This window comes from Aedes aegypti, chromosome 3, assembly GCF_002204515.2.
Source record: "Aedes aegypti strain LVP_AGWG chromosome 3, AaegL5.0 Primary Assembly, whole genome shotgun sequence".
NCBI lineage: Eukaryota > Metazoa > Arthropoda > Insecta > Diptera > Culicidae > Aedes > Aedes aegypti.
In genome coordinates, this window is record NC_035109.1 from 2,697,626 (window position 1) to 2,826,855 (window position 129,230).

At 37.7% G+C, this 129,230-nt stretch overlaps 4 protein-coding genes and 1 long non-coding RNA gene across 11 annotated transcripts; 2 read left to right on the top strand and 3 right to left on the bottom strand.

Moving 5' to 3' along the window:
* The first annotated feature begins 841 nt into the window (after nucleotides 1-841).
* LOC5567861 (ketohexokinase) lies at nucleotides 842-20,995 on the top strand. Of its 6 annotated transcripts, none has more exons than XM_021849653.1 (5): nucleotides 842-1,364; nucleotides 19,777-19,887; nucleotides 19,955-20,279; nucleotides 20,337-20,575; nucleotides 20,633-20,995. In XM_021849653.1, exons 2-5 carry the CDS (start codon nucleotides 19,796-19,798, stop codon nucleotides 20,904-20,906), a joined length of 930 nt encoding a protein of 309 aa, XP_021705345.1. In that variant the 5' UTR covers nucleotides 842-1,364; nucleotides 19,777-19,795; the 3' UTR covers nucleotides 20,907-20,995. The 6 variants fall into 6 exon arrangements, with proteins under 6 accessions (XP_021705345.1, XP_021705343.1, XP_001651899.2 ...); XM_021849651.1 differs by lacking the exons at nucleotides 19,777-19,887; nucleotides 19,955-20,279; nucleotides 20,337-20,575; nucleotides 20,633-20,995 and adding exons at nucleotides 2,201-2,254; nucleotides 2,408-2,608; nucleotides 2,673-2,999; nucleotides 3,067-3,767 and having other exon boundaries at nucleotides 1,113-1,364; XM_021849650.1 differs by lacking the exon at nucleotides 842-1,364 and adding an exon at nucleotides 1,371-1,739.
* A 6,208-nt stretch (nucleotides 20,996-27,203) lies between these two features.
* On the bottom strand, nucleotides 27,204-29,845 carry LOC5567859 (glutamyl aminopeptidase). Its single transcript, XM_021851300.1, has 2 exons — nucleotides 28,004-29,845; nucleotides 27,204-27,945 (listed from the first exon to the last, which is right to left on the bottom strand). Exons 1-2 carry the CDS (start codon nucleotides 29,843-29,845, stop codon nucleotides 27,268-27,270), a joined length of 2,520 nt encoding a protein of 839 aa, XP_021706992.1. The 3' UTR covers nucleotides 27,204-27,267.
* Nucleotides 29,846-35,427: 5,582 nt separating this feature from the next.
* Nucleotides 35,428-35,872, top strand: LOC110678684. The gene is made up of 2 exons (XR_002501837.1): nucleotides 35,428-35,582; nucleotides 35,836-35,872. It is a non-coding gene; the product is annotated as an uncharacterized LOC110678684 (long non-coding RNA).
* Nucleotides 35,873-54,519: 18,647 nt separating this feature from the next.
* LOC5567858 (acyl-CoA:lysophosphatidylglycerol acyltransferase 1) lies at nucleotides 54,520-115,631 on the bottom strand. 2 transcript variants are annotated; one of them, XM_001651845.2, is made up of 8 exons: nucleotides 114,945-115,631; nucleotides 66,316-66,916; nucleotides 66,016-66,224; nucleotides 65,741-65,955; nucleotides 56,622-56,758; nucleotides 56,258-56,565; nucleotides 56,009-56,190; nucleotides 54,520-55,943 (listed from the first exon to the last, which is right to left on the bottom strand). In XM_001651845.2, the coding sequence occupies exons 2-8, from the start codon at nucleotides 66,336-66,338 to the stop codon at nucleotides 55,680-55,682; spliced, it is 1,338 nt and encodes a 445-aa protein (XP_001651895.1). In that variant the 5' UTR covers nucleotides 66,339-66,916; nucleotides 114,945-115,631; the 3' UTR covers nucleotides 54,520-55,679. The 2 variants fall into 2 exon arrangements, with proteins under 2 accessions (XP_001651895.1, XP_021705109.1); XM_021849417.1 differs by lacking the exon at nucleotides 114,945-115,631 and adding an exon at nucleotides 81,058-81,448.
* On the bottom strand, nucleotides 87,816-88,751 carry LOC110679679. The gene has a single exon (XM_021855187.1). It carries the CDS (start codon nucleotides 88,749-88,751, stop codon nucleotides 87,816-87,818), a length of 936 nt encoding a protein of 311 aa, XP_021710879.1.
* Nucleotides 115,632-129,230: the final 13,599 nt, after the last annotated feature.

Genomic DNA, 129,230 nt, shown 5'->3' on the forward strand with positions numbered 1-129,230 from the left:
CTGAACAATTCAGCTCGGGAAAATACAGTAAAAAATTGCTGATTAGGGATGGTACACAAATTATGTCACGCTAAATTTCAACTTGTCTTGTTTCTTCAAAAAATACCTTCATGCATTCTCTCTTGAACTCGGTTAGGAATTACACCTGGAATTTGTATTTGGAAATCATATTTTATGGAATTACTCCAAAAATTGTCAACATTTTTCAAGGTATTTACAAAAACTATCGCACAATAACATAAATTTAATACAACTTGTCGATATTGTAACACCGCAATAAAACAACCGAACGATTTTTTAACAACGGATTGTAGCATAATGATAACACTAATTATCGCAATTACGTAAATAGTGTAGACAGACTATTTGCGTATGTTTTAACTGTTCATTTGAATAATCTATACACAACAAAATTTATTTGCTCATTATTGTATGAATTTAGATGGTCCGATACGGTGCTAGTCGAACTAAATCAACTATTCCTCATTTCATACCACCCATGAAAAGAAAGACGCCATAGATGAAGATTTATCTGCTGCCGATGCTTTCATCTATTATACGAATGACAAACTATTATCATTAAAATGATTGATACACAATGTTGGGCGATTTTCTGTTTAAGTTAATTTAGTCAAATATTGAGTAGCTGATACTACTACCATCCTTGACCTCTACTTTCAGTTTTTAAGTGCAAAAGTACGCTTAATCTGCAAATGTACATTCAGTACATCTCTTGTCCGGAAGATGTCGCTCCAACACAATAATGAGAAACACCCGTCTTGATGATAAAAGTCTTGTCTCTGAATCTGTCAGTGTCAGAGAGCCGATTGTAGGCGATGTGGGGTATTTAGAGGTGCGGGCGAACATGAAATTAGTATTTGTGATAACATCAGTTTTGAAGTGATAGTTGTGCAATGCCAGCTTCGGCGAGCCGAAAGTTCACGAAGTAGCCGAAGATGACGTCACGTTAAGAAAGCTGCGAACTATTTTTTTCGCAGCCTTGTCGTCACCATCAGCTGACCGGTTTGTTTACATCTTTTTCGTGACTAATACAAGCAAACACATACTAAGAGCCGGACCTGTTATATATGACATTGGATTGTAGAGCACTTCACTTGTTTTGCTCCCTCCTTCGTAAATCAGCTGGGTTTTGCAAGTATTCTGCCTACCGCGAGCTTGGTTGTATTGTGGTGATACGCGATTGAGTATCTGTTTTCATTTGAATAGATAAAACAACTCTATGTGTGATTTATTTATAATATCCTCGTATCTACAAGACTAGCCAGTCTATCAGGTGGATTCAGTTGACAACGACGACGAGGGAGAAAATTCCCTTAAGTGCAACAATACTCACATATAGCTAGGTAAGTAAGCGTTCAAAATCTTCTGTCAATTGTAATTCGATTTCTTTGGTGTTGTCTCTTATCAAAAGCTACGCTATGCTCAGGCGGCTTATCATGTTTGTGAATCGCACCGAGTCTCGATCAATCCATGCATTCGGCTAAACCGTTGAACGCCTTTTATTTGTGTGTTGCCCTCACCGTGTCTACATTGGTGAGAGCAAAGGTCAATAACTTTTTTTTTTGTAAGTGCTTGAAAGGGGACCGATGCAGGAGTGACGCATTACTTCGCGTTTAATTTGATTAGGGCTTGGTTCGGAAAATGTTTACTGTCATTTCGTGTGATGCTAGAATATTTTTTACCAGAATCCATTACATCAGCTACGACGTAAATATCAGGTAAAATCACATCTAAACCATTGTAACAAAATAAACAAGACGTCGTAATTCGACGATTTACGTTGTGTGCCCTAAATTTTCAAAACAATATATGTATATGATATTTCACGCAATATTTGTGACGTCACTGATCTGTTTTGGTACATACTTTTCTATGTTTTGATGGATTTATATTGCGTTGAACAGTTAACTGAAGAGAAAGTACTCAGAAAAATATGAACATCTCAGACATGATATAATGCCTTGCTTCATAAATGTGCGTGTATTGTTCTAGAAACTTCCGAGGATATGGGACTTGATTCTGAATCCCAAAAAGTATACTCCAATCCCTTATCTGCGCCTTTCTTTTTATGCTTGCACTCATTCCTTTTAACCATTTGTGGCTGTTGGATGCTTACTTCATGTTTGAATTTCTTTCGTTTCTTGTTCTTTCTGTCTCTGCATCGTTCGATTCTAACCAGTTGCAAGCAACACTCCCTCAGAAGATGTCTAGGCGAGAAATGCTAATCAGACATGTAAGTACCTGGTTCTGATTCTGTTCTTTAAACCTGCATGCATTTTCAATGTGTTATGTGGCCACAGCAGGACTACATTGCTTCAGGAGTCTTTGAACTTGTGCTTTTGCATTTCTCATACTGCATACTGAACCTGATCCATAAATCTTTCAGGATTCGCAAGCTTCATACATTCCGAACTGGCTCGAGTGCCATAGGAAACCAGTCACAATGATCCTGCGGTTGTACTCTAGTATAATTCTCCTCTGGGACTTTTGCATCATCCTGTTATACTTTGCCATGCAGCTTCTACGGTCACTCTATCAAATAGTACGACCTCCGAAGCGTAAGTCCGTAGCTGGCGAGGTTGTGGCGGTAAGTCCTTGGCAAATTTCAACCGTTCATCACCTGCTAAAATTGACTCATTTCAATGTTTTAGATCTTCGGAACAAGTAGAGGAGTAGGCCGTGACCTAGCAATTCAGATGGCCGAATTGGGCGCCAAAGTAGCTTGCGTTGATATCAACTCATCCGAGAACGACATGCTAGTGAAGAGTATTAACGGCAGTGGCTACGTTGCCCATGCTTTCGAATGTGACCTCACGAATAAGAACGACATCATTCGCACGATAAATGCCATCGAAAAGCGATTCGGTCAAATAACCATGTTCTTCCACTGCTGTGGTGTCCCTAGTCCGAGATCACTCATCACCGATCCACCGCCAATTCAAGCCACTCTAAATCTGAGTGTCGTCTCGCACTTCTGGGTAATCCACATAACTTATCAGAAACCGATTCCTCTCAATAACTCTTCTTCAACTCAATCCCATTCAGCTTCTGGAAGCGATCCTGCCAAAGATGAAACGTAACAATCACGGCCACATCGTGTTCCTCACTTCGGTGGCTGGCCTGAGTGGAGTTAAGCATCAGACGCCTCTCTCCGTGGCGCAATTCGCTGTCCAGGGCCTCTTCGAATCAATCCTCGATGAACTGCGCATCGAAAAGTTCCTCCTCACCATTCCGATCTCCTTGGTGCACCTGTATCCGTTTGTCCTGACGGAAAACTGCCGTAACGACATCCGAATGCGCATCCCGTCCGCATTTGGTACCATCCGGTCGGAAGATGCCGCACGCAGGATCATCGATGGCGTCCGACGCAACGAGCTGGAGATCAGTATTCCCAAGTATTGCCTAGCGTTGGGCCACGTGCTCAAGTTGCTACCGCGACGGGCGACGTTGCTGCTTCGGAATCTCTTCGATACCGGAGTGGATTTCTAGTACCTTGCAGCTCAAAGACTGTTCTCCGATGCTGCGGTTAATATTTTTGCCATATAGTGATTCTAATCGTTGGTTGTTTTTTGACGTATCTCTATAGAACTCGACAAGCTTGTTACCTAAGACTTGAAAACTTGTAGTAGAGTAAGATTCATATACGTCTAGTGAGAGACAGTCGGATCCCCTCTAAGGGACGCGATCCAGTGATGAATTTGACTAAATAAAGATGATATGTATTGGAAAGTTTATTAGTTACGTTATATTTAAAGTGTAAATTTCTTTAATGTATTGTGAAATTATATCGTATGATTTGTTTAACTGGGATAAGTACATCGCACTTTTTGCTTTTTAATAGTGACAGAAAGAGGCGTGTTCATAATGTTTATGTATTCTAATTTGCAGTTATGATACAGATTCAATGGCCAAAAATTAAGAAGGCAACATATTTTTTTATTCTCGGAATGCTGGTTCAGCAATCGATCAACTTTAGATGAGAATAATGTAGATAAAGAACATCCGGAAAGCAAACAGTTTGGTTTGTAATTTGGCGCTAATCAGTATGTTAAATTGAGCATTTCATTTCAAGCAAGTTCTATCTTGTGATCCACATCAGATAGAAAGCTCGAGTCTTCAACAAAGTTGTGCAGAAAGTCAAAGACATCAATGCCGTGAATTTCTAAAAATTTGAATTTCAAGCTATTTCAATTTTCTTCAATATCCATATAAGATATAAATCAGACATGAATCATTTGAATATGAAGTCAATCAAATCTGAATTACTTAAAGATTTTTTTTCTGCCTTTATTAACGAAATTTTTGGGGTTAGTTCATCTCGGGACCAACGGCTTCACTTCGCTTCCAAAGGACTATAACTCTTACGTCATAAGTGACTATCTTGGGGATGGGATTCGATCCCAGATTCCTCGGCGTGAGAGGCGTGTTTTCTCACCCCTACATCAGGTCCGTCCCCTTTCCACTACATAAAGATGAAATCGATCAGTCCCGAATCGCTCATATATGAAGTCAATCAGACATTGATGACTTGAAAATTAAGTGGATCAATCGTAAATTTCTAGGACATGGAGTGAATTTGACATGAATCACTGGCAAATGCAATTTAACGAATCTGAATGACATAAATTTGAGGTTAATCAGACCTGAATTACTTGAATATGAAGTGAATTAGACACATGAAACACATGAATATACAGAGTGTTCAATAAGTTCGAGTACATTTTAAAAATAATAGCCCCCCCATTGCGCTTTATGACGAGCACGCGGCACGCGCCTGGTCCATCGGCATCCCGTCCCAGATCTTAGATATGAGCAGGGCCGGATTTACAAATGTGGGGGCCCCAGGGCCAGAAATTTGTGGGGGCTTTTTTAAGAAATCTCGATTACTTTTTCAAATCGACGTAAGTAACTTTTATACGGTTTTGAGAAAATAATTAGGAAAAATCACAATCTATCTTCTAAAACTGTTTTAAAATGAATCACCTTTTTAACATTTTTTTGCCGTGTACTTTGCTCAAATTTTGCATACACTCAGCTCACGTTCAAAAACTAGGTAGTTTCTATTATTTCCCACAAAAATAATTATAAGGAAATGATAAGCCGTTTCATTCAGTTACTTTCGACGTTTTTCTACCAGTGTAAAATCGGCTCAAGTAGTGTTTTGTTTTGATTCGTGGTTAAGTCACTTTGTCTCTCCATACAGCAGGGCGGCGAAAGTAGTGGTTAGGTTGCGAAAGTTGAAAATCTCACTTTCGTCGTTTTGTAAATCCGGAAATTAAACGTTCTAAAAGTGAAAACACAGACAAACAGACGTAACACTTAGAACAAATCCCAATCAAAATCATAGTCACGATGACATGTACGCCCAATGCTAAAATCGGTGTATTTGGCCGATGGACCAACAGATGGCGGTAGTGTGTAAACGTCAAACGCGAACAAAAACGATGCGAGCGCTGAGGGTGGTGGATTGGCCACCTACCATATATTTGAATTGGCCGCTAAAAAGGTGGTCGATGGACATCGGTGAGAGTGTGACGTCTGTTTGTCTGTGGTGAAAAGTTGAGTTGGTACAGAGCGGTACGTGTAGAATTCCGCCTGCTTAACACGTAGGATCGATAAAGTAAGTTTGTATACTTTTTTGACTTGAGTCTGTATGAATAAGTTTCCGAGAAATCTTTTCAAGTGCTGTAAAATGGACTCAAAGATAGTTGGAAAAGAAGAAATTGGAAGAAAACCAGTAAATTTTACTGCAAAACAATGACAGTTTTTTTGTCGGACTCAAACTTCATTCGATAAAATAGAAAAACTTAATTAAGGCTAAATTACCAAATGAAAAAAAATTACAATTAGACCGTAAATATCTTATTGTGTTTTTACAACATTACTCATTTTTATAACTCTACACTGAGAAAGCCAGCTGAATTCCGAATTTTTAAGAAGTAACTTTTAGTATGATCTACTGCAGCACCTTCAATGATTTTGAAACGTGATGAATCCAAATTCGGACACTCTGATAACATTGATTAAAAAAAGGAAAATTTATATGTTAATATGTTTAATTTTGGGCATCAATTTTACCTTTAACATTGTTGATCATTTTACTAAAAATTGTGATCTAGTAACCATTGCCAAACAATTGATTAAAATAAAAACAGAAAAGTTGCTCCAGTCAAACATTTTTTCTTCGCCGTGCAAGTTCTTCTCGGTTACGCGTGGATGGAAGCCTCATCCAGTTCGGGTTGATATTATTGTGATTGATTTCAATTATTTCAAAGGTGTTTTCAACATAAGTGCGAACGGAACTATTAATTAACAATACAGTGGCATGAAACTTTATAAATTTGGGTTAAATGCTATTATTTAAGTGTTTAAATTGACTGTCCGGGATTAATGACGAGTGGCTTGAAATCCGGACGAAATAAAATATTGTTGAAATTGGCATATGCGAATGAAAATTTTGAAAGTATCTTGAAGAGAAAACTTGCAGAAAATCTAGTAAAGGTGTTATGTGACTCCTCACTTCATTTTCCTCTTAAAAAACTGTATTATTTATGTGATACCGCAGTTCAAAACACAAGCGTCCAACAGGAATTTTATGGCTGCAATTGAGATAATAAAAACACTAATTTACTTATATACCATATATTTTTGAGCAACGTAGAGTAAATGAGTACATTAAAAACGTAACAAGATGGAATTTAATTGGATAAAGGAACACTTATTATCTATTTTACGAAAATATTTCATGAATTTATACAGCTGTCCGGATTTTGATTCACAAGTGTCCGGATTTCAAGACAAGGGTTGTTTCAGGTGTCCGGATTTAAGGACAAGACAAGAATTATTGATTTGACTATTTAAATGAAAAAATATTCATTTTCAATCAAAAACTCCTTATCGTTACTTAGATATGATATGAAACTATAAGTTGCAACACAGAACATTGTATACGATAAATGACATGAAAAGTTTTATGTTTGCGCGAAAGCCCAATTCAGCGCGCACAGAGAGTTTTGTGATATCTCCTACCAGGACATGACTAGACATGTTTGAACAAAATTCTTCAGAAGGTCCGAATTGGACGAACCCTGTTCCAATTCAGACCCCCCATGTTCTAATTCGGACCACGTTATATTTTATGGGTTTTTGCTTAGGTAGTAATGAAATATAACTCTGATTTGTGTGGTATCATGCTTTTAAAACTTCTCCTGTAAACGAAAGCTGTAAAAAATAAACTGACTGGGCGTCAAATTTCAATTGAATTAGAGCCAGAACCGGCCCAAGTAAAATATAGATTTTATTTAAAAAATAATAAATGTGAGTAGAATCCGTAACTGATGAAAAAATGGATACAGTCAACTCTTCCTAATTTGATTTCGAATGTATAATCATGTATGGGAGGTCGAGGTATTGAGATGAAGAACACATATGTTTCAATTTGGGATCTTTTTGTTATATTGACAAAATATATTGGAGGAAGTCATTTTAATGTTGAATATAGTAAAATTTCAACAAATTGAAACTTTGCATTAAAATATCGGGATAAAGAGGTGAATTTGTATAGGATACTGAAGCAGACTGCATCGAATATGGGAACATAAAGTTGGAGAAGTCTCGACTTACATTTAGGAGTCAAAATATGCTATATTGAAGGAACTGCCCATTATATCGAGCAAGGGAACAAAAGCACAGAGAATCACGAAAGGGAAAGTTGACTGAATTGTTATCAGCATGCCACACGATATACACATGCAAAAATGGTCAATCGGCACAGAAAGCTCTCAGTTAATAACTGTGGAAGTGCTCATAAGAACACATCTGAGAAGCAGGCTTTGTCCCAGTTGGGACGTAACGCTAGAAAGAAGAAGAAGATATACACTCAACTTTTAATAACTCGATATTGATATCAGAAATTATATCGGAATGCATTCACCATTATTTTATAATTTATGAAAAATTGTTGTGCTATGATTCATTACGCAAATCAAAACAGTTACGTAATGAGAAAGCGTTGTGTAATGAATCATAACAGCACTGGTCTCAGTTGCGTAATGACTATTCCCGCACTGCATACTTCAGTGTAGGAAAGTAGGCCGTTTCATGATAGATTGGCGTGATGAAAAACAGCCTATTACGACGAATAATACAATATCTTGTATTTTTGTTTAGCAAAATGTGCATGGATTTCAGGTGAACTTGTTAATCTTCAATTAATTCCTGTGAATAACTTTGTTCAATTTCTGTCGAATTTTGTTGTTGAATTGCTCCCAAGTAGGAAAGCGTATCTAATTCCACGCAATTTTCAATTTTGGCTGGTAAAGTGAGTATTGTTTCCGACATACAGAAAACCTTATCGAAAAAACATTGTTGTTTTTTTTACTCTACTAGCACTGCATGATTTTTTATTAAATTTTTAACAAAATGTTTAAGAAAGTTTTTTGACTCTAGAAATGATCAAGGAGCCTTCCTTAGCCGAATGGTTAACGTCCGCGGCTACAAAGCAAAGCCATGCTGAAGGTGTCTGGTTTCGATTCCCGGTCGGTCCAGGATCTTTTTGTAATGGAAATTTCCTTGACTTCTCTGGGCATAGAGTATCATCGTACCTGCCACACGATATACGAATGCGAAAATGGCACTTAAGGCAAAGAAAGCTCTCAGTTAATAACTTAGGAAGTGCCCTTAGAACACTACGCTGAGTAGCCGGCTCTGTCCCAGTGGGGACGAAGAAGGCTCAATCCTTAATTGAGTTATCCAAGTGATAACAGAAGAATTCTTGTATTACCTGTGGCGAATAACAGACGTGCCTTCTCAGTATATATATTAAATCATCCTGAGATCTCCGACAGTTTCCATAAATTTTTATACCAAGTACATACATTCCGCAAGTTGTTTGTAAATCCTCAAAGGGGATCGCAGCTTCAAAAAGTTTGGAATCCACTGTTATAGAGAGAAGACGTTATATAGCAAAGTTGACATAGGGTCGGTGTTCCCTTAGTGGACAGTCCCCTATAGTCGCACTAGTGGCTTTTTACGGCCATTTTGCTATAAATCTTTTCAAAATAATTTTTGACATGGAGGTCAGGAGCAATCTATCTAAGTACCATTGATACACAGCTTGATTTTGTTCAAAAAATGATCGAAAAAAATAGTTTTGCTTAAAATTTTAGCTCCCTTGAGCCTATAGTAAACCTATTGTTCATATAGTAGCACTACTGAGAGAAACTATTTTTTATTATACGAAATAATTGATGAATTTAGAACTTTTCTTACACCAAACGAAAGCTTTTTATCCACATATTGTAGGAAAAATATAAAAGTTTTATAAAAATACGGTTTTGATTAGCATTTTGCCAACGCCGTGATGCTTGTGCTACTATAGGAACAGAAATTAGAAATAGTGCTATTATAGGTACATGTATTCCTATAGTGGCACAAGCGATAATAAATGCAAACATATGAGTTTTCGTAGTTTTCATATTTTTCCCACAAAACCAAGATAAAAAGCTTTCAGATGATGTAAAAATAATTACGCTAGCGTTATTTTTCGATTTTATATGAATATTTGTTCTTAGCTATGCGGCTATTGGTACCCTAAGTGTATTTCGAATGTATTTATGTGAAAGTATATGAATATAGTAGTATACAGTCTGGTCTCCGACAAGACGCTACCACTCACTTTCCTCCCACGGCAGTCTCTCAGCCGATTTTAATAGGACGTAGCTGATTTTTTATTTACGACTGACACATATCATGACAGCTGAGAAAATGCGGTGGACGTAAAGTTGGTGGTAGTATCAAATAGGCGATCTGACTAAATATCAAGTCATGCGGGCTCATGTAGAACATTTTTGAGCCACAATAATCACTTGGCCAATTGGGTTGTTTAGTGATGAAAAATTCGCAGTTTTTTGTAGCTTGATTGAAAGAGCACAGTTTTCCAAGTGGAACACGATTTTATTGTGATTTGATATCTTAATTTTGATATAGTAAATGATTAAAATAGATTTAATTCCGTCGACTCAATGACATTTCCATTTACATAATGACAGCTCGTCCCGGAGTAAAATTTGCCGAGGGGTGATTCAAACGCGATTCCCATACGAAATTCAAACGTGTTTTAAAAATAGTTCCAGGGCACGGAAAATTATGAAATTTTGGATTCTGGCTCAGTTTTTAACATAGAATCAGAATATGTAAAAAACAGGATACCCCTAAACAAGCCAATTGTCATGTTCAAATACAGGAGCCGGAAGTCGTAGTATGCGATCCCAGAAAACAAACCCAAATCAAATAGTGATTTCCAAACTGTTTCATATAAAATCATACTTATTCGACAAGAGAAGCCTTTGTGGTAATTTTGAATGTAGGAGACCATTTTAAGTCCAGTTTAAGAACCCCGTTATTGGTAAAAAAAAATAGCGATATTTATCATTAGAAAAGCAGCCATTATGTGGAACATTAAATATCAAAACAAATAGGGCGATATTCAAAACTGAAAAGGCAATAGATGGCTCTTTTTCAATGGTAGTAAAAACGAAATCCTGAAGCAAAGAAAGCACCACGGAAGATGAACTAATGATTCACTTTACACTTCATTTCTAATCACTACTTTTTTAATCCAGTTTCTTAATTGCAAGTAATTTACGTTTTTCATCATTTTCCATACGTTTTGACACAGAGTGTCTACTCGTTTACTGAAATGAAATTCCCTGATATTTCCAGGTTTTTTCCAGGTCTTAAGAAATAATTCCAGGCTCAAGAAAAACTCTTAAATTCTGATGATTATTGAATTATAAATTGTGAATGAATTTGAATTCATTTCTAACAATAGGTCTTAAATGGCTTCAAAACACTTTAACAAAAAACAAAGATTTCTTTAGTTCTTTAGTGATTATTTTCCAAGGAATTCCCCCTACAATTTCATTTTAGAAACCTCAAGAATACAATATGGATTTTCAGAAGAAGAACCACAGAAAACACCTCAGAGATTTCATTGGGAATTCCTCCAAAGATTCCCCAACAAAGACTTAAGTTCTCCATGTCTATGTTATCGCTTGTCATTTGATGTCCATCCTGGAAAACATGTTCAGCCACTTTTGATTTAAAATCATACGCTAATCCCTTTTCTAATTCCTTGTCCGCTTTTTTTACCTCAGCAATATGTTCTTTGAATCTTATTTCTAGTGTTCGTTTTGTTTGTCCTATATAGATTTTATTACAATGGGGGCATGAAATTTTATATACTCCTGCTCTATTCAGTTTATTAATTTTATCCTTTGTTGATCCTAATCTAGATTTAAGCTGACTACTCCTGCTGCTGAAAACCAAATCTACTCCATATTTTCGAAATTTCTTAGCCAAAGGCTGTGTAATCTTGGTATCAAAATTCACCGCTACTCTTTTTAAATCCTCTTTTTCGGCAGTAAGTGTTGTCATACTTTTCCTATATTTATCCCTTGCCCTCTTATCTACTACTGCTTGTATTGTACTATTCCTATATCCGTTAAGCCTAGCCGTCTAATCTTTCTTTGCTGTTTATCACGCGAACCCCGGGACGGATATTATCCGGTCGAACGGTAGTGTAACCGTGTCCGCTGCGCCTGGGTTTCCATCAGGTAATGGGCTCAGAATGCGCGAAGAAAGTGGGATGAAAAAGTGTTTGTAGCGAGAAGCGATATTGTTTGTTGTGCGTTTTATCGACGATCTGAGGAATCGTCTCTTTTATCCCGGATGATGCAACTGCAGAAAGTTATGTTGGAAAAAGTGTCGTCTACGAATTAGTACGGACATTTGTGATTGTTTTATGTTCGAGGAGGAGCGAGATTTGCTGTTGCGCCAATAGTTGTGCGGAAACTTTGCGTAGTTGTTCCATTTTGTTTTTTGGACTGTGCGTTTTGTTGTGTTTTGTTTGTCTGGACAACTACATGGACTAGTATTGGATTATTGTGGTGTTGATAAAAAGAAGTAGTTTGTTGTGGAATAAGAAAGAACGTTGCACAGTGGTCCATAAGGAAGGTTTTTTGAGACGAAACGAAAAAGTTAAAAAGTGACCGAAAATGAGTGAGGCAAAAATTGTATTCGATCGGCTTAATGAATCGAACTGGGGAACATGGAGATTCCGGATGGAGCTGATGCTGATGAGAGAAGATTTGTGGTCGACTGTTAAAGATACCAAACCAGAGTCAGTGGATATAACATCAGCGTGGACGAGAAAAGATGAGAAAGCTCGAGCGATGATTGGATTGGCTTTGGAAGATAGCCAGTTGAGCCACATTTTGGATGCTGTGAGTGCTAATGAGATGTGGGAGAAGCTCAAGGGCTATCATGAGCGAGGATCGTTGTCGAACAAGATCCATGTTCTACGTCGACTGTGTTCAATGCGACTTGATGAAAACGGAAGCATGTCCGATCATTTAGTGAAAGCTACGGAGTTGGTCCACCGCTTGCAACGGATGGGAGAGTCGTTGAAGGAGCATTTGGTTGTAGCGATTCTTTTGTCGAGTTTGCCGGAATCCTACAATCCGCTTGTTATCGCTCTTGAAGGTCGTCCAGAAGAGGATCTCAAATTAGACTATGTGAAGGGGAAGCTTCTGGATGAATGGCGGAGAAGGTGTGTAGACCGAAGACAAGAAACGAGTGAAGAACAAGTAATGAAGACGTCAGTGTTGCCAGAAAATCGGAGAATTTCTCGAAAATGCTACTACTGTGAGAAAGAAGGTCATATTCAGTGGTACTGTCCTGCCTACCTAAAAGAAAGAACAAAAGTGAAGAGACAGCAGGATCGAGAGAAGTCGATGGCGGTTCAGCATCCGGATTCAGGCAGTAGAAGTGATAGAGGGGTGTGTTTTACGATAACGACTAAAAGTGATGAGTCTGTCGACGAAAAGTGGATTATCGATACAGGTAGTTCAAAGCACATGACCAGTTCTACGGCGAGCTTGGGTTGGTGGAATCCTTGTGCTGAAGAAGTGTCCTTGGCAGATGGAAGAACAGTAACAGCAAAAGGAAGTGGTCAAGGAAAAATTGTTGGTCGCGGATTAGGAGGTGAATCCGTTGATATAAAAGTGAGAGAGTTGTTGTTTGTACCTGGACTGTCAGCGAATGTGCTATCAGTGAGCCGGATCACTGATGAAGGTTATTATGTCAAGTTTGGTCCGAAGGATTGCCGTATTATGGATGCTGAAACTGTAATAGCTGTTGGTGTGTACTATTTTGTGCAGTAGATTTTTAATCCAGGAGGAGTCAGGTGAAGAGCAGTGGGCTGTACTAAGGAGGAGTGTTGGAGTAGAGTAGTGACAGCCCCCTGGTAAGATGAGCAATCATTGAGATGTGTCAGTACCTTGGATGATGATGACAGTTAACGATGACATTGTGTCTGAATATGTATGTGTATGTAGAAGTTTGACGTAGCATAATTGTAAATGTGTGATATTAATGTTTATTATTATTGTAGTCCGTACTAGTCCGCAAGAAAGTAAAGTTGTTTAAAAACTTACATCCCGTGTAATCTTTCTTTGCTGTTTATCACGCGAACCCCGGGACGGATATTATCCGGTCGAACGGTAGTGTAACCGTGTCCGCTGCGCCTGGGTTTCCATCAAAAAATACCCGTTTGGAACATCTAAAAAACAGTATCTTCTCCAGAAAGCACCTCTGGGTCTTTCTTAGAATCACCTACAACATTGATTTTCAGGAATATCTTTAATATTTCAACTTGAAATTTCTCTGTGGATACTTTCTCAATGTACCCTAGAGATTCCTTCTAAGATTTCTTAAGAAATTATTCCAGTAATTCTTTGAGATATTTCCCAAGTAAGTCTTCGAATATTTTTTCAGGCATTTTTAAAAGCATATCTCTGAAGAAATTGCATGCAAATTTTTCAGAAATTATTAGTTAAATGTTTGATAAATATCTGGACGAGTAATATTTTAGAAGAAAATCTAAAGTAAACTCCGATGAAGCTTGTGTAAGGTTCAAAGTACATAACTCTTGATGAACAAGGATCCCCGAAAGAACTCCTAGACACTTGAGGAAGTTTGAGAAGATTTCCTAGATCAATTGTTAAGATATTGAAAATAAAAATCAATCGAATAGCTTATCCCGTAGGATTTTCAGAATTCTAATTCCTTGAATAATATCGGAAGGAATTTCCAAAGAAGTTTGTATGAGAATGAGCGGAGTAATTATTGGAAAATTTGCAGTGGTGTTAACTGGTGTGGTACCTTGAATAAACTTTAGAAGATTCTAAGGGTATTTTATTCGAGAAATTCATTGGAAAACGTTTGGATGAAATGCTGAAGAAACTCTAAAAAAAATCAATAGGAGCATTATGATGAATCGACGATCGAGTTTATTGGGAAGTCCTTCCTTCCTAATAGATTTCCTCGATTAACCAATCGAGAAACTGTTGGAACGATTCCTGGAAGTAACCATAAATGAACTCTAAAGGAATTAACATGAAAAAGCGTAGGAATTCTTGTGCGATTCCTTGGTAAAATATCTAAAGCATAAGCATAAGCATTGATGACCGTACAATTCGTAGTTGCTACTCCGTGATTGACCAGAATAATCGAAGTTGCACAAGGAACCAAGAGATCAGTGGCGATTCCCCAACCTCAAATCTACCTGTTCCACGAATAGAAATTCTTGATTTTATGCAACCAATTTGCATCTATTAAGTGAAGATTTGCTAGAAAGGAAGATTCCAATCATTTACCATTGGCTTTATGATCTCAATTTGTCGAAAAAGGCATTTTTAGATGCGTAGAACAGGTAAAAAGTTTACGAGTTAAGGTTACGAGTCGCCTCTGCAAGAGATGTAGCTTGGGAGTAGCTTTCCATCTTCAATGTACACTTTCGAGAACTCCAAACATTGAAAAGTCAATAACGGCGCCGGTCACGTCCTTACGGTCATCGGGGAAGGGAAGGAATGTTAGTGTGACATTCATTGTTACTAGAAACCGAGATCTCCTCTGCATCTCCATGGTTGTCACGGGAAGGAGTTTTGTTAGTGGGGGAGGGATCATAGCTGCATGATCAGAATTCACCTTGGTAAGTGATGCGATTCATGCAACCTCAGTTCAAAAAATCACCTATCAGCACTTTAAAGATAACGTGAACATATGGTAAGTCGACACTTTTAGCGTCGAACCATTCAAAGGTTATTTTTTATAATGATAAAATCAAATAAAAGGAAAGGTTTGGGATTTTTAATGTTAATGTACAAGAGTCTATGTCGACACTTACTATGACGAACTGTTCATATTTTGTTAAAACAAATGATTTAAGTAACATTTCCATCGTTCTCATGATAAATATAAGTTTTTTCTTCAATATATTGTACATTTAAAATGAAAGTATGAAACGAACTCACCAAATTGATCATCAGTCCTTGATTGAGCCGCTATAAGCTACTTAACCCTCTAATACCCAACCCCGCCTTTAGACGGGGTACACTTTGGAATTTTGTGTATTTTTTCGTAGCTCGCAAATCAAAATGATTTTATTTTTGGCTTATACCTTGACTCATAACACGCATATTAGAAAAGTTTTTTATGACTTTTGAAACTTTTTTGTATTTTTAGAAATTGTTTGAAAAATTGCATTCTCATATAACCTACAAATGCCTGGGCTTCATTTAACGTGAAATATAAAAAAATCGTACCTTTTATATTTTTCTACGATTAACCTATCACAAACGAAGAGCCTGGTGGTATTACAATCATTTCAAACCTGTTTTTCCGTTAGTCACACGGGAAATAAAATACGCTTCGAAAAAAAATTAAAAATTTAATAATTTAAAAAATACCGTAACAATTTAAATTTTTATTATTGCCAAAAATCAACAACTAAAAAAGGCTTCAAGAAAAAATGAAAAAAGATAGGGATGTTCAAAAATAAAAATTATAAAAATCAAAAACCAAAATTTAAAAATTTGCGAATAAAAATAAATAAATGCCCAAAACGTGTTTAGAACGATTTTAGATAACGAAAAATAATACTTAAATCGAAAATAAAAATTTGGGTATTAGAGGGTTAAATCAGCATGGTCATTTCACAATAGCAAAATTTCACTCCGGCGATGCGAAAACGTGAACTCGATTTGAACTCAAAACGCGTGCAAACCAATACGAGAAAAGAAAAATCGACGACACAAAAACAAGATGAAACGGAGCCAAAACTCAAACCTTCAAGAGCACAAAGCTAGAGTACCAGATAGCGGTTCAAGCTTAAAACCTAATCGATTGGTCACCAGCAGCGAGTGACCAATCGATCAAGTCCCCAGCCCGATCCGCTGTCCGGCTCTCCAGATTCACGCTCCCGAAAATCTAATCTTCGGCGTCGATGCATCTTCACCTTCCGCTTGGCCTTTAACAAACCACTGCCTTGCAGAACGCGTGCAGAATAGTCCGTTTTATTTCCGCTATAAGCACTATTTATCAAAAACTGCACCAGCCGAATTTAATAATTTTCTCTTGTGCGATTCCTTGGTAAAATATCTAAGCGAATTTCTTCAAAACTATGGTGGGTTTTCTTGAAGAAATTTCTGTACATAAATGTTTGGACAAGTTTTTAGAGCAACAACTGGAGGAATCGATTGAATAATTAGTGCATAGTTTGGGATAATTTTCGAAAAAATAAATCAAAGAAATAAATTAAAAATTTGCGGGAGCACAATCTGGAGAAATTCCTCCAAACATCCTTCGAAAATTCGGTGGATGAATTTCTGGGATAATTGGTAGAGAGAACTCTATAAAAAAAGTCTAGAGAACATCTTTGAAAGTATTCCAGATCAAATCTCTTGGAATTACTGGGATATTTCTTGAAGCTTTTCCTTGAGGGATCTGAGAAAAAATCTAGATGAGCCTATTGAATATTCGCATTATAGTCTCTCAATGTTACTGTGTAAAATTATGCATCAGGATTAACTGCAAGCAATATAATGAATATAGTGACTTAAGAGACAATTTTGTTCAAAACATAGACTTAAGAGATCTTCTTTCAAAAATAGATTTTTTTTTTCGACTTGCATTAAAATAGACACCAAATATCTTAAAAGAGAGGTTTACCAACACTGCAAAGGAAATAAAATGATTTTTTTTGTATTTCATTAGAATTTCTACAAAAAAAAAACCGGAATGCTTAAAATATATTCTGAAATCGGGCTGAGATTTGACGAAAAAGATCTATTCAGAAGTTCCATTAAAAAGTATTCATTTTACTGGTGTATGCGTGAGTCTTTTACATTAATCAAAAAACACTGCGGAACATTTTCTTTGTTTCAAGCATCAAAATGCTCCTATTTACTTAAATTATAGTTACTGAAACCATGGTCGTTTTCAAAAATATTTTCTAGTTTTTGAAATATTGGGTGTTGAAATGCATTGTTTAATGACTACAGTCAACTTACATGCAAGAACCAGCTTATATGAAGATTTATTTGTTTAGTTTACTACAGAATTCAAAGTTGATGTGTAAGAGAATACTTTTCTACGAGTTTCATGATACTTTCAAAGCTCAAAATTTATTATTAGAAAAGTATGGTATCTTGCCATATATGCCATATAACAGAAACGAATAATTTTGTGTGACGATGGCGGCATGTTGAAAAATCGATTTATTCAATATTTATTCGTACATTCAAACCAAATCCTACATAATCCTATTCTGGTGATTATTGGTGGGATAGATCACTATTACCAATCATAGTTTAACTTTCAATATTAAAAAACAGCATTTTATACTACTTTGAGGATCAGTAGCTCAAAATTGTAATGTGTTGGAACATTTTCATTTGATCTTTGAGACACGCAAAAATGTTATCTTTGTTAAGCTGCGTAATATTGAAATCTTTAATCATGCAGATTCATATCCTGCAACAAACAGACATTTTTTCCGGAACTACGAATAATCGATGATTATAGTACTTTATGACAAATATATGGTGCATTATTTGAGAGCATTTCACGGAAAACATCCAAGTTTATTAATGAACTGAATCGTTCAAGTAGCATTTTGAAGCGGCGCAGCCGGAATTTTTTTTATTAAATAAAGTGTGCAAAAATAGTTTTGAAATATTTAATCGTATGTTCACGATTCAACCATGAATTACTATTTCAAAATTATTTCCCTGAGTGTGGCCAAAATTCCCTGAGAATTCCAGGTTTTTTCCAGGTTGAATAAAATTCCCTGAGAATTTCAGGTTTTCCAGGTTTTTCCAGGTAGTAGACACCCTGTGACAGTTCTCCAACTACCATTCTTCCATGCGCTTGTGTTGGAAGTTTGAGAATCCAGCGTAGCGTGATCAGTGGGTGGAATACAAACAACAGTGTCGTCACTCGGCGGTCAGTGAAAGAAAGTGAATGTTCGAAAAGTTGTTGCCTGTACTTTTTGCCGCTGGCGCCAACTGTTAGCGTTTGAGAACAAAATAAACAGTCATTACCCTATTGGGGCTTCAAAAGTTGGAATACGCTTAACGTATATGGGTCATTTTGAGTTCAGTAGCTCTTGTAATTGGTTCCGGAATACAAATTGATATATTCAGGAAACAATTATCTTGTAGCACAAAAACGCAAATTTGAAGGGTATTCTCATCAGGAGAAATAAAAAATACAACTGTTTCGTGCAGGTAAAGCTGCCAGAAGCTAAAGAAGAATATTTAGAACACGATCGAACATTATGGTCTAGTAACAAATTTCCATTTTTTTGATTTCGGGAAATCCATGCTTCATTTTTGAAATTCATATTATTATGGGGACCTTCCTTAGCCGAGTGGTTAGAGTCCGCGGCTACAAAGCAAAGTCATGCTGAAGGTGGCTGGGTTCGATTCCCGGTTGGTCCAGGATCTTTTTGTAATGGAAATTTCCTTGACTTCCCTGGGCGTAGAGTATCGTCGTACCTGCCACACGATATACGAATGCGAAAATGGCAACTTTGGCAAAGAAAGCTCTCAGTTAATAACTGTGGAAGTGCTCATAAGAACACTAAGCTGAGAAGCAGGCTCTGTCCCAGTGAGGACGTCATGCCAAGAAGAAGAAGAAGCTTATTATGGTAGTGTCCTCGTGAGAATCCTTAAACGATGTGAATAAGCATTCAGAAACGATTCTATTGAGAATCCTGAAGTGAATGGATTCTGATAAGAATCTAATGAAATCCCTGGAAGGTTTCTGGTAAGTTCTCTGAAACGTTTCTGATAAAATCCCTTGAAAATCCTGATAAAAAAAACTGGAATTATTTTAATGAGAATCCTGGAGATTGGATCTCTGCAATGTTTTTGATGAGAATTCTGGAAAATGTATAAAAGAACCATGGGAAGATTGAATGTTAATCCTGGAAAGATTATGATGAAAGTCCAAGAAGAACTCTAATTAGAATTCCTGTAACGGTTCTCATGAGAACTCGGCAGCGATGTTGATGAATTCCGGGAAGGATTCCGCAAAGAATTCTAAGAGTATACTGATTCTGAGAGAATTTTTAGTGAATTTCATGAGAATCCTGCGAGAATTCTGATTACAATAGATACTGATGAGAATCCTTCGTGGAATCCAATGATAATGCTGAGAGGATACTGATGAGAATTCTGTAAGGATTCTGATAGAGAGTCATCTTTCCTAACGGGCTTCTCAATGTAATCAAAATTTCAAACATAAATCATTGAGACTTTGTTACTGAGTTGCAGCACAGTTATCAAATGTATCGAAAAAAACATAAATAGCACTGAATGTTAAGGAAAAGTACTATTATTTTACTTCCAGCAACTGCACTATACCCGTTATGACTGCTAAGCGAATCCTGTGCGTAGGTCTTTGTGATCTTGACATCATCCAGGTGTGCGAAAGCTATCCCGTAGAAGATTCGGATCAACGGTAACACCAATTTGACAATAATTAAACATTTTTCAATCAAATCAATACTTGAAAATCCGTGTCGTAGCTCATCTCACAGCCGATGGCAGCGTGGAGGCAACGCATCGAATAACTGTACCGTTCTGGCTCTCCTGGGAGCCAAGTGCGAACTGTTGGCCACATTCAGCGATTCGGAACACTTTGGCTTCGCACTGCGCGATCTGGAACGTCGAGGCATTGACATTGGACGATGCGTTGTGCATCGGGGCTGCGAGATACCACTTTCCACGGTTTGGTTGGGTGCAGCCAGTGGCAGTCGAACCATTGTCCATTCGAATCCCGATCTGCCGGAGCTGACGGTGGAGGATTTCGAGCGATGTGATCTGCGAGAGTACAGCTGGGTTCATTTTGAGGTTCGTGTTGTAGAGTTATGAGGAAGGCATTGAAATACATTCCGGAATATTTCACAGGGTAGACGGAGCGCAGCGGAAATCGACAAAATGATCGGCCGAGTCAAGGCTTGGAATGAGATGACGGAACCGAAAGGGACAGTCACCATTTCGGTTGATTTGGAAAAGCCACGTGATTCGAATTTGCTACTGATAGCAAATGCAAACGTTGTCTTTCTTGGGAAAGACTTTGCTCGTTTCCTGGGATATAACTCTTCTCAAGAAGCCGTATACGGGCTTCGAAAATCACATCCAGGAAGGTTGGAGTTTTGGACATCTCTGGAGAACCCCTCTAATACAACTTTTTTCTCAAACAGTTACACAATAATCTGCCCATGGGGCAGCAGCGGTATCAGTGCTTTGGACGAGAAAGATCAATTCTACAGCTGCGGCGTCTATCCACCGGAAAGGGTGCGAGACAGTCTGGGAGCAGGGGATACCTTCTGTGCCGGGTGCATTTTTCAACTGAATCTTGGTAAACGACTTCAGGACGCTTTGGAGTTTGGTTCACGGTTAGCGGGTTTGAAGATTGGTGACTTCGGATTTGATCATCTCAAAAAAAAAGTTAACAATGTTATTGTAGTATTATAGAGCAAATGGAAAAACAGTAATACATTATTTACGATCGATGATTATGAAAATACACAAATTCAATTGTCATTGTAAACACGAATAAAAAACCGTTAGTGTATTTCCTTCAGTGTAATCTTAAGCATCACACGACAGTTTTCATGTCCGGTCCGAGCACAAACGATAGAAGATCAACACGAAGATGCATTCTAACAATAAGAACAAATGAGAGCGAGTGAGACGAATCGACGCGGTAGAGAAATGCATCGATAGAGACAGCACTGGGATATGGTGGTGGAAGAAATGAAGAAGCGAAAGAGGAAAGGAGATGGAATGTTTTCGGCAGCGCACTAGAGGGCCGTTGTTAATTGTACCACGATTTTCTGGTGAGTTGCAAGCTTAGTGTCAATGATGATGTCGCGCTACACGATGATTGTTCATCTGCAACAACCAGACAGCTCACCAATCCACCAGGAGGTGGATCGTGCTGAGTTGTTGAGTTGAAGGAGAGCGAAAGAAGGAAGGCACAAAAGTCTGTTTGACAGCTCTGCGTGCGCACGGAAAGAGCGCCAGTTCGACTCGATTTGCAATGATCGGTTATTATTATTATTATTTTTATTTTTGGATATTCTATGGTTTGGTTGATCGATGTTAAAGTTTGTTTTAAAAGCAGCTCCACTTATTTTGAAACATGTTGCCGTGTACAAATAGTAGACAACACAACTAATTTAATTAAAATAATTTGAAATTATAATAAGTACATAAACAAAAGGGGAAGAACGTTTAGGCTGGTTGTGCATTACGATAAAATCTCTTAACATAAGCAATGCTCGTTGTTGGTTCTTGTGAAAGGATCAACATGTTCGGCTTAACGAATCTTATTTTAAATATCGAATAACACCACATGCAGTTGAACAAAAAGGATGTGATTACAATAGACTTTTGATATTTTCAATTCTGAACCACCGCAAAAATAAATATTGGAAATCAAAATTCTCCTGAGAGGGATGATGTGGTGGAGGCTCATTCTAATTAATATTGTCGTTCAATTATGGGGATAAATTAAAATTGTTATTGTTCTATACATACTTACTTATTATAATTACCTGTAAATATTGATACAGCACAATTCAAGTATTTAAATATCAAATAGCAAACATAGATATGGTCAGTGTTCAGACAGACTGAATCAAGTGTTTTTTTTTTAATCGAGTAAGAAAAATGTACCCCAAACATGTGAAACATCAAAATAGTATAGATATTTACTGTAATGATGAAACTTATCTATTTGATGATACATTTGTATCAAAATAACATGGAAGATTTAAAATTGATGGAGTTCTTTACGTATCCTTAGAGCTCCAAAATTCATCTAGTCTGGTATGTCTAAACACCGACCATATGATCCTCAAAAACTCATGAGAATGGTACTCTTTGAATTTGGATGTGCTTAAAAGATTTATAAATTAAAATTATTATTGATGTTACGAGCTGTGTCTGCAGTGAAACTTAATGCTACACAAGAAATATATTTGAATCAGAGTATTTTTATATATAAATCATATGAAAAAAAAAATTGTTCCAGAAATTACTCTAGAATTCTTTGGCAGCGTCTCCCGGGATTCTTCCTTAAATCACTCATGAATCCTTCAAATCCTCGCTGGGATTGTTCTGAAAATCTTGAGATTATTTCCGAATTTTCTTCCAGATATCGCTTTGGGATTCATCCAAAAAAAAAACGTTACCATTCCGGTATTACTTCTGAGATTCTTCCGGATATCCCATTGCGATTATTCTGGACATCTTTTTGGATTTTTTTTGCAGAACTCCGTATGTGATTTAGGATTACTTTTGAAATCCAGGAAATTAAATTCTTTGAAATTCTTGAAAATTGTTTTCGAAATACTATGGAAGATTTTACCATAAATCCTGATGCAATTCATTTGGATATTTAAAGAGGATTTTATCAAAAAATGTACGACTCTACTAGAAATTCTTCGAGAATTCCTCCGAAAATAACTCTAGATTTTTTTCCGGAAATACTTCTGGTATTCTTATGAGAATGCCTCTGGTATTCTTCCGAAAATGACTTGAGATGCTTTCGGAAATCTTTCTGATATTCTTCAAGAAATTCCACTGAGATTTTTACGCCAATATCTTTGAAATACTCCTGGGACTCTTACAAAAATCCTGTTGGAGTTTTTTTCGGATATCTCTCTATTCTAAATTTTTCAATAAATTTTGCTGGGATTGTGCTGTAAAACCTGCTAAGATTCATCCAAAAATACGACTGTCATTCTTCCGGATATCATTCAAGAATTCCACCGGAAGTTTTCGTGAGATTCAACCGTAAATCGTTCTGGTATTTTTCAGAAATTCTATTGAGATTCTTAAAAATATCCTTCTGAAAAATTTTCTGAGAATTGTTTTGGGATTATAGAAGGATTTCCAGAAGAATTCCAAGGCGATTCACAGAAACATCACTTCTGTATGAAGGATTTTCGTTAATATCTGAAATAATCCCATGAGAATTCTAAATCCAAATTACAGTGATATTCAAAAGAATCCCAGAAGTTATTTCGCCAGAATACCTGAAAGATTTAAAGGATATTCACAGACATCCAGAAGATTTCATGAATATTTTCCAGAATAATTCCGATGTCCAGATGAACTGTAGAAAGATTCATGGAATAATTTCAAACGGGATTTTCGGAATCATTTGAAAGTAACTTTTAGAAGATTCCCAGAAAAAGAAATCAGTAATCAAAGTAATCGAAAAAATCTCATTATTTCAAGCAATGCTCGTTGGTTCATGTCGAAGGATCAACATGGTCGGCTTAACGAATCTTATTTGAAATATTGAATGACACCACATACAATTAAACTAGTATGTGATTACAATTCTGAATCACCGCAAAAAAAATATTGAGAATCACAATCCTTCTGAGAGGGATGATGTGGTGGATGCACATTCTAATTAAAATTGTCGTTCAATTATGGCGATAAATTAAAATTGTTACTGTTCCATAAATACTTGTTTATTATAATTACTTGTAAATATTGATACAGCATATAAAAAGACATTGGTCCAGAAATTACTCCAGAATTCTATGGAATTTCCCTCCTGGGATTCTTACTTAAATCACTTATGAATCCTTCAAAACCTCTCTGGGATTGTTCTGGAAATCTTGAGATTATTTCTGATTTTTCTCTAAGTTCTTCTGGAAATCACAGAATACTTCCAGATATCGCTTTTGGACTCATCTAAAAAAATCGTTAGCATGCCGGTACTATATCTGAGATTCTTTCGGATATCCTTTGTGATTCTTCTGGACATTTTATTGGAATATTTGCATAAATCTGTATGTGAGTTTGCGTTTATCTCCTTAAGGATTACTTTTGAAATCCTGGAAATCAAATTCGAATCGAAATTTTCGAAGATTCTTTCGGAAATTCAATGGAAGATTCTAACAAAAATCCTGATGCAATTCTTCTGGATATTTTTAGAGCATTTTGCCAAAAAATGTACTACGACTCTACTACAAATTCGTCGAGAATTCCTCCGAAAATAACTCTGGCCTTTTTCCGGAAATACTTCTGGGATTATTATGAGAATACCTCTGGTATTCTTCCGGAAATCACCTGAGATGCTTTCGGAATCCCTTTAGAATACTTTCGAGGATGCTTCCGAAAATCTTTCTGAAATTATTCTAGAAATGCCACTGAGATTTTTACGTCCATATTCTTCAAATTTGTCTGGGACTCTTCCAAAAATCCTGTAGGAAATCTTCCAGATATCTTTCTAGCATTCTTTCGGGAAGCCTTCTGGGATACTTTCGAAAATCTTTCTGAGGATCCTTCAAATGCTTCTGTTAAGGATTCTTGCAGAAATTCTTCCCGAATTACCTCTAGACTCTGGGAGTTTCCTGAATTTTTCAAGAAAACTGTTATTATTTCGACTATCTCTCTAGGATTCTTTCGGAAATTCTTCTACAATACCCCCAGATTTCTTTCTGTTATCCTGCTGGAGGACTTCAAAACATCTTTCAAATATTCTTCCAGAAATTTTACTGGAATTTTTCAAGAAATTCCGCTGGGATTCTTCCGTAAAACCTGCCGAAATTCATCCGGAAATACGACTGGAATTCTGCTTGAATGATAAGCATTCAAGAATTCCACCGGAAGTTTTTGTGGGATTCAACCGTAAATTGTTCTGGTATTTTGTTTAATTACATTGAGATTCTTAGGGAAAAATATACAGGATTCCTAAAAATATCCTTCTGAAAATTTTTCTGGAAATTGCTTTGGAATTAAAGGAGGGTTTACGGAAGAACCCCAGGTCGATTTACAGAAGAACCACAGAGAAATCACTAAAATATTATCAGGGAGATTTCTAAAGGAATTATTTTAAGGATTCTCGTAAATTCCTGAAACAATCTCAGGAGAATTTCGAATGGATTTTGAATGTTTTTTTTTACAGTGATATCCAAAAGAATCCCAGAAGTTATTTCGCAAGAACCCCTGAAGTTTCAATGAAAAGTCACATACATCCAGACGATTTCATGAATATTTTCCAGAATAATTACGATGTCCAGAAGAGCTCCAGAAAGATTTACGGAATAATTTCAAATGGAATTTCCAGAACCATTTAAATGTCACTTTCAAAAGATGCTCAGAAAAAGAAATCAGTAATCAAAGAATCTCATAGGTATTTTTTTAAAGTCCTAGTGGCTGTCCGGTAGTTTTCTTGGAGGATTTCCATTTGAATTCAAGTGGGATTTTCAGAAAATTCTGCCAAGGATTTAAGAAAATTTTCAAGGAAAATCAATGATAAATCACGAAAAAAATCAAAAACACTTCCTCATGAATTTCCAGAAGAATCTCAGAGTTTTTTTTTTCTCAAAAAATGTTAGAAAAAAATTCTAAAGAATCACGAAGGAATTTTCGGAAAAATTCTGGATATACAAAATTATCTCAGGCAGAAACAATAAAATCAATAGCAATAAATCTGTAAGAATATAAGAAGGATTTCTGTAAGAATATAAGGAGGATTTACAAACAATTACAGAGGAATTTTCGGATGATTTCCATAAATAAAGATTTAAAAAAATCCCCGTCATCTGGAAGATTCTTAGCATTATTTTCGGAAGTATTCCACAGGGATTTCTGGGAGAATTCCATTGGGATTTACAAAAGAATTCCAGAGGAATTTCCGAAAGAATCCCAAGAATTTGCACGGAAGAAAGTGAAGTGAAATAATAGATTTTTTTGATTTTAGTCTCAGGCGTCTTTCCGAGAGTATTCTAGAATAATAGGTATAATCTAAGACATTTTTCGGAAAGAATCTCAAAGGGATTTTGAAGAACTTTCAAAGAGTTTCACGGAAGAAATACTGAAGAATTACGAGGAAAATATCAGAATTTAAAAAATAATTTCGATTGAATTTCCAGAAGAAATCCCGAGAAATTTTGTGAGAATCCCCGAACCCAGATTTTTAAAATAGATTCCATTACACTGGAAAGCAATCATTAAATCATTTTCGGCAGAATTCCAGAATTTTACGGCAGAATTCCAGAATTTTACAGCAGAATCCTGAAAGGATTTCCATAATAACCCAAGATGGGTTTCTGGGATAGTCCAATAGGAAGTCCCAAGGAGGTTATTGGAAAAATCAGAGCGATCAAAGAAATAACTACATATAATAATTTCAGAAGGGTTTCTGAAAGAATCTCAGTGAATTTTCAAGATGTCCTCTAGCACCACAACTAATATATACTAATATATACAACTCAATACTTAATTATAAATTGCGTTAAGCTGAGTGTACGCCATCCAGTTTGGGGGCGGATTGACGGTATCGAAGTGGATTAAAAACAATTATAGGAGAACGTGTGGAAAATACATATGAACTGCGCAGAATACATCAGACCGATTTACCATTGCTGACAATGATCATCAGTTGATTTTCCGCTACTGTTTTTTTTTTAAATCACAATTGTTATTTCTTTCCGTGCACGCGCTCGGGAAATGAATCTGGCCATGGTGCAACAACCGCGCTACATTCGATGAATCCTATGCGACAAAAATTGTCGGCGCTATCCGTCAAATTCGCTCACCAAAGCTATTTTGGTGACTTTAACATCACAGCTTAGGACTCGCATTGGGATCTGTCGATGCGCAACCTCAGTCTATCTAATGACGAATTTAAACGCCGACGGTTTGTGGTCGGGATCGTTTTAAAAAGAAAAAATATAATATTCGGCCGAAGTCGCAAAATTTAGAGAAAATAGTTTTTATTTTGAAAGAATACGACAGTTATGTGATAATAAAGAATATAATTTATTTTCTCCACAAAGTATGTCAAATGCTTCCACACCTAAACCTAGCGACTTTCCTGCTGTGCCATATAACGTTCAATAAACTCGACAGCTTCCGGCTTGGCCCAGATATTTGTTTCGGGTGATCCGGAACCTTTACCAGTGACTGGGAGATCCAAAGAGTCCTCCAAATCCTCGATCAACTTCAATGTTTTTGAACTCTTTGTGCTCTTTGAGACGCGCTCCAGAGCAAGCTCGATCGTTGAAGATCCCAAAACTTGCACCAGATCCGGTTCATTTTTCAGTAGGGAGTGAAACAGTTTAAATCCATTCTCGTCTAGTGCCGATACGAAAGCGGCTATTTTTTCGGGGTTCGACATTTTCTTCAACTCAGTCAGTGCTCGTCGTAGATGCTTCTCGTTATCAACGCACCTCAAGTAAGCAATAGGACAAGAATGTTGCTTCTTATTCTTGGTTAATAGCCATTCTAACTCATCATCACTAGCATTGTGAAGACCGTAACAGTAAGTCATCCGAGCCCAGTTAGGCTCAACAGGTATGTTCTTCGAAACGGCTTGTTGGAAACGAGATCGAGCTTGCTGTAAGCAATCCTTCTTACCAAACCAACAGGCAAGATCAGCTATTTTAGATTGAATGTGAAGTTCCATTTGCGGATTCGATTGGTTAATATCCTGCGACGCAAAACTCTGATAATATGGCTCAATGATGTGTACGAAAAAATCCTAGAAATGAAATGTTGATTAAATTTCAAATGTTCGGAATTTTGAAAGAATAATCTACCTTAACAACCTGCGGCGGATCCATTTCACGATAATACCACGTTTTCAACACAATATACGCATCATACCATACATCATAGCACGTTTCGTTCCTTAAATACGTCAGTAGGTTCAACAGTATTGAAACATCAAGCTGATCATTCTTCACAAAATGCAAAGCATCATCCAACAATTGCATCCGACTCACTCGATGAATACTGGAAGCGTTCGTCTGAAGAGCTTGAATGATCAGTTCCCAGTTTCGTTGATCGTAATTAACGCGATAGAATCCAAATTGTTCCTTGTTGAACAAAATCCAATGATCTTCAGGAACGTCAAACTTCAAAGTTTCATTGCTGGTAGTGAGCCACTGGAATGGTCCCAGCTGATCAAAGTGCGATGATTTTGTCGCGAAATTGTACGGAAGAACCTTCTCTGATCCGTTTTGCGAAAGGATCACTTTACCTTCCGAGTAAACGCGTTGCACATTCAGAACAGGTGGCTCCTCGTCGCTATACATCCATTGGTTGAAGATCGATTCGAGTGTTGTACCTTCCGGAAGATTGTAGTCATCTTTCCACAAAGTTTGGGCCTCGGAACATAATTGTGCAGTTGTCAATGTCCGTGGTTGCCTGTTCTTCGACAAATTCTCCATCACCGTCGCCCACTTGCTGTCCAACACCATCAGCCAAAACATGTTCAGCACACTGCTGGGTCTCTCGTAGTCTCGTAACAGAGATCTTTGTACGACATCAACTTGGTAGTGCATCATCATGAACTCGTGAGGATAAATCTTCTCCGCATTGTAGTAAGTGTAAACGTTCGCGAACGCCTGGAGAAGTCTTTCTTCTTCTGGCGCGATCATGTCACCGAACCACTGAAGCATCAGATTGTTACCGGCTGATCTCAAAAATGCAGATAATTTGTTGAAGTCGTCCTCTTCCGGATTGTACATCATGAATTTTTCATTTACAAATTTCCTCTCAAACTCCGTCAAATTGGAATGAGAGAACTTGCGTGGAACGACGATCAATGCGTAATCAGGCACGTTGTAATCAACAGCAGTATGATTATCCATGATCTTCACCAGATCGCGACACACGGATGTAACATACTCCAAGGATTCCAGTATGTCTTCACGGGCAACTACAGTCACCTTACCGACATGCTTTGAACCAAAGTCAGCCACAAAAAATCCCACATCGAAAACATGCATCTCGGGAGTTTCTCCAAAACTGGAAACAACATATTCTTCTCGATCGTGTCGCGAGGGAGGATCTTCCAAAGGCATATTGGACCACGCTCGGAAACTCTCGTGGTGAGCAACCGACAATTTGAAAGTTGCTTTGTGTTCCTCGCCGAAATGAGGGAATGCACTTGGGCTCTCGAGAAAGCCACACTTCTTCGGTTTGCTCATCAAATAGTGCCCGACAGATTCATCGTCACCTTTCTGGTACGATCCTTTGAACATGGCATCGCTATCGGACGCGGTACCACTAAAAGTGACCTTCAGATGGTAGTTCCCCGATGGAAGCGAATTTTCTAATTTCAATAGTAGATTTCCGTTTGGCAATTCACTTGGTTGCGTCTCATAAACTTCGTCCTTATTGTTCAGAGCGACAACCCTGATCGTTAGATTCCTTGCATGGAGTTCAAGCTGATCAACTTCTTCCGTTACGTTGAAACATATTTCAACGGTTCCATCGTACGATTCGCTACCGCTATGGATGTCAGTGCTGAATTGAACATTGTAATTATTTGGTATAACACTGCTAGCCAAACTGCCACCTCCAACGATCAGGAACACACCAAGCACCGGGAATAACATCTTCAAGCCGTAATCACTCGAACTCAACTGAAGCATCCAGCGGCCGAATCAGCGTTTTATGCTTGGACGAGATGTTTTGAAAAATTCTTGTTTGTTAAGATAATCGGTTAAATGGAATGAGATTATAATTACGATTACGGCTAACTACTACGAAGCAGGGATTGAATCCTGAAAAAAATGAGAGAATCTCTCACGTATCGCTCTCTGTAACTATCATAACATACTGCACGTTATGAGAGACTGTTTATCGTATACTGCTACAACTTTGATCAGATTGGGGGGATAGTAGTACATGATAAAACCCCTCTAAACATGCTCCAAGCCTGGGGGACACTATTGCTATTGGAGGTTCGTGGATTGTTTATCGTGCCAGTAAAGAAAAACACTTATCCCCAACGGTAAACAAGCGAGAAAAATGGATTTTATCATCGCTCTCTCATTGGGGCTCTCGCTCGCTGCTTCCATTTATCAGACTTGTTACACCTTGCGATACAATGACGATCGTGGACCGCAACAGATGGGATGTTTTTTTTTGCTTGCTTTGATCGTGCTTCATACTCAAATGAGAGCGAATCCTGCAATGCCTGCTACGAAGTGATAGTGCTCTTCATTTGCATTTTCAAATGCAATTGCGGAACTCAGGTTCTCGAGAAAAGTGTTTTCTGTTATGATTTACGTAATGCAATTTCTCAAAGTTGAAGCAGAAATATATAACTGCAAGCTCTGGATAGAGGTTATCAAGACGGTTTTGCAATTGAGTTGCACGTTGTAAGGTAGCCTTCGAGCCGGCTTTCTGCCAGGCGATCATCAATTCTGTTATTGAGTTCCAGGTAGTTTTCTGTATTTATCAGTGAATCAAATTGTCATCAAAACAGACAAAAAACAAACAACAAAGCAAGCTCGCTCACAACCGTTTATCCCAACTGTTGTGGATAGAGATACAATCAAAAGCAAAATTGTCATGACAATCACAGGGCGCAACATTGTTGCAACCTTTTCTATTCGCGATTAATCAGTTATTTTTAACTCAAAACCAAATTTGTTTTATGGATGCTGTTCGATAGTTGTCAATATTTAACAACACGGAGAAAGTTCTCGAAAATTGCAATGTGAAGCCCTGAAAATCGCTGCACAAGTGATGATCGATCATTGTCATATTCTGTTCAAGTGATGATAAACTCATGTTGCGGAATAAAATTGTTGCAACAAGAATAGAAGATGACAATGTCTTTGTTGCTGCGTGTTTGGTGACAATTGATTCACTGGTATTTATATTAGCAGAACTTGATTCTTGTTCTCAGAAGTACAGCTCCGCAACTAGGATAGAGCCTACCTCTCACCTAAGTGTTCTCAGAGTACCGTAAAAACGGGTGTAATTGATCAGAAGAGTGAAATTGATCATCGTATCACACGATTTTATTTTTTAGTAATGGAGCACAAATATCAATGTAAGCTGCAGTAAATTAACGTTGTTTGTCGTAACTATTGTCGAATTGTGTGTTGTGAAGTTTTTTGCGTTGAAGAATGGTTATTACTATGAAAATAATGTAAAATTTCAAAATCATGCACGGTGCAGTATTAACAAACACCTATTAACTTCAATTTCTAAGCAAGGAGTTAAACATAACATAAACCTGAAAGTTTGTGAGGATGCTTGAGATATAACCCCAAACCAGATTTCATTACCAAAACTCGTACCAATTAGCTCAAATGGTTGAAATAATTGAATTTATGTTATATATCATTGAATTCGTTAGGAAATAGCATACATTTAGGCGTTTTCCGCGTAATTCTTGAAATTCAAGTATTCAATATTTATATAAATATTTCATTGTTTAGAATTTGACAAGCATATTCAGATTCAAGGAGCTCACATTTATCATGTAGAGTTGTTTTGAAAACTAACAATAATGGTATTGACAAGTGATCAATTTCACCCCGAAATGAGATCCCCTGATTTTTTATTTTAGAGATATTTGTTAACACTAAAATGACATTTGTTAGAAAATTTCGGCACATGAGTCGATGAAGCTCACCTTCGTACTTGTTTTCCTGCATTTAGTTGTTTGGAATTGTTAACATTATAGAAAACAGACTAGGAAAACCGTGAAAAATGATCAATTTCACCCGAAATTACGGTACTGTCACATATATAAACTGAGAACTTTCTTCGTTTTTGATATCAATCTTCAAAAAAATAAATTCATAGTAATCTGAGAATTCAGCGCAGTTAAGGAATAAAACGATTCAAATGGTTACTTGAAAAATAGTATTGCATCAACAAAAAAGCTTTATGGGTGGATCGCTAGCAAATCTATTCTAGATTATGGGAAAAATATAAACTAAACTGTATCCATAATTTACATTCGTGAATTTTTTGAAATAGTTCACTCGTTGAAATTGCGTAATTCCGCGCATTTTTTAAACGCTTTTCCATATTCCGCGCAGAAGAATGCCTAATTCCGCGCACTCATGAAACAATCAAATAAACAATAATTTTGATGAGGGGCTGCATCCATTCGTTACGTAACACTTAAAATTGAAAATTTTCAACCCCCTCCCCTTCCGTGACACTTTTTGTATGAGAAAACGTAGAGTTTTGTATGAACCGTAACTTTTTAGTCTACGTTCAGTTTTTTTTTATTATTTTTTTGTCTATCACATGAAATAAAGATAACCAATACCGTGGCATTGGTACGTGTGAATTTCGTCTAGGGGAAAGTGGGGCAATTTTGCCATCTTAAGAAGAGTCGTTAGTATTGCAATTTTTAGATCAATACACTAGATATGCACGATTTCCGTTGTCTTAAAAAAAATCACGAATGAGTTTTTCGTCCCTGGGAGGGAGAAACCAATACACAATTTTTGTACGTCATAGTGAGTCGGGATTCCGCTGTCACGAACTGTCACTGTGAGCCCAGATCTCAAACATTGGACTAACATGGAAAAAGCGCATAACTGATTAAAACACATTTTCGCATTTCATCCAAAGTGACAAAAATTGAATGAAAATCAATTCATGCACATAATGCAAGTAATGTCACGTGAGCACCTTTCAACTGATTGAATATAAAGTATTGAAAAACGCATGGTTTTACTTTTTCCAAAGAAAATTAATATTTGGTGCATAGAAAACTGTGGCCCTTTTTCCATGTTTGTCAGGAAAGATCGAAAGTACACAACAAAAGAAAACTAGCGGTTTTCCACAAGCCTGCCTTGATTGTTGTTGGCAAGCTGGAGTTATCTTGCAGTTCAAACCAGGCATTACAATAAGCCATTTTACGAGACGTTCGAATGACGTTTTCTGGCGGGCCGCTCATTGTTGTTGTTCAAAAAACTAGCATGATATCTGAATGGCGCTGGTCACATTTTTGTTGCCGATGACTTCGCCGTCTCCTTCAGCGCATGTTTCTGCCCGGTTTACATGTATTACAGGTAACGTAGATGAAAAATATCTTCCTTGCCTACTGATTTAAATTTTACATGCGAACATTAAAAACTGTGTTGCATTTCCACTAGCGCCATTATTGAATATGCTCCTTCCAAATGTAGCGCTAGAAGAAACGTAAATAAATCGGCCCGCCAGAAACTTTCAAAGCTGGTAAACAAACGGAAACCATATGATTCGAAACGTCTCATAAAATGGCTTATTCATCCCATCTTTCGATCCTTTGAGCATCATATGAATCGAATTGTGAGATACCATCTTAGAGCTCTGTGATCATTTTTTCGTCAGTATCTGATGCTCAGATGAGTCATCTTGAGCTCAGCAATCCATGTGTTTGATTTTCTTGGCGAAAACACACACTTCACGGAAATCCAAACGTTTGACAAGTGAAAATCTAAATATGGACCGATGCACGCGTTCATTATTTGATAATCAGAAGAAGCATGTTTCTTGATTTCAATTCATCCACATAATTACGCTTTGATATTTGTGAGTTATCCAATAATTATGTGCCTACAGCTATCCCCATGTCGGGCTCTGTATGTTCACGTACATTAAATACCCGTGGCATATGGGAATTCAATCAATCGTACACTCTCACCGTAACGAACATTTTGTTGATTAGCCATTTAGCTCAAATGATATAAGGTACAAATCTTTGTTAACGCGGTTCACTGCCGGAAAGACCGTCCCACAAGTAAACCGCGTAGGTAAGTCTGGGAAGATAAACAAACTGTTTGTGAAACAAATTGTTATACAGTCTTGATTTCTTTAATCACTGGACAGTTGAAAACACTAACAAGCGGTTTCTTCACCACCGCTAAGGCCTTAAACCTTATTTAATCGTTTGAGTAAACGTGGTTTACAGCTTAAGCGAAGGTGAAGAAATCGGCCCTAAGTGGACAAGAACCCCTTACATTCTCTAAAAAGTCAAGAGTAACTTACCGGTCACTTTATAACAAAAACATTATGGGTTTTGTTCTTGGAAATACCGTTATTTATAAGATAAATAATACAAATCCAACATTGTGGTACACGGAAATGCTCGTGTTGTTCAACAATTACAGCATTGATTGCTTGAAAGTTCAAAGACTGACCACAGTTAACCAATATTCCAAAATTATTTTTCGCTGCTCTTGATTGCCAAATGCGGTGGTAAATTGCTTTACAATTATACATTGTGTTTATTTCTGTAAAGCAACATAGAAAAAATGTCTGGTCCAAAAATGTCCAAACCACCAAACAGCTGTCAAGATTATCTTTGCATGCTCAAGATTGAGAGATCATATCATGTCAGAGCGCTCTTGGATTACAGATAATTGTCGTACCGCTTAGCCATCTTGTTTGGTTTTTTTTTATGAGCTGCCGATTAAACCAACTGCTCGCTTCGGAAATAGAACACTGAATGACCTACGAATCACACTTCGTTCGGCATCAAGCTCAATCTCGGATTTTTCTCTTTCACACTCTCTCTAGGCCAACTTCTCTCTCTCTTTTAATTCTGAGATTACGCTACCTAGAGTTATTTTACAAATCTTGTTCTCAATTTCGTTCTATCCCTAAATTTTCTTTAAGTTCGTGCGCTCAATTTTCTCTTATTTTAGGTGTCTCTTCGCTCTTTTCATATAATGCTCGCGTTCACATCGGCTTCTCTCAAACATTCGGGTTTCGTATGATGTCTACTGTCAACGCTAGTCTTGGAAGTTTTTCCATTCTCGATTCATTCCAGTTTCCGGTCATCTCGCAAGTTCGTCAATCGATAACACTGTTATTCACAATAGGCCAATATGAGGTTATTTAATATTGTCATATAGGGATGCCAAGTATATTTTTTTATCAATCATAATAGTCGTTTATACTCCCACAATATTCTCCTTCTCTACTCTTCCAGGATATTTTATCACTTTCTTTAACACTTCAGTCGTCGCGCTGTTGTATTTTGTACAACACTGGTGGAAAAACCTCGCTTTATGTTCACAACAGTAGCGTGGTGGTTTTGACAGTGGCCAACCGCGCGACGACTGGAAGGTTAAATTTAAAATTCTTTCAAAATCCTTCCTTTTTTTAATATTTTACAATTTCAAAATTAACCTAATAAAATTTACATGACGACATATTAAATTCTGGCAACACTTCTTACAATGTATTCCTCAACGTCATGGACGCAATTTTTGATAGCCCCATAGAATGGTGAACGTCACACATAGCGTCACCAGTTCACGGTAGATAACTGTCAAAATTATTTACAAATAAGATTTAGCGGAGGATGAAAATTATTACTGCCAATTAGTTGGAAAGTTTTATCAATAATTGTTTCCTTATTGAGTAAGTACTAGTTGGAAAACGTCGACCATCGAATCAACTCTCGATGATTGTATCTGATTGTGGTTGTAATGAAGAATAATTAGCCTCTATTGATCCGGTTATCATGACGACCAAATGTTCCGATCTAGTTCAGTACAGAGGAGTTTGTATGCGTTATGCTGTCCCATTAGATCAACTGCCCCAAAGAAAACACATTCTGGTAATTGTTATTCTCTAATTATTATTAAATCCGTATTTTCTTTATTTTCCATAGATTTTCGCCAACTGAAAATGAAACTTCACTGGAAAATTCGGTAAATGAAATCATCATTAAATCTCGCGGGTTTTCTGATCTCTCTTCGACGTAGTCCTGATCGAGTTTGACTGCAGTCCTCTTCTTGGTCAGCTTCTGTTTCCCCCGGCTGGACGTCGGATTCGCAATCTTCGTCAGAATTCAGGACACTTGAGACTGTTGGAGTATGCAATGATTGTGCCTCGTATGCAAAGCGGCAACACTGAATGTGTAGAATTTGGAGATTGAAGCTGCAACGCATGCGCCAGTAGGGCAGGCAGCGAGCGCGCCAAATGTGAGCGAAGAAAGGGAGAATGGAAAGTTTTACCATTCATCCGTAAAGTGATGTTCAATCCGTTCAGACGTGTTTATTAAAGCTTTCTCGTTGCGTACAGTAGTCAAGTTGTAGTTGTTTCTTTCCTACCGAAATCCTGGTTCCGCGTTCCGCTTCGGTGACCCTGTTCTGCGTTGTGGTGTGTCCACCTCTGCCCAACAGGTTATTGGCCCAGCAGTGCCGAAGGGAAGGTTCCGGATTGCGTAGGAAAAAGGTTCCGAGAGAGCGAAAGTGATCACGCCGTGTGTGAGTGTGTGTGCGTTGTTTCTCCGCGGTGGTGATTTTGCGTGGACAAAATGGCGGATGTGAACAAGTTTGCGTTTGCTAGACTGAATAATCAGAACTGGCAAATATGGAAGTTCCGGATGGAGATGCTCCTGACCAGGGAGGAGCTGTGGTATGTGATCGGTGATGCGAGGCCGGCTGTAGTGACCGATCAGTGGACGAAGGACGACCGGAAAGCTCGTGCCACTATCGGATTGTGTATTGATGATAACCAGTTTGCACTGGTGAAGGAAGCAAACAGTGCAAAAGCTTTTTGGGATCAGTTGCGTAGTTATCACCAGAAGAACACGGTAACGTCGCGTGTGTCTTTGTTGAAGAGATTGTGCTCGTTGAATCTCGCAGAAGAAGGTGACCTTGAGAGTCATCTGGTTGTACTTGACGATTTGTTCGATCGTTTGACGAATGCAGGCCAACAGCTGGAGGAGTCACTGCGGATTGCGATGATCCTACGCAGCTTGCCTGATTCATACGGTGGTTTGGTCACGGCGTTGGAGAGTCGTGCGGATGTGGACATCACGATGCAGCTTGTGAAGTCAAAGCTGATCGATGAGTTCGAACGTCGGAGGGAGCGTTCCAGCGAAATGAGTGTAACGAAAGCGATGAAAAGTGTGATAATGCAAAACGAAGTGCAAAGCGTGGGTGGACTCGGCAATAGAGCGCCAATGAGGAAATGCTACTTTTGTGATAAACCCGGTCATTTGCGTCGCAACTGTCGTTCGTTTTTGCTAGCGAAGCAGGAGCTAGAAAGTGAGTGCGAAGAGAAGAAGACGCCGAACGACAGAGTGCGTGTGAAGCAAAATGCGAAGCAAGCGAAAGACGAAAATGGTGGTGCCAGTGTGTGCTTCATGGCGGGAGTAGATCAGCGAAAGTGCTGGTACATTGACAGTGGAGCGAGTCGGCACATGACGGGCGACAGGAACTTTTTCAAGTCACTGAAGGAAGAAAAAGGCCCAAGCGTAATGTTGGCGAACGGTAAAGTGGTTACCGCTGCTGGTTGTGGCGAAGGTGTTGTGTACGGTGTAGACGGAAACGGAAGTAAAGTTGAAGTGAAACTAACCGACGTGTTGTACGTTCCGTCGTTGAAGAGTGGACTCGTTTCAGTGGACAGACTGACGGCAAAAGATTTTTCAGTGACATTTAAGAAGGATGGTTGCGATATTTGCGATGCATCTGGTAAGAAAGTGGTAATTGGTGAAAAGTCGGGGTCATTGTATCGGCTGAAGTTGGCGAAGGTTGAGAAGAAAGTAGAGGGCCAGCGGCCGATAATTGGCGAGAAGAAGACAACGAAGGGAAGAAGTTCACCAGTCGGTGTGGTGAGCTGGTATTCGGAGATGAAGCCGAATAGAGCCGATGATAATGAAGAAGAATACTTCGATGCGGACACTTCAAGCGAGGAAGTGGAGCCGCTGCATGTGGCGGAGACCAACAGTGGAAGCTCGGATTCGGATGCTGATAACTGGAGGGAAGTTCGGCGATCTAGGAGGAGTAATCGTGGAGTACGACCTGGCCGGTTGGTTGATTACGTTGTTTGAAGCAGGAGGAGATCAACCCGGCAAGGAAGGCAGACAGGATGCGGACGAGTACGAGGACAACATTGAGGAGGAGTGTTGGAGTATGCAATGATTGTGCCTCGTATGCAAAGCGGCAACACTGAATGTGTAGAATTTGGAGATTGAAGCTGCAACGCATGCGCCAGTAGGGCAGGCGGCGAGCGCGCCAAATGTGAGCGAAGAAAGGGAGAATGGAAAGTTTTACCATTCATCCGTAAAGTGATGTTCAATCCGTTCAGACGTGTTTATTAAAGCTTTCTCGTTGCGTACAGTAGTCAAGTTGTAGTTGTTTCTTTCCTACCGAAATCCTGGTTCCGCGTTCCGCTTCGGTGACCCTGTTCTGCGTTGTGGTGTGTCCACCTCTGCCCAACAGAGACAGCTGATTTAGCAGAACATGGAACCTTTTTCAAATCATTGACACTCCTTGCATACTGCACCCCATTGCCGCTTACAATCACCATCTTCGGGCCCTCCTGTGCCACCACTGTAAAGTGTTCTGAAGAGAATGTTGAATCTGTCTTGGACTTCTTTTGGTGCTTCACGAATACTACATCTCCGATACGAATATCTGATGGTTTAGCTTGTCTTGCGCGATCTGCCTGTTTTGCACTCTTCAGCTTTTCTTCCGCATCTCTCTCCCTAACATTTTCCCGGTCCAATTCTTCGATGTTTCCATCATTCCAGAGGCTTGGAAATGTTCCTCTGAATTTCCACCCAGCGAGCAACTCGAAGGGTGTTACGTTTAATCTGGAATGTGGGATCAACGTGTTGTGGTTGTGCACAAAAACGTTCAATTCTCTCCTCCAGTTCTTATTTTCTATTTTTGCAGCAGACAATGTTTTAATTACTGCCTGGTTTTGTCGTTCGACCAGGCCATTTGTCTGTGGGCAAAGTGGGATTGATTTACGGACCTTTACTCCTCTTTCTGTCCAGAAATTGCAAAATGCGGAGCTCTGGAACGGAGGTCCATTGTCGCTTTGGATTAAGAGGGGTAATCCCCACAATTTAAAAATCTCTTGCAGAGCCGCGTTGGTAGCCTCAGCATTGGTGCGATGCATTTCGACTACAAACAGGAACCTGGAGTACGTGTCGACTACCATAAGAAATTCACCCGTACCCCGGAACTTGCAGGAAATCGATTTGGACAATCTCCCATGGCCTCTCTGGCAATTCACGAGTGGATAGTGGTACTGGTGGATTTTTTCGCGACAGCAGCGCACACGTCTCACAGTTTTTTACGAATTCTTCAGTTTCTGTGCTCATCCTTGGCCACCAAAAGAAATCTCGCATGATGCGTTTCATAGCCACCTCTCCAATGTGGCCACTGTGAGCCGATTTCAACGCTCTAGTCCTAAGGTCCTTAGGTAATACTATTCTGTCTCCTTTGCTGATTAGTGCTCCAAGAACATGGAGGTTTTTCTTGTGTGCTTCGAATTTGCGCAAGTCTTTGGGCCATATGTCATGCTTCAAAGCAAATCTTAGGTTCTCCATTTCTTCATCTTTTTCGGATTTTGTTTCGATTTCGTTCAACGTGATGTCCATGCTACCTGTATCTAGACTGTACAACACGTGGTAGTCACTATCATCGTCGAATGGTTTCTGTTCCTGTGAATCTCGAATCAACCGCGATAGTGCGTCCGCAACGTTGTCTTCTCCTCTAATTCTTTCCATTATAAAATCATACGGTTGTAATCGCAAAGCGTATCCTTCTGCTCTTGAGAACGCCCTTTTGCCGATGCGATAGTTGGAATGGTAAATAAACTCATTCGCTGAAGCATCCGTACGTATAATGAAAGGTCGACCGACAAGATAGAATGTGAAACGCTCGACGCCCCACACTACCGCTAATGCTTCTCTGTGCGCCTGTGGGTAGTTTTGCTCCGAGGCGGCTAGCGCTTTTGAAGCACAAGCGATTATTCTTGGCGCACCTTTCGCATCATATTGGACCAGGACAGCACCTAATCCCACAGCGGACGCGTCGACGAAGAGTTCCGTTTTGTCTGTATTGCTGTAGTATCCAAGTGTTCTAATCGCTTCTACTGCTTCAGTTTGTAGGGACTTGAATTCTGCTTCTTCAGCATCTGTCCAATAGAAACCTGTTGCATTTGCCAATGACCTGAGGCGCTCAGTTTTTGTCGCACGATGAACGAGAAACTTATCGACAAATGTGATCAAGCCGAGAAAGCTTTTAACTTCAGCACATGATGTTGGACGTCTGAAGTTTCTAATCGCATTCATCTTCTCTTGGTCGATTCGCCATCCTTCAGCTGTTAGCTCGAATCCAACGAACGACACTTTTTGTCTGCCGAAGACACATTTTGCATAATTGATTTTTACGTTGTGATCCTTCAACCGTTCCTGAACTTCGGCAAGATTCTTGTCGTGCTCCTCCTTTGTCTCACCGAATATGAGGACATCATCAAGGTAGTTACACACGCCCTTGCATCCGACTAGAATCTTACGTTCCATTACTTCCTGGAATATGTCAGGAGAATTGCATAATCCAAACGGAAGTCTTCTATAGCGGAACATACCGAACTCTGTCATGAAATTAGTTAAATGACGGGATGTTTCATCGAGCTCGATATGAAAGAATGCACTGCACAAATCAATGGTGGAGAACCATTTCGCGCCATCCAATTTCGCAAGAATTTGATCCAATGTAGGCATGGCATATGGACTACGTAGGATGTACCGGTTTGGGCCTCGTAAGTCGACGACGAGACGGAAATCTTTTGCTCCTTTTGGGACCACGAGCATTGACGAGCAAAACGATGCATCCATGGTTTCCGTGACCCGCTCGATTATATCTGCCGATATCAATTCTTCGAGTCTTTGACCTACCATGTGTTTCATGGCAATTGGAACATTCATGTAAATGTTCCTACATGGTGGTTTTGCATCGTCATAGTTTATTTTTATAGCGGGTATGTTGAATTTCGGGAATGGTTCTACGGAGCTAACGGCTGCAATATTGCTGCTGTTATCCGTTCTGCTACGTTCAACCGGCACTGTTAATCCAAGGAGAAGAATACTGTACCTGGTCGCTGTAGATCGGCTAAGCAGTGAACGAGACTCTCTGACTACGTAAAACTTTTCGAGCAACGTCGGGCGGTCGTCCGATATGTACAGGAAGGCTTCAAAAGTACATAGGACCTGTATTCCATCCGACGTCGCGTATGCTTTCAAAGGCCGATCTGTACCAGGCTGTATGTTATGTAGCTCTGAGCTACACTTCTCATTTCCGACCATTAGCTCAAACGTCGATTCCGTCAGTGTGTTCACTTGCGCTCCTGAGTCGATTAGAAATTCACACGGCATACCGGCAACGGTAGCATGAATTACTCCACTGTCAGTTGGCGCGTATACTACGGATATTGCAGTCTCGCTTGAATTTTTCGCTCCGAGTACCTAACGAAGCAAAAAATACATGTTGAACTACGAGCATACTAGTACTTGAACGGGCGTAATAGGGTAAAAGCACTAATTTTCGAGCAAGAATGCTATGCCAGTATTCGGACTTTCAAATCAAGTAATTAAAATCGTATGAATCTGTCGAAAATGAATGCTTGGTCAAAATTGGTGCTCTTCCCCTATATGTAGTCAGTCGAATCACATTGAAATCAATGCAAACTTTGTGTTACGAATTCATTTGATTTATTTCAATTTAAAATGTTATGAGAGGTACAGAATCTATTTCATCAAATTTGCCCGGAAATGATATTCATTTTGAGTTAATTCAAACTTCACTTACAGGCTGTTTGGCTTCTTCCTCATCTCGGTTTGCCTCCGGTTTAGCTCCGATTACTGCCACTTTCAATGGCTCTTCAGCTGGTGTTCGGTTGTCGATATATCGTCTGTTTTGAGCTGCTACCGGTCGGGTGCAAGCTCTCAGCAGATGCCCTATTCCACCACAGTTATGGCACGTCATCTTAGTGGCAAAACATCTTTCCTCGGAATGATACACGCTGTTGCAACGAGTACATCGGTCAGGAACTACCGAGCTCGAACCTCGCCAGACTAACCCTCCTCGAGTTGACCGTTGACCTCGTCCACCGCGAAAATTCGACCTTTGAAACGGAGTCCTACCATACGCTGGAGTTGAGCGATTCGCAATATAACGAGAGGGGCCGGCGATGCTCTGGACCGCATTTACGGATGCCACTGATGGTTCCGAGACGCCTTGCTTTTTGGAGACATACTCCTCGTTTAAACGTATTGTTTCAATTTCACGGACCTTGTTGATCAAGTCAGCGAGTGACCCCCTGCGGCTCATCATCTTGAGAGCGGCGATTCTCACTTCCTTATGCCTCGCCTGTTCAGCGACAGTGCTCAAGATCTCCTCAAACTGTTTCCCCTCTGGATACTCACATTGTCTTGCTGCAAGTCCCACTCTTCGGATAAATGCCAAATCCGATTCATTGGCTTGTTGTGTCATAAAGGATAGTTTTCTTCGTTGAAGCATAATGTCGGAAGTGGAAGCGAAATACATTCTTAGGCGGAACATAGCATTAGAAAAAGGAAGTAGCTTCTCATCGGGCGCCTCATCGGAGGTTTCTGTTGCTCGATAGATCTCTAGAAGCTTTTGACCTGCCTTGACTTTGAATACTACAAACTTAGTAGCTTCTTCAGTTATGCCTGCCAACGCTAGAGAGTTAGACATCAGGTCTTGCCACGCTTCAAAATCAACCTTGGATATATCTTCGCCATCTGTACCCGGTTTGCACTCTGGCACACTGATCGACGAAACTGACATTTGATTCATGGAGGAAACGAATCGGGACATTTCGACAGTGGATTCGTTTTGGCGTCGTGATCGTTGTCTTGTACTGGAAGGACCAAGATCGGCTTCAAACTCGATACTGTTCGCATCGCCGCTTTCGCTTCTTGCTGTTTCTCCACACTCACTTTGAGCCGATGATAAGCTTGCCTGCAGTGAACGAATTGTCTCCTGCGCTCTTAGCAGCTCTGCTGCTAGATGAGCATTGCTAGAATTAGCTGCCGATAAGTCTCTAATCGCCGTATCCAATTTCGAGTTTTTTTTCCTGTAATAGTGAACTACTTGTAATATGCTCGGTCGTGCTTGTTACTCTAGGACTAATGTTATAATTTTTTTCAGCGATGGCACACGTTTTCTTCATGATATTCTTGATGGCTTACCTTCTTTTTTGCCATTTTGCGTCAGAGGCTCATCTTACTTTTTTGCCTTTGATCTTTTCTTATGACATTTGTCACAAACGAAATATCTGGCTTATTTATTTTCGAGCCCGAAATTTATAATTGGCTTACCATTCATTTTTTGCCATTTTCCGTTCCTTTGAGTATGGCTTATCATCTTTTTTTGCCAATTTTTTTTTGCTCCGTTAAGTATATAAATTTTTTTCCGTTGCCATCGCAATTAATTTACATTAACTTTATGAATATCTGCTGGTCGAGTTAAACTTACTTGTTGGGAGCGGAAACCACGCCATTGTCGTACCGCTTAGCCATCTTGTTTGGTTTTTTTTTATGAGCTGCCGATTAAACCAACTGCTCGCTTCGGAAATAGAACACTGAATGACCTACGAATCACACTTCGTTCGGCATCATGAGCTGCCGATTAAACCAACTGCTCGCTTCGGAAATAGAACACTGAATGCCCTACGAATCACACTTCGTTCGGCATCAAGCTCAATCTCGGATTTTTCTCTTTCACACTCTCTCTAGGCCAACTTCTCTCTCTCTTTTAATTCTGAGATTACGCTACCTAGAGTTATTTTACAAATCTTGTTCTCAATTTCGTTCTATCCCTACATTTTCTTTAAGTTCGTGCGCTCAATTTTCTCTTATTTTAGGTGTCTCTTCGCTCTTTTCATATAATGCTCGCGTTCACATCGGCTTCTCTCAAACATTCGGGTTTCGTATGATGTCTACTGTCAACGCTAGTCTTGGAAGTTTTTCCATTCTCGATTCATTCCAGTTTCCGGTCATCTCGCAAGTTCGTCAATCGATAACACTGTTATTCACAATAGGCCAATATGAGGTTATTTAATATTGTCATATAGGGATGCCAAGTATATTTTTTTATCAATCATAATAGTCGTTTATACTCCCACAATAATATCTTTCCGTTATCCAAAGATGATCTCGTTCATCAGATGAGATTGTAATGCCTGGTTCAAACAAACTTTGTTCTATATTTCGTGTGTAGTATCGGTGCCTCCCTCCCAGGTTTCTCCCTCCCAGGTCTACACTATAATTTTGTATAGTTGGATCGTAGGAATCTTTATGTTGAATCGAATTTTTTATGTTGACAAACGTGTTTCCAGGAGACCAAAACCAAAAACTTCCAAACTAATTCATATTTTAGGTTTATGTTTATTCCTTTTTATATTTTTTACTCTAGCTCTTATTTATTTTAGGTTAATGCACAGGATTATAAGCAATTAAGCGGGTAAACTGAGTTGGAGATCTCTCGCAGAAATAATAAACGCTATCAGAAAGATCCATTAAGTCAGCATTGAGATGATGAACGGAGTGAAATGTAAATCCTCCATCAACATGCAGGATCATCTTAGCCTGGATGTAGGCCGTTAATCTTCAATAACCACCAAGGGAACTTTATTCAATTCAAATATTTAATTTGCCTTTGACTAGCAGTCGAAAAGTAAATGAGGAAAGGGCTTCCAAATCCAAAATTTGCGGAAGTTGGCGCTGTGGGTCAACGTCGTGGGAATATAACGTACGGTTGCTGTACCTTAGAAAATGATAATTGTTCTTATTCTGCACGGCGTGAGTCAAGACGACTAGGTCTCACCTCGAGTAACGTAAGATTGATGGGAGCGAATGGACAATTGTCATTTCGTTTGACTCGTCTCCACTCACATGCCGCACAGAGTAAGCCCAATTACCTGGGAAAATATCCTTTCCTGGTTAATCAAATTCCTTAGCAAAATAAGCTACTTTCTGATTGGATATCCATCTTAAAACGCATTGCTTTCTTAGAAAAAAAAAACTGTATATTCTTAAACATTCGTAAGTTTTCCACAATCCACACCAATTAATCCGATTATTCTATAATTTCCTGAAAATTTGTTCACACCAGATAACTTGTAATGTAATCCTAATAATTGTTCGCCTAAAATCATTTAAATTATAGTGAAATGGTTGATGTAAACCCAAAAAGTTGAATACAAAGATATTTTAGATTCAAAATAAATCAAGTGAAAATTAATGACAGTTCAATCAATAAAATTCAATCAATGCCTACTAAGACTTTACTATAAAGTCTGTACGCAATAAATGTCTAAATTGAATTACCCCTTGCTGATTTATAGCGTGCGTAAAAATCTGGATAAGTTTTAAGCAAATCTATTAATGGTATCGACTAATACCACGGGTAACTGAAACTTAATTTTTTCAAGCAAAAAAGAAGCCTCAGAAGAACCTAAGGGTCATCCATAAATTACGTCACACAAAATATGGCCATTTATGCCAGGTTAGGAACTTCAAAGGACCTGTTTTCTGGTCAAGCTCGGCGTGGAGCGTTTCTTTGGCATCTAGGTCAACTGGGATGATCTGATTGGCCAATCAGGCCTCGTATTCATCGCAAAATGCACAGTATTACACGGGCATGTGTTCCCCTCTTTCTATTCATAAAATCGTTTCCTTTTTCTCTGAATCTAGTTATCATTTGATGCCAGTAGCGTAGCTAGGGGGGTGCGGTGGGTGCGGTCCGCACCGGGCCTCGAGTTCGTAGGGGCCCCCAAATCGTGGTTAAAATGTCATTTAATATAATGAATTTGATTTCAAGAAAACTAAAACGTTAGCAAGCACATACAAATTCAGTTTGAAGGTGACCTTGAAAAAAAAATATCAGTTACCATCTTCGGAAAGTGGTTTGCACATATTCAAGGTTGGTAGCAGATCTCTCTTAAGAGACTTAGTCTCTTTTCTTTAAATTAGTAGTGAATCCTGCTTCATGAGGTTCCCGAGATCTTCCAATATTTCCTACACGAGTTCTTTCAAGGAAAAAAAAAATCTACAGGGGATTTTCTAGGAAGATATACGAGAATTCCTATGCCAGTTTCTTTAGGTATCCTCTCAGGATGTATTTATGTATTTTCCTTCAAAGAATAATCCAAATTTCTCCAGGGATTATCCGAGGAAATGAATTTAATACTCTTCCAGAAATTCCTCTTCAAATTTGATCTGGGTTCCTCATGAAGCTCCTTCAGAAATTTATCTAAAACATTCAAAAACATGTCAGGCGAAATTACTCCTGCAGTTCATTCAAATAATGTCTCGTATATTTTTTCAATGCTTCTACAAAAGTTCATCAGAGGTTCCACACCTTCTAATGCTACAGTAAATATTCTAGTAATTCAAATTACTAAGCAATTTCTCTACGAAAACCTTCAAGACTTCCTCCCAGGAGTTCGTTCAGAGAATATTTTGGGAGTTCATCAAGGGTTACCTTCAAACTTTAATCAAGCTTCATCAGATGTTACTATGTGGTTCCCTTCTGAAGTATCTCGAAGATTTTTGATTTTTTTCCAAAAATGTCTGAAAATGGTTCTTGATCTTTTTTGGAGATATTCCTGGGGGAATGTGTGAGGAAATTCTTTGAAGACGTTTTTGGAAAATATCTCTTAGAACTTCTTAAAAAGTTCCTAAAGGAATCTTAGGAACAATTTCTGGAGTAATTCCTGAAGGATTTTTCTGAATGAAATCTGAACGATAATTTTGAAGGAAAATTCATGGAGAAAATACTAGGTGAAATCTTGAAAATGTTGTAATCGGTATCTTGATAGAAGTTTTTAGAAAACGATAGTAAAATCATTGGAAATAATCCTGGAGTACTTATGATTTACTTGAAAAATATCTGAAATAATTCATGATGGAATCTCTGAGGAACTTCTATGATTATCTTTAGATAATTTCTACGTTTAATTTTTGATGAAATTCGTATAAATTACAAAATGAGCTCCTAAAGAAATCTTAAAAGTTCATTTTGTAATTAAGATTTTTCCATGTCAAAATTTTCCAGAATACCCAATAAAAGCTACTTCGCTAGCTAATATTTCAATTTCCATGTCAATTCACTTGAAGTCCTCCCCATAATTCTTAGTAAACTAATAATTTTCTGAACAAGAATTTAGAAAAGAAAAAAATGTAGGCTAATTAATAGGGTCTTAAAGCCCTGGCCCAATTTTAGTACCAAACGCTTAAGTTTAGGCCAAAAACACATGTTTACTCAATTTTCAAATAATTTTCATTGCTTTAAATGATTTCAAAAAATATTTTTTTACGATTTTTTTAGATTTTGTCACACCCCTTTGGTCTCATATTTTGGGTATATTTTGTTTACCGTGTCCCTTTCGAAATGTTAGATAGGAAGAACCCCAAGCTGTGATGGTAAATCCACCAAAATGGCTTTGGTGAGTGATTTTGACGGATAGCGCCGACAATTTTTGTCGCATAGAGCTTAGTGACATTTGAACACACGTAGACTAGCATACGCTTGTCATACACAGTTTGTTTTTGTTTTCCTCAAAGAAACTTGCACACGCTTTCCAGACTCATCAAAATGCATATGGAAATATTACCCAATTTGCAAAAAATATACCCGGATTCTGGGTGTTTTTCGAGACAGAGTGCATATTGTTTTCCTCTAAGGTTCACAACTACATCTACACTAGGGCACCCATACCATTGAGCGTGAAAACCACTATAGGATTCATCGAATGTACACGGAGACGGAATTCAACTCAATTTTGGGTTGTTTCAACGCAATTCCGTAGTTGAGCCCAATAACTCAATTTTGGCTAAATTTCCAAGGTCCCCACTAGGTAGTTTGGCTTTAATTCCATTAGAAAAATATACTCAATTTTGGGTTGATTTAACGCAAAATTGAGTTCTTTCGACCCAAACATAAGAAAAGTTGCATTTACCCAAATTTGGCTTATTGGGCCAAAGTACCCCCATTGGGTAGATGCAGCTCTCTCTATTTTTGACAACATTCGTGTGGGAGAAAGAGAAAACCGAGAGATTTTGGGTTGAAACTATAATCGATATACTTAATTTTGGGTAAAGTAAACTCAAAAAATAGGTTAAAATATTTCTCCGTGTAGCGCGGTTGCTGCACCATGGCCAGATTCATTTCCCGAGCGGGTGCAGGGAAAGAAATAACAATTGTGATTTAAAAAAAACAGTAGCGGAAAATCAACTGAAGATCATTGTCGTTCTACTATTATCAAACGTTTTAATAAAAATAAAATGCTTTTAGAAGTGCGCAGCAATGGTAAAACGGTCTGATGTATTCTGTGTAGTTCATATTTATTTTCCACACGTTCTCCTATAATTGTTTTTAATCCACTTCGATACCGTCAATCCGCCCCCAAACTGGATGACGCAATTTATAATTAAGTATTGAGTTGTATATATTAGTATATATTAGTTGTGGTGCTAGAGGACATCTTGAAAATCCACTGAGATTCTTTCAGAAACCCTTCTGAAATTATTATAGGGTCGATGTACCAATAGCCGCATAGCTAAGAAAAAATATTCGTATAAAATCGAAAAATAACGCTAGCGTCATTATTTTTACATCATCTGAAAGCTTTTTATCTTGGTTTTGTGGGAAAAATATGAAAACTGCGAAAACTCATATGTTTGCATTTATTATCGCTTGTGCCACTATAGGAATACATGTGCCTATAGTAGCACTATTTCTAATTTCTGTTCCTATAGTAGCACTAGCATCACGGCGTTGGCAAAATACTAATCAAAACCGTATTTTTACAAAGCTTTTATATTTTTCCTTGAAAGTGTGGATCAAAAGCTTTCGTTTGATGTAAAAAAAAGTTCTTAATTTAATAATTATTTCGTATAATAAAAAATAGTTTCTCTCAGTAGTGCTACTATAGGAACAATAGGTTAACTATAGGCGCAAGGGAGCTCAAATTTTAAGCAAAACTAATTATTTCGATCATTTTTTTGAACAAAATCGAGCTGTGTATCAATGGTACTTAGATAAATAGCTCCTGATCTTCATGTCAAAAAATATTTTGAAAAGATTCATAGCAAAACGGCCGTAAAAAGCCACTAGTGCGACTATAGGGGACTGTCCACTAAGGGAACACTGACCCTATGTAGTTATTTCTTTGATCACTCTGATTTTTCCAATAACCTCCTTGGGACTTCCTATTGGATTATCCCAGAAACCCATCTTGGGCTATTATGGAAATCCTTTCAGAATTCTGCTATAAAATTCTGGAATTCTGCCGTAAAATTTTGGAATCTATTTTAAAAATCTGGGGTCGGGGATTCTCACAAAATTTCTCGGGATTTCTTCTGGAAATCCAATCGAAATTATTACTTAAATTCTGATATTTTCCTCGTAATCCTTTAGTATTTCTTCCGTGAAACTCTTTGAAAGTTCTTCAAAAATCCCTCTGAGATTCTTTCCGAAAAATGTCTTAGATTAAACCGTAAAACGGGGTAACTTTGATAGTTTTTTCGAAGAAAATTTGAATATTTATGCATGCTGTTTCTAAAAATTATAATTTATATTTTTAAAACAAGTACTGGCATCCTAGCTATCGATTGCAGTCGATAGATTGCCAAAAGATTTATTTTGAATGGATATATAATTTTTCATATAATTGAAAGTTGGTTTTCTGTTTTGGGGTACCATTGATAATGCAGTAGGAATCGAACAAAATTGAATGAATAACGAACATTTGTAGGGCATTGCATACCTCTAGGCGTTTAACGTTATATGGAAATTTCTGACTTAGATTACAAAAATGGTCCCAGTTTGTGGAAATGCTTTTCGTTAAGAGATTTGAGACCGTATTCAAGTTCTATGATAACCAGGCTGTCAAAGATAAGTAGCCGACTATTCAAAACTACATCAAATAGTGATCGTAGAACAGATTGTTCGTAAGCGTTTCAAAAGTGCTAAAATAGTGTCAATTTTTAATATTCGTATAAAAAGCCTCAAATGTTCTTGATTCAAATGAAAACCGCTCTTACATGAAGTGTCATACTAATATTCTTCAGTTTTGCATTCGTTTTGCTTAACTGATTAAAAGAAATGGTAATATTTCGTTTAGTATGTGATGGGTAACGCACTATCAAAGTTACCCGCATTATCAAAGATACCCCGTTTTACGGTACCTATTACTCTGGAATACTCTCGTAAAGACGCCTGTGACTATAATAAAACAAATCTATTATTTCACTTCACTTTCTTCCGTGCAAATTCTTGGGATTCTTTCGGAAATTCCTCTGGAATTCTTTTGTAAGTCCCAATGGAATTTTCCCAGAAATCCCTGTGGAATACTTCCGAAAATCCTGCTAAGAAGCTTCCAGATGTCGGGGATTTTTTTTAAATCTTTATTTGTGGAAATCATTTGAAAATTCCTCTGTAATTGCTTGGAAATCCTCCTCATATTCTTACAGAAATCCTCCTCTATTCTTACAGATTGATTGTTATTAATAAATCATTAAAATAAATTCTGCCTGAGATAATTTTGTATATCCAGAAATTTTCCGAAAATTCCTTCGTGATTCTTTAGAATTTTTTTTTCTAAGATTCTTTGAGAAAAAAAAAACTCTGTGATTCTTCTGGAAATTCATAAGGAAGTTTTTTGATTTTTTTCGTGATTTATCAGTGATTTTCCTTGGAAATTTTCTTAAATCCTTGGCGGAATTTTCTGAAAATCCCTCTTGAGTTCAAATGGAAATCCTCCAAGAAAACTACCGGACAGCCACTGGGACTTTAAAAAAATACCTATGAGATTCTTTGATTACTGATTTCTTTTTCTGAGCATCTTTTGAAAGTGACTTTTAAATGGTTCTGGAAATTCCATTTCAAATTATTCCGTAAATCTTTCTGGAGCTCTTCTGGACATCGGAATTATTCTGGAAAATATACATGAAATCTTCTGGATGTCTGTGAATTTCCTTCAAATCTTTCAGGGATTCTTGCGAAATAACTTCTGGGATTCTTTTGAATATCACTGTAATTTACGAAAATCCTTCATGCAGAAGTTATTCTTCTGTAAATCGACCTGGAGTTCTTCCGGAAATTCTTCTATAATCCCAAAGCAATTCCCAAAAAAAAAATCAGAAGGATATTTTTAAGAATCCAAAGGATCTCAATGGAATCTCTGAAAAAATACCAGAACGATTTACGGTTGAATCTCACGAAAACTTCCGGTAGAATTCTTGAATGATATCCGGAAGAATGACAGTCGTATTTTTGGATGAATCTTTGCAGGTTTTACGGCACAATCCCAGCAAAATTTAATGAAAAATTCCTGCAAAATTTCTGGAAGCATATTTGAAAGATATTTTGAAGTCTTCCAGCAGGATAACAGAAAGTAATCTGGGGGTATCTCAGAAAAAAAAAATCCGAAAGAATGCTAGGGAGATACTCGAAAGAATAGAGAGTTTTATGAAAAATTCAGGATGCTCATGGATCCTAGAGGTAATCCGGGAAGAATTTCTGCATGAATCTTCAAAAAATCTAGCAGGAAGGATTTGAAGGATCCTCAGAAAGATTTTCGAAAGAATGCCAGAAGGTTTTCCGAAAGAATAGAAAGATATCCGAAAAAATTCCAACAGTATTTTTGGAAGAGTCCCAGAAGTATTTCAAAGATATTGACATAAAAATCTCAATGGAATTTCTAGAAGAATTTCAGATGCATCTCATATGATTTCCGGAAGAATACCAGAGGCATTCTCATAAGAATACCAGAAGTATTGCTGTTTGCGTTTGACGTGCAAACCTTGGCTGAGCATCAAATGCGGTAACACAAAGCAATCAAAGGATACTTAGCAACCATGATCCAAATCACCGCCAACCTAGCAAAGAAAATCAAATTTTGACTTCGCCTTCCTTGTGAAAAATCTTACCGCATTTGTTCCCGCGTTTGAAGTTTGCGTTTCAAACGCACACAGCAATATTTCCGGAAAAATAAATCTAGAGTTATTTTCGGAGGAATTTTCGAAGAATTTCTAGTAGAGTAGTACATTTTTTTATAAAATCCTCTCAAAATATCCAAAAGAATTGCATTAGGTTTTTTGTTAAAATCTTCCATAGTATTTCCAAAACAATTTTCAAGAATTTCAAAAAAAAAAAATAATTTCCTGGATTCCAAAAGTAATCCTTAAGGAGATACACGCAAAATCTCATACAGAGTTCTGAAAAAAAAATCCAAAAATATGTCCAGAAGAATCGCAATCTCAGAAATAATACCGGAATGGTAACTTTTTTTTTGGTTGAATCCCAAAGAAAATTCAGAAATAATCTCAAGATTTTCAGAACAATCCCAGCGAGGATTTGAAGAATTCATGAGTGATTTAAGGAAGAATCCCGGGAGAAGCTCCCAAAGATTTCTAGAATAGTTTCTGGAACCATTTTTTTTTCTCGTATGATTTATATATAAAAATACTTTGATTCAAATTTATTTCTTGTGTAGCATTAAGTTTCACTGCAGACACAGCTCGTAACATAAATAATAAATTTAATTTATAAATCTTTTAAGCACATCCAAATTAAACAACAATTCAAAGAGTAAAATACCATTCTCATGAGTTTTCGAGGATCATATGGTCGGTATTTAGACAGACCCCACTAGATGAATTTTGGAGCTCTAATGATACGTAAAGAACTCCATCAATTTTAAATCTTCCATGTCATTTTGATACAAATGTATAATCAAACAGATAAGTTCCATTATTACAGTAAATATCTATAATATTTTGATGTTTCACATGTTTGGGGTACATTTTTCATATTCAATTAAAACAACACTTGGTTCAGTATGTCTGAACACCGACCATATCTATGTTTGTTATTTGATATATAAATACTTGAATTGTGCTGATATTGATGTTTGCAAGTAATTATAATAAATAAGTATGTATAGAACAATAACAATTTTAATTTATTCCCATAATTGAACGACAATATTAATTAGAATGAGCCTCCACCACATCATCCTCTCCTCTCAGGAGAATTTTGATTCCCAATATTTTTTTTATGCGGTGGTTCAGAATTGAAAATATCAAAAGTCTATTGTAATCACATACTTGTTCAATTGCATGTGGTGTTATTCGATATTTAAAATAAGATTCGTTAAGCCGAACATGTTGATCCTTCTACAAGAACCAACAACGAGCATTACTTTGAGTTAAGAGATTTTTTCGTAATGCACAACCAGCATAAACGTTCTTCCCCTTTTGTTTATGTACTAATTATAACTTCGACATGTTGCAAAATAAGTGGAGCTACTTTTAAAACAAACTTTTACATCGATCAACCAAACCATAGAATATCCAATAGCGGAATAATAATAATAATAACCGATAAAAGAACAATAGAAGAAGAATGTCGCTGGCGTCGCAATAGGAACATCTTTTGCAGGCGGAGATAGGCGGGGCTATAGATGTCAACGCGAAAATGTATGCAGTTTGACACTTATGTACCCAACATATTTCTGAGTGAGAACAAAAGGAACACCAGCGACATTATTCTTCTATGGTTTATTACTTCTATTAGCACGATCCACCTCGAGGTGGATTGGTGAGCTGTCTGGTTGTTGCAGATGAACAATCATCGTGTAGCGCGACATCATCATTGCCACCAAGCTTGCAACTCACCAGAAAATCGTGGTACAATTAACAACGACCCTCCCAGTGTTGAAACTTAAACTCCTGTGGCGTTTTTGTCAACAAAGTGAACGTTAAACATGATCGAAAGTATCAAGATTCATGTTTCGAACCATTTTTTAAATAAAGTAAAGCTGAAGTAGTTGCAAGAACACGCTCTTTCGAATTATTAAATAAAAAGAAAAATTCAAAATTTTAGGACTCAATTGACTTTTTTGCCAATCAACTACTAAAACAACATATCAAAGTAAGTTCCATCACTTTAGTCATAATTCAACAAAATCAAATTGTTTATCTTTTATTTCAACAGTCGATTTCACATAAGCGCCTTACATTTAGACGGTATTTACCTTAATTTTGAGGGCCCCTAAATCGAACTCCGCACCGGGCCTCAAAAACTCTAGCTACGCCACTGTTTGATGCAGACAAGTGGTCAACTTTCCCAGACACATCTTCATAAGTTCAACTTCAGTAGCAGCCTTACCTTCTTTAGCTGTTGAGTGGCATCCTCACCTTACCTTGTCCGCTGAACTGACATAGATATTTGTTTTGCTGTCTTAACTCTTACAGCATTTGCATTTAGTATCAATCGTCGAGGTGCTGCTTCCACCTCCAGATTATCACTTTTTTCCGTCACTTCTGATGAAAACTGAGTGTTTCTTGCGAAAAAAACAGGGAATTTCTCAACCATCACAGTATAGAATATACGTTAAACGCTACAATGAAATGACATTTTATTTTTCCAATAAATTCTCACTTTTCAGAAGCAAAACTGGAAAAAAGAACATTTTTTACTGCTTTCATTTTTTTTTCGGTTAGATTGTTTTTTTTTTAAGTGATCGATCACTGCCTTTCAATCCCACCAAGCGATCAAACAATTACCGTGGCGACAGTCCATAAAAGCAAGATCATAATCGGTTCAGTTCCAGCCATCTTTTCCCGACTTGTAGTTATACCTCTTACAAACCCAGTTTGTGCTACATTTACTTTAGCAGGTTGCAAACAAAATCACTAGATCCTAAAACAATAGTAAGCCAAATCATTCTCATTTACGCACACATACATACACAGCCACTGACATTCACTTCCACCCTTTCCCTCGATTCTCAACTACTACAAAGAGAGTCGCGTTCCACTTCATTTCACAGACTTGGGCACAGGTCTGTTTCAAATCGTTCCGATCATCTGATTGTTAACTCAAGTGATTGTAGAGAATATAACTGTATTTACAACTTAGACGAAAGATTTAAGAATGAAAACTTCTATGATTAGGGAAATCAGTACCATAGCAAACGTCTCTTTATACAATTCATTTATTGGATTTGTGTGTAAAACTGCCTGTTTGGTTTCAGTGTCCTTAATGTCTACCATCTTTCTTGTTTTAAATCGTTTTGTGTAATGCATTGTTTGTTTGCTTGTTTTTCTTTTTATTGTAATTTATCATTTAATACAGTTTTGTTTTGTTTATCATTTACAATTCAGTTTTATTCGATTTGTTTGAACCGTTCTCAACGCTATCAATGATACTCTGTGTTTTCAGCAATTTGGTTTATTAAAGTTTGTCAGCTTTTGTAAAAACGATTGTTGGCAACACACACATTAAATATATAGTTTTTTTTTTATACAATTTGGAAAATCATTTCCGCTAACAGGAGTTTGGGCAATTTTATGCTTTTTGATCGGACGTAAAAGAAAGTTTCTAAGGAATCCAAAAAATAGGACAATATATGAACTAGTTTGATTAATTAATCTGCTGCCGTTTGTGAATGTTGTTACGATGTCGTCTTCATTTTCATAAGATTACTTGCTGCTTCTTACCAGTGCTATTTTTAAACATAATGTGCCACTCTTTTGAGCACTCCTGAAAACCTGGAATCGTGCGTTCGTTCTCGGCATGTTCATAAATATCTACTAAACCTGTCTTTAGTCTTTGTTAATGTGCTTAAATGATTCTCACTCACCTCATCGCAACATCAGCCGCTCGTCGACGGAGCTTAGCTATCGCTAAGTAGATACACGTACATAACATTCGAGTAATTGATAAGCATCAGTATCAATTGGTAATGGACGTAGGTGGAGGTAATGAAGAATAGATGGATGAGAAGGAATCGAAGCAGATCCTGCTGTATCACGGTCGGCAACATCGACGACGAGCCGCACGGGAACATTCCAGTCCGGTAGAATTCATCGAGGAGTTTCTCCTTTTCGATAAATCGGTCATACAGCCACTGGGTAAGAGATTCGCTATCCCGAGGAACCTTAAATGCAAAAACTCCCGATCATTTCAACATCACCCCAAACATGCACTGTCGGAAATGCTTACCTCAGAACTACGGTATAACCTATAGAATAAATAAGTCTGACACGGATTTCTAAGGCCGTGCACGATATTTGGTAAATCTAGTGGCTTCCCATTGGGATACCCGATGGTAATGTCCAGAATGTATTCTAAACAGTCGTTCAGTTTGCCGTTCAGCTTGGTGAGTGGTGAATCCTTAAAACTATCTACGATGGTCAAAATAGAAATGTTACCCTTCATGAACAATCCTTCAGCCTCAACTTCTTTACTTACCACAGTCATCGGTACTTATTGCTTCACTATTGATAAAGGTGCTACTGCTGTTGTTAATGACATCGTTCTGCTTTGGTTGCTGCTGGTGGTGATCTACGTTTGTGAATCCGGCAGTCGTCAAACTACGGTTGAATTCATCGGTAACGGTTGCTATTGTGCTCTCGACATAGTCGTTGCTGTTCAACATCTTTTCCTCATCCCGGCAAGGCGAATCCGGTGAACCGAGAACATCTACGATCGCTTTCATGGCCCCTACCCGCGGGACCGTCACGTGGTGTAATACTGGCAAATTGTTCTTCTCGGCAAATCTGAATCGAGCGATTGCGTTAGTAAGTTACACGATAGTATTGTAACAAATTATTACCTTTGACTAACTTCCTTCCTTTTGCGGAGGAAACCACCCTCCGGAAAAAGCACCATCCACTTTCGCTTGCGTGGAATGTAGGATTTTTTGAGGTGCGATTTCAATTGCACCAGTGATTTCTCTCGATTTGATTTGCCCTGTTTTTGGAAATGGATATGGCAAGGGAGCATTCATATGATCAGATATGATTTTTTTTTTGTATTTTCATGAAATATATTGTATGTTAGCAAGACGTTCTCAGAGACATAATAGTTGTTAATTCTAACCATCAATAAAAAGTACTACAAACTTTAAGCTTGATCGATTTTTTAATCTTTTTTTTTGAAAGTATCGGTGAGCAATGCATTTGATAAACCATAGATTAGTAGATGAAAAAACCGAATTTGGTACTATACCATTTAATTCCACTAGAGTTTGTATCCTTTGACAGATACGCGTAGGGGCACCGGGGGCAGTATAGACACCCGGGGCAGAATGGACACCCCCTGCATCTTTGCATAGGCGAATACTTTTACACTTTCAATGCAAACAATATTTCAGTTGCCTATCGGAAGCGTAAACTATCCACTAAAATTTCAGAAAAAATGTTTAAAACATTGATTTTAAATCGAGAAATTGAGCATGATTTTATTTGGTTCGAAAATTATAACATTCACACCTCACTAAATAAGGTTTCAGAGGCAAATGACTGCAAGTTGACCGATAATGTAGCTCTTGATTGAATCTTCAATTATTTATGCTATATTCAAAAATATAGTAGATTATTTTTTGGTACTTTGAGACATTGAAAAACTTATATGGAAATTTCTTATACTGTTGGGGCAATATGGACACCGGGTGGCAAAGTAGATCTGGCACTTCAAAGAGGAAGAAATATAACTTCAAACACAAAATTATCCAAAAATATTTAGCATTCAATGCAATAATTATGACGTGGAACCACAAATCGGTTGAAAATTGTCAATTCTTGATTAAAACTAACCAATATTGAAAGCATCTCTACGAAAAATGTCGTAAATTGGTTTTAATCATGTTTTCAGTGGCATAGTGACCTGTCACTATGGTTTACTGAATATGTACTTCATTTTTCGAGGTTTTGAGAACGATCGCAGGACAATTTCCTATAAACATTAAGGTGTCCATACTGCCCCGTGTCCACTTTGCCCCGCTAGCTTGATGGCGACTACCAAATATAAGCTTTTTTTAAACCATTTTTTGAAAACAAAATATTTTTTTCCTGATTATGTAACCATGTTTAACAACTGCTCAAGAACTTTAAAAAGCATACTGCACATAAAAAACAGTATAATATTCATGTTTTTACAGTCAAAATAGGCAAATTCCTTAGGGTGTCCATACTGCCCCGTGTCCCCCTATTTCGACCTCAACTTTAAGGCCATCTTCAGTGTCGTGTACTAGACTCGAAGTTGAGTCTAGTACACGACACTGAAGACGGCCTTAAAGTTGAGGTCGAAATACGCGTACAGTCGAAGCTCGTTATAACGACAACTTTTATAGTGACAAAAGATCTCTATAGCGACATTTTTCGGCCCCTTGAAAAATATTTTGATGTTATAACTATTCTTTATAGTGACAATTCCTTGTTACGACGGTCCCTTGCGATGTCGTTATAACAAGCTTCGACTGTATCTGTCAAAGGATACAAACTCTAGTGGAATTAAATGGTATAGTACTAAATTCGGTTTTTTCATCTACTTATAGGTATTCTACTAAACAGCTCGAAGATTTATTAAAACCATAGCTGTTTCATTTTTTTCTATTCTGGGAAACTTTTAAAATCTTTCGACAGGGTGACCTGCAAAAATATCTGAAACCCTGGAATAATCAGGGGTATAAAATTTATCAGCTTACCAAAACATGATTGAATGTTTTAATATTTATATAGGGGTGATCGGGGCAATATGGGCCGCCTAAGGAAAACGTCATGGAATGCATAGAAAAACAGAAAAAAAATATGGTTTAAATGCAAGTGACTTGTACTATAAAATGTTATCTTCCATGTTATGTCGATAATTAATGTTAACATCAACTTGCAAATTATTTCAGAAACTTTTTTGAAAACCATATTTTTCTACGTGGTCACCAACCTCATTCAATCGAATGCTTTTTATTTAAAACAGTATAGAGAAGAGTTAATAGTGAAGAGTACATTATTGGAAAGAAAATTGCTTGCAATTATTGATTCTAGCGGGTTATTTTTTAAAGATACATAACGAACAATCTTACGGTTTTATTGTGGTGGCTGTTTGAGGCATTCTTTAGCAGATCATAATGACACTAAACATTAAAACACTGTTTTTGAGGTCAAAACCGGGGTGGCTCATATTTCCCCGTATGTTCATATTGCCCCCATTGCCCCTATTTGATCAATAAAGGATTCAGATTGAACTGGCCCAACTCAGTATGGATGAAAAATGAAATTGTATTATTCCACGGGGCATCCCTCAGAATTATTCCTTAGGGTAAAAGAGAAATTTCCTGGAAATTTAAGCTGCCCCATTTGGATTGAAGTTAATATGGGATTTCCAGCTTAAACATATGGGAAACAGTACATCATCAGCTGTTTGGTTCAGGAAAACTGATGATCGCTTTCTATTGAACCCAGAATGTCAAAAACACTACTTGATACCATAGCGAACAATATTGTAGAAGGTTGCATCATGACAAAACTAATAAAGTTGGTGTTTGAACTGTTTGACGAAGATTTTTTAGGCTCATGCAATAGCTGTTGTACAATATATTTTTCACTCTGGGCTCCATAGAATGCGATCAACTAGTGATGGAATGAAACAGTGACATAGGGTCAATTTTCAATATATTTGAATCGAATACCCCATACAATCTTCGAGTTCAATGCGCCAGCTGGTGGAGTAACCAATCGAGTAGAAATTTTGAGAGAGCTTGATTCTTACCCTATGGCACTTATCTAGGGAGAGCACCGTTGAACACTACAGTTTTTTTTTGTTTAAGGAACTGTCTAATTCACAAATCTTAGGCTGATAGCAGGTTTATTTTTAGATGTCTCTATTTTAATGTAAGTCTCTAGAAATTCTCTATTTTTGATGAAGGGTCTTTTAAGTCTCTTTTTTAACCAAAATGGTCTCTAAAGTTTTTTTTCTTTATCTTGCTTGCAGTGAATTCTGATGCAACAACCTCCAGAAATTATCCTAGTGTTTTTTCCAGAGTTTTCATTCGGAATACTTTCAGAAAATAATACCTACAGGGTTCTCTTCAGAAATTTGTCAAGAAGTCCCTCTACCAATTCTTTCAGCTATTTTCCGAAAGATGCTCAAAGGAATTTCTCCATAATTTTCTTCAGGAAACCCTTGAGCACTTCAACGTTCTTCCTTTTCTTATTGGCATTACATCATCACTGGGACAGAGCCTGCTTCCCAGCTTAGTGTTCTTATGAGCACTTCCACAGTTATTAACTGAGAGCTTTCTTTGCCAAAGTTGCAATTTTCGCATTCGTATATCGTGTGGCAGGTACGATTATACTATATGCCCAGCGAAGTCAAGGAAATTTCCATTACGAAAAGATCCTGGACCGACCGGGCATTGAACCCAGACACCTTCAGCAAGGCTTTGCTTTGTAGCCGCGGACTCTAACCCCTCGGCTAAGGAAGCCTCCAACTTCAACGTTACTACCTCCAAAAATTTTCTCAGGGATTACTTTGAACAATTTTCTAAAGTCTTTCTTCTGATAGTTTTACACTAACTTATCTATCGAATTCTTCAGAAATTTTACAAAGATTTCCACAGAATTTCATCCAAGAAAACCCGCCTTAGTCCAAGGACTTTTTTTTTTCAAGAAACCCGACAAGAATTTCTACGCAATTTTATCTACGGTTATTCTAAAGAATTGGTCCAAAATTTCCACGAGGGGTTATTCGAGTGAATCTATTAAAAGAACATTTCAGATAATTCCTTAAATTCGACATGTTTCATTACTTACTGGAATTCTTCCAAACATTTAAAAAAAAACTATGGAATAATCAAAAGATCATTTAAGGTTTCACGCCGGTTAAAACCAGCTTTTTTCAGGAATCCTCCGATCATTCTTATACACTATTTTGTGAATTTCGTACGATGTTTTTTCAGAAGTTCCCTCACAAAATCCTGCAGGATATTATCCAGAGACCTTGTTTTTTTTCCCTTTGTTATTCAATGTTTATCAAATATTTTAGTCATTTTCTAGAAAATCATCTCAAATTTCCTAAAATTTTTCTAAAAATTCTTATTCATTAATTAAGGGTGACTAAAGAACTTACATAAGTTTTAACATAAATTTCCCTAAGATTCACTTTAGAAACACAGGTCGGACTCGATTATCCAGAGACTCGATTATCCGGGGACTAGATTATCCAGAATTTTAAAGTCGATTATCCGGAGCAGAGGCGTCGCGTCCACATGTGCAACATGTGCACTGCACAGGTGGCAACTGGTTCATCCTAACCACCTAAAATATGTACTGCTTTTGAAGTTTAATTTAAAAATTCTTTTAACAAAATAAGGCCCATTTCAATTATTGCTATTGCTGATAGCTTGCAACGCAATTTTGCACCTATCAATTATTAAAGTTTTGCTAAGCAAATTGAATGCATAAGCTGTTTCGTGCGACGCGCGATCTCAGACCTAATATTCTCTACAAGCTCAGCGCGATGTATGCTGTGCGACAGTTTATGCCAGAGGAGACAGCTGGCTTAGATTGCGAGCTCCCAAAAGTCAAGGGAACCTGTCATCAACTGTCACTGGAAAACCGCACATTCGAAGGGCAGAGCGTGAGAAATCGTCAAAATTTTGCCAAACTATAACTGGATGCGATTGAAATAGTTTTTTTTTTTTTTTAAGGCACTCTGTGCTTGTGGCCACTACTGTGCCGGAATCAGTTGATCTGTAGCTTCTTCTTTACCGATACAGATCTATTTTCAACTTATCTATATTTACATCTTATTTTCACTCTCTCCTACTCTTTTACTCTCACACCGAGCATGTAGGAGAGAGTTCTGTTGTTAGTGAGGCTAGCTGCCTGCGAAGAGGGTCAGTTTGTCTCAGTCACCATCTGATACTGACGGAGGATGGATGTGCTCCCCAAAGCACGGTCCTCCGTGAGGCGTCTTCTGGTGGCTGGACGGTTTTTTTTGTGGAGGGGCTGGGAATCGAATCCATGACCTTCCGCTTATGAAGCGAAAGCGTAACCTCAAGGCTACAGACCCCCCTTATGTGAAAATAATTATGACACAGCTTGTTCTCTCCGAATCATTGTGCACAAACCAAACATGGAAGGAAGAAATCAAAGAAGGCAAGAAAACAAGCCAGTTGTCAGTGAGCTGTCTCCTCTCTCAGGTTAGAACCAACGCGTGCACTCTCATCGGTAAACGCGTTGCTTTGTATCGTACACGCAATCCTATATATGTGGTAGAAAGCTTTTTGAACTATAAATGATAGTGTGTAAGTAGCCAAAGCGTCAACTTTGGCCGGTGCACAGTTTTGCTGCATCGATCAGTGAGAGCGTGCGGATGAGAAGAAAGGAGAGAAATCAATCCACGAGAGAGAATCTGATCCATTTTGCTTGCTCTCTTTTGGCCTTCGCGCTTACAGCATCACCACGCTTGAAGTTTGAAATGCAGGCGTGATTTTTCAGACGGCTGACGGTATTCAAGTTGACACTCAGTAGTATGTTGTTTTTGTTTACTGGTAAAAACTAGCTTTTTACATACAGTATTAGCGCGGTGGTACTTACGATGGTCAATCAAATGCCAACCAGAAAATTAACTCAAAAGTGCGGTCGCGCCCTCCGTCATCGCCAGCATCTTCATGTTTGTGCTGTGTTTTAAAAGCGATTTTTCATGATGCGTGCATTGAGTACACGATGAAACTGATCTTTTACAAATTATAAACAAAGATATCATAAACCGGGGTGAACAAAAGGATTGGGGCGAATAGAAACAAAACGACTTACAGTTAGAAATGCTACTATTACGTAATGATAATCTTAAAAATAAAACTGTGAAATATGTTTGATTAATTAGTTTAATAGCAAAAGAGTAAAGTGTCTATATCTATAGAATATTTTCAATTTCAAAATAGCATTTCGTATAAAAAATAAGAAAAAACAAATTCTCAATCATTTTTGATAGCTTCAAACATCCGCCATTGCATCTGCAGATGTCATCTTAAACGTTTTGAATCAACTGAAAGACTAGAAGAATATTATATTTGAACACGAAGGTATCAGTGATTACTAACCTTCGTGTTCAAATACATTTTTACTGACTTTAAAAATAGTTTGAATTCATGGTATACCTAATAATGGTAAAAATAAAATGACACTTATTCAGAAGTGCACAGGTTGATAACTAGGCCACGCGACGCCTCTGATCCGGAGTATGATTTTTGATATCCTTGTTTTTTAGTTTTATGCATAAATTTGAGATAATTAAGTATTGTATTGTAATATACAATATGAATGGTTTAGCAGTTTTGGACGGGAGCGGGTCATTTAGCATAAAGCCATTTGGCATAACTAGAATTATGTCCCTTCTTTCAAAGTATGCCTGTTCTTGAAGAAAATTTGTTTATTTGGCAACAGGGACGTTTTGGACGTAAGTAAGAAGAAGGGTTTTTTTGTGTATGCTGGTCGAAACAATTGTTTTCTTCTCAAGACCCTAAATGTTCCTAGAAATAAATTCTGCTACGCCATTCGATCACATAAATAAAACAACGAAAAAAGATAATACTTTAGTTCTTTTATCACAGATTTAAATTTTTCTTGTAGTGATTCGATTAGGTATCCGGGGTGAAAAAAAATCGATACTCCGGATAATCGCAAATTGTTGATACTCACAAATTGTTTTCAGTTTTTTTCAACAATTTCTCAGTTTTGTGTAAAATTTCATTTTTTTTTTAAGAAATGCATAGAATGAATGTTTGAAAATTTTTTTGAAAACTTCTTTAAGAAGTCTCTTAGAATTACTGGAGAAACGCCCAAAAAACCTTCTTCCCGAATGTATTTTAGAAAAACCGATGGGAGAATCACCGGATAAAACCATAGAGGACTAAGGGCATTCTTGTGCAGCTTCGAGCTTTGTTGGCCCTGAACCGTTCTGTGGTGTTCCTGAGTGCACCACTCTCAGGATGAATCTGAAAAAATGGGAAATGTCCATGTTAGAATCCAATTGGAACGCCACGGATACATTCAAGCAAGCGAAAAGATTCATAAAACCCAGTCTAGCTAAAGCCCAGACCGCATTTGTTGTCCTTCATCAACGGCTTGCCGGAGAAAAGAATAAATAAATTATTATAAAACAGATTCAGCTGTTACTAAAATAAAACGGTAATAAAATGCAAAAATCTTCAATTTAAGTATGTACAGAAAATATATTGAATGATGCCAAATGTCTGTTATGCGAAATGACCGTTATACCAAATGTCCTTTATGCCCGCTCCCGGGAAAGATAGTGTCACCCAAGTAAAAATGGAGCAAATGTCAGAACTAGAAAAGCAGTTTTCTCTTTTAATATCGACAAATTTAAGAACACAAAAAGACACAGCTCTTTTATTTGCCAAATTAAACAGTTGCGTGTTTTATTTTCTACAATTCGTCGGTTTGAAAGGAGAAAACTGCTTTTTTAATTTTTAAATTTGCTACAATTTTATTTAAGCGTTAAAGCACAAATAATCATTTAAGGAATCCTTACAAGAATTATGTTTATGATTCCGTCATATGATACCGTAATGTTTTAAGGATTTCTCACTCAAAGATTTCTTTCCTAAATATTTGCATTGAAATTTTCTGATAATTCGCTACCTTAGACTCATCAAAAATATATCCAGAAATCAATCGTGAATTCTATCATGACAAGAACTCTTGCCCACCGGATTCTTTCACGAATTCCTCTATGAATAATTCATGGAAATTTTCCAGTTATCCTAAGGATTTTTAGAGGATCTTTTCTCTTCATCATAGGGGTGCTTTTCGGCCAAATCTTACAAAGTTTAGCAGTAAGATGCGCTAATAAACTAAATGTATTGATGCGAATTTTATAAAAACACCTATGACGAAGAGAATAAAGCTGCCGAAAATACAAGTCACCCTATGACACCTGGAAAACTAAATTATGAATTGATAGTATTCCCCTACATGGAATAGTTATGCGAATATGTGCAATAAGTACTCGTGTCGTGTACGTAATCAGCCTCAAGAACTACATAAATACCACCCCTATTTTCACAGCTTATAACTTAACATTTTTTCTACAGATTTCTTCTGTTTTTTACTGGCCTACTGAAATTGTTCATTTTACGAACGAGAAAAAATCATTGTCAATAGAAACACTTCTCCGACATTTTCCTTTGTACATTCAACAATGGCATTGAGCAAGTCGCACTGATTTTAATCTTTAGCTCTCGATCAAAATTGACGCATTTTCTATCAGTCGAAAGCTGTTCTAGCTACTTCTTTGCGACAGCCTTGGAACACAGGATAAGTTGGATGTCTACTTAAGACAGTTGCAGAGCATTCTTTAACCTCTTTCATAGGCCTTAGAGGGCATTGAATTTCAATTGTAAAAATGTTTAGAAGTAATGATTTTTTCCTTAGACATAAATGCACCCCCCTAGTGTAAAATATCTCATATGAGAAATAAATTGTGGGAAGGTTATCGCCACTAGATATGTTTGATAATCGTTAGGTTATATGAGAGACAAGGCTGAGGAGTGAACGCATGATCTGCTGCGAAGTAAGCAGGAGACCACCGAATCCTTCCGATTTCCTTAACGGTCAAGGATCCGTCATCGTTATCATCGTCATTATCGAAACATCAACAGCAGTTTTTCTATTCAAAACAGAAATTTATTCGACGAACATGTGTTCACTGTGTTTCGGTTGGAAAATAGAGTACAGTGAACAAATTTTCATGTAAACTTTCATGATGTTGAACGTAAAAATTGCTTTTGATAATTCTTAAATTGACGACGGATTCTGATCCTTAATACAATGAGTCATTTTCCCGAGAATTTTCTAGTAGATCATGGTTACAGTCTACAAATACATTTATTATGGGGTGAGATTTTCCTAAATAATTTTTAGTACTTACCGATGCAATAAAGAAATCCTGATGAAGTAAACTGACCGCTCCGAAATTGGTATACTTGAACATACGGTCCATGATCCACATAATATTCGGTAGAACCCCTTTCTTCACATTGAACGCCGCCATCAACAGTGGCACATCCGACGTACTTTGGTGATTTGCAATGACCAGTGTCCGCTCGTCCAACGCCGGCCCAATGTCGTCACCCATTTCCACCACTACAAAAAATATAAAGTTAGTGTGCAGGACCTAATTACTTACGCACCAATAGAACGTACAATCATATCCGGCCGTTGTGGACCACATGGATACGTTCGCCAGCAGCCAGTGGAACAGAATTCCCTCAATTTTGTAGTAGTAGTTCTCGTGGATTTTCTTCAAGGGCAGCAGTAAAAACATCCATACCAGATACGTTGGAACGCAGTAAATATTGTTCGCTATCACAAACACCGTCCGGAACAGGGCCCTCGGGTATTTGATCACATCGCTATCAAAGGGGAAATTCGAGGAATGAAACAGTAAATTTTATTAGATTGTGGTCGTATCAAGTTGTGAGTTCATTCATTCATGATTCTTACATTAATCCACTGCAGGAGGGCATCGCTGTTGCTACTGAACTTCGGCTGATATCCGGATCCAAAAATTCCACGCAATCGCGCTCTTTCGACAACTGACCAAAGTCTGAGACGCTCCCGCAAATCAGACTTAACAATTGTTTTGGCGAGCCGTTACAGATTGTATCGATTACTACTGGCGCTTAGTCACGCCTTATCATTCGATTCTTATCGCGAACGCTTATCACTCCACACCGCCACCCGCCTACTCAGCACATTCTGTACTCTATACGTCCGCTGCGTTGTACACCTGACCTAGCTTACGAATGCCTACTACGATGATTGGTTGCGACGCAATGGCTACTGGGATGACAATGTTTTTCTCCTATTGTGTTGATTGCGTAGCCAAGAAGGAACCCGCGTTCCAATTCTGCTGCTGCCGACGCCGTTGTTCGATTTCGACTAATGAACAAGTTCGAATTGGCGACGGGACAGAGCAGCATTATACGTCGTCCTCGCCCGGTCCAGGATGAAAGAATATAGGGTTCTGCCTCTACGTGTGTCCTCGCGTGTTTCGCGTTTCACCTCTCGCGGGCAATCGGGCAGGTTCAGGAAAGGTTATCACCTAAAGTGAGATTCGTCAACGGCGACGAAAGGGAGGGAGAGAGATACAGCGAAAGAATAAAGTGAATAATGAATCTTTGTAATTGTAAATATCGATTATTCATCGTTCAATGATCAGAGGCAGTTGGTGGTCGAGTCAGGTCAGAGATGTGGGAACTACCAAGCCAAAATTCCACGTCCTATCTGTAAATGTATATTCACCAATAGCGAACACACGTTACGGTTTGGCGTGGCATGGTGTGCAATCCGATCCATTTGCACACCAGGATTATAAATAGCTTTCATCCCTTCAGGCTTCGCACAGCCTGGAAGAGGGAGGATACAGCAACACTGCACAAGGTGGTGACTAAGTGGAAATGGCAGATACTAAATCAAGCCAGTACCCATCTAGGACATTTAATCATCCGTCAGTGTCTTCATGGGGAAAGCTGTCTCACCACATGACGTTGCACAATAACTGCATGTAATGTGACGGTGAAGTTCGGTTAAGACAGAAGGATTATTATGCAGGAGTAGATGACATAACAGTTACTACTTATTTTTATGAATGACTAAATTCGATAAATTGAGCCGTAGTGGTGGGTACGAATCATAGTGCAATTGAGGGTCTTTTTAAATAATAGAAAGTCTCAACTTTCCAGGACATAGAGTAAATCTCACAAATATTTACAGTACAAAATAACGATGAACATAAAAAAATAAAAATGTGTTAGTCGCCGTTTTCTGAGCCTTACTATGGAAGCTTTTTAAGGATTTAGAAAGACACGGATGGCGTAGTAGCGTCAATCACAATATAATCAAGTGTACATAGAAGCGTAAAATGCGACAGGCTTCAGTGGGCTGGACACTTTGTGTGAATGTTGAAAAAAAATATGTTTTGAAAATTAGCTACACTACGTAGTGTTCAGCGATTGCATGGACGCAGTGGAAGATGACCTACACATCCCAAACGTTCGGTATTATTGGAAGGAACATGCCCGAGGCCGATGGAGATGAATTTCTACAATACGCCAGTTACTAGCGTAAAGCTATATGTTGTAGGCAATAGCAAGGGTGGTAATGACCTCATTTCATAAGAACAAGAACTTTAAAGATTTAATTGTAAAAAAGACACCCAACAGTAATCTACAGAGACCGAACAGAAAGGGGCCCATATACCAGTAGCGGTAAACGCGAGGCTACTCATAAGACCATGCTGAGTGCCGTGCGTTCGAATCCCGCCGACCGACGATCTCTTCGTGTTTGAAATTTATGTTTGAACGTCATGCTAGCCACAGCACCACCCAAAAAACGCAGAAAACATCTGTATAACCCGTGGATTTTTTTGTATGGAATTCTAGAGGAATTCCTTAAAGCATCTATCTCTGAATAAATATCTGAAGAGATCCATGAAGAAAGCTCTCATTAATTTCTGGAAAAATCTGTAAAAGAATTCCTCAAGAACTCATTGTTACTAGGAATCAATTTATTTTTCGTGAACATGAAAAACATTTTTAGCTCAGTCGTATAATATGTTACTTAACTTCAGCACTTTCAAATAAAAAAATAACATCGTAACTGGTTTGTTTTAAAGTATTTTTAAATTATTGTTTGACAAATTTCCGTTTGTAGGGCTGGTACTGACAAAATATTTAAGATATAGAAACTTTAAATAGTTAACATCAGACCGTACAGGATCTGAGAAAAATAGCAGGAATCAATACAAAAATGGTTTTACCAGGAGCCAGGTAATGCTACAAGCTTGATTGATCTTACTATTATGCCATGTGTTGCTCTTATGTATTCATTTTTCAAAAATTCTATGGAGCATAAGAAACATAAGTTTATGCATTACCCCTGTTTCCTTCTAGAATTCATTCATATATTCTTTACCATTTTTTTCGTGGAAATCCTAAATTTTTGATTAATTCAACCTATTTTTTTGAGAAATGAGTCCATGAATTCAGTGATGTCCTTAAGGATTTTTCAGAAATTCAATCAGAAATTGCTCAAAACGGTCCAGAATTGATTTTCCAGAAATCACTTTTTCTGATTACCTCTAAAATACCTCTGTAAGTCAATTTTTATTGGAATTTGTTTAAATTTTCGTGCATTCGAAATTCCCATTAAATCTATGAATGAAACATTTCAATGAATTGTAAATGAATTTATTTATTTATTTTTTATTGTATTATGTTAGATTTCTGGGAATCCTGGCAAGTTTCTCCAGATATATTGCCAAATTGATTATTGCAAAACATATATATACAAATAAACGAAACCATGGATAACATCCTATAGTATTTTCTGGAGCTATCTCTGAAAAACCTCTGTAGTAATAAGTGAAGAAATAATCTAAGGAATTATTGGTATTATTTTAGTAACATATATGCAGATTTCTCTTGAGAAAATTCTAAAAAATCTCTTCAGAAAATCTCAAATTTTCAAAACGCTAAACGAGTAATTCCTGGATCATGGAAATCCTCCATGAGAAATCTCTGGGTGAACCAATTTAGAAATCCGGAAAAATAAATTTCTTTCCTCGAACAATTTTTAGGAATATTTAACCTCCTTCTCCTAAAAGTCTGGAATAAACTTTTGTGGGTTCTCCTGGAGATATTTATTTAGGAATCCTCAAAAGATTTCCTGGAGGATGAACTGGAACAATCACTGTAAGAAATATTGGAAAAAATCCCAGATGAACTTCTCGAAGAGTCTTTTTTCTCGGAGATCATTTTTATAAATTCTCCAAGAATTTCTTGACAATTTGCATGAAATAATGAACATTATGTTCGAACTTCAACAAATATTTCATTCAATATTTTCATTACAGGAGTTCGAATTTCCTGCTACGATATCGGCAAAGGATTTACCGTGGGTAGATACATTCGAAATTGAAAGATTCGAACGGCTACCCGACGGATTAAATTTAGTTTGTGAATGAGCAAGATTATGATCTTCCTGATGGGTATGATTCATGATCAAGCGATCGTTAACTGAAAAATGAGCATTGTTCGATACTCTACCAGGCAAATTCCGGAAACGACCGTTATCGTAACGGATATTATCCTTCATCTGCCTGGCACGAGCCTCAACCCAGTAAACACAAACTCGTATACGATAGCGCATAAGAGTACAATTGTGGAGGCGATATACGTCCATACGCCATGAGACTGCATGCTGAATGTACGTATATCGCCTCCACATTTGTACTCTTATATCCTATCATAAACGATCGTGTGTTTACTGGGAACGACTCTCTTGCGTGAAGGGCATTCCCAAAAGTTAGCTTTATGAGGGCCCTTGCAATTGGCGCATTCAAACTTTCTGGTATCTTCTTTCACAGGACAGACGTCCTTAGCGTGAGAAGAACCTCCACAAATCATGCATTTAGCATCCATACGACAATTTTTTGTACCATGACCCCTCTTTTGGCACCGACGGCACTGAGTGGGGTTCTGGTAATTTCCTCCAGGTTTCTGGAAATGTTCCCATGTCACACGGACATCAAACAAAAGTTTTGCTTTTTCTAACGCTTTAATATTATTTAGTTCTTTTTTGTTTAAGTGAACTAAATAAAATTCTTGAGAAAGCCCTTTCCGAACAATGCCAGATTGGGTTCTCCTTTTCATAATGATAACTTGGACTGGGGAAAATCCAAGTAAATCATTTATTCCATTTTTGATCTCTTCAAGTGACTTATAGTCACTTGAGAGACCTTTCAAGACAACTTTGAACAAACGTTCAGTTTTGTCGTCATAAGTAAAAAATTTGTGCTTCTTCTCTTCAAGATGTCTGAGAAGAAGTTCACGATCTTTAAGAGTTTCCGGCAAAACGCGACAGTCTCCTTTCTTTGCGATTTGGAAGGAAACCTTGATTCCCCTAATGGAGTTCAAGATCTCCTGCCTAAATCCCCCAAATTCGGAACAACTGACCACTTGAATCAAAGAGCCTGGGCTAGAGGCTGCTTCGATTTGGTGTTCGGAAAATTTGTCTAGAACATCGAACTGATTGCTCATTTCAATACAATTATTCATTACACCCTTGGAAGAAAGTTCGCATTCCGGAGAAACGTCCTTTCTTCCATTCTTGCCACGTTTAATGACAGTTTTAAATCCCACTTTTTTGGAAGGAAGTTGTGATTCCAGAGATTCACCCTTCCTTTTATTTGTTGTTGCAACCATGTTTAGTGAATAAGAAGACGTGACCTTCGAGAGGTTTTTTCCCAAGACGGTGTCCAAGAAGAATTACCACCGCTAGCTTTCGCCAACGGGTCCAACGAAAAATCGAAGGCACGGGTCCAAACAAGGATCGTAAAGGGATCAAAAGTAGAAAAATAGTACTGAAAAGTACTGTTTTGAATTTTAGCACTGAAAAGTACTGTTTTTGTAGCACTGAAAAGTACTGTTTTATTGCTTTAGGTAGTTTTTAAGAAAACTTCCAATAGCAGAGAGAATTCGTGTACGCACAGCACGAAGGTACGATGCGCACTGAGTATTGTACCTTTTAATTCCATCCTAATTGCTTATCTTCTAACTGTTACGCGCGCGTATTTCGACTACCATTTGCAGTCTTCTTCAGTGCTAGACTCTACCCATCTCTACCAGAAATCATGGATGGAATTCCTTCCATAACATTAGCAGCATCACTGCATTCCATTCTTCGAAGGATTCATTAAAGAAGCTCTTTTAGGGGAACTTATGCTTTTTCGGCTGTTTCATTCCTTTCGTCATGGGCTCCGTTTTTGTCGGCAAAATCTTTTGGAATTCGAGAAAAAGATCCGCTTCTATGCTAGAATTGAGTAAATTTCGAGCCGTACAGCTTTTAGAACACCTCTTAAGACGAAGAGAACAAAGCTGTCGAAAATACAACAGTTTACCCTGAGAAATTTCGTTTGAAAATTTCTTCAGAAATTCCACCAGCAAAACTAAAATTTGTTGTTTTCAATAAAAAAAAAAAACACTTCATGGTTGTTCTCTGAAACTAGCCTGGAATTGCTAAAAAAAAAGTTTGGCAGATTTTTCTTAAAAAAAAACCATTGGAAATCCCTTAAAACTTTGTCAGAACATTTGAATGAAATTTTAAACGACTTTTTCTTTTTCAATGTTGGTAGATTCTTCTGAAAGAAATTCTGATTTGATTCATAAAAGCAATTCTGGTTAAATTCGTGGTAGATTTTTTTTTATGTTTTCCAGTATTGCTTGGAAGAGACTGCATGAGGAACTTTTAATGAAATTTCCGATGGAATCGGAACAGGTTAACCTTCTGGAGAAGACGTCAATCTTCTGAAGAAGTCAACCTTCTGAAGAAGAAATCTCGCTGAACTTTACTAAAAGAGTCTAAAAAAATGACCTATGTAACAAGGAGCGATTCCCTCCTCTATCGCTCTTTTTCGATTATAACAGTGCAATACTGAAGCTTTAGGGAAGTTTTTCACTATAGGTCATTGTTGCTACTGAATAAATGTTGATTAAAGGGAAAATAAACAAAGAGTAGTCAATCTTCTGAAGATGAGTTCATCCTTCTAGTACAGCATAGCATAGCATAGACTGACTGTTTATGTCAATGATTGGGACTCGGAACTGGTAAGAATTGCTCTTCGATCTAAATAAACAAAGGATGGGACTTTCCGCTTACTCTCGAAGTGCACATTTTAGCAGCTCTCATATTATTGATCAATAACGACACCGGCCAAGTTCTTACAGTCAGTTGGGATGGGGAAGGAATGTTAGTGCGTAAGAATACCTCTGCATCTCCACAATCACTACGGGAAGGGTGTTGATTGGTGATGAAAGAAAAAGATCTGGGAGTCCATGGATAAGGAGGAAAAATACGACTCTTACTTAAACTAGTTTTGCATTTTTGTCCCGTGGTGAAAATATATTGGTAGAAGATAAAAGTACGTCGACTATTCAAAGTTTATTTTGAGTAATGGCGAAAAAGAAAGACGTGTGTATATTTGAATTATAAGCAACAGGAATAAGGGTTTATGTCGTCGTAGTTGTAGTGATGAACCATCCATAGTTTGTTTGAAAATCGTACAAACGTAATGTTGCCTCGATAAAAACATGTTATCATAAGCATGAAACGAGCTCACCAGGTGACAATCAATCCTCAACTGAACACAAATATCTTTTCACACTCGTCCAATGCGAATCGAATCCGATTGATCTTGATTCCGTCGCTCACTACACAGAAGCATGCTACGGAATCGAAAGACCACACTTTCTAAAAAAGTAGTCAACCTTCTGAAGATGAAGTCAACTTTTTGAAGATGAGATCAATTTTCTGAAAGAGTAAACTATTTCAAGTCAACTATCTGAAGAACAAATCAAGCGTGTGGTAGAATGCGTAAGTCGCATGATCGATTTCTCTTCATCGATCCTCTCTTCTGTGAATAAAGGTGACAAGATGCCAGTCTGTCATCATTTTTTTCATCTCAGGAAGCAAGATTGCATCGCTGCCAAGCGGTTTGAAGTGTAAAAATACTGACAAACTTGCATCTTGTCACCTTTATTCACAGAAGGGAGGATCGCTGAAGAGAAATCGATCATGCGACTTACGCCCTAATTCTATCACACGCCTAAAATCAAGTGTTTGAAGAAGAAGACAACCTCTTGAAGCTGAAGTCTACATTGTAAAGGTTAGACCAATCATAACAAAAAGTCAACATTCTGAGGAAGAATTCAACATTCCTTTGACACTGACTTGATTGGAGACAGCGAAGATAAGCCTGACCATTAAACCAAAACGAAGTACATGGTTGCAAGTAGAGATAGAGGCAAGCCTAGTGGTGTTGATGGTGTTTGATGGGGATGTGTTTGAAGTTGTTGAAGTGTTTGTTTTCCTTGGACAACATTTGACAGTGACGTATCCCGCGATGTGGTATGAAGTATTGTGGCTGCGAATAGGGGCTTTCACGGACTACGTAACCAGCTTAGGTTACTTAGCTGCAACTTGCAAAACGGAAACAGAATTCGCCCGTATATAATATTGATTCTTCCGGTCGCTCCCTACGGGTACGATGCGTGGACGTTGAAAGAGGCAGACTGGAAAGCCTTCGGTGTTTTCGAGTGTGAAGTGCTGCGGATAATACTCGATAGGAAACTCTAAAATGGTATGTGGAGCAGCCGCACTAATCAAGTGTATGAAGATGCGAATATTATTAACCGTGTGTAATACGGCAGACTTCAGTGGGCTGATCACTTAGTGCCAATATAGGAAGAAAGATTTGCGAAAATAATATTCAGCAGGGAACCAGGTAGGGGTCGGCGAATTTGTGGAAGACCACGACTACGCTGGCTATATGTATGTACACAGTGGAATAGAACCTGGCGACCCTAAACGTTCGGGGCAATTGGGGCAGTATTTCCAAAGACCGACGAAAATGGAACTCTACTATACGCCCGGCAATAGCGTGACGCTACGCAGTAGCCATCAAGGAAACAAGGTAGGTATGACAAGTGACTTCTCGAAAAGAGATAAATTTGCTGAATAGAACAGACGAACTCAAACTTCAACAGGATTACCAAAACGTCTGGACAATTTTTTATATGAACTTTTTTGTATGAAATTGAATTTCAAGGATAATGATTTGAAGGATTTCAGAAAAATGATTGATTGAATTTTTCAAAAAGAAATGTTTAACAAACTCAAAAGGAAATTCAGAAGAAACTGTAATCCTGTTATAATAGTGAATATTCACACAAAAAAGAAAAATGTTTAGATCAAGTTTGTTTTTAGAGTTCGGTTCATGGTTGAATTTTTGAAGATGTAAAACAAATCTGTATTAAGTATTAGTCTCTTGATCAGTGCTGGGAATGGTAATAGTAGTAGGCTTGACTTTTCGCGAAAATCACGTGGCTCTCCCAGTACAGTAGTTCAAAAACGTGAATCTCATCAAGTAGCCTCTGTTGGGTGCACGAATTTTCTAAATCATGAGTGTCATTGAAGGCTCTAAATGCGGGAAATGCAGCGGGAAATAGAACATTTTTCTACAGTAATTTCGGGTTGCCCTTAGCAACGGGTGTTTTGCTATTTTCAAGGAATTTGCCTACAGCAGCGATGGGCGTGAGTTTCACTGGCTTCGCTGACTGTGATTGGCTTTGTTTGGCTACTGTAGAGTGAGTTTCAGATTTTTTCCCAACCCTGCTCTTGATACTCGGTAAGTAGGCCTTGACCAGGCTAAACGGTTTTTTCTTCGCTTGTCATTTTTATTCCAATTTCTGATACGAGATTTTCCGAGGATTTCAATTTACGACGTTGATGTTTGTTACGCTGTTCCCTGTTTTCAAGTTACGTGTTCAAGTTAAGAATTGGTGTTCAGATATCAAGATTCAAAAAATTCAAGAATTAGTCGATTTTTGGAATTGTGTATCGATGCTCTTGGTCTTGAAGATCTCTAGATATAATTTGATTTGTTTTCCTTCGTTCTTATTCTGTTATGTTCATTATTATTTACATTGAGTTTTAATTATGGAAACTGATGGTGGTGAAGGAGATTCGAATGATAATTCTCATTCTAAAGAATCTCCTCCTTCGACACCTTTTCAAATCAAAATTTATCAATCAACTTTTTCGGGTCCATTTGTGGTCTATTTTCGCAAAAAAGAGAGATCCATAAATGTTTTATTGATTTCTGCAGAGGTTTATAAAAAATATAAATCTGCAAAAGAAATCAAAAAAATTTCTCTCGATAAATTGAGAGTTGTTTTCGGATCTCGAGAGGATGCCAGTGCACTCTTAAAATCCAATTTATTTGTGAATTCATATCGTGTATATGCTCCATGTGATTCTTGTGAAATCAATGGAGTTATATATGATGAAGATTTAAACTGTGATGACATAAAAAATCATGGTTTAGGCATTTTCAAAAACAAATCCATTGCACCAGTTCAGATTTTAGAATGCAATCGGTTATCTAAATTATTTTTTTAATGGTGGTGAATCAAAATATGTTTCATCAAATTGTATTAAAATTACATTTTCTGGTTCTGTTTTACCAGATTATGTAATGATTGATAATGTCATTTTCCATGTCAGACTTTATTTCCCAAAGCTCATGCATTGTGAGCGCTGTCTCTTATTTGGCCATACTGCAAATTTTTGTTCTAACAAATTAAAATGTTCAAAATGTGGAGAGGGACACCCAACCTCTGATTGCAAGGAAAATTCTGGTGTTTGTATTCATTGTAGGAATAAACATATCTCTTTAAAACAATGACCAGTTTATATTCAAAGCCAATCCAATTTAAACCAAAAAATTAAAAGCAAAAACCTTGTTTCACATGCAGATGTTATGAAATCATCAGATAATTTCAAATCTCCAAACACTTTTGCTATTTTACCAGATGATGATGATAATAATTTTGGGATACAACAGAATTTCACTTACAATCCTCCCATTAAAAGAAAAAGAACACATAATAATTCATCTACCTTTCTACCTTTCTTGGCTTCTATTTTGGATAATTTGCACGCATTTGGACCCCTCATTGCATCTCTTTTTTCATCATAATGGCTCCAAATAATTCAAATATTTTGAATATATTGCAGTGGAATTGTCGCAGTATCATTAATAAAATTGATAGACTTAAAGTGTTAATAGCAAACTTCAATATAGATATATTTTGCTTAAATGAAACTTGGTAGGAAAGAACTAAATTTTTCAGAATTCCAAAATTTAAAATTTTACGCAAAGATAGAGCTGTTTCATATGGAGGTGTTTTAGTTGGTATCCGTAACAATGTTGAATTTAAATATTTGGATTTATCGGTACAATCCCAAATTGAGTATGTAGTAGAGATGGTCGGGTTTCACATTTTTCAAACCCGAACCCGACCCGTACCCGACTTATTTTATTTTTGCAAACCCGGGCCCGACCCGAACCCGAGGCAATAATTGAAAAGCAAACCCGGACCCGACCCGAACCCGAAAAAAATTCGCTGTTCAAACCCGAACCCGACCCGAAACCCGAAAAAGTTTTATACGAAAAACCCGCATAAAACCCGAGTTTGAAAAGATGATTAATTCATCGTTTCTGATGCGTAGGGAAGCTTTCAGGTTGTTACTATGTTCACAATTCTCACACAAACCCGACCCAAACCCGATTATACCCGACATTTTTCAAGCCCGAACCCGACCCGTACCCGATAATTTTGTAACCTTCAAACCCGACCCGAACCCGAACCCGAAAATTTTAAAATTTTCTAACCCGAACCCGGCCCGAACCCGTCGGGTTCGGGTTCGGGTCGGGTTTCGGGTTTGAAAACCCGAGACCCGACCATCTCTAGTATGTAGCTGTTTCTATTACAAATAATAATTTTACTTTTAGCATCATTTGTTTTTATATTCCACCGAATGCTTCTTTTTCATTATTCCAAATTAAAAGTATTTTAGATTTGATTCCTGCCCCTTTCTATATATTGGGAGATATTAATGCTCATAATATAGCATGGGGTAGTTACAAATCTGATGATAGAGGTTCATTATTGATGGATTTGATTGATGAGTTAAACTTAAATATTTTGAATGATGGATCATTTACTAGAATTGCCGTTCCTCCTAGTCATCCTTCATGTATTGATTTATCCCTTTGTTCAAATAGTTTATCCATGATGTCTTCTATAAACGATCCAAATAATAGTGATCATTTACCTATTTTGATTAACTTTCAAAATAATAGATGTGGCAAATCTACGCAAGAAATGTTTGTATTTGATCTATGTAAAAATGTAGACTGGACTAAAATTGCGGATTTGATGTCAATTTCAATTATAAGGAGTGATATTTCTCTTCCTACAATTGAAAAATATAATAAAATTGTTGTTTGACTGTTTACATAAATCTCAAAAAAGGAAGGTTAGTCCTGGAAACTTAAAGAAAAATCGGCCTTCCTTTTGGTGGGATGATGAATATTCAATTGCTTTGAAAAATAAATCTGTTGCGTTTTATACTGTAAAACTGAAGCTTTATTTACAAGGATAGCTAAATTCAAAAAAAGAAATTATTGGAAAAACTTTGTCGGTAGTCTTGACAAAGAGACTTCTTTATCTAAATTATGGTCTGTGGCAAGGAATTTGAGAAATTATGACTCTTCAAGTCCCGTTGTGTTAGAATACTCTGAAGAATGGATTGAACAATTTGCATCTAAAATATGTCCAGAATTTGTTCCAACATTTGTTAATTTTAAAAATCAATCTTTTATTTTCCTGAACTTTGTGTTCCTTTTTCTTTAGAGGAATTACACTTGGCTTTATCACTTACTAAAAATACTGCCCCAAGTATTGATAATATTAAATTTATAGTTCTCAAAAAAAATATCTGAGGTATGCAAAGAACATTTACTTCCGATATATTTATTTATTCTTTTCTCAAAATATTATTCCTTTTGAATGGCGTTTCGAGAAAGTAGTAAGCATTCTGAAACCTGGTAAAGATCCTTCATTAGCTGATAGTCGAAGACCTATAAGTTTATTATCATGTTTACGTAAACTCATGGAACGTATGATTTTAAATCGTTTAGAATTGTGGGCAGAGAAAAATAATGTTTTCTCGTATTCCCAATTTGGATTTAGGAAAGGCCGTGATACTCGAGATTGTACTGCACTTTTAGCATCCCAAATACAACTTTCATTTAATAAAAAACAAGATGTAGTTTCTACTTTTCTTGATGTTTCTGGTGCATATGACTCTGGTTTAATTGATTTGCTTTTCAAAAAAATGAATTATTTAAAAATTCCTAACTTAATATCAAATTTCTTATACAACTTGTTATCATTGAAAGTAATGCATTTTTTCACAATGGTTCATCTAAAATCATCCGTCATAGTTGTTTTGGATTACCTCAAGGATCAAGTTTAAGCCCTTTTTTGTATAATTTATTCACATCAGATATGGTGAATATAATTCCTAATGGATGTTATTTGTTACAGTTTGCTGATGATAATGTTTTATCTAATAGTGGTAAAAATAGAGAAATTATCAGACAATTTATGCAAACTGCATTGGACAAAATTGATACCTGGGCATTTGACAATGGTTTTACAGTTTTACAGGTTTTACAGTTCCAAAAACGAAATACATTATTTTTTCACGAAAGCATTCAACAATTAATATTACATTATTCCTAAATGGACATCAAATTGAACAGGTTTTTGAATATCAATATCTTGGTCTATGGTTTGCTTCAAAATTAAATAGGGCAAGTCACATTTCATACATTCAAAAAGTTTGTTCGAAAAGAATAAACTTCCTTCGAATGATTACTGGTACTTGGTGGGGTGCTCATCCTTCTGATTTAATAACTCTTTACAAAACAACTATTCATTCTGTTATGGAATATGGTTGTTTTACATTTGGAAATGCTGTTCAAACTCATTTCTCAAAACTTGAAAAAATACAATTTCGATGTTTAAGAATTTGTTTAAAACTCTTGAATACAACTCATATTCAATCTATTGAAGTATTAGCTGGTATTGAACCTCTTAAGATTCGTTTTCAAAAATTAAATTACAAATTTATCTTGCAATGTTTTTCATATAAGCATCCGATCATTGATATTTTAAAATCTTTAAATGAAATTAATCCTACAAGTAAAATATTAAGTTCCTTTATCTATTGTTTAAATGAAAATTTAACACCAATTTCTTCCCATGGTTTCCAAAATTATAGTATTGATGTTCATACTTTTCGACCCCTTATTGATTTCTCTTTATATGAAGAATTGAAACAAATTCCAAAAAATGAACATCCTCGTTATGCGAATTTATTATTTAAACGAAAATTTGAAGGTATTAGTCATGATCAATTCTATTTCACTGATGGGTCTTTAATTCAAAATGTTGCTGGCTTTGGAGTTTTCAATAATGATTTAGCTCATTTTTTTAAATTACAAAATCCTTGTTCTCTATTCATAGCTGAACTAACCGCATTATATTTTGCATGTAACTTGATAAGACCCTTTACTCCGAACATATTTATAATATGTTCTGATAGTTTGAGTTCTCTTCATGCGTTGAACTCTATAAACTTTAATTCAAAAACTCATCACATTCTTTTGGAGATTAAAAATCTTTTATACGATTTATATACTAAAGGATTTTTAATTAAATTTTTGTGGATTCCTGCTCATTTTAATATTTATGGCAATGAACAAGCTGATTCTTTGGCTAAATTAGGTGTTGCACGTGGGATTACTTATAATAGAGACATTTTTGCTTCAGAAGATCATTCAACACTTAATAAATATTGCATGGATAATTGGCAACAGTTTTGGAATTCAGATGATAAAGGACGTTGGTGTCATTCCATTTGTCCGTTGTTGATAAATTCCCATGGTTTAAAAATATATGTGCAAATAGAAATTTTATTTGCACTTTTTCACGAATAATATCGAACCATTACATATGCAACAGCTATTTAGATCACATAGATATGAAGGATTCAAATTTATGTTATTGTGGGGAATTTTATAAAGATATTGATCATATTGTTTTTGTTTGCACCAAATTTGCGGTACCCAGAAGTAAATTCATTAGTAGTTTGGAAACTTTATATCAAACCCCTCCTACATCTGTCCGTGATATTCTTGGTAGTAATTTTCATCCTTGTTTAAATTTATTATTTAATTATTTAAATGAGATATCGTATCTTGTTTGAATTTTACTGCCGTAATTTTCTTTGTTTTTTTTTCAGGATTGAAATTTGAGCCATTTACCAAGACGGAATCTCCGGAAAATAAATAAATAAATAAATAAATAAGTATTAGTCTCCAATATATATTGCCAATTAGTTAGATTAGTGTAATCAATAACCACATTGAATGATGTCACCTCGGTTTTTCATCGAAAAATTTGTTCGAGGAAGCACCGAGCGAGAAAAAACAACAACATGGAATGTGACTAAACAATCGTCTTCGTTTTCGCACCCGCACCAGTTCAAACTGACGGCGATGGTGTGATGATGATGATGAACAAAACTGAGCTCTAATCGATCAAACCTCCTTCTATCCAGCACTGGACTGATATCGGGCATAGTCACTTCCTGGTCTGTCTGGAAGTGATTAGCACGCACGAAGCTGACACTATCGGCTAAAAGCATTATCAGCAGAAACGACTGTGAAGATAGCAATGAGGATGTGAATGTAAGCCAAAACGAGAATACCTTTCGTTCTCTTTATTGTGTTCATCGATCCATTGCAAACAGCGATGGCAAACAAAAAATCCACCTTCGCCTCCGCACCAAGCGACAAGTCAATCAATAGCCTATCAACACGGATACCGTACATCGAGGGCACTAAATCTATCAAGTATCGATCACATCATTAGCGGAACGGAGAAGGCGAATCGAAAAACTCATCCTCTGCGGATTCAAATGCGGCTTCGTTTCCAGCAAAATTACAGTTTATTGGTGGTTTTGGTCAGTTCGACGAGTCATCTGTCGCGTGTCCGCGCGTTTCCTTCTTCGACATCGACTTTTCACGGTTCTCCTACACACCGCGACCCGGTACTAATTAATAGCAAATTATCACGAAATGCGAAGGAGGATGAATCATTTAGCTACACTACCACCTTCGATATTCTTCAAGCGATTTTGGAATTACTTGGAAAAGATAACAAATACTTTTGAAGAGCGTATTCCTCGCTAAGAATCAGTAGGTAATCGACTAAGCCGGATGAGTCAAACAGACTGATTCTAGTTTTTAAACGCTTCGGTGCGATTAGCTCATCAACGTCGTCATCATCGTTGAGCGTTGGATGATGTAGTGCCAGTAAACACACAAATGCCTACTAGAGGTACATTTCGAAGCACGTGAATGCAACGCCGACCGAGTCGTAGGCGTCCTAGGGTAGATAGGGGTATTGTGATCCACGTGAGAAAAATAAGCAACGATTCAGACGCTCATCTTCAGTTCCGCGTGTGATAAGGAAATAAATGATTCCACAAATCGCCATCCACATCGTCTGATCACATTACTCCCAACACTCCTAGATACGAAAGCTTCGTGATTGGAAAGGTGCGAACAAAGCAGGCTGCGCACCACTCCATTCATTCCATGCATCGATAGTGTTATTGATATTTGTACAAATGGTTGTAAACATGGAACCGGCATTTTCCCTTTCGAAAAAAAAAAGTTACTTTGTATTTGAAAGATTTCCTATAGAAACGTCCAGAATTTCAATTTAATACTGTAATCGATCTGTCATCGAGCCTTTATAACCTTAAAAAATATCTTACTCATAATAGCTCTTCATCGGATTCCATGTTTCTCCCAATCTCATAATGGTGATTGCTATACTCCAACTTGTCGCCATTCTTGTAGATGGGGCATATTAAGGCAAATGATCAGCTTTTCCGTACCCATCATGATGAGTTCAGTTTTGATGTCATCATTGCCATTGCTCTTGAGCAGTTGAGTGGTATCGTTAACCTCCCTCAAAGTGGGTTCTGGTTAATTTCATCGCTCTCTGAACTGATATAAGCATTTTTTTTTTCCGTTGTCTTCAGAGTTGCACTATCAAGGCTTAAAATTTGCTGATTTCGACTGGCCGACTGCAATACAACTCAGATCATTCTGTGTACCAAATAGAAATATTAGTAGTAGAACGCTAATGGCGCTGTTCTCACAAAACTGAATTAGTTTATTATCACCTTTAACTGTATCTTTTCACTGTTTGTTCGATGCCATGTTGTAGTGGATGATTTTAAAATTTATTTGACACTTTGAGGACCGGTACTCAAGCTGTCAGCGCGTGGCAAACTAGATGTTGGTAACACGAACAGTAGCGACATTAGCATTCTTAGCATTCTTAATGCTTCTACTGTGTACCATCAACATCATGCTGGTTATCCCATCACCAGTGCACTGAAATCACTGAAATGTTAAGTTGGGTCTTAAATTAAGTTAATAAAATGGCCACTTTTCAGTACGATATTTTTGACAGTACTGAGGATGGATGACAACTATTTACTGGTCACCGAAAAACATTAAAGCTTGGACAATTACCACGTGATCACTCATTCATATGTCGCTTCACTGCTGTTGGTTGTCGAATCACAATGATATTGATAGTTTTAGTCCATCAGCCATCAGTTGATATAACTGATATTGAGTAACTCTGGTCTAGCGCTCTCAGCACCGTTCGGGTGTTCATCGAAGTGCTGCTTTTATCTTTCGACCACCTTACGGTTAGTCCGTCAAGATGGTCTTGTTTTTATCCCTACACAACTGCTTCTACCAGGCAACGGTTTTTCTCTCTCAAAAGAGGCCGATCTGCTGTTTTTGATTCCGTTTACAATAATACCCGAGCAGGAACGAATAATTCGCACCTATCTATCCATACCATCTTTTAATTAATTAATTAATTGGTTTATTTAAGATGCATAGCACTATAATGGCTATTTGCATCTACTCCAGAGAATATAACGTTACAATACATATGATATACGAAAACAGCCTAATGATTAATTCTACATGTTATTTTACATCAAATTTCATTAAAAGTTTTGATTCGTTTAAGAATTTAAATAAATTTTCAATTTTATCGAAATCATTACCTAAATTTTGGATATTAACACTGTATTTTCTTCGGATAGTTGCATATACTGAACAAGAATCTACTAAATGTTCAACAGTAAGTGCTGTATTGCAATTTGAACACTGTGGAGGATCCTCACGCTTAAAAATATACTCATGAGTCATTCTCGTGTGACCAATTCTTAGTCTAGCTAAGATAACCGAGTCTTTTCTTCGTGAACAATTTGAGGTGCTTGATTGGGATATCGTTGGTTTAATTGACCGTAGTTTGTTGCCCTCCAATGCTTCCCAATAGTGTTGCTATGTGTTTCTAACACTTTGCTTTATTGAAACGATCAAATCATTATGGGCAATATTATCTAAATAGTTTTGGCATTGAGTGGCTTCTTTTGCCAATTGATCGCCAATTTCATTACCTGAAATACCCACATGGCTTGGAACCCACAAAAAATGTACGATTTTATTTATTCTACGGATTGTCATCAGAAGTTCTTGGATATTTTGGATTAATGGTTGTTCAGAAGATGGGTTCTGTAGCACTTGGAGTAAACTCATTGAGTCTGATATAATTAGGTATTTGTAATGCGATTGATCATCGAGAGCGTATTCAATTGCACTGGTTATAGCCATCAATTCTGCGGAGAATATCGAGGACTGGTTCGATAGACGTATTTTTTTGGTGTGAAGTGTGCTGTAAATAGCACATCCAATGTTATTGGCGTACTTCGATCCATCAATATAAATAAAATAGTATCCCACGTACTCAGATATTTTGCGTGAAAACTCTTTTTGGAACAGCACTGGATTTGTATTCGATTTCTGAGTGCTTGCCATTGAGTAATCAACTTTTATTTCACCAAGTGTCCACGGAGGTTCGCGATGATATCCCCGACTATAGATGTTTTCAGTATTGATTTTGAAAGTCGAACAAAGTTTCTTAAATCGATATATAAAAGAATGTTTGGCTTTTGGAGTCAAATGGTCTGTACTCGTAATTTTATTATTTAAAGGATGGGAATGTAAAGTTATTACTTTTATTCCGTAAACCAGCGTTTGAATATTTCTTCTGTATAATAACGGTAATACACCTGCCTCAGAAAGGATACTTACAGTAGGACTTGTCCTATAAGCTCCTATTGCCAATCTGACTCCAAGGTGGTGGACAGGATCTAATTGCTTCAAGTGTGTTGCAGAAGCTAATACTAATGCATTGTAAGAAGAGTTTTTCTACTAGATCCCCAAGTCGTGTTAGAAAGAGTTCGAATTATCTTCACAGCTCCCATGGATTTCGCTTTGGTTTGTCTTATATGGCAGTTCCAATTTAGTTTTTTATCGAAGATCATGCCTAAAAATTTGTTGGTATCTACTACTTCAATAGGTTGATTATATAGCGTTAGTTGAGGATCTTGGATGCAGCTGGTCTTCCGGCAGAAATGGATAATTTTAGTTTTATTAACTGAGAATCTGAAACCTGTTTCTTCACTCCAACTTTCTAGCCGAATCATGGTAGATTGTAGGTTTCTTTGAATTTCTATTAAAGACTAGTGGTCCCGGCAAACTTCGTCTTGCCATCAAGTAGGCTGTTGAAAAATATCATGGAACCTCCCATACAAAATGACATATTAATACTCCCCCGATTTACCACATTTTCCGGAAACTTCCCTCAACTTTTTTGTCATACGAACACGTCGGAACCCTTCAAGAAGTCAACAGTGAAAGAATTGTGCAAATCGGTTGTCCCGTTTTTAAGCCATTTCGTGACATACAAACACGACTCCATTTTTATTTATATAGATGATCCCGAAATATACGCTGCTACATCGTCTGCAAACTTAATCTTTTTAACTCCATTTGGGATGTAATTTGATAAAGAATTGATGGCCACTAGAAATAAAGTCACGCTTAGGACTGATCCCTGTGGGACTCCGGATTCTTGCGAAAATTTTGACGAAAAGGTATTACCAACTGCTACTTGGAATTTTCTATCTTGCAGAAAGTTGTCGATGAAATAAAGCATGTTTCCTCGAATCCCGTATGTTGACAGGGTTTTTAGAATTTTGAACTTCCAAGTAGTATCATAAGCTTTTTCAAGGTCGAAAAAGACAGAAAACCAAATGTTGCTTATTCGAAAAGGCTTCTTGGATGTCGTATGTGTTTTCTAATATTGTTAAATTATCGAGAGTACTCCGATATTTTCGAAAACCAGATTGGCAGCTATCAATCAAGCCATTTAATTCAAGGTACCATGTAAGACGTCGATTCACCATTTTTTTTTTTCAAAAACTTTACATACACAACATGTTAGAAAAATAGGCCGGTAGTTTGTCGGATTTAGAGGATTTTTGTTCGGCTTTTTAATGGCAATAATTATTGCCTCTCTCCATTGGTCAGGGAACACTCGTTGGTTCCATATTCTGTTAAATGTTTGAAGTAGATAGTAGTAAGCATCAAATGGAAGGTTTTTCAACATATCATAATGGATATTGTCTGGACCAGTAGAACTTCCCTTACAACTCTTTAGCGCAATCTGTAACTCCTGCATCGTAAATTCTTTATTAAGGTCATTTTGGTCGATTTCGTCGTAAAAGATAGTTTCGTTGGCTTCAAAATCTATCATTTGTTGCCTGAATTCAGGTGAATAGGCCGCTATACTTGACGTAAATGCAAACTGTTTGCCCAATTCTTCAGCGATTTCATTCGGCGAATGTATTAATCCTGAGCTACCTTTCAAGCATGTTATACCTTGGAAGCTAGTTTTTCCTGAAATTTTTTGTACCTGCGACCAAATTTCGTCTAAAGGTGTTGAGTTATCGATAGATGATACATACTTTTGCCACGATTCTCTTTGGCAACGACGAATAACGCGTCGTGCTTTCGCTTTTGCAATTTTGTACGCTTTTTCTGTCTCAGAATTAAAAGTGCGATTGAATTCTTTGAGCGCTTTATTTCTGGCTTTAATACAATCAGAGACCTCGCTGCACCACCATGGTGGTTTACACTTTTTGACTATACTAAACGTTTGAGGGATCGTTTGTTTCGCTGAATGTAAAACGTTAAAAGAAAAGTGGTCTAGTTGGTCTAAAGGAGTTGATGGATTTTGCCCATCTAATGTAGTAGTTACTACATTCTGGAATGTATACCAGTCAGCAGCCGACGTTATCCAACGAGGGCGTCTCGAAGAATTGATAATCCGCGTGAGTGGTGAAATTAAAATTGGGAAATGGTCACTTGAGCATAGATCAGTGTGTACCATCCAATCAAAATGTCTTGATAAACAAGGAGATCTGAATGAAATATCTATGGCTGAGAAACTATTGTACGCCACGCTAAATTGGGTTGGTGAACCGTCATTGAAGATGTTAAGGTTCCAGTCATTGATTGTCGATGCAATCATTCTTCCCCGGGCATCATCCAACTGACTACCCCATATCGTATTATGTGCATTACAATCAGTAGTTACTAAGAATGGACTCGGCAACTGTTGAATGAAGTCATCTAACTGTGATCTTTGTACCTGCTGATCTGGAGGTAGATACAATGAGACAAGTGTGAATTCAAGCGGGTAATACATTCTTACTGCTACAGCTTGTAGATCAGTATTAAGTTCTAACTCTCTTGAGTGAAATCCGTCTTTAACGCAAATCGCCACTCTGCCCGAGGCTCGCATGTTAAATTGGTCTAGTTTATAATATATTGAGTAATTTTTAAGCGTAGGTTTTCGAGAGTGATTCAAATTACTCTCTTGGATACAAATTGCAAAGGGATTGAAGTTACTTATTAACAATTTAAGTTCATTGAAATTGTTGTAGAATCCATTTAAATTCCACTGTAATATGCAACTATCCATGGTTGTAACGAGAAATTGTCCAAGAGATGTATAGTGTTATTACAAAGAATTACATTGTGTTGTCACTGAATTGCTCTTCATTGATATTGATCGATTGTGTAATAAACTGTGAAAGTATGCTGAGATTGTTTGATTCTGTTATAATATTAGTCGTGTTAGAATTAGATATTTTCTTCTCATTTTCGTTTGATGTGTTATTGGTGGTGTTAGTACTGTTTTTCACTATTGGGATACTGGGTTGGTTTGGAAGATGTTGTTCCATACTTGGTGGTACGCTGTTTTGATCATTGAGATTGTTATCTCTCTCATTTGTTGTACAGATGGGTATTGATTTATTATCGGAGGTCCTCGTAGAATTCATCTGAGTGCTGCTGATTACTCGGCTTGCTACCGGCCGTTGCTGATTTGGTCGATGGTTGGATGAGTTACGTTCTGTTGAGGCGATGTGATCTTCGTTGGAACGATTGGTCATTTCATTGCTCTTTTGTTGATCTGCTTCATTGTGCTGAGATTTGAATAGGCTAGAGAACGGTTGCCTCAGCCTGGGAGGATTAGGGTCGGATGCTTGTAGTCTTCTTTTTTGTCTGGCTTCGCGACCTTCATGCGTTGAATCTCTAATTCATCTTTGTAGACAGGGCAGTCCTTTGACAAAGTGTGATGATCTCCACGACATACGACGCATTTCAATCCTTGTTGACACTGGGTCTTGTCATGATAGAGGTTAGCACAACTGGCACATATTTGGTTGCCTTTGCAAACTGATTTCTTATGGCCGAATTTCAAACAATTCATACACCGTAGTGGTGGAGGGATGTACTGCTTAATTTTGCAGCAATGGAAGCCAGCGTCGATCGAGTTTGGTAGATGCCCAAGGTCGAACGTTAAGATGAACACTCCGGAATCTTCGACATCACCTTTTTTGTTGCGACGCTGAACCCTTTTCACGTCAGTCACGTGTTGGGAGCTCAGTTCATCAAGGATCTCCTCATCAGTGTGCATTTTGAGATCAGGGCAAAATATGGTTCCGCGAGAACTGTTCAAGGTAGGGTGTTCGGAAATTTCGATGTTGATGATTCCTCCGAAAACCTTTTGCTTCTTCAGTTTCTCTGCCTGTTGTCGGTCAACGGTCTTGAGTAAGAGGCCGCCATCTTTTGTCCTAACAATAGTAATATTCGGGGTTATGTTGTTCATTGCCTTCCTGATGAAAAACGGGGATACCGTTTTCATTGTTTCGTCCTGGTCCGTTCGCTTCAGGGTCAAAAAACGTGGTCCATTGTAACTGTCCACTTTCATCAGCTTTGTGAACTGGATCTCCTTTTGCGTCAAACGATTCGCTGTTCGTTTCTTCCCATTGTTGCCACGACTGCTTTCTTTTGTTGTCCATTCCAACTCTTGTTGATCTATATCCAGGCTATTATACCTGGACCCGAACGCCCAGGATGGCCTTCCTCCGCCGCCTGAATCCTCTGCCATGTCACCGACCAGTCCGCTAAACTATTTGTAACGATTTGCTTCAACAACCACTAATTTAATTTGTATAGGGTCTCCGTGGTATGAAAAAAAGGACTTTAGCTTGAAGAACGCACGATGAAACGATGTTTCCCACTCAAAAGCTTCAACCAAACTGCATACCATCTTTTGGTATGATTTATTATGAACCATGAATAGGTATTGTTCAGTAGTGCAGGTATTACTATGGTATTGAAATATTGTCTAAAACAATTAAAAATACCTCATTGGGTTATTAGAAAGCTATAGATAAATTTCATTTCAATTCGGAAATTTATCATGTTTTATTCAGGTATTGCAATACCTGATCCAATTAACAGTTTGCTGTTTGTAGAATATGCATGAGATATTATTTGGGGTATTTTAGCTCATATCAATGCTCTTCCTTCTCTCCTTAGCTTATATCAATGCTTCTCTCCTTAGCTTGGTATTCAGCAGCAATTTTCTTCTCCTCGGGTTGCGCCACGTTAGGTCATGATGACGCTAATGTAGAAACAATGCCATCCTTCAATAATAACGTGGTCGATTTGTGATTCTGTATGCTGTTGTGATCCTCAGGCAGGTTTGATAATACTCCTCAACATCATCAGAGTCCGGTGAAATACTCTAGAGCAGCGTGCTGCCTTTGCCTCTTTTCGAGGGAGCGAAAAAATGCTAAGCAGAGAGGAAACGAAAAATGAGCAAGGAAGATGCAGCTCAAAACACAACAGAGTAAAATTTCATCAAAAAAGGGTGCTGTCACAACTCCCCGAGGACTGTCTTATTCGGACGGCAACTCGAGAGTTCTTTTGAACTGTGAGTAAAGGTGAGCATCGCAGCAAGAGAGAGAGAGAGAGATTACCTGAAAAAAAAACCTCGCATTGTTTGCACTCTCACTTGAATCGCTTGAGGATCTGTGTTGAAACTCGCGGAACATTACTAAAGGACCTATCTAACATTGAGAGGCTCTCTTTGTTTACTTTCTCTTTCATTAATAACTGAGTCACATTAACCTCTTCTGTTGCGTTTTTTGTATGAAACGCTAGTCAAGGGAATTGACTTTCGATCTATAGTGAAAAACTTCCCAAAACCATTAGTATTCCACTGTTATAATCGAAAGAGAACGAGAGAGGAGAGAATCTCTCATTTGTACATAGGTCCTTTAGTAATGTTCCGCGAGAAATGTTTGAGTTCAGTTTTTTCTCCTCAGAAAAACGTCAAAATCGCCTCGTCTTTAATCGCAGAGGAGTTTCTATCAGGCCTGTCTTCAGGTGTAGCGATACGGCGAATATTAATCAATCGCAGTTCGTTCTAGTTTGTCAGTTGGTGGGCGCTGAACATTTCAATGGTCGATCTAAACTCCTCCTGGTCATCCTGAGCGTTCAGATTTTTTTTGATATCGTGGCTATCGTTCTTCCGTTATACCTGATCATCTGAGTAAGAGCCGTGCATATTTATTATCCTAGCTAAAGTTTAAGAATCGGCTTTTGACCTGCAACTTCCACTTTTGCTCGTTGATCGTTGATAAAAGTTGTTTCCAGCTCATATGTGTTGCCGAAGCTACGGTAGATGGTATGATTACCTATAAACGTACATAATATTGATCCCTTCCTGCAGCACATCCACGTTGAAATTTATTAATTTTGAAAATAATGAAATCGCTCTTGTGGGTTCTGATCAATGAGAATATATACCGAGGTGAAGAAGAAGACATTTAGTGTGTGTGACATCCGTGTACGCTTCAAAATTATTCAACAACTACAAGCGAGCCGGGTAAATTAGTGACGTAGTTATTTTTGTTTACTTTTTTTCTCTTTACTAATACGTAGCCATTGCTTCTTCTTCCACACCTCAGTATATATTCTCATTGGGTTTTGATCAATATCTTTCACAACTTTGCATCTTCTTCGGCTCTCTCAGATGTCTAATTGAACACTTTGGCGCGCTTTTTTTTTTTTTTTTTACTTATCTCGTTTATTTGGCAGGCTCAGGCGCCGTTGGGCATAACAGAGCCGAAATCTTTTCTTTTTTTTACATTATTTACATTTTGAAATTTGAACTTATTTTAAAAACTATGTTAGTTTGCGGAAGTTTTAAGGTTAGTGGATACATTTGAAACAGGGAAGGAAAGGATTTTTTGGAATTTCTTAGCTACTTAGACTACTAAGCTGATTAAGCTTGAAGGAACAGGATGTCCAGATCTGTAATGAAACTAAACAGAAACGGTTTGTGGGAGACACGACGAGAAGAGGACAATTTGAATGGGAAAAAGAAAGACAGGGAACGAACACAATCAAACCCGGATATTGATACGCTTCAAAAACAGATGGATTAAATTCATATATTCTAAATCAAGGCCCGCCAACACCTCCCTGACAGGTTTCTGCTGTTTTCCTCGGATCCGGAGAGTTTCAGTCAGCTCAGATCTGACGCCACGATGCTCAACGCATCCCCACACAACATGTTCGATATCCTGGTAAGCCACGCCGCAAACACAGAGATTGCTTTCTGAGAGCCCAATACGGTGGGTATGCGCGCTTAACGAATAGTGATTGGACATAAGCCGACACATGACACGAATGAAATCACGGCTCATGCCCAACCCCTTAAACCATGGCTTTTTCGACACCTGTGGAAATATGGAATGCAGCCATCTACCCATTTCTCCGTCTCTCCATTTCTGTTGCCAGCTGATCAAGGTCTCCCGACGGGCCAATGCAAAAAATTCTTCGAAGGCGATTTGACGCTCGTAAACATCGCCTTCTTTAGCGCCTACCTTAGCCAGAGAGTCCGCTTTCTCATTGCCAGGAATGGAGCAATGCGAAGGGACCCAAGCTAGGGTAATAGTGTAAGAGCGAATTGACAAAGCACTCAATGCCTGGCGTATTCTATTCAGGAAGTACGCTGAGTGCTTCACCGGCTTCATTGACCGAACAGCCTCCAGAGAACTCAAACTGTCGGAAAAAATGAAGAAGTGCTCGGGTGGGAGAGAACTGATGTACTCTAAGGTGTAATGTATAGCTGCTAGTTCAGCAACATATACAGAACATGGTTTTTGAAGCATGAAGGAGGCGCTATGAGAAACGTTGTAAACACCGAAACCAGTGATATCATCCATTTTTGACCCATCAGTGAAGAACTGTCGGCTCTCGCTGACATGCCCGAATTTACTTGCAAACATGGGAGGGATAAACTTTGAACGAAAGTGATCTGATATACCATGGATATCTTGCTTCATGGACAAATCAAATACTACAGAGGAACAGTCGAATTCTAGGAAGTTATCACGATTGGTGTTAACCGAAGATGGGCTAACCTCCAGCGTCATGTACCAGTAGTACACACTCATGAAACGAGTTTGAGGGTTATGTTCAAGCAGCTTTTCGTAGTTTTCAATAACCAATGGATTGAGAACCTCACAACGGATGAGGAACCTGAGTGTTAACTCCGCGAAACGATCTGTCAGGGGCTGTACTCCTGCAAGTACCTCTAAACTCATTGTGTGAGTCGAGTTCATGCAGCCTAGCGCGATGCGAAGACAGCGGTACTGAATCCGCTGTATCTTCAGCATGTGTTTTCGCCGCGGATTGAAAGCAAAAGCTACCGTACTCTAAGACCGACAAGATGGTTGTTTGGTACAGCTTGATCAGATCTTCCGGATGGGCTCCCCACCATGTTCCGGTTATAGTTCGCATGAAGTTGATTCGTTTTTGGCATTTCTGTGTCAGATACACAATGTGTTTCCCCCAGGTGCATTTGGCGTCGAACCAGACCCCGAGATATTTAGAAGACAAGCTATGAGTGATTGTCTTACCCATGAGTGTAAGCGGAAACTTGGCAGGTTTGTGTTTCTTTGAAAAGACAACCATCTCAGTTTTCTCCGCAGAGAATTCGATACCCAGCTTTAAGGCCCAAGTAGACAAATTGTCCAGAATATCTTGTAAGGGTCCTTGTAGTTCGGCTGCTGTTGGTCCTGTGACAGAAACAACACAGTCGTCTGCAAGCTGTCTTAACGAGCAATTTTCCATGAGACAGTCATCAATGTCTCTCACATAAAAATTATAAAGAAGGGGACTCAGACATGATCCCTGGGGGAGACCCATGTAGCTTATTCGTGAAACTGACAAGTTGCCATGAGTAAAACTCATATGCTTCTCGGACAACAAATTGTACAAAAAATTGTTCAAAACTGATGAAAGGCCACTTGCGTGGAGTTTGTCTGAAAGGACATCAACACAAACTGAGTCAAAAGCACCCTTAATATCCAAAAACACTGAACCCATCTGTTCCTTTTGGGCAAAGGCAAGTTGAATTTCTGAAGAAAGCAGCGCAAGACAGTCGTTCGTTCCTTTGGCTCTGCGAAAACCAAACTGTGTATCTGACAGCATGCCATTCGATTCAACCCATTTATCCAGTCGAAAGAGAATCATCTTCTCTAACAACTTGCGAATACACGACAACATCGCAATTGGGCGGTACGAATTATAGTTCGACGCGGGTTTCCCGGGTTTTTGGATGGCTATTACTCTCACCTGCCTCCAGTCATCCGGAACAATGTTACACTCCAGAAAGTGATTAAACAAGTTCAATAGGCGCCTCTTTGCGACGTCAGGTAGGCCCTTAAGCAAATTGAACTTGATTCGATCCATTCCTGGAGCGGAATTGTTACATGAAAGGAGAGCAAGTGAGAATTCAACCATCGAAAAAGGTCTATCCATGGCGTCCCTATCCACCGGAATATCTCGTCGCACGCGATCAACAGGAACGGAATCCGGACAAACTTTCTTAGCGAAATCGATAATCCACCGAGGAGAGCTCTCTCGATCTTCATTAACCGACGATGTATTACGCATTCTTCGTCCGACGGTCCAAAGCGTTCTCAACTAGAGATGGTCGGGTTTCACATTTTTCAAACCCGAACCCGACCCGTACCCGACTTATTTTATTTTTGCAAACCCGGGCCCGACCCGAACCCGAGGCAATAATTGAAAAGCAAACCCGGACCCGACCCGAACCCGAAAAAAATTCGCTGTTCAAACCCGAACCCGACCCGAAACCCGAAAAAGTTTTATACGAAAAACCCGCATAAAACCCGAGTTTGAAAAGATGATTAATTCATCGTTTCTGATGCGTAGGGAAGCTTTCAGGTTGTTACTATGTTCACAATTCTCACACAAACCCGACCCAAACCCGATTATACCCGACATTTTTCAAGCCCGAACCCGACCCGTACCCGATAATTTTGTAACCTTCAAACCCGACCCGAACCCGAACCCGAAAATTTTAAAATTTTCTAACCCGAACCCGGCCCGAACCCGTCGGGTTCGGGTTCGGGTCGGGTTTCGGGTTTGAAAACCCGAGACCCGACCATCTCTATTCTCAACGAGGTCTCACGTGATAATCCTTCCACAAAATGACGCCAATAACCGCTTTTCTTCGCTTTGACCAAGCTTTTAAACTTGCGTTCAAGGGAAGAATAGCGCTCATAGTTGTCAATTGAACCACGTTTCCGGAAGTCTTTAAACGCGGCGGATTTCTCGCGATAGAGTGCCTTACACTCTTCATCCCACCACGGATTGGGAGGCTTCTTGCGAACCGACGGACCAGGCACAGGACGGCGTTGGGCTTGAAGAGCGCTGTTGAGAATCAACTCGGATAAAAAGCGATACTCTTCCAACGGAGGAAGTACTTCTACCGCTTGTTCTCCATCAATGATCGTTTCCGCGTACTTTCCCCAGTCTATGTGCTTTGTGAGGTCGTAGGCGAGATCGATAGATGAAGACTGTTGTGTTCCATTGGAAATTGAAACTACGATCGGCAAGTGATCGCTACCATGGGGATCCTGGATTACCCTCCATGAACAATCCAGCGATAACGAGCTTGAACATATTGAGAGGTCTAAACGGCTATCCCTAGGACTTCCATCTTGAGCTGGAGGTGCCACTCGTGTAACTTCCCCAGTGTTGAGAATTGTCATATTGAAGTCGTCGCAGAGGTCATATATCAACGTTGATCGGTGGTCGTCATACAGTTCCCCCCAGCCTGTTCCGTGGGAGTTGAAATCCCCAATGAACAACCGTGGTTCAGGCATAACAGAGCAGATGTGAGAGAGATCTCTGCGAGATATCGCCGATCTCGGAGGAAGATATATGGAGGCGACACTGAGGCTTTTGCCTCGGATAGTCACCTGACATGCAACGACTTCAATGCCTGACATCGGCGGCAGATCGACTCTGTAGAACGAGTGATGCTTTTTGATCCCCAAAAGCACTCCTCCATATGAGTCGGATCGATCCAGGCGAATAATATTAAAATTATGGAAAGGAAGGGTCACATCAGGTGTTAGCCATGTTTCTGATAACGCAAAAACATCGCACTGTAAATTACTAACTAAAAATTTAAAACTATCTAATTTAGGCATAATACTACGACAGTTCCAGTGTAGAACAGAAATCATATCTTCGACCTCTGTGGATAATTTATCCATCAAAAGATATGATCGTTGCAAGGAGGGGCATTCTAGAAGCCAGTTGCTTCAAAAGAGGAGTTACACATGGAAGCAATCCTTTGACAATGTTCTTCACTGGGTCAGAAGCATTGAAGAAATTAAGGATGATATCTACAATGCCAGAAAGCGTAAACATTGGAACGCCCTGAGGTTGCCCTAGGGGCTCCGAATGCGAACTTTCTTTTGGCTGAGCAGTTTGAAATTTTGGAATATTTGGGATTTTAGATTTTCCCGGTAGTGGCGGAAAGTCTCTTTCCTCTTGGAGTTTGAATCCAGGAGGTGAAAGCTTTGAGACTTTCGCGACAGGCTTAGTATTTTTCATGGCTGGTAGGTCATCACTGCTAGACAGATTCCGAGGCTTTTTTGTGGGTCTCTGGAGTCTCACACGCTTCCTCGATGAACCCTTGAAAACGAAGGAAATTCCTTCACCAACCTCAGAGTCGGAGCCCTGATCATCAAGAGACAGAGAAGAGTAGATATTTTGGGATTCAGCAGACGGAGCAGCCTTTTTCAACATCTCGGCAAAACTACGCCGAGAGCGCTGCTCTAATGATCGTCGCTGATGTTGCTGCCGGCGTACGTACGTTGGGCAGTTTTCGAGGGCATGTGGTGGACTTTCGTTGCAATAAACGCATTTTGGCGGTATACTACATGCACCATCCACATGTCTCTCCCCGCAAGAAGCACAGCGAGGTTTATTGCAGCAATACTGGGCAGTATGGCCCAGCTGCTTGCAATTTGTGCAATTCATTACCTTCGGTACGTACAGCCGCACAGGTAAACGAAGTTTGCCGATTACAAGAAAATTCGGCAAAGCAGATCCGGAAAAGGTCACACAGAAGGATTCAGAATGTGAATAGATCTTCTTTTCTCCCACCAGGGATACGGAATGCAATTGCTTGCATTCCAGTATGGGGACAGATGGGAGAGAAGGGTTTTTGAAGCGACCACAACCCTGCATCAATTCTTCGCAGGTCATACTGCCTTCGGTGACCACTCCCGCAATCTCAACCCGATGGCTTGGCAGATAAGTTTGGTACTCACGAGTAAAGAGCTCACAGGCCACAATCTCATTGGCCTGTTTACGGTCACTGACGGTGACGCGCAGCCTACCAGAACCCACTGTGTCAATGGCGACAACGGAAGGGAATCGCTTAGTCAGATCCTTACTGATCTGAATAGTGTTCAACCGTTTGCCTTTGGATCGAAAGAAAACAACAAAAGGCCCACCAGAGTCGGGTGGGTAGGCCTTGAGGCGAGGGGACGTCGGAGATGGTAGAATATTGGTGTCCATTTGAGACACATCAGATTGAGGGGACACACATGGATTGGGCATAGAGGTGTTTGTGTTTTGTTGGTTCAACACATTCGAAGACTCAGTGAGGGGATACGACGTTCCCCCGCCATCATCATCTACAACCATTGCGGTAGCTTAACACCGCAAAGGGCGCACGAATAACTCAAACTAACACTATTTACAGAAATGGAAATTGAATCAAACTGAAAAAAAAACATACAAAGGGGAAAGGGAAGAGGGAAAACTTTCACACGCAGTAAAAACTAATCAAAAAAGACGTGAAGAGGAGAAGGACAACGAGAGGTACTTATCTTTTACTCTATCCACGCTGGCGTCGTTGATGCTGTAACCGATGGGCGTCTACGCTTGGGGAGAGGTAGCATTCGCTGGGATGCGTTGATGTGTGGTTGATCTCCGCTGTCCACGCTATACGCACACCACAGACGATGATCGCACTGATGAACTCTGCACCAGTGTTGGGAAACTCGTGAGTACTCACTGAAAACTGCAAACTCGCTCGCGAGTATGAGTTGTACAGCTTGAACTCTCGCGTGAGTATACTCAGGCGTGAGTTTCAGCTGTACAACTCATACTCGTGAGTGAGTTTTTGACTATCACTAACTCACTCGTGAGTTATTTTACTCACTTGGAGTATTGTAAATGTTCTAAAAGCTTGCGAATGATCCAAATATACAACAAGTAATAAGTAAGTTTGTTCTAGGAGCGGCATTATTTATATTATGAGATGGAAATTTCAATCTGAAGACTTTTTGATTCACGGAAAACGTCTTTGTAATATGATTTTTGAACACAAGCTTTAATTTATTTTGGGCATTTTGTTCCGTATGTTGCATCGTACCTTTTCTTTTTTTCTTCTAGCGTTACGCCTCTACTGGGTCAGATCCTGCTGTTCAGCCTAATGTACTTGTAGCATTTCCACATTTAACAACTATGAGCTATGTATGCTTTATCTGCGACACTAACAAAAATATAAAAATCAAATTTTGACCAGCTCAGAAAAAAAACCTATAAATAAACGGTGGGAAGAGGGCTAATCTACAATTCTTGCATACACGCAAACAAATTTTGTTGTATAATTTACCGAATCCATGGTAGAATTAAGAACTGCACCAACGATTTTCAACCGACTACAAAAATCTGTTAAGTTTACTATAGTCTGGTTAAAATCACTGAGCAGTTAATGTATCTGTTGCGCTAGCAACTGAAGAAAACTATGTTCCGAAATTTTAAACAGGTTTATTGAGGCCAACGTTAAAGTTTCCTGGAAATATCGATTTCAGTGAGGTTAGTTCACAAATTGTTACTTATAAATTGGCTTACGTTTTGTAAATTTCTTGCGTTTTTATCCCGGGTGATAAATTCAACTTCGCTCTGTTGGCTGTATCTAAGGTTACATAATTCATACATTATTTTGAGAGTTTTATACCAATATGATCTTCAATTACCGTTATAACATGTTCTAATTCATAAATTAACTTGAAACCAGCGGCTGATCTTTAGGAAGATTTATAACTTTTACTGAAAAGTGAATTTAATGTTAATGCATGATCTGTAGCACATAATATCAAATTTTACCGTAGTTCGTAAGTAGGATATCAAATTTTCAATTCTAATTTAAGGGAAATTTATCGCAAATTATCAATAATTCAGCACTTTATATGCACAATGTTGCTTTTTAGCTCGCAATGATAAACGAATCGCACATGTCTTTCCAAAACACGGTTCTGTCCCCGTCACTCTGCTCCTGTCTAGTCGACGTCAATGTACATCGGGTCGGTGAATTGGAGGTGCGCTCATTTACGAGGGGCGTTCGCAACAGTATCTATACAGTTAATGTATCTATGTCCGTAGTAACTTCGACTACAATGCATTGTATTTCAATCCATGACACCCACCGTACAACATAATGTGGTCAAAAGTATAATGCAAAACTTGTCAAATGTAGTATGTTTCTAGTCATAAATACTACAACACTGGTTAAATAAACATAATCAATTTTCTTGTGCAGTGATGTTGACTATGTTTTAGAAGAGTTAACAGATTAATGTAGTCGGTTGAAAATCGTTGGTGCAGTTCTCAATTTTACCATGGATTCAGTATTCTCTACAATAAAATTCATTTCAGTGTAACTTAAGATCTCGTCCTAAAAGCCATTGGTAACCATGTGTGTAGCTCGTTGTTTCTGAGCATTTGAAAGCATTTGAATGAATTTACAGTTTGCCATAGTGTAGGTTTGAATCGTTTGAATGCTTATTAATTATTTTGCTCAAAAACAACGAGCTGCACACATGATTACCAAATGGTTTTTAGGGCGATTAAGCGAGAATTGTGATTTGATAATGGACAGACATACTGATAAAACATATTCATTTATCAAAGTATTGGCAATACTTAAATAATCTGCATTTTAACTAAATAACTAAATAAATATTCAATTAAATTCTGAAATAAATCAATTTTATCTGCGCAGTCTAAGATAAACGAAAACGATTAATCTTGCTTGATTGATGCTGAAAACAAAACAAAACAAAGCAAGAGAGTGCCTGACAGCGCTAACAGCTAACCACCATACATTTAATGGTAAAAAGGCGCATTGCCTGTTACACCAATGAACCGATTGTGATCGAGTATGAAAATGGTGCACTACCTGTGTAATAATAAAAAAACGATTTGTTTTGCTACTCATATGGTAAAACGATACAGACTGAAAAAATAATGAGAAATTACATTCGGTTTTAATGATGAACACCAACGTGTTTCGAAAACCTAATTTTATTAAATTGGAAATTCCAATTTGGAATGCATACTTTAATGTGGTGATTTGTATTGAAAAAGTTCAAGTTCTTCTAGAAATTTGTACTGTAAAATGATTTCCTGATGAATTAAACTCATCAAAACAACTAAGCTGTAGTAATTTTTCTGCAATTTGGTTTAAAAAGAATTCCGTAGTTTAGCCCAATTACTCTACAGTGATACCTCCATGAGTCGATGTTCCATGACTCGATATCGACTCATGGAACCATACTAGAAACAAAATTTAATGGTTACTTTGATGGTCCCTAGAAACAGCTTTCCAAAGGATTGCTTTTCCATGACTCGATATTTCCATGAGTCGATGGTCCCTTCAATATCGACTCATGGAGGTTTCACTGTATTTTGGTTAAATTTCCAAGGTTCCTCTTTAGAAATTGTGGCAAAGTACCCCCCTTGGGTAAATGCAGCTCTCTCTCTATTGTTGACAGGCATACTGTAAGATTTTGCATTTATGAAATAATCGATTTACTTAAATTTTGATAAACTTAAAATTTAGGTTTTTTTTTTCTCTATGTAGAGAAAATAATTACTGTTAATAAACATACTGTTTAACGTACAAGTATACTTCAATAGGATCATAGCACTACCTCTGTTTGCGCACATAAGAGCGTCTGTGTGGTAGTCGGAATCTTGTCGGACACCTTTCATTCATGGTCGCGGTGATAATCGGAACTGTAGCAGAATTAACACACGAAATTGCTGAACTACAACACAACGTTCATTTGACGGAGAACTGGTACACAAAGTCTTCTGTATTAATGCGGCTATTTATTGCAAACTTAGCTTCAACTACGGTTTATTCTGTCTGGATTTCTATTTAACCACTGTTCTGTACTGTAAACTGTTCACATAAACTTTGAACATTCACTGTATTTCTGGACGATTACAAACTGGACGCGCACGGACTAACTACATTAACTATTGATCGGTTATTAACTGTAATGTACTCAACTTTGGTCTTTTATATGATCATGCTGTACAGACTAATTGTTCTGAACTATTTCTAAAAGCAGTTCTGCTGAGTTCAGTGACCTATTACTGGAAGTTTGTTGCACATAATGCTAAGTTTTGGCGGTAACAGTACTGAGTGACTGAGTGCATAACAGTTCCATGAGATTTAGTTACGGTTACACTACAGTCTGACTATTCCAATCTAAATTCATTGATTCCATCTGAACTTGCGTAAACAACCTCAATAACAGAAACCTTAGACAAAGACTCGACAATACGTATCAGACTTTCGTGCCAGAACAAATCACCAGCCTCTGATTGTTCACCAAATAGCGTTGCCAGCAATGATTTGTACGGTAACTTCAGCATCTTCTGTGCTCAGATTTTTCCACTCTCCTTTTCAATTTTCATTCATGTGCACCATTTTTCTGACAACACAATGTATGATTAAGAGGAGAAAAAAACTAACAATAAGCCAGGTGTCACATCTTTTCTAAGATTAAAACGAACAAAAGAAGCGAACATTATTTCAGGAAATATTGTTTTATACTTTTTTAACCACTTTGGACAATTATGAGAATAAATAATGCATGAATCATTCTTATAATGATACTTACTTACGATAGGTACTTCACATTTCTGTATGTCTGTTCCTAAAACAGCTGTACAACAAATTCTATATTTGAAAGCTATGCAAGTTTGCTATTACCGCATAACAGTCAAATTTGCCAAATAAATAGTCATAGGCCCGTAGATGTGGTTTAATGAGGATAAAATTATCAATCAGAATCATTTAGTTTCTAGGTTTATTCATACATCTCATAACGCAAAAATGATTATTTTTGGTACCCACCCACCCTCTTGTAACGATTTTTGTATGAATATTCCACATTATTTGTGTATATTGTAACATTCTGAAGACACCTACCTACACCTTTGTGAATGAGCCCTCTCCTAATAGTCTACTTTTTCGCAACCTCCTTTATTTCTTGTTAGCATACTGCCGTGAATCGCAATTCAATCCAATCTGCATTTTGGCTAAAATTGAGTTGATATCAGTTTTCAACAAATCTTCCTATGGTCTTTCAGCTGCACTAACTAGACACCACATTTTGTTCCGTAAAATGAGGAAAACCACCAAGTCGGATTGTCCCATAATAAAAAGTAACCACAAAGCAGTCCCACTACAGATTCCCGCACAGCGTAACTCAAAAATGAATCATATTTTGGTCATTTTCAATTTTTTTTCGGAAAAGTATCGGAGAGAAAGACAAATTGCAAAACTTTTATTGAGATTCAAACATGTTTGAATCTTCTAGATTTTTTTGAATGTTCGTCTGGAGAACGAGTCTATAAACTTCACATGTCATTTTATCATGGCATACTTTTTACATATAGGACTGACTTGCAATTCACGACAGTATAGAAGTCAAGCAAAATATATGAAATTTTATTATAAATTCCATGTTTAAAAAATGACTCTTAATTCAGTAATGTTTAAATATCCATACTAAAAAAATGCATATCTCAATACAGAAGTCGACAGTAGCTGTTAACACTATTAATAATTTATATTTCACTCTGCCAGCTAGTAAACATAAACTACAATTTTATTTTGCTTTGGGATTTGGTTACTCACCATACTCACAAAGAGTAACTTGCTCACTCACCGAGAGTAATGACGTCATACTCACAGCGAGTATTACTCTTTACGTGAGTAATACTCGCAGTGAGTTATGACGTCATACTCTCGCGTGAGTAAGAGTAAGGAATGAGTAACTCACAGTGTGAGTATTACTCGCAAACGAGTACGAGAGTGAGTATTTTTTTACTCGCGAGCACGAGTTTCCCAACACTGCTCTGCACTGCACACAGGTAGCACACGGGACGGGGTGCGAGATGCCTTCGATGATACACGTGATCAAAAAAGGACGGTCTGGTTCCTGGTTCGCTGGTACGGTGTATGTGTGATTGGTTTCTCACTGCCTGCCACCAACCAACACAGGCGTCGATAACGATGGTGACCACTGTCGGTGTGGAGAGCGCACCGCTGTGCACGCTATATGCACACCACAAACGATGATCACTCAGGTAGCACACGGGACGAGGTGCAAGCTGTCTTCTACGATACACGTGATCGGAAAATAACCACGCAATGGCGAAAACGTTCAATACTTTTGCGCAAAACTCGATTAATCGGCAACACAATGGCTTCGCCAAAAGTGTTCCGCTTCCAAGCCGAACTAAGGCTCTTCACTGCACTAAAAACACTTTGCAATAGGCGTCGAAATACCAAAGATTTGGAAAAACGGGGGTGAACCCGGACACACGAGAACTATCGACTGTCTCGCACGGTAGCTCAACAAGGAATCAACTTTGGCGCGCTTAAGCCGGCTTGACATCTTGGTCTCTATCTCTATTAAGTAGTGCCCACGGTACTTGCTTGATACTTGATGGCAGTGGCGACTCGTAACCTCACTTTTTACCTGTTCTACGACTCTAAAAATGTCTATTTTGACAAATTTAGATTATAAATCAAAAATTTAATTATTGAAATCGTCCTTTCAAACAAATCTCTACTCATTACATGCAAATTTGTTGCTGAAATTCAAGAATTTCTATTCATGGAACATGTAGATTTGAGGTTAGGGAATCGCCACTACTTGATGGCCTTCTCCATTAGATCCGATCCTAGGCCAATCAAATGGCAAAAAGCCATCAGTAACATAGCAACCGTAAGAATCAGAGTGTTGTACAACGCGAGTGTAATCTCCGTCCGTAAGCTGTGGGACTTTTGCCCTACTCGCTACAGCTATATGCCTTTTTACCTCGCGGATAACATCGTTATTGCAAGTCACTAGAGTTCCAAGGTACACAAATTCTTCAACTACTTCAAAAGTATCATAACCTAACATCAGCTATGGGTCCACGATGTCTACCAACGTTGCATGAATCAGTCTAATCAGCTTCGCCGGAAAACCATGTTCTATCATAATTTGCAGTGTTTGGATTTTGATCCGAATAAGCCGATCGAACCGTATTCGGAGAGTGTAACAGTTTGTTGCACATCGCATTCGGAGAGCCCTATGAATGTGAACATTCACTCTCTCGTTTGGTATGTGGCACGAGAGCGTTTTTTTATTAATTTCTTTATAAGTATCATTCCAAACATTACATTCATTTCTTATATCTAGGTGTTCTGTGTTATTAGACAACACTATCATCCTAATTTGGTAAAACAAATCTACGATTTCATTAACATTTTGTTAACAACATATTACATTTCATTTGCCGTAGCAGTTCAGATTTTTACAGGTGAGTTGATTTCACCTGCTTATAAGAGCAGAAAAAAACGCTTTGAATATACTTAACCTAACTTGACCTAAACATATAACGCATTAATCGTGGGAATAGAAGATTGTAACGATTTTTGACTGAAATTATTAATTATTTTATTTGACATTAATTGTTCCAATGTTTCAACATTGGATATTCTATGTAACTCATTGGTACTATACCAGGGAAGAAGCTTCAGAATCATTTTCAAAATTTTGTTTTGAATTATCTGCAGAACTTTCTTCCTGGTATTACAACAGCTAGTCCATTTATTTGAATATCAAAAGTTTGTTCTTAAGACAAAGTTTCGATTTTCGATTAATAAGTGGATAGATACATTTTACATATTTGTTAGATTTGGCTTGAATGCCCTCAATGTGATTTTTGAAAGTTAAATTCTTATCAAGCATGAGCCCTAGATACTTAACTTCATCTGACCAATTTATTGGAACCCCTCTCATCGTGACAACATGTCTACTTGAAGGTTTCAAATAAAGAGCTTTGCGTTTATGTGGGAATATTAGTAGTTGAGTTTTGGAAGCATTAGGAGAAATCTTCCATTTTTGCAAGTATGAAGAAAAATATCCAAACTTTTTTGCAATCGACTACAGATGACACGCAGACTTCGTCCTTTGGCGGAGAGGCCTGTGTCATCAAAGATTTTTGAAATCCCTGAAGTAACTCAGGTAAGTCAGATGTGAAAATATTGTATGATATTGGTCCCAAAATGCTGCCTTGAGGAAAACCAGCTTTTACAGGAAGTCTTTCAGATCTGGAGATCTGATAATTAACCTGAAGTGTACGATTTGACAGATAACTTTGAATTATTCTAACAATGTATGTTGGAAAATTAAAGTTTTTTTTAATTTTACAATCAAACCTTCATGCCAAACACTGTCGAATGCTTTTTCTATGTCTAGAAGAGCAAGACCAGTAGAATAGCCTTCAGATTTGTTGGAACGGATCAAATTTGTTACACGTAAGAGTTGATGAGTGGTCGAATGTCCATGGCGGAGTCCGAACTGTTCATTGGCAAAAATTGAATTTTCGTTGATGTGGGCCATCATTCTGTTCAAAATAACCTTTTCAAAAAGTTTACTGATGGAGGAAAGCAAACTGATTGGACGATAGCTAGAAGCTTCTGCAGGATTTTTGGCTGTTTTTAAAATTGGAACAACCTTAGCATTTTTCCATTTGTCAGGAAAATATGCTAATTGAAAGCATTTGTTGATATATCAACTAAAAATGATAAGCTACTTTCTGGAAGTTTCTTGATGAGGATGTAGAAAATTCCATCATCGCCAGGAGCTTTCATGTTTTTGAATTTTTTAATAATAGTTCTCACTTCTTCCAAATCAGTCTCCCAGGCATTTTCGAAAACGTTCTCTTGATTGAGAATATTTTCGAACTCCTGAGTAACTTCATTTTCAATTGAACTAGTAAGTCCTAAATTAAAATTGTGCGCACTTTCAAACTGCATAGCAAGTTTTTGAGCTTTTTCGCAATTAGTTAGTAATAATTTGTTTTCCTCTTTCAATGCCGGTATTGGCTTCTGAGGTTTTTTCAAGATTTTCGATAATTTCCAAAAGGGCTTAGAGCCAGGGTCCAATTGAGAAATTTTATTTTCAAAATTTTTGTTTCTTAATTGAGCAAAACGTTTTTTGATTTCTTTCTGCAAATCCTGCCATATAATTTTCATAGCAGGATCGCGAGTGCGTTGAAATTGCCTTCTCCTCACGTTTTTAAGACGGATCAAGAGTTTAAGATCATCGTCTATAATCACGGATTCAAATTTTACTTCACATTTTGGAATTGCAATGCTCCGGGCTTCAACAATGGAATTTGTTAAAGTTTCAAGAGCATTGTCAATATCAAGTTTAGTTTCTAAAGAAATGTTAACATCAAGATTGGAGTCAACATACGTTTTATATATATTCCAGTCGGCTCGTAAATAATTGAAAGTGGAGCTGATAGGATTGAGAATCGCTTCTTGGGATATTTGAAATGTAACAGGGACATGATCAGAATCAAAATCAGCATGAGTAATCAGTTGGCTACAAAGATGACTAGAGTCGGTTAAGACCAAATCAATCGTAGATGGATTTCTAGAAGAGGAAAAACATGTGGGGCTATCAGGGTATTGAATTGAGAAATATCCTGAAGAGCACTCATCAAATAAAATTCTGCCGTTGGAATTACTTTGAGAATTATTCCATGACCGATGTTTGGCATTAAAGTCACCAATGACAAAAAATTTTGACTTATTGCGAGTCAATTTTCGCAAGTCAGTTTGGAGCAAATTAACTTGCTGTCCAGAGCATTGAAAAGGCAAATAGGCAGCTATGAAAGTATATTTACCAAGTTGTGTTTCAACAGGAACACCTAAAGTTTCAAAAACTTTAGTTTCAAATAACGAAAACAGTTGATGTTTTATACGCCTATGAATGATGATTGCAACTCCCCCACATGCCTCATCAAGTCGATCATTACGATAAGCAAAAAAGTTAGGATCTTTTTTTAGTTTGGATCCAGGTTTTCAATATGTTTCAGTAGTAACTGCTATATGCACGTTATTAGCAGTAAGAAAATTAAACAGCTCGTCCTCTTTACCATTCAGAGAACGAGCATTCCAATTTAAATTATTTAAATTATTATTTGGATCCATTAGAAAAACGTAATCCAATAACAATTTGATTAGTAAATTTTACACCAACTTGGACTGCTTCAGTCATAGTGGTGGCTTTGAACATCGCATCAATCATTTGATTCAATTGTTCAGTCAGAAAATTAAAATCAGAGGCAGACATACAGCAAATTTCACCATCTTTTATTTTTTACCTATATATGATATAAAAAGAAAGCTCTCTGAAAAATTTCAGTAAAAAATCTCTGTTTTTCGATTTCTGACATTTTTTTAGTTTACTGACTTTTTCGGTACCCAGTTCCAAAACCCAGTTATTTTTACCGAACAGATTGAGTGTGTATCACTTGAAGTAGTATCCGTGGATTTTCCGTTAGAACTTTCGGTAGACGAAGAGGCAGAGTAGAAGTATCCTGTGGCGGCAGGTTTTTTGTTCCATTTGATTTGACACAATTAGAACGGTTACTCGTAGTATGAAAAGGGAAGGAGTTCAAATTACCTGCTACGATATCGGCAGATGATTTTCCTTTGGGTAGATCCATTCGAAATTAAAATAATCGAACGGCTACCCGACGGAATAACATTAGTTTTGAATAAGCATGATTATGATCTTCTTGATGGGTATGATTCCTATTCAAGCGATCGTTAACTGAAAATGAGCATTATTCGATACTTTACCAGGGGAATTCCGGAAACGACCGTTATCGTAACGGACATTACCGTTCATATGCCTGGCACGAGCCTCGAAGACTCGCCTACGTGTAGGGCAAGCCCGAAAGTTAGTTTTAGTATTGCCCCCGCAATTGGCGCATATGAACTTATCGGTTCCTTCACTGGACAGACGTCCTTAGCGTGAGAAGAACCTCCGCAAATCATGCATTTAGCATCCATTTGGCAATGTTTTGTACCATGACCCCACTTTTGGCAACGACAGAGGGGTTCTGGAAATTTCCTTCAGGTTTCTGGAAATGTTCCCATGTCACACGGACATCGAACATAAGTCTAGCTTTTCCTAAAGCTTTAATCTTATTTAGATCTTTTTTGTTAAAGTGAACCAAATAATATTCTTGAGAAAGCCTTTTCCGAAGAATGCCAGATTGAGTTCTCTTTTCCATAATGATTACTTGGACTGGAGAAATTCCAAGTAAATCATTTATTCCATTTTCGATCTCTTCGGGTAACTTAAAGTGTCTTGAGACACTTTTCAAGACGACTTTGAACAAACGTTCAGACTACTTCGATTTAGTGTTCGGAAAATTTGTCTAGTGCATTGAACTGATTGAACTTGAATGTTGATACATTATCCATTTCACCCTTGGAAAAAAGTTCGCATTCCGGAGAAACGTCCTTTCTTCCATTCTTGCCACATTTAGTGACAGTTTTAAACCCCTCTTTTTTTAAAGAAGTTGTGAATTCAGAGATTAACCATTCCTTTTGTTTGTAGTTGCAACCATGTTTAGTGAATAAACGAAAGAAAACGTGACCTTCGAGAGCACGAAGGTACGATGCTTCGCTTGGCTCGATTTGTGTTCTGCTAGGCGCACTCCGTTCCTGAGCTTTTCAACGACATCTTGAACATCTTGAAGTATTTTCGCCCTCACAAGGTCAGCCGTCAGCTCGACCCCCAAAGTTTCCAATCCCATTATCATGGGATTGTAATACTCCGGCAAACTCTTGAAGCAGTCCGTTATCCTGGAACGCCTTATGGAGCTTTTCCCATACTTGTTTCGCTGTTTGGCTATAGATATTTTTCTCTACGCTCAGACAGATGGCAGCCAATGCTCGTTTACTTGTTTTCAGAGATTTTTGGATACAAACACCCCACCAAGAACTACGTGAAGAAGAAAAATTGGAGTTCCAGCACTAAGGTCAATTTGTGGGCCTCGTGGCCGTGCGGTTAGTGTCGTCAGGCATTTAATCGCATCGTGTCATGGGGTGCGGGTTCGATTCCCGCTTCAGCCTTTGAAACTTTTCATCAGGAAAGTTTCACGGTTGTGCCACTGGAGCATGCTTATCCGTTGTCTAGTGTTAAGTTACAGTCTGTGCAGCTGCTAAATGGCTGAAAACGGTGTCCGTGTCTTTTTTAAGAAAAAGTGTCAGGTAAGAAGAATATGTTGCTGAAAATCAGTGAGCGTAATTTTTCTTCTATGCAACTTTAGACCATCCTTGATGTTGGTGAATATGAAATGAGTAAGTTCTATTAGTTGAAACGAGCAATAAAAATGTGAATGTGAAAACTCCATGTACAGGAACAAGGCACTGTTGTTAAGAAAAGTCGGTACAAACGGGACTGACATGCGATGACAAGCTTGAGCTTGAGCTTGAGCTTGAGCTTGATTGGCCGCCCGTGGATGCACTCCAGTATCGCCAGATCAGCTGCACTTACACAAGGAACCAACCGAATGACTGCTTGGGACTAACAGGCATCCTCAGTGTATAAGTGCTGGTGATCTTCTATTTTTAGGCTATAATGGCGCCTGCCACGTCAGAATGCAGACCAATGAGGGGAAGGGGGAGGAATTGATGATGCATTGAACTGACTCCCACGTAGACCGTATATTCCACTGCATCCACGCCAGTTCATGCGGGAGTGTATGGATTGGGGGAAAGGCATGGCAGAGAGGTTTGTTTTTGTGGTTAGCAGACTGCCTATGTATCAGGCGTAAGAAAGGCGTGCGCGTGGAAGTAGGAAGCGTTAGGGAAACGGTTTCTTGTCCGTCTCTGGTTCTAGCGTTTGCTATGAACAAATAGTTTGAGTGTGATATATTTAGAATGGAAGATAGATGCAAGTGAGTGATTCCAAGCAACAGCACCAAAATTTGGTAAATTTTTTAATTCATTTTTTTCTATTGAACTGAAACTTTGCACAGTTTTCCAGTTCCATCTAAATCGTCATTTTCCGATATCAAATCTTCAAGTTGAGTCACGACTAACTTTTCAAAAGGGTGTATGTGAAAATGGTTCAAAAATATTCAAAAAGCTGCACAGCAAAAACGGTTCATTCGATTGTTAGACAACTAAAGAAACAAAGTTAGACAACTAAATAAAAATTCCAAAAAAAATACACACGGTAAAAAATTTTTTTTTTTGCATTAAAAAACATAATTTTTGACACAAAAACTCAAATATCTCAAAACCCTATCGGAATACCAACGTAATTTTTTGAGGGAAAACGGTCCATTATATTAGCTATCTACCATAAAAATTTGGTGATGGTAAACCAATAAACAAAAAAGTTATGACATTTCAAACATGTCACAATTTTCACATTTAGTAGAAAAAAAAAATTTTTTTTTCGGTGTAAATTATTACGGGAACCGCAGTTTGTTGCTGATTTTATTGTTAAGGGCCTTGCGTGAATTAATCAAGTCGTTTTCATGTATTCATTAGTATTATGTATATTATATGTATAAATATTATGTATATGTATAAATATTATATGTATATGTATATATGTATAAATTAAAATGAATTAACAGATTACACGAAAATAATTTTTTTTTTACCAGGATATTTTTTTTAGAGTATGATCGATGAGTTTCTAAATGTTATATATAAACTTTAAAAGTTTTGGATTTGGGTATGCGTTATGAGATCATGAAAACATTTTATTTATTTATTATTATTCAATTTTTTTACAATATCGAACACTTTTGCATCATTATCAGTACAGTTCGAGTATAGTTTTGCTTTAATTTTATTTTCTGACAATGGAATGAAACAGTGAAATTTTTGGGTTCCTTGGATCGTTTTCGCGTTATTATATTGCTCGCTGAGCTCTGATGCCGTTAATTCGTACTCTTCAGTAGTAGTAAAACAAAATGATAATTTTGTTAAATCTTCTTCTTTTCTGCGATTCGCCCAATCAAATAGTTCTTTTGCAGTTTTAATTGGATGCTCACGTTCTTTGGCTAAACTTGCTCTTGTGGCCATGCGCTTTATGGTTCCTCCAATAGCATCACAAGGACCTTTGCCATGTGACGTAGCAAAGAAATGCCATTCTGCATCAATTCCGTACTTTGATTTAAATTGACATAGGCTCAAAAAATTCTTACGGTTTTTGTACTGCGATGCTGCTCCATCAGACATGAAATATATCTTTCTGATTTCTTTATCCTTATCAACGCGTAAAAAGTTAATCATTTTGGCAATGAACAAATTTACAGATACTGAGTCGTGTCTTAAATCTTCGGAAATTACAATAAAACTAAAATGTTCAATTTGCGTACATGAATTGTAGCTTGTTGTACGTTCCAGTGATGGGACTGCACTTCATCTTGCAATACAAAGCTATAGTTTTCAGAAAAATCACAAATGACTAAAAATTCACCATCTTGTAATGTATTTTTCGTATTTTTTAAAAAGCGGGATTGCTCTGTTTTAATAAAGTCGTGAGGAATTAAACTTTCTAATTTCAAGCAAAAAAATGACACAAACTCATCTACAGGTTTTACAATAGTTTCTAGGTCACACCTATCCGTGGTCACCCATTGCTCAAATGATAACTGATCAATATAATTTTCTTCAAACTCAGCGAATAAAGTATTTTCCAATGATGAAGAATCTGGACAATCCGAACAAGATCGTAGATAGCAATTTGATGTTGTATTTTCACACAAAAGACTACAAGTTAACATTTTAATATCCTTTGATAAATTGATTCTTTTCAAACTATGTAAGATTAGGTTAACATTTTCGTGTGTTGTGCACACACAAACATTATGTGTTCCTGAATTGGATAGAAGCTTGCATTGCCTTGAACGAAGGCTTGCAAATGAGGAAAAACCTACCTTAATATTTTCGTTAATTTCCTTGAAGCGTGTATACGCTTCTTTCAAAGTAGTCATCATTAATCGTTTTTGGATTGCTTGACGCTTTCCATCTTTTTTTACAGATACATAATCTTTTTGGCCAGGCATAGCTCTACTTACTTCATCGTATTCAAAATATTGAATTATTTTTTCTTTTGTCTCATCTGTTAATGAAGTACTCGACCTAGCATTTTTGGTTGCAAGACAGTTATTTTTGAATTGTTTTGCCTCTTTTGCTGTATTTCTATTGGTTTTGAACTCATCAATGGCGTCTTGAATAGACCACGAGCTTGGCAGCATCGACAAAATCAATAATTTTTCTTTCTTTGTCGTGGCTAGATTCGAGAACCTCATCGTAGTCTGTATTTTCCACATCCTCAGGTCCTAATTTGAAGAGGTTTCTTCGTACAGCTTCGTTGATTTCACGGTATTTTTTCTCGGGATAATTGACGCAACCCATCTTCGTCCATTTAATCGGAGTCACTTTTATTCCAGCTATCCCTTCGTTGAAGCGTTCGATGTTGACCTTCTGGATGCACTCATCTTCTGATTGATTTGTTGAAACAGATGTCGCTGATGGTACCGTGGCAAGACTATCTGCACTTGGTACTTCTGGTAACTCCTCAGTTGTTGTCGGTGCATCTAGTAATTCCTCAGTTGTTGTTGTTTTCGAACTTCCTGCAACCTGATCCACCGATGATGTACAGATTGCCCGTTTGTCAACGTTTAAACGGCAGGACGTACAAATGCGTAAATTTGTATTCAATGTAGACATTGGAGCATAACCAGCCGCTTTCAGTTTATCTATGGTGCTTTCGGTGAGATTTCGTAGCTCTTTCGAACACTTTGTTTCTGCAAACGGCCTGCAACAGTTGAGAAAGCGACTACTCATGTTGCTCGTTAGATTTTAATAAACAAAATCACTTTTAAGTGTTTACTGACTAGTTTGGTGTCGTTTGCTTGACTGAAGAAAAATTTTACAATTAAATCTTTTATAACCATAGTGGTAGTATATTTTTAGCTTTTTCGTGAGTATGTTCATGGTATGTACCTATCATGTTTTTGATGTTGTTGAAGTTACTCGCTTTCTCCCAAATATGATTAACAAAGTCTATTCTCTACCAAGGCGGGTCTATATCCAGGTGTAATCAGATTTTAACTTTGTGGAGAAAACCAGCGCCGAGAAAACCGACCTGCTTTACGTATACTAGATCACCTGGGTACAGACCCGCCTTGTTCTCTACGAGGTAAACTTTTTGCAGGTAAACTAGTCGTATACCTGTATAGAAAACTTTTTTTGTAGCTTTTGTCTTCAATATTAGATTTCTTATAGGTTTCTTTTATCAAAAGGTTTCAACACTATTGAGAGAATTTTTCTTCAGTTACGTACAATAAAAAATATGACACTATCAAGACTTTAGATCACAACACTGGATCGCGTCTAACTTTCTAATAGATGCTATAATAATTATGAATAATTAAATAAAATATCATGAAAACAACTTGTTAACCTCATGTGGTACCCTTAACAAAAAATTCAGCAACAAACTGCGGTCCTAAAAAAAATTAACAATGCAAAAAAAAAAAAATTTCACTAAGTGTCAAATTTGTGAAATATTTGAAATGTCATAACTTTTTTGTTTATTGGCTTACCATCACCAAATTTTTATGGTAGATAGCTAATATAATGGACCGTTTTCCCTCAAAAAATTACGTTGGTATTCCGATAGGGTTTTGAGATATTTGAGTTTTTGTGACAAAAATGATGTTTTTTAATGCAAAAAATATTTTTTTTATACTGTGTGTATTTTTTTTGGAATCTTTATTTAGTTGTCTAACTTTGTTTCTTTAGTTGTCTAACAATCGAACGAACCGTTTTTGCTGTGCAGCTTTTTGAATATTTTTGAACCATTTTCACATACACCCTTTTGAAAAGTTAGTCGTGACTCAACTTGAAGACTTGATATCGGAAAATGACGATTTAGATGGAACTGAAAAACTGTGCAAAGTTTCAGATATTTTTGAAATGGTCGATCAGAATCGACTTGCATGCCTCCGTGGAATCCCTCAAGTGAGAGATATACAACTACAAAGTACGAGGAAAGGGACGGGCCTGGGATTGAACCCATGACCTTCTGCATATGAAGCAGAAGCGGTAGCCATCAGACCACCAACCCCGTCAGGGACTGACATGCGATGACAAGCTCTAGTTAAACAACTACCTATGACCTACGTAAATTAACCAATTCAAAACTAGAGCACCGCTTAGCCAGTGAACTTCTGCCCTAATTAAACGCCGCTTAATGAATGCGATAATGTCCAGATCTATTCCCGCGCAATAATTGACCAGTCAGAGTCGTTCGGTGGCAACAAAGTGCGTTAAATAGCCTATCTATACAGCTAACATGATGGGCCTGATAGCTGTCTGATTCAAAACACATTTGAGCCGCTCAAAGCGCGTGTAAGCAAACGACGCATCGCAGTTCAGTATAGGCACTCACACTCTGGCGATGCGCTGTTTAACTGTTTAGCATGTGCGCACGCAATATTCACCCTTTTGAGCACGTTTGGCTCCGTTCATAACTCGAGCGTCAGCTGACCGCACTTACAGGCGATAGCTAGGTAAACGCAAACAAGCAGGCGTTGGACGCTACACGAGCGAACAATTTTCGAGATCACGGCCAACTGAGAATGAAAGTCGTGCGCGAGCGACGGATGGTAAATTGTGGATGATGGGACACCCTTGCCGCTAATCTCGAACTCCAATGTAGTCGTTGCCCTCGTAAATTATTCACATAGACGAGTCCAAAGTCCTCGTCAAAACTTTGCGTCCGGCCCCGCAAATGTTATCAGTTTAATAAACCGACCGCTCAGCGCCCGGTGATTTGCTAGATCCGGAGAGATTTAGCCCCATTAATCAAAATGTGCCACGTTCTGTCTAGAGAAGGGAGCCGAGCAAAGCGTCGCGACAAATTGAGCTCGTATGATGTCACGCGCTGACAATGATGATCTCTAAGACAGTTGTAACCAACCAACAATCGCCTGATTACATAAAGCGATTTGTCGTCAAGTACAACTCAAGTAGTGGAAACGGTAGAAACCCAAGACATCACGAAATAGCTGATAAATTCATTCTTTTTATCAGGTATCAAAATTAATGTTTATAAACATCACCACAGTAGGCATAAAAGCACCAGCTGTAAGGTCAACTTTACCTGACTGCCTACTTCGATCGGCAAAGCGAATGGGTGGAAAATTCAATTCGCCAACCACAACCCCCCGCCGTTCCGGCTTGCTTTGACCTCCCTCCCACCTTCCGAGCAGCATCACCATGGAAGCTCATTTAGATAAACAAATTTCGCAAAGCACCAACAGGGCTGCTGTCGATTTCACCTGGATCGATACAAACGAAACAACACCCCATCGGTGCGTTTGAACAATCTTAGCATGCCATACTATAGGTCGAAAGCGGAAAAAATCTCCAACCGGGCTACAATGGCAAGGATGAAACATCAATTTATTGATTTTTCTCTCCTCCTGTCCAGACGCATTCGTCTCACTTCTTACATTGCTTTTTAGTGTGCAGCTCCTCACTAGACAAGTAGGCCTGCCCATCGCTTCGAAATGAGATAAGCCACACGGCGTTCTATGATGCTATTAATTTTCCCAGTGGCCTACTCTTGCAAGCTGTCTACTTGGATCGATTCCAAAACATTCTTGAAAAACCACATAAATTATTCAACACCCATATTCGTTGTCAGTTTTTAAAGTTAGAATACATACAATATTTGAAGCTTACCCCGGCTTAAGCTCGCGTACTTCTTCCACCTTCGCCTTTCCTCAAGAAGACAACTACGACGGCGACGACCTTGATCCGGCCAGTCGTTTTGTTACTTCCTTCCTCTTTCACTGCCGTCGCTCTTCCGCTAGCAAAACAGCTTACTTCGACGCTTATTTTCTGATCATCGTTCAATTCAGCATTACTCACTCAATCACATTGCCTCCCAAATGCGGTTCAAAATTTCATTCACACTAAATGGTCAACAAATTCTTCCTGGATTGCTTCGATTTGCTACATGAACGGTAAACCACACTCGAAAATAAAATGCACACTCTGCACTAGCACCAATAATTGTGAACAAGGTAACGGTACGACGAAAATTGGTTTTCCTGCTTTTTAGCCGCTGAACCATCAGATTCCCACTAAAACAGTCGAAGTAGGCTTGTTTCGTACGCAATGAAACGTACTCAAAAGCAAACGGAAATAATCAGTGAGTGAGGTTTCGTTTGGTAAAACTCAAGTCACAAAATTTCGCCTACTTTGCTTTTGCCACTCGCGGCGACGACGACCGAATCGAACAGCACACCTGGCTTTTTTTTTGTTAAAGACGATAAAGACAAAACGCAACCGAACCGAACGACGGACTGAGAATCGGTAACCGCAGAACTGAAGGAAAAATGTCAAAAGGTTCTGAAACAGATTTTCCTCTGGCTGGACTGGACGGTGTGCTCTCACCATTGGCTCTCACTAATACTAATGCGTGAGACCAAACATTGAAAACATCTGGGGTCGGTTTAAAAATTATTACCCTCAGATATTTTGAGGAAAATTAGTGCATTCGGTTGGCTTTTGACGATTTAAAATGTAATATTTTTGAATTACGATTCAAATCTGGTAATGCGTAAACGCATAAACGCATACATACGTATATTAAATCCACACAAAAGGATGCACTTTTAGATCAAATAAAACGAAACGCTGTTTTTGATTGATCCATGGTGTTTCACAATGTGTTAGTGAATTAGTTATGTCGACTCTTGAAAAACTCTGGACAAACATTTCAAAAGAGGCCAAAAGATCTTGAGCCTATTTTTAAAAACGTTGCTGTTGCGCCATTTTTAGTCCGCCCATGCAAACTAACACCACTATCAGAAAGATTGGTATTAGCTCTTCCTAATAGTGGTATCGGTGAGCGTAAAGGAGTTGGATTGGGCTCAACAGCGTTTTCCAAAGACAATATTTACCAATGTCGATGTGCCATTTTGAAATGTGTTACTCCTCTTTAACACAGCCCGTTACTGGAAAACAGGTTCAACAAACGATACACTTAATTTTTATATGAAATTCTTACTGTTCGGATCAAGGGGTGGATCACTTTTTCAGTGCACATCTAATGTGCAAATAGAAATATTAGTAGTACAACGCTAGTAGCGTTGTTGACACAAAACTGATTTCAATTATTATCACCTTAAATTAAGGGTTTTTCATTATTTGTTCAATACTATGTTGTTGTTTTGGTTTTCATAATTAATTTGACACTTTGATGCCCGGTACTCACACTGTCAGTTCGTGGCAAACTAGATGTTGGTAACACGAACAGCAGCGACATTAGCATTCTTAAGTTAATGCTTCTACTAATGCGCATCAAATGCATTTTTTCTTCATTCACATCAACTTAGCCCTGATATCGCTATCATCATAGCAACACGCCATTGTTTGCTGTGAAAAATTGTAGAAGTTTCTATTTTTTCGTGGTTCAAAATATTGGACAGCTAAAAACATTAATGATCAACCAATGTTAATCATAATCATAATCGTTATTTAATCTCATCATTATTCCTTCCAGGTCATAAATTGAATTTAAGGCACATCTGATAAAACGCAGCATTTTGAGGCATGTCAATCATGGAATTTGATGGGCTGGCTAGTGAACAATTCTTATTCAGGGTTTCTGTCTGCATTAATGTGGTTTAATGAAAACGAACTTGAATATAATAAAACTACAAATGAACTTTAACACTTCACTTTTTGCAACTTTTTTTGTAGTTTTAAACATACTCTAATAATCCCTCCCAAAGTTTAATACAAAAAAGTGTAGTTGAATATAATAACTTATCAATGAAGTTTCTAGAAGCATGGGGATTATTATTATGTCTAGACCTTTGAATAAGTTGAATGCCTTCAATTTCTATCTGCTAACAGCTAACATGTGGCTAGCGTTTTGTTAACCATACCTGTGGTTTTTTGCATGACAAATGCCAGTTCAGATCCCTACCATATTAAAAAAGATATTCCGTGAAATCCTAGAGAGTGCGGATCTCTTATTCAAAGGATCGTTTTGCCATATTATCGAAATATTTTGGAAGTTAGTAACGGCCTTATTCTAAGGATTCTTTTCCTGTTTTCAAGAATCTATTGTCGTGATTCACTGTTCATACAAAGAAAAAAGTGTACGTCTGCATTTTCTATTGTTTATTGATTGCGTACATTGAACTTTTATTCGAGACCCAAATACATAGCCACTTCACTCTACAATCTAATATTCGTAAAAATTGTTCTTTGCTTGCAATATGCTACAGATATATCAGCCACTCAAAATCAGTGCACAGATTGGTTTCCTCGTCCGGTATATCAACTATCCAATAATACGGCCACTCTCTTGCATTTCTGGCGAATGGTCCATTCTTAAGAATGGTTTTCTGGCAAAACTGCAAAGCTGCAACATAGAATACCTGTTTCATTTTTGAAATCAAGGAAAAGAAATTGCAATTCACATAACAACCCAAAAGGGCCATTATGTACTTTTTGGTTGGACTTTTGACACTTCGACAACGATAAAAATCAAACATTGTAGCAACCCAAAAACCGTGCATTTAAATGCAATCAAATGCATCAAAATCTACTGATGCATCAAATACATCAAGAGTAGACCTATTCATATTTTCAAAAATGTCTGGAAACTCCCCAGTCAACCAATACTTTGATTTTTCATTGCGCAATGAACTTCTGGTCAAAATTTCATTCAATTTAGAGTATATTTAGTTGTGCTTCAAATCAATTATGTGTTTTTAAGCTATTTTCAAGCTTTAAAAAATCATAACTACCGAACGAAACATCAAAATTTATCGGAAATACCTCTACATAGTAGTTTATCCAATTATACGAACTTTTGCCGAACACGATTTTATTATTGGAGCAAGTTTTAACATAGTTTGGTTGAGGTTTGTATCTCGAGGTTCTTGAAAATCACTATTTTTGGGGAGTTTTCTCTCTGAAAAACATACCTGCATGAAAATTTCGTATTTTTAATTTCCAGACATGATGACAATGTATATCTAAAAGTCAATCCCGTTCAAAGTTACCATTTATCATACGAAAATAAATTGTAAAAAATTAGTAATTATAAAGCGCATTTGTAAATCCACTGTGGGTGAGCCAAGAGCACCACCATGAGCTTCAAGGAATACAAAAAATGAACACGTTAGCACTGCCTTTTCTCAGTCGATGATGATGATTGTTTTCAAATCGTTCTAAATGATCAGTGAAATGTGATCAAAACAATCATCACTCGGAAAGAAAAAGCAATGCTAACTTGTTAAATTCATTCGTTTCCGGTACATGTGTCATGCATGATTTGATTATCATCAGGTTGCGACGCGGTGCTCGATCTTTGGGCATTTATTGTAATTTATTGCCTTAAGCAACATGTAGTCTTTTGATGGTCAATGAATTCAGAAATGTGTTTTGTTTTATTCCAGTTGACTAAGGTCTGAAAAAATAATGCCAATGGGTGTTTTATATACCATGTATATTGAGAAAACTGCAATTTCTTGGTACTGCGGAGTACAAATTTGGGTCAAACAATGTTAAAACTTAATTTAATCTTATTAGCGTGTTCGAGAAACTTATAGGCCGCACGAGACGTCATCATAATCACCCTATCCATTTCAAGAAGCAAATCTTAAGAACCACTCCATATATCGATGCGAAAAATGTATCACTATGATTCTATATATGTAGTGCACAACCCGATACATTTTCAGCTTCATCGGTTCACTAAAACTCGAGATTTGCTTCCACAAAGTTTTGATGATAATTGTTAGAGTGAGACGAAAGATAAGGAAAATAACACGGTCTCCCGTGTCCCCTTAACAGAATAGAATTAGCTTTCAAATAGTGGCAATAGCAAGTGGTTTTGATTTTCCACATGCTAGTTATAATTTTTCAAACCTTGAAATAAGCCCAAAAACACATTTTCAACTTGAAGCATACTGAAATCTTTATCAAATGAGCTGAAAATTTGACCAGACATTGTTGTTGGCATGAGAATTCCGAATACTGCTTGACCGGTACACGGATAAAATGGAAAATGCTAATTAGTGTAATATATATTACTTTATAATCTTTACACAGGACGTGCGCAAATCTCATTGACATTGCATTTTTTCAATAATTGTATTAGATACACACGGTAAATATGGAAAATCCCAGGGGGTGGGAAACTCGGCTCACTGTGCCCGGCACATTAATCGGCACGACACCGCACATCTGGGCACCCTTCCAATCATTTCTTTTTTCTTCTTTTTCTGCACACGATTAGATTTGACAGCTGAAATTTTGTTGTTGGTTGTTCGATTCAACTAGTTTGTTTGTTTCGAAGAAATTAATACTGTCGTCGAGAATAAGATATTCAAGGCAACTGGCTTCCTATTTCCGAACATCTTCTATGTGAGCAAACGGTTCAGGTTTATCAGCACTATATCAAGTAGGTTGACTTGACCCCTCAGAAGTATATGACGATCAATTATATAATTTCATTTCTATTCGCAGACTATGAAATATCGAATGCCTATCGAAGATTCCGAACGAGCTCTCCGAATTGATCAATCCCCTGCTCTACCATCTGTATATCGATATATTGAAGAGACCGCCAAGGGGACCATGATTGACAAACAACGATCACGTTCCTCCGCAAGCATGCCACTTCTCTGAAAAAGATTGAGCCATAGTAGGTCTCCGCTGATGATGAACCAGAAGATCGAAGGAGACAGACAGAGTGACAACAGGTATCCAGTATATCCATCGGGAGAGATGCTAAATATGGATCCGTGTTTGTAAGTTGCGTCAGTAAAGGCAAAGCAGCTGAGGAAGCTACAAAGGAGTCGTGTGTCAGTGTTTGCTAATTTCTGATTTTTCATAATGATTTAAATATATAAAAACTAACACAGGAACTAACAAATTCAATCTTGTGTTCAAAATGTTAGTAACAGTCACATTGTATGCACAATAACAAATTTATTGCTAGATATCTAAAACCATCAATTGTATTGGTACATTGTGGGATACAAATATGGCATTTTATTCAATCACATTTAAACCCAACCACCGCTCCATTACTATGTCACCTGTAGCAAGTCTTTGGCATGCAAACCTCCTCTGAGAAGCATCAGCAGCGGCACGCTACGGTCACGTACAGTGTCTCAATTTCAGATTCATACAGAGTACTGTTTTCACATCAAATTGGTGAAAACTATCAAATCTCGCATAACCTGTGATCTCGCCCATAAGTAACCAAGTGTGTAGCTTGTTGTTAACGAGCAAACGAATGGATTTACACATTATTCAAAAATGCTACGATAAAGAGAAGATCCCAGGGGTGATAGTTTCCATCCTGAGCCATTCATTTGCTTAGAAACAAGGAGCTACAAACTCGTTTACCAATGGCTTTTAGGGCGAGATAACATGTTATGCGAGAAATGATATATAGAATTTAAAATATATTATCAATAATGATGGTCATAGGTATCATCTATTGTTCGACAATAGTAAACTGTTGTGCTCGAGTCTTTAATAACGTTGTTGAGATCAAGGCTGGTTCATTGTACTCTGTAGCCAGAGTAGGAGGAGCTGGACCCACCTTGGTTGAGATATATTAGAGTACATTCTGATTAATTATATGCGGGCATAATTGAAACTTAAATAAGTTTATAAAAATACCACTTTTTAGATAATTTTATATTATATAATACAATAAGTCTAACAGTAGCTTACATATTTGTTGATGGATCCATTGTAAGAGCTACATTCGTAAGTACTGAGAGAGTTTCTGTTGAAATTAGGGATAAAGTTATTCTTAAATGTGTTATACAATATTGAAGCTCATTCATAAAACTAATCAATAAAATGTGTTACTGTTGAACAAGTTGTATTTTTCATAAATTTGTTTATGCTCAAAATATGTTCACTTATGAATTATGCAAATACACTCTAACACAACTGAATGATGTTATTCAATAATCATAGAGAGCATTGAAATTTTGTTAAGTGCTGTATATTTGAATTTTGATAGGTGTAAGAATATGGAGTTGGATCAATTTTAGAAACTTAAGCTAAGTATGATGTTTCGCTCAAGAAAAGTAAATAAATTCCTTGAGTGTATGGGTCAAAAAATTTCCTACAGGGATCTCCATTTGAAATTACATTTCTTCTCAACTGCGTACTGCGATCATAAAAATGTGATTTTCTGGACCATTTCTGGGCAGAAATTTCCCACGCATCGAGATAGGCGATTCCTTGTCAGTAGCAAACCAGGCTTTAATCAATACTTTTCCATTATACCAAATTTGGAAGTGAATAGAAACAGTTTATATTTTTTTATATAATTATTATATTATAGCTGTTTACCTACTTGATGTGAAATCAATGCCCTATACGGATATGAATTTAGGCCACTGTACCATCTCGTAAGCTATCTCACCCAGGATCTCGCATTTCTCGATCACTCCGTGTCTGGTAATATCCGGTATCCAGGTCACCGATTCCAGTGGCATTGTAGAGGTTGATCGATGTTCATACAAACAGGGGCAGATTGATTCTCAATAAGGCTCCCAACTTCCTCATCAGATAATTATGATTATGATTATCAGAGATTATCTCTTCATCAGCAATCAGCTACAGTGGCCCAATTTCATATTCGTACAGGATACTGATTCCACATCAAGTTAGTAAAAAACTATTAAATGAAGTATTGAGCTACAAATACTTTATCCACATTGAAGGTAATAGGTGTCATCTATTGCTTGCCAATCACAAAATGCTTCCATTTACATTAATCTTTGGATTAATAGAAAAGTATTGAATTGATGTCTAAAATTCACCCAATTCCATATTCGTACACCTACCAAAATTCAAACGCACAACGTTCAAAACTAAATTTAGAAGCTCTATTTGATTACTGAAGTGCTTTATTATGATGTTCAGATGTAATGAAATACATTTGGACAATTTATTAGTGGACATATATAAAATTTAGGTAAAATTATGAGAAATGCCAGTTTTCCAATGATTTTTACTATAAAATCCAATAATTCGAACAATTACGTTTGTTTTTGTCATTGGATCCAATCTATAGATTATACTCGTAAGCTCTGATAGAAATTTAGTTGAAATATATACACTTTACAGAAATCATAAACAGTTTTTATCCCTTTTGAGTTCAGAAAATTGTTGTGCCATAAGTTCAAAACTCTTCTAAAATTATATTTTTAATCAATGTAAACCAAATTTTCATTCTAAACAACAGGTAAATGTTAATTTCGAATTTGTCTGTAAAAATAATTTGAACTACGAACTTCGTTTTACAATAAAGTACCCTAAACTACGCTGTACATACCTCCACATAATTGATGTCATCGTAATATTCAATTATCTTTGAAATAATATTTAAATTATATTCAAAATAGCACCCTATTTTGCAATTTATTGATTTTATAAGAAAAATACAAAATAACTTGAATGAGCAGAAAGCATTGATACACTATTTAATAGAATATATCCTGTTGTTTTCATCATTTTAAAAACACGTTTGTGTTGCGGTTATGGCAATAATATTTATTCTTTAAATCTCTATAATCATGTTTGGTAGTAAAACGTAAATTAAAAATGATAATTACGCAATGTTTTGATAGGAACATTATCTATGGATTGTGTATATACATTTAGGAACCAAACATGAAGAAATTGACTAAAAGTTTTGGTTTTGGATTTGTTATAAATATTATATTACTCAAGATTCAAAAGTATAAGTTGTCGATATTCACTCTTAGCTACTCTAAAACTGATTATAATTTTTTGAAACTTGTGCAATATTCGCAATTATCATTTTTAAGGAAGTGATGATGAAAAAAATGCAATTTTTTGTTCGACTTACCGAATATTTTAGCAAAAAACATGGGAAAACTGGTATTTTTCTTAAATTTACTTAAGTTTCAAATATATCCGTTTATAAATTTTCCAAATGTATTCTACTGCATCTGAACAACACAACGAAGAGCTTAAGTAGTCATCTAGTCCATTTAAAATTAGTTTTGAATGCTGTATATTTCTCTTTTGTTAGGTGTACGAATATGGAATTGGGTCAATTATAGACACAATCTCAATACTTTTCCATTATTCCAAAGATTTAAGCAAATGAATACAGTTTGTCATTGCCAAACAATAGATGACACCTATAACCTTCATTATTGATAAAGTATATCGAAGTCCATGCACCATTTAATAGTTTTATACCAACTTGATATGGAAACAGTGCCCCGTACGAAAATGAAATTGAGCCACTGTATCATCCCTTGAACATCCGTTGCCTTGGTGGGCATCCACTCGATTCCTCTACCATCGGACGGAAACGTTGTACTAATCCTGGTAATAATTAGGTTGTAATGTGTTGTTTGAGACACAACTGTACTTAAAACTTACCGAAAATGTGTTCAGAAAATTTAATACCGGCTTCCGTCAAGTTAAAAGCTGTTCAGACTGCAGTTGTTGCTTCAGAAGTTTTTAAAAATAAACAAAAACAATCTGTCATGAAACGATCATAGTTGCCAGTTTTTGCAGTGCAACCAGACAAATGTGGCATATTAATTTGATCGCTCACTCTCGCACAGTCGGCACATTTCGGCACAATTTCAAATGAGCCGAGTTTCCCACCCCCTGATTTTTCTCGACTTTTTAGACAACTTAAGCTGTGTATACGCTCCTGCCAAATCTAGTGAACAAAACACCTTCGCGCCCGCCAAAGATGCAAACATGTCTTGTGCCAAAGGTAGAGGATACGTATTAGGGATTATGACCTTGTTAATCGAGACTTTACAGTCGATAACCATCCTAATATCACCACTCTTCTTTACGACGACGATCACCGGAGATGCCCACTCACTCGCATCGACCGGGGTTATGACGCCATCCTTTTCCAAACTCTCAAGGTGTTCCACGACCTTATCCTTCAACCTCAACGGAACGTCATAGGCACGTCTAAACATCGGTGTATGATCTTTCAAAACTAGATCCGCTTCAAAACCTTTGATTGGAGTTGATAATGATTTATCGAAAACATTGGCAAACTTGCGCTTAACATCCACTAGAATTTGGTCATGAGAAACTGCCAGTTGATTGATACTACGAGTTGCAAACACACTACGCCAACTTGGAATAAACAAATCCAACCAATCGCGTCCAAGCAAAGGTGTAAACCTGTTCTCACTTCGCAAAACTATCAGATTAACGACTTCTGATCGTCCGTCCAACTCAACCAATACTTGAATTTTACCATAAACCTTCAAACGACTTCCATTTATCACGGCAAGCTTCTTGTCACATGGTTCTATCGGTATATGATCGAATTCTTCCTCGTACATTGATGAATCAATGACGGAAACGGCAGCACCACAATCAACTTCCATTTTCAAACGAATACCGTCAACGTAAACTGTCCGATAACACGGCTCATTAATTCTGTTGACTGAAAATGTTAAACAATCTGTTTCCTCGCACGAAAACTCTGACTCGCACGATAAACTGTTGGAAACATCTAAACTTTGTGATTGAACTGCTAAAGAATCGACAAACTTAACCTCATCATTCTTTCGATCGAAACAAAATCGTCGAATATGTCCTTCTCTGTGACAAAAACTACAAAACAACTTGCGTGAATATGAAGGTAAACTATTCTTGTCATTATGCGAAAATGATTGCTTGAAACTGCTTGGTAAACTGCGATTTGTTGAAACTCCATGGATTAAACTTTCCTTTGCCTCTGCTTCTGTTCCATCAAACCGCTTCCGTAATGCATCCGTAATTTCTCCAAACGAAACGTCTTTCAAACTCCGTTCTTTGAAAATCTGCTTCAACTCACTAAAAACTTGAGCTGTACATGAAGCAAGAAACGAAGCTTTTTGCTTTTCCTTACGGTAAACTCCTCGATGCATAAACTCACGATTCAAATCCTCCAAATACTTGTGAAATGAAACTGATCCAGGAATAAAAGGCTTGATAAAACTTGCAGACGACGTAGTTGACATGATTTGTTCAACTAAAACAAACTCCAAACGATTGATTTTTTTTATTACAGCTTAAATCATAAACTGAAAACAAACGATTGATTTTTTTTTAATACAGTGTAAATCATAAACTGAAAACGATTGATTTTTTTTATTACAGATTAAATCATAAACTGAAAACAAACTTCAACAAACAGATCGAAACAAACTTTTTGTACGCTTTGAGCATAAAACTGATCCTGTTTATTTTGTTGAAAAACTTTATTCCACGCAAAAACTAATGCGGTAAGACCACTGTGTTGTGACACACAAACAACTTTGCATACAACAAACATATGCGATGAAACACTTCACCGCGCGACAACGATCATGTATCGTTAAACTTAATGTCGCAAACAACGTTGTAGCAATAAACTATTGATCAACAGAAACACACACTAGTCTGATGACAAAAACTTTCTTTGAATGCCAAACAGAATAAAGCATTACAAACATAATGAAACTATTTTCCCTCGCTTGCTAGGCGAAAGAAAATGGATCGCAAACTTCACAGTAAGCATGCAGTTATAACTTTAAGAATTTTCTCTTTTGTATTTCCACTTTACATGCAGTACTTACGTGAACGCAACAACCAAACCTGCGATTGAGCGTTAAACAGCGATACAAAACAAAACACACAGCCAGCTGTTCCTCCGACGGCAAGCAAACAATCGCTACGATCCGTGGGTAACAAAACCAAACACTGTACGGTGTACTGTATGGCAAACTTGAGCCAAAAACAGCAAACTGCCGGTACAAACTACTGCACAAAAATCACTCCGGAATACCGACGGTAATTTCCTCCCGGTTGTTTTTCGACCACTAGAACTACGCGCGAAACGCAATTATTTTCCAATTATGGAAAAAACACCACCTCGTTCGCCACTGTTATGACCGGACCAAACGGTAGAGACCGGCCAGACACGCACGCATAGAGACTACACAATAGACGGTGTGTGATATGACCGAATATACAAAACGGTACGCGCGCGTTCGTAGTCAGTAATAAACTGAATTGTTTTATTCCTTTCTACTATGGCTGAGCCAGCAGCCAGCATAACTCGATAGGGTGGTCACCACAGACGGATAGCTCATTTTACCCCTTTTCCCCTGATATTTCTTCATATATGGCAGTTTTACGATATTTCATTTTATTGCCGCCAGATTTTCAATGCAAACCGACAAATCCTATTGTAAAACAGTAGTATGTGAAAGTGACATATGCGTGAATCATGGTTTACGAACCATGATAAATAGCTCATTTTGCCCCTTTTCCCCTATAATTAGCTTTATACGAAGGTTTTACTATATTTCTGAATACTGCAGTTAGATTTTAAACTTTAAACATATAATTTATTTTGTAAAATAGTATGGGAATTTGACAGATGCATATATCAAGCTAAGCGTACCACGGGAATAGCCCATTTTACCCCTTTTCCCCTAATATTTCTTCAAATATGGCAGTTTTACGATATTTCATATTACTGCCGCCAGATTTTCAACTCAAACTACCAAATCCTTTCGCAATACAGTAAGTAAAAGCAACATATGCGTGAATCATGATTTACGAACCATGGTAAACAGCTCATTTTGCCCCTTTTCCCATATAATTAGCTTTATACTAATATTTACTATTTTTCTGAATACTGCAGTTAGATTTTAAACTTTAAACATATAATTTATTTTGTAAAATAGTATGGGAACTTGACAGATGCATATATCAAGCTGAGCGTACCATGGTGAATAGTCCATTTTACCCCTTTTTCCCTACACTTCAATACATATGGAAGTTTAACGATATTTCACATTACTGCCGCTAGATTTTCAACTCAAACTATCAAATCCTTTCGCAATACAGTAAGTAGAAGCGACATATGCGTAAATCATGGTTTACGAACCATGGTAAATAGCTCACTTTTCCCCTTTTCCCCTATAATAAGCTATATACGAAGGTTTTACGGTTTTTCTGAATACTGCAGTTCGATTTTAAACTTTAAACATATAATTTATTGGCTCCATCCCATTACCCCGAACGCCATTACCCCGAACGCCACCACCCCGAACGCCACTACCCTGAATGGGTCACTACCCCGAAAGCGATTACCCCGAATGGGTCATTACCCCGAACGCCACTACCCCGAATGAGCCATTACCCCGAAAAGTATAAGATACAATGCAGTATCTTGTTTTGCGTGCAAAAATGGTGACTATACTATTATAGAGGATTGACAATACTGGTAATCAATGGTAATTTTCCTTCTTTCATGTGTCAGCTATTCCTTCGAAATATCTTGTTGGCAACTATCTTCTTTTTTTTCTTTCTGGACAGTGCCTGTTTCTTAGCTCAGTGAGCACTTCCGCAGTTCAAGGGTTCATTCACAAATTTCATAACCAAAAAAAAAAAAAATAAATAAATGCCATTTTTGACGTGTAACATTCCGATGCCAACCACCACAACCCCCTTCAGTGTTATGGAATTTGTAAATGGGCTTTCAAAAAAACAGTATTCAGAAATACAGTAAAACCTTTGTATAAAGCTAATTATAGGGGAAAAGGGGCAAAATGAGCTATTTATCATGGTTCGTAAACCATGATTCACGCATATGTCGCTTTCACATACTACTGTTTTACAATAGGATTTGTCGGTTTGAATTGAAAATCTGGCGGAAGTAATATGAAATATCGTAAAACTGCCATATATGAAGAAATATTAGGGGAAAAGGAGCAAAATGAGCTATTCGTCGTGGTCCGCATAGTTCGATATATCCCTCAGTCCATTTCGCAAACTTTTAATGGAAGGGTTTGCGAGTTATGAATTGTAAATCAAGTGTCAGTTTTGAGGAATTTATTGAAACTATCAAAATGTCTAAATTATAGGGGAAAAAGGGCTAAACTGGTACACTGGTCAAGGTTGTCCAAAAATATTATTTTTCATATACATATTTGGTTTGCCGATGGGTTTTCAATTATATAATTCATCGGTTTTAATCAGCAGAAGCAAATAAACTCCTAAAAACTCTAGTTTTCATATCAGAAAGGGGAAAATGGGGCAAAATGAGGTACTTCCAATGGCGTGCGGTGAATGAAAATGGCGCCATTCGATTTCTCGCATGTTTTTCAATGAAAATAGCTACTTCCCACCTCCTGAAATCAGCGGCACGAAATAAGTGCGATTTTGGGTCGGTTTTTGCCCACTGTGCGGTGGTTGGGTTTAAATGTGATTGAATAAAATGCCATATTTGTATCCCACAATGTACCAATACAATTGATGGTTTTAGATATCTAGCAATAAATTTGTTATTGTGCATACAATGTGACTGTTACTAACATTTTGAACACAAGATTGAATTTGTTAGTTCCTGTGTTAGTTTTTATATATTTAAATCATTATGAAAAATCAGAAATTAGCAAACACTGACACACGACTCCTTTGTAGCTTCCTCAGCTGCTTTGCCTTTACTGACGCAACTTACAAACACGGATCCATATTTAGCATCTCTCCCGATGGATATACTGGATACCTGTTGTCACTCTGTCTGTCTCCTTCGATCTTCTGGTTCATCATCAGCGGAGACCTACTATGGCTCAATCTTTTTCAGAGAAGTGGCATGCTTGCGGAGGAACGTGATCGTTGTTTGTCAATCATGGTCCCCTTGGCGGTCTCTTCAATATATCGATATACAGATGGTAGAGCAGGGGATTGATCAATTCGGAGAGCTCGTTCGGAATCTTCGATAGGCATTCGATATTTCATAGTCTGCGAATAGAAATGAAATTATATAATTGATCGTCATATACTTCTGAGGGGTCAAGTCAACCTACTTGATATAGTGCTGATAAACCTGAACCGTTTGCTCACATAGAAGATGTTCGGAAATAGGAAGCCAGTTGCCTTGAATATCTTATTCTCGACGACAGTATTAATTTCTTC

Coding starts and splice junctions, on each gene's coding strand:
- LOC5567861 (XM_021849650.1), top strand. CDS start 1,663: ATGTTTACTGTCATTTCGTGTGATGCTAGAATATTTTTTACCAGAATC. Junction 1,740..19,776: donor AGCTACGACGTAAATATCAG/GTAAAATCACAT, acceptor TTTTACTTCCAG/CAACTGCACTATACCCGTTA. Junction 19,888..19,954: donor GTAGAAGATTCGGATCAACG/GTAACACCAATT, acceptor TCCGTGTCGTAG/CTCATCTCACAGCCGATGGC.
- LOC5567859 (XM_021851300.1), bottom strand. CDS start 29,845: ATGCTTCAGTTGAGTTCGAGTGATTACGGCTTGAAGATGTTATTCCCG. Junction 27,946..28,003: donor ATCCGCCGCAGGTTGTTAAG/GTAGATTATTCT, acceptor TTTCATTTCTAG/GATTTTTTCGTACACATCAT.
- LOC5567858 (XM_001651845.2), bottom strand. CDS start 66,338: ATGCCCTCCTGCAGTGGATTAAT. Junction 65,956..66,015: donor CACAACGGCCGGATATGATT/GTACGTTCTATT, acceptor TATTTTTTGTAG/TGGTGGAAATGGGTGACGAC. Junction 56,759..65,740: donor AGGATTTCTTTATTGCATCG/GTAAGTACTAAA, acceptor TTCCAAAAACAG/GGCAAATCAAATCGAGAGAA.
- LOC110679679 (XM_021855187.1), bottom strand. CDS start 88,751: ATGGCAGAGGATTCAGGCGGCGGAGGAAGGCCATCCTGGGCGTTCGGG.